Below are 144,179 nucleotides of genomic sequence, written 5' to 3' on the forward strand. Positions count from 1 at the left end.
GCCTTTAGGAGGTGAAATTGAACTGCTTGCTGCTTCTGCTCCACAATGCCCTCTAACACTCAGTCCTCTAGCTCTGCCAGGCATCGCAGCGTCTGTTCTCCATCCCACATGCCTGCTCTCAGCGGGCTTCTGGCTCAGTACGTTTGGGATACATCCAAATCGACTGGTTGACCTGGTGGTTTTCCACATCACTTGCGACCTTGGACTCCTCCTTTCAAGCCAGCCCCGTGCTGATGCAATGTATACAACCTTATGACACAAATCCTTCTTGATTCAGCATGCTTCTAAGGGAGCGGGAATTGCTATTTCTTTCAAGCATTTGAAACATGGATCAGAGGAGATCGTGTCAAGAATCCACGGAGCTGCAAACCAGCGGTTTTTATCCTTCTTCTGTCTCTAAGCTTGCTGTGTGATCTCCTGGGCACGTAACTCCTCTGCTGTGCTGCTCTCCCAGGAGGAACGAGTACCTAACGGGGATGACCTGTCAGTATGAAACCCTCCGAGACGTGGGCACGACAAGAGGACGGGGCATAATGCAGTCCCCCCTGGTGGTTACCCGTCTGTGAGCCGCCCCATCAGGCAGGTGCAGGCAGAAAGGGCACAAAATGACTGTTTGGGGCTAAATCCATGCCCAAACCTCTGCTCTGAGCGGGGTGCATGCAGTGGGCACGGATGCTGGTACTGCGGTCAGCGGGTTCGCGGCCTGCAGCAGGAGAAGAGCATGGGCTCCCTCATCAAACACCTGCGTGTCGTGAACCAAGGGACCACACTTAGCGAGTGGTTTCTTGAACATGCAATTAAGTAAAAAGATAAAAATGATAACAATAAAAAATTACAAGTTTTTAAAAGACTACCTCTGTTTCTTTTGGCCGTTTTTGTAGCCCCATCTTGTCAGAGTCACGTCACAAGAAAGGAAAGGCCCGACTCGTCTTTCACTTTAAAATGCTTCTTTTTATTTCAGTGGTTGTACATTGGGTGAATGAATTTTAACGTCACAACAGAAATAGAATGGCTATTTAACAGACCACTAGTAGTTATATGCTGGAAAAGAGCAAATGGAGGGGTTTCTGCAACGGTTACCGAAGTATTCATTGTAAGCGTTGTCAATTATACTGTATGAGAGAGGCAAACAAAAAGGTATTTTGGTGAGGTGCTGTATCATTTGAAGAAAATAAACACTGAGGCATCTCAAGTAACTTGAAACTACGCCTCAGCTACAGTATTCACTGTCTCTGTGTTGGCCCATCTCATGGTTCTTTTAGGGGGGTTTATTTGTGTGTTTTTTGTGTGTTTTTTTATTTTTTTTTAATTAAACAAAGCATTTAAAATTTAACCATTTTCATTAGACTTTTTTAAAATATAAACAAAGTTTTGGCAAATAATATTTATACAGAAAAATAGTTTTAGATCTTCCCAAATTTTGAAATAGTCTATAAAATTACTTTATAAATAAATAAAATGCAGAATCTGTTGTACACGTATTTGCACATCTCTGTAATTGCCTCCTTACTGTTAGCATAGGTTTGTACTTGTACAGTTTTTAGGAATATTACAAAGTCATAAAGTCGGAAAGTGGATCTCTTATTAAAAATACATTTTCTCTTTTTGTCTGTCAGTTTATCTGGATGAAAGACCTGATGTATCTGAAGCTTCGTCATCCATGGGCAAAAAATAGTAGTATTGGATTAATTGTAAAAAACATAGAATAACAGTTATTTTGAAACATAAAAAGTTCACACAAAACAATGTCTTGAAGAGTTATCTACATAAAATATTTAAACAACATGGATAATTTACCATTTAGTATTGTACAATAAGCTACCCAAATGCCTAAATTAACTATTATAAAAAAATAAAAACAACTTTGACAGATATAGGCAAGTTGCAGTGTCAACTACCTAGTTATAATGACTGAGAAAGTCTACAAATATTAGTGTTTTAATAGTATATCATGGTGATACCTTAACTGCTAAAGTAACAAGTTAAGATACATTATTTTTCCACAAATTAAAACTAACGCAACGTTACAAGCACTATGTTAATTTTACAATCGAATTGTGATTATTTTTTTTCTGTCGGATGATCAAATCTCCAGCTTTATATATAAATAGATAGTAATTAGACATTGGACAAACAAGATTTAGCCTGGAAAATAATTTCCAAGACAAATAATTATATGGTTAGTGCCTTCAGTCGTTCAGAACAGGCAGTGCTGCCAAAGTTTAAAATAGTTTACAATCAATCTGAAGAGGTTAAGTTAAAATACTGCAATCACTAATAATGTCCACATAGAAAACTTATGCTGCAAACAATTATACATAATATCCACTTATAACAGCTGTCTTGTTTTTTAAACAATAATTTAAAAACTATGTAATTTCTGTGATACATGTGCAACATATAAAATGTGAAATATGAAATATTTGGTACAATAGTGCTTGAAACAAATCTCAAATCAAACAAATGAAATTTTAATTATACATATATAATTACCTTGTAAATCAACAAAGTATTTAAAAAAGTAAACAACATTAAAATCTGCTTCATCCATATATATGTATGTATGTATATATAATATGTATATAATTGTATTAAAGATATCTTCATACTTTTGTGACATAAAATATGTTTTTAAAGAAAAAACAATTAAAAGAACTATTTTTTCTCCATTCTAATCTGGTTACAATCTTATAATCCAATTAAAAAAAATGCAAATACAGTAATGATTTATTAAACTGAATCTCATTCTACATTCTTAGTGTTCAGTTAATAACCTAGATTAAAGTCACTTATGAAGTCTCAGTGACTAAACTGAATTTTAATTAAATTAGAGTATCATACAAATCTCTTCACCTACATCCTTCTTCTTCTCCTTTTCTTTTGTTAGTTTGGTCTTTTCCTTTGATTTTTACATTTATAGAAGTTACTTCTTAAGAGCTCGGATCTTTTTGGTAACGTGACTATGAGTTTGAGAAATTATTCGCTTCCGGTAAGATTGACTGTTGGCATCAGGCTCACTTTCATCAAGTCTGATGTGACAAAATTTAGGCACTTCTGCAAAGTTTCTTTTAAAAACATTATAAATATACTTGTAAAATAATATTTTCAAGACTTTGTTCTTTTGGGGACTGAAAGGGGTATGAAGTTCATACTGTGCAAAATTTTTAACTTTTTTTTTTTCTGCTATTCTGCTATGACTCAAATGCAACTTCTCCATACAAGTCAAACACCAACTATGTGCATCTAAAGAATTTGTGCTTTACTTTGGATTTCTGGCTAAAAATTTTAGACTGGCAGGGTGATGTGCAGGATACCGGGCTTTGTTTCACTTCCTTTGTCTTGGAGTTAACTTGCTGCGGGAGCAAAACCAAGATTTTTTAACCAAGAAGAAAAACCCCAATCGTAATCTGGGTTAAAATCAAACCTGCAACTGGCATAAGTTTTTAGCCAATACAAATTAATTATTGCTGAGCTTGAAAGATTCATGAACACTGAATCTCCCAAGACTAACTTAATTGGACCATTTCCATTAGGTATAGTTATGGAGAAAAGACAATATTTGCAAGAATTAAACTATGTTTTTAAAAATCTTCAAAACTAAATGTTACCCTTTATGTCTTGAAACATCACAGCTGGTATCAGGTAGTTAACTATTTTAGGTCGGAGTATAGTAAGCATACCATATTTAATATTCATATATGACATAGCAGCACTAGCTTTTTAGAGTTTGTGATTTGTCCGTAAGAACAAATTCTTTACTTAGCATGCAGTTTGTGGCAATTCTAGAGAGGAGGAGACAGGATAGTATGTACAGTAGCCGTGCTTGGCCATCCGCAGGGAGGCTTCTTGACACTCCGTCCCATTCCTGCTGATTACTTCAGGATTATCTGTGGAGAGAAAGGAAAGTGTGATGGTGCTTCCAGGCGGCACTCCGGAGAGCGGGTCACCGGAACGGGTGGCACCGGCCTGACTAAATCCACCTCGTACGAGACGGCCTCCCGTATCCTTAACGCTGGGCGGGAGGCCTGTGCGTTTCACAAACCTGTTCGTCACATCCTCCAGTGTGTGAGGACACACGAAGGGGACGTTTTAGGTATCAAAATATCAGAAGGGGGGCACCACACCAGCTGGAGGACGGCCCTGTGAGGTGCCCCTGCCTCCCCGGCTCGGTGCCTCGTGAGGAGGCTGGGGAGGGCATCGGGGCCTGCTGCCCTTCGGCAGCCCCCATCCCCAGTCAGGGACAGCAAGGGGCAGAGGTGGAGGCAGGGCCACTCACCGCTATCAAGCCAAAAAAAAAATAAAAATACATATATATTTATGTGTGTACTGGGCTGGATGTTTTCAACAAGCTAAAGTGCCTTTTTAATGCGTTTTTAGCGACTGCTAATTTCCTAACAAATTATCTTCAGGTCAGCGAGCCGAGAGCTTCTTCATGCTTCCTTACAGCAGGAGGTCCAGGGGGATGGTCGTAATGGCACCTCTGGGCGCCCGGCTGGTCACTAACCTTGCTGGTTTGCCTCCGCCGTGTCTGAAACTAAGGGTGAGGCAACCATTTTGCAGCTGCAAGCTCTCTTGCTTCCAATGCTGCGATGGTTAAATGCAGGATGTGCCCAGCACTCTTCCAAAACGTGAAGGCAACTGACTCAACCAGCTGGCAGTTTTGGGAAATGACCTGCATTTCCATCATCTGCCATATAAATGGCTATCAGTGGAAGGGATGTCAGAGACAAGGGGTGTGATCTTTTACCGTGCCATTGCTAATCTGTACTCCAGACCTAAGCACAAGTCAAGGAATTGGAGTGCATCGCTTGCTCTTCCTGTTTAATTTGGCACTTGACACGTTTTTGAGCTGTATTTGCAGGTAGTATGCAAGGCAGGCATGACAGCACTTTGACCTACTTGTGTATTATGCAGACAGACCGCTGCTCAATGCAATATTTATTTTAAAAGGAGAAGAAAAAAAAAAAAAAGAGGTTTTGAAAATAACTTCAGCAACATACTACCTCTGACATACAGAAAAGAAACACGCTCAGCGCTGCGTGGAAGGCACTTGCTGTAGGCACCCCCGCGACCACATCGAACGCACCTCACAACCCCTGCACCAGCGAGGAGGGCTTCGCTTTCGGTACAGCACCTAAAGCCGTAGCCCTCTCCATCACTACGTGCTCTCTGTACTCAGCTCCCTGACCCCATATGACTTGCTGGCATGCCTAAAAGTAATCTTTGATTGCTGCTGATAATCCGGTGACACTCGAAGCCCCATTGTAATGATACTGTACAAACACCTGCCAGCTCCAAGGGGCTGAACGCCTAAATACGCCATTCATACGACAAGGACATAGATTTTTAATGACTTCCACTCATTGTGGGTTTGTTGGCTTATCGTCTATCTTCTGTTTCCTTTTGAAATAACAAAGAAATACCTTTGCTGAAATAATAAAGCCCTGCCTGTGATAATCCTGGTCCATCTACAGCACTGTGATTTGGCAGTGAGTACAAAGAACAGAGCCGTGCTGGAAACAAGAAGTGACCAACGTTATCAGCACTGGTATTTTTAGCATGTTACAGCCCAACCCGTCAATGTAATTAATAAAGCAGCTTTATCTATACTGGGTTAGCCATAATCACACAAATGTGTTCAAGGGATCCTAACATCGGTTTTAATGGAACTTAACCTGAACTCTACTCAGTTTAAAAAAAAATAGGATTTCAGATACTGCAGCTGCCTACCTCTCCTGACAATTTTTGAGGGGATAGGACTTGTATTTTTCTATAACTTTTTTCTCCTTGTTTCAGAAATACTCAGAGAAAAGATAGAGAGAGATCCTTGCTGTTTGTAGAGAGATGTCCTGAAAGGTCAAACAAGCCTGATGCTCCCAGCTCCTCCAAAATACGGGACAGATGAGGCAGAGGGCTGTAACCTGGGAGAAGGGCCGGGCTGTCCCTGGCACTGTGATTGACCTGGGTGCAATTCACGGGGGGCTCTCGGCAGTGCGAAAGAGCAGGGACCCCTTCCCTGCACCACTCGGGGAAGTAGCAGAGACCAGGCGAGGACTTCCACCACCGCCTCCCTACTCCTGCCATTTCTCCCCATCTCTCAACACTCAGGGAACAGCGAAGACAAGATGAACGCTTTCCTTTTGTGTCCTGCTTATGTGGTGGTGGGTGCAGGGGGAGCAGACAGCAGCTGGAGCCCTCCCCACCGCGCTCCTCTGCAGCCCGTTCCTACCACGTCTTCCTCGCCGCCCCACCACGCACGCAGGGGATGTAACTAGGGCATGTTGCACCTTGGCTATTTCTAGTGCACGTAGGAGTCCTCCTAGGAAAAAAACTCAAGTCTCTCCTTCAGAAGAAGCTTCTCCAGCACAGGGACGCAGAACAGAGGAGCTACGTTTCTTTTTTAACCTTAGCCACAAAGTGTAAAATGCATCCCATAGTCTTTAATTATATCTTCACACCCTATTTCTCTAAAGATATCACAACTCCACCACAGCTACATACACGTGTAGCAGCTTCTGCAACTGTTTTTTTATTCTTCCTTCTTTTTTTTTCCACCGTGTCTGACAGAGAAACATAAAATGCTAAGCTACTTTACATGGAAAATACACTGTGAACCTCTCCCGTTTAATCTACAAACGAAGTAATAAACTGTGATGGAACATGTAAGCTATCTAAGTCTGCATCACTGCTAATTGCTCCATGCTAATTGCACGCTGAAAAAGAAGAAATTGTACAGACCACACCAACCAAAGGACATCCCTGCAAACACTTATTACAGACTCTCTACTCATTACTCGCAAGGAGATCCAACAACCTTCATGCTCCCTGTTTGAAGGATTACGTCTCATGTGCACATCCACACGACTCACTACCTTTGCTGTGATACTATTAGATTCATTAAACTTCACAGCAACTTGATAGAGTGCATCTGACCATAGTAAATGTAAACAACAACAAAAAACCTGAAAAATAAGACTACACAATGAGTGCGTTTGTGTGTGTGCACGCCACACTCCATGTACAAAGGTCTACAAGCCAAGCGTGGGAAGCTCTTTGTCATGGATAAGACATATCAATGTCTGCAGGACTGGGTACAGACGTGCCAGAAAACAGACTTTCTGCGACTGCAGTAACAGAGCTAATAGGATCACTATTTCTAGCAAAAGCAGAATGGCCCGGCACTTACAATCTGGAATTGTAATGCACAGAAGATTTAATAACAGCAAAGGGCATTTTTTTCTGAGGCAATTGCAGACACAGAGTACTCTCTGCACTGCCTTCTCACTTGGTACCTGCTTGAAGTGCCAGAAAGATTGCCTCTCTGTAGACTAAAATCACTAACACAGCACCAGTGTTAGTTACTAGACCTCGCTGAAATGAGTATATACAGAGGGTGAACCTAAATTTCTGCTTTCTAACTGCCAGGAAGGGTTTGCTTTTCCAAAATTTCCAGCTGTAAAAAGTGTCTTTTTCACCTCCCAAACGTCAAGACTTTCTTTCTCTCTTTTCTATTATTATTATTCTTAATGTTTATAGACCTTCGGGAGCTCTGAATGGCCACAGCGGTCACTGAGCCCACTGTGCAGTACACAACACCCATAAATTCAGCCAGGGCAACCCTGGTTACTCCCAAGGGTGATACACTCCTGCCGTGTGCTCCATGGGAATGGCAACCAGGAGATAAGTTACTGCCAGTGGCCTCAGCTTCTCGCCAAAGCGCTGGCCCACAGCTCCACGTCAGCTGGCACTTCCCTCAGAACCCGGCAAAGAAGGCTGTGACCGGTTACTGTTTCAAGATTTACAGGGTAAAACTGAGAATTCGTTTTAAATTAAGGTGGCAATTCCACCTTTGTGAACTCTTTTCTGACCCCTAGGTTACTCTGTGCACTGTGCCACTTGGCACGGCTCACATAATTACCTGAATTCCCGAGAACCACGACTGGGTACTACTGATTTCATGCACACAACTCATGGAATTTCTCTCTGTGTTAAATTGTTTCCAGTTCCGGATTTATCATGAAATGATGAACACAGAAAATTTACCTTTCTGCATGATTTCGGAGTACAAGAATCTTGTTCAATTTAGAGACCTGTCACAGCGGATCAGCTGGAAAACAAGACTTTGCATCAGTCTCCGAGATTTTGCTCTTTAAGGAGTTTTGAGGCAACTTCTCCAAATTACACTTTGCTCTGTAAGCGTTAATACATTCTAAGGTGGGATTTAAGATCATACGTGACCTCCACATTGCAAAGTGTTTATCCCTCTAAAAATGAACTCGTAATGTAGTAACATTTTTAGACTACTCAGCCTTTCATTTTTAGAGCAATGTAGTATTAGGAGTTCTTTGTAGGCAAGACTCATCTCAGATGATTTCAGACATGGCAAGCCTCAGCTGGTCACCCTGTTTTACATCTTGCTAGCCTACCTCAGGCAACTTATCTTAGCATGAGACCAATTATAAACTCGTGATGCTTCTTGTCCTCCACCCAATGTTAAGAGTCTGTGGCAAGCAGTTCACACCGAGGTATTTAACTCGTAGACACCTGCGTCAGGGCAGATGACTCCTACCACAGTGACATTTTGTATTTTCATGTTTTTCACACTAGCAGCAGAATGGTCAGATATAAGTAGGGTATACATTAAAAACGACAGATATTTTCAGACAGCCTGCTCATATCAGGCTGTCTTATAACTTCTCTCACTTTCTAAAAATAAAACTAACACCTAGTATTTCTTCCCTTTGACGTGAAACCCAAGACTATTTATATTTCTCCGCGCCTTTGGGAAGTGCGGCCATCTCTTTATTTTTCATTTTCTCTTAGAATGCTCTTTTGTGGTATGTGCCTTGTTCTTTGTCTTCCAAATGAATGTCTCTTTTTTTCTCAACCAAAAGTGGAAACGGAAGAGTTTCAGCCTGACTGGCTGAAAAGATTCAGACATTTACTGAGAGTAATCCCCATCGTATCAGTTATGCTTGGTCATGTATAATTTTTATGTAACCTTGTAGATGGATTTTTTTTTTTTACCTCTTATTTCTCCATGGCTGCAGCAGCAGCACCTCCAGGGAGCACCAAATGGAGCCATTCAATGCCCCGCTCCAGGACTCCCACCAGTGCTCCCCATGGGCTGTAATCCCCCGTGGGAAGTCTCTTCCTGACTTACTGTCTGGATGTCATAGCTCTTGTCACTGTCACGAGAGCATCCATTCATGATGCTCTAAAGAAAAGATCAAGGCAACTATGGGATCCCCAAAGGGCTCAAGGGTTCAGCAGCATCATTCCTCTCATTTAATACTCAGTCCAAAAGGAGAGTCCAAACACACCGGTGCTGCCAACTTCTTAGCATGCTTATGAGCTTTGATAGGTATTTACTCAAATAATACTTTATAATATTTAAGTACAACAAAATAGGTATTTACTCACTTCAGTGAAATAGGACTAGTTGCTTTTAAAATGAAAGCAATCTGGTTTTATTTATTCTTCTTTAAAGTAATTAATAATGCAGTACTTGAAATTGATCCTAACACACTCTTAACACATTCTACCAAAATCTATTTTAACTAATCATGCAGGCAACAGACAGACTACCTAGAAAATGAGAAAATTACTGCTGTAATATTTTAGGAGCCCCCATAGAGTGACTGTTTTGAATGGCCACTCAATGCTACCTTTCAGCACACCTGAGCTACTGCAATCATTTGTGTTTTTCACTTCCTATTTTTAGGTCATTGTCCTTATCTTCTTGATCTTTAGAAACTGTCATAATGGGCTTGCACAGAGGAACTGAGAGCACAAAGGAGTGAAAGACCAAACGAAGCTGGGAAAAATGCGCACTATGAGATGTGCACGTTCCTCTTGTAGGAATATGGGCACCCTTCTTCAAACCTGTGTTTTCTTAGTTGTCCTCATCCAGCAATTCTTTTTCTTTTTTTACTTTTTTTTTTTTTTACAGAACCTGCTTTATATTTTCCTCCTACATGCCATGCATGCCCATGTCACCCAAGATGAGCCTACCACTACAAGGCGAACACTGCCACAGCAGGCAGAGCTGGGCTAGCCCTTCTCCAGGCTCCTCAGCAGTAAAACCTGGCGTTCGATTCAGATTCCCTTCAAAGCAAGAGATGCTCCACTGCTACATCCAGAACTTCTCTTGAACACAGAAAGGCATCAAATTCACATTTTCTTCATCAAGGTTCCTGACGAGACATGACACTTATAATAGGATATATATATTTCAGTTACTGAACTTTTTGTTGGTTTTATAAAACTCGCTATAGTTATCTCTGAGGAGAACTTAATGTTCCTGACTTTTGCCTACTTAGAGCCTCCTTAATTCTTTTTCTTATCTGAATACTCTCATATTTCCCTGTCCACGGCAGGGAGGTTGGAACTAGATGATCTTTAGAGGTTCCTTCCAACACAAACCATTCTATGATTCTACACAAACATACCTACATATTCTTGTGTGGCACTGCACGTAATATTGTGCCAAAAGTGAAAGGCTGTCAAAGTTAACCAACCTCTGCCTGTAGCCAAAAGACATGGCAGGTACAATAAATAAATAAGTAACTAAGTAAGTAAATAAATAAATAAAGTCAAGCAATGTTTCCACTGCAGTTATGTGGGCAGCCTCCTGCACACTCAAAGCCAAAAAGTGGCATTTCTGGTGTGCAAAATGCTCATCCAATAAATCACATGCTAAGATAAAAATATGGTATTAGTATATTTCAAGGGCAAATAGCTGCAGCAGCTGTAGATGTACAGGCACAATTATTTCAAAGAGCAGAATCCCAAGCAAGTAGTACATCTGGAGCTCTGCACTGCACTGTCTTGTTAAAATTTTATGATGGAAAAAAACAGACTCACAAGAGCTGTGCATACATGCTAAGAACAATGAGACTAACTCATTTTTTCCCCAAATGCCTACAAAATCACTTGACCTCAGAAAAAAAATTTCCTATGTTTAAATAATAAATAGATGCCCCAAAAGACTTTTACTCAACTTGTCAAAGTATCATTTGTTGAATTATTAAAAGAAAGAGCACAAAGGAAAGTTATATCAAATGTAACTCCATTGTATTAATTTCAATACTATGAAAGTTAAAACAGTCTATAACAGGAAAGGGAACTATGTCTAGATTTTTGTTATATAAAAGAAATGTGTTCGCCTTTGCTTAATGCTCACGTTATGTGATACTGCCATCTAGCAGGCGACCAGGGGAAGCCAGGCTTCAGTCTCTACCGGGGTGGGAGGGAATTACTGAAAAAAACAAATCGATTTTTCATGTCTTCCCACTTGTTTCTTGTGTATGAGCATGTGATATAAAACTCTGCGAGTAAGACTGCCAGAAGTCTTCATTATCTACACAGAACAGCAGTCTATCCAAACTGAGGAGACAAAAAAAATATTAAAAGTAAAATGAAGACTTGGTTAAATTTTGCATGAGATTTAAAAAAGAGTTCCTTTAAATTTTCCAAGGTAAATTTTTGCGTTTGCTTCTTTGCTGACTTATGGTTTAAGAAAACATATTTTGCCACATATTTTGTAATGTCAGTTGTTTCAAGGCAATTCAAAGGGTCTTTTCTTTACGCTGCTTGAGATTTGTTGCGGGTTTTAAGATTGAAAACTCTCACTTCTTGAGTCTGAAAACTGTTCATTCTTGAAGTTACAGCTACTTATATGTAACTTGGTCTTCAGACATTAAAACTTGATCGAATTGAGGCTTGTGATTCTTGGGTGTCTAGCATGAAATAGGCAGCAGCAGTTTCAATTTGCCTTTCATACTGTGACACAATATTGCTATTCCAATACCTTCCCTGGAGAAATTACTCTTCAATATCTTCATGTTCAATGATAGTTTAGGAAAAAACAAATCTCCCTGCAAACCACTAAATGCACCTGTTGCTGCTACACATCAGAAAGGAAAGAAATGGAAAATTTTAACCATTCCCCCCAAATGTGTTTGGGATCAGGACTTGTTCCTGTGCCACTCCAGACGCAGCCAACCCAGCCGAGTTAATTGGTCAGCCTTCAAGAGCGTGATTTCAGCAGATGCTCAGAGTGCAGCACGCTCGGTGTTGCCCACTTAAATTTCAAAGCTGGAGTGCTTGGAGCAGCATTTTGGAACCATCTTCACACTTTCTGGAGGCTCATTTTGCCAGCCAGGTGTGGGCACTCAGTGCCCTTTCACATGCAGCCTGAGGGCCAGGTGAGATGTCCATCCTGCATCCCAGATGCTAAAGCTCGCTGGTACCTCCACGTAGGCTCACCAGAAGCCCAGCGCTGTTCTGACCAGGGCTCACTCGCTGCAAGCATCTCCTCTGATAATGAGGCTGAGAAAAGAACCTGCTCTTCTGCCTCTGTGGGTTTTTTTTGGACTTTTTCATGCCCAAATGGCCCTTTATGCTGTTAGAGCAGAATTTTTTATGGGAACATTTAACTTGGGACTTTCTGGAATTTTTAGACCAAAACTTTCAGCCAAAAAATTTTTAGATACCACTACTTCATAGTGACTCTCAATTGCAATGTTATATCCTGGCACTAAAGATGTAAATAAAATCTGTTTCCCCTTCCCACCTTCCTTCTTAAAGTTTGCTTTTAACAATCAAAAAAAGGACGTTTCCAGATTTCCAACTCACTTTTCCCACCATATTGTTGCTCTTCTCCTTGTTTACACATTCAGCAGGTCTCCACAAGGAGCGAAGGGAACAGGAGACAGAAAAAGACAGAAAAAGCCTTTTCACTCCTCAGCAGCTCTGACGACAGCCATCTGCCCCACCAGGCGGCTTCCTGGGGTGAAATGCGCAGCCTGGAGAAAACACCCTTTTTGGGGACACAGGGCTCTATTTGCAAGAGGAAGCAACTGCCACTCCGTGCTTTGCTCTACGCAGAGGAAGAAATTTGCTTGCATGGGGCTGAGTAGGTGCCACAGGATATTTTGGTCTAATGGCAATCTGCCTTTTCGGGCAGCCCCACACCGATCCTGGCCAAGAGAGGTGTTTTCATGCCGTACTTCCCTGCTCCCCTCGTGCCCAAGAGAGCTGCCGCTCAGGGCTCCTCAAATCCCCACAAAATATTTGGCACATTAGCACAGTGTTAATGACTTTTTGAATCTAGGCAAACATTTTAATTGTTCTCGTTTGCGGTACTTGAATGTAACATAACCATTTTTATTTTCGCTTCTTTGTATTTTTACAGATTTTCACAAAACTGAAGGCCACCGAACGATTTCATAATTAATATTTGCATAATTGCCACCTAATTTAGTGTGAACACTGATGCATAATTTAAAACAGCTGTGCTAGATAATCACAAGCCTTAGCATGAGACAGCCTGTTGATCTTGTAATTCTTTTCAGACATGGCTTATAAGTATTTAGTTTTTCTACTAGATCTACCTTTTAATTTCTCTTCCTTGGCTAAAGCTCACGTAACCAGCAGAATTGTGACTAAGTAGTATCTCTAACCAGTATTCTCTGTAATTCTCTTTTTATATGGTCAGTCTTTGGCCCATTTTCATTGCTGTAGAAAATAAAGGCTTGTTGTGTTCTGTACCAAAGTGATGTGAGCAAAACTATTTTATTTAAAGCAATTTGGAAACTGGTGATCGCCTTGTAGTAACCAACAACTAAATAAGCACTCACAGAGTTTGAGGACACAGATTAAAACATAAATGCTGGTGTCTAAACTCCCATCGCAGTCAATGGTGTGCTACAATCTTGTCAGTCAGTCAGTGGAGCCTGGGGATCACTTCATGTGATCGTCTGCTACAGGCTCAGTTCATTTGCTCACCAGGCTTTGACTACTTTGGGCTAAGGTCTCCTCCCTGTGGTCCAGCTGCATATTCAGAAGCGGGCAGATTTGCCTGTAGGTCCTGTATGGTATCTGCCAAGCCCGTCTTGGATAACCTAGACATTCAAGGTTATCTTAGGACAATCTTAAATGTCAGTAGGCACATGTTTAGGCAAGCGAATCAAGGCCTGTGCACCTTCAGGAGGGTGAGCCAGGCTGTTCTCCAGACTGGGCTGGTAATCTTTGCTGCCTACTACAGGCGCTTAAACTTCCAGCTTGCATGTAGACACGTATACTCAGATATCAACTCTTAGCTGTCCTTATTTCAGACTCGATCCTAACCTTTAATCCTTGTAGGACTCAGAAATGTGTGTTTGTAATGTAAATGAAGCAGTAGTAAGGCTTTCTACTTGGAAACTAAAGCAAAACAAACAGAAAACAACAAACCAAACTGAAAGAAAACAAAACAACCAAACAACAACAACAAAACCAGCTGTAAGTATGCTGGCATTATTCAAAACTGGGATTCAGTACCAGAATTTAGTATAGCACTTCTCTCAGGTAATAAATATCAGGACAGATTGTCCTCTTTGGGGTCTGATGGCCACCTGTGAGTGAAGCTGAGCGGGGAACAGTTGATCTGCTTGCTCAGGTACTATCTGGTCCACTGTCTGGTCCCACCATCTACATGAGTAATAATTAAAAGTTTTGTTAAAAATATCTGAAGTGTATATTTACACAGGATTACTGTATTAGTGTTTTAAATAAGGTGTTTACATTTCTCTGCCCACATGCATGCACTAGAGGGAGCTAGTACCAAACCGTCCATTTATGTCCCCTGATGTTATTGAGTTACTCTATAGTTTTTGGAACTTTTTTGGTTCCATCCTGCAAGACAATGCTGTCAACATCCCAAAACACCTAAGTTCATTAAGCCTGAAGTAAGGTGAAGCAGCTTCAGCTTCCAGCACCATTCTGGTGGGAATGGCTGGAGCAGTTGTGTACAGGGGAAGAGGAAAAGGGGAAGGAGTGAGTTACAGAGGGCTCTCCTCTCTAGCTGCTCATACTCCCAGACTCCTCACATAGCTCTCAAAGCCCACCTGCCTTTCTTTGGAAAACCCAAGTGGGGCAGAAGTCCCCGCTCACTCCCCTTTCATCAGTCCTGGCAGCTACAGTAAGTGGGGTGTTCCCTTCATGAGATTCCCACATGCAGTGAGTGGTGACACCAACAGATCTTGTATGAAACGAGTCTGTTTTTTATCAGGACTGAGCCAGAGATTCTCCTCTCCTCTGAAGTACACTAAAAGAAAATTATTTTGGGTTTAAAACATCATTTCTATAATCAGGAAACACGAGAGACTCCCAATTTTTCTGTGTATTCTTAACTGGGTCTCCCTGCATGTATGCATTATGATATAGCTTTTAATTCTACACTGTCTTCTCTTGTGCCTCATCCACACTCATACTGATCACAAAACACAGAGAGCTGCTGGCTGAGAGTGAATGACTGTGAACGGGCCAGCGCAGGCCCGTTTTGCACCCTGTTACTAATGTTATTTTCAGAGAGGAACAATCTATAGAAGACATGAGACACAGCTCATCTTCTTTCAGAGTACAAACTGACAGCATGTACTATATAATTTTCTGGACCCTACAGAGTTGTTAGTTTTTTTCAGCTGTCACCTGAGCAACTCCATGGCGTTTGGGATGTTGATGTTTCCTCCCACTGGTGCTTCTAGGACACCTGGATCATCAGACTCAACACAAGGAAGTACAGCAATCTTTCCCCAGGCTCGAATATTAAGCCAAAAGGTATTAAGCGAAATGATTAATCACTGCTGTGACTCTCCTTTCATGCCTGGCGTTGTGAGGAGAAGCCATGGGAGCAGAAAAGGAATGGTGTGAAGGCTGCAGGTTGATTAAAAAAGTGCAGTAGATATACTGGAAGGAGGAAACTGTATCCCACAGAGAAGTAAAGAGGCTGCAGTGTGGCGCAGACCAGAAAAGGAAATTTTATCTAGATGGGAATAAAGATGTCCACTTCTGAAATACACAAGAGAATTTAAACCCACACAAGAGGACACAAACAAAGGACATGATGACCATGAACTAAGTCTTAACAGATGAACTCAAGTAAACTACCTGCTGCTTCTGTGTTTCTTGGGCTAGAGAAACACCAAGGGTTAGGAACACAGTTACTACATGGCCTCTCCCAGTGTAGTGTGTTCTTCAACTCTTAGGAAGGTGTAAATGAACAGCAAAGTTGGAGCCTTGCCTCTTATAAAGAAGTAACTACTCCTCCTTTCCCTGCTTTCACATATTTTAAAAGTAGCTTTTAAAGGTTTACAGCGGCTAAAACAAATACAGGAGTGAGAAGAAGAGAGTGATGGCACACTGCAGAAGCCAATAAGAAAACCTGCTGGGGTGGGACTCATCCCCTCTAACTGTGGTGGTGCAGAGCTTCAGTTGCTCATCTAACCTCCTTCCACAGCCAACAGAAAGAGGCAGGACCCTCCAAGGCAACTTATCTTGCTCCAACAAGGACTTTAGAAAAGCAGATGAACTGGATGCCGAGCTTCCAAATGGCTGAAGTCAAACAAGTGGAAACCCATCCCTGTGTTAAACCATCCTTTAATTTCAGCATGGAATTATATGTATACAGAGAGAGAGAGACATACATGCAACTAAATAAATACAAACAGACACTTTTACAACTACTGTTATATTTAAAATGCTCTAATCCACCAACGCAAACAAAATCTGCATTGGGAAAGGAGGGGCTCTGCCTGCTGTCCTGCTAGGTGAGAAAATGCACCGAGGCACACCTCAGTCTCCAGAGCAGCACAAGTTACTCGTGTGAAAGTAACCCCTGTAAAAAGGCCTCCGACTGCTTACTGCTCTTTCTGTAGGTGCCTATATCTTTGACTTCGGCCACAGCCAGCACCTCTGGTGCTCAGAGGGCGCAGGAGTCCGTGGCTGCCTTCCCACCGCCTTCCTTGGACACCTCCTCCACAGCAGTGCATGGTGACTCCCTCCCCCAAAACAGCCCAATTTTCTCATTTTCCATTCCCAAGTGCCACTCTGGGATCATATCACTGCCCTGGGTACCACCAAGCAGACACTGTTCTGTGCTCCCTACCAAGAACCTGTGATCCAACGCACCCGCAGACTCTTTGGCCTACCCAGCCAGAGCGTCGGCCTGCTACGTTACCACACCGCCTGCTACATTACCATACTGCCTGCTGCATTACCACACCCTGAAAAGCAGGAGGGAAGGAGGGTTAAATGCATCATGTGCCCGATACGCCTTCCTCCTCGTCCTCATCGTGTGCCTTCTTCATTAAAACACGCCAGCTCTCAGAAAGGAGCGCACAAAATGACAACCCTCTCTTGATGAAAACGCTAGAAGCACAAACATCACAGTCGTGGTAAACAAGCCTTTCAAAAAAATGAAGAGAAGAGAAAATGGACCAGTTTGTGTTTCTTTCAGAAAGTAGGGTGTATTTCAGAGGTAGTATATTTTTCCTAGATCATTATAAATTCTTACAGCAAAATCTGTTTTTCTGCGAGATATTTAACCCGTTTTGGGACTTCAAAAAAAGAAAAAATAAATAAACCTGCTAGTATAACATTATTAAGCAAAACATTTTCATGAATTTCCTCATAATTCTTTGGCAGGTGGAGGGAATCACTCAACGGGTGTGCGTTTCTGCTAGGTCTGCAGCAGCATGTTGGTCTGACCGGGAGCAACACAAGGGGAGGCATGCTTGGGACACAGCCCTTTTCTTTCTTTTGGCTTCTTGCCCTCTTTGCAGCTTGACCTCTCCAGACCTGAGGGAAAACGGGGCATCCCAGCTCTTTCGTGGAAGTGCCCGAGTGTGGTCACAAAGCAAGGAAAAAGCCAGGGCTGAGCCTCTGTGGAGTGAAGGGAAGAATCAACGCTGCTCACGGGGAGCAGCAATAGATACACCTCCCTATGGAGCAGGTCCTGCTGGAGGAGGGGGAGACCCTAGCGGAATGAAAACTGCCATTAACATAACAAACCGCAGAAGAAAAGGAGAAAGTATCATCTTGCCTAGTCTGTCTCCGCCAATAATCCTGGGGAATTGCTGAAATAATGTCCCTCCTTAGGGAAATACTATTTCCAGGTCAAAGATATTCTTTCGAACATAAAGCAGACACAGTCATGAATACCTCGAGGACTGTTTTGATCACTAGCATTTACTGAAAACATTCAGATTTTTTTCCTCTCATTTTTTTTTTAGCTGCCTTGTTCCGCTTGTTATTTCAGACAGCTTCCATGCTTACGAATTAGTGACTTCCACACACTGCATGGTGAAGGTTACATTAACACACCTGAATATTTGGAATCTGCGATGGTCTTCATTTGAACTTAAAGAGTTAATAACAGACTATTTTAAGCAGTCCAGTACTACTGTGATTCTAACTTCAGCTGGGTTAATTACACAATAATTAGGTACAAACATCGCAACACAAAACACAGCTACATCATTATTTGCAACAAATGTTAACTCTAAATAAGTGCAACCTGTCCCACAAACACTTGCTATAAACGACTTAAAAATAAAAGTAAAAATTTGATGGGGTAAACACAGAGAAAAAAAAAAATTCTCCGGGAGAATTTTTTTTGTTAAAAAAATAAAAGTAAATAAAAATCTCAGCACTCATTTAGAGTTCGGGATCTTGTGAAAGAAAGCTTTAAAAGGAGCAAACCTGATTTGCTGTGGCTGTTGCGGCGAAGGGAACACTTGTTGCAGGAGTTGTTGCTGCAGAGACAGTGGCGGCCGTAGCGTTGTGCATCATGGGTACTTTCAGGAGGGGAACCATGGAAGCAATGAACAGGAGGGTGCAGCATTATGGTAAGAGAAGTGGTATTTTTGGCATGGTGAATATCAAGAGCAGCAAGCCATCGTCATGGGTTAAACCAGCAGATGGCATGCAATCACAGTGCAAAGCGAGAAAGCGTGGCGGAGAAATAAAAAAAAAGGGAAAATAGCTTATTACAAGTACAATTAAAGGAAGGTTGTCAACACAATCGGCGATTCCCAGAAAAAAAAAAGAGCAAGGAACATTGAAAATGCAGATGTTATCTCAAAGAATGGGATAACTTATGTAATAAGCAAGGCCTCTGCCAAAATAGCCTGGTACCTGAGAATTGTTACAGGGATGATTTTTTTTCTCCCCAGTGTTGCCATAAAGCACTCCAAAATAAAAGTCTGCTAAAAAGCGAGAGTGTTTGGAACTGGGAAGGAAAACGGTAACTGTTTATCTTAATTTTTAAACAGAATTAAAACCAAATTATTTTCATGCATCTTCATATTTAAGTAAGCCAGATACTCGCTGTCTTCCTTTATAATCCAATTTATGCATTTTTTTCTACTAGCACTGCATAACTGCTAGACTTTATCAGAGTTAAATTGCCATCTGCTTTGAGGCAAAAATCAGAAGAAGGATAATAATCATTTTCCTGATTTAAATACTATTTTGATCTAAAAAAGCAAGGTCAATTTTGTGAAAGTTGCTGCTTTTGCTCATTTTAAGAATGAATTTTAATCAGCACCTTCATGAGAGAATACTAACTTCATGTTTTAAAGGCTTAGTGCTTTAACTGCTTATCTGAGTAGTCCCACAGAAAAAATCACTGGGATCGGGCTACAGAATAGAAGGAAGATTACTCTTCCATCTTAAAGTCTGTTGCACTGGACTTCAATTTTGCATGCCCCAAATGTTCATTCCAAATGTATTTCAAGGAAGAGTAAGATTCAGATCATGGGTTTCAACAGACCCTTTGTGGATCAAAGCACGCATTTCTGGGAAACGCTGATAAAACTTTCTAACACACAGCAAAAAGGAGAAATAGGCACACCACTATGAAACTTTAAAACACTGATGAAACTTGCTGGCTTTTCCAGTATTTTATGATTTTATAGTACTAGACAATATAAAATATAAAGAGAAATAAAACTTTGAAAACTGAAAAGCAGACTGGAATTCATGATATTATGCTTTTGCAGTGTAGTTGTTATAGCAGGTGGTATCACATCTAAACTGCAGCTTCTTCTACAAATCTAAATACTGCACAAAGTCAACCAGAAGGACAAGTGAACCTTTAATTCTAATCATTGTCTAAATCTCGCCTAGGATTTTTGAAACAAGTGAATATACATCATATACATTATAAAAGAGATCAATAAAGAAATTTGGAACCTACCAATACTGGTAGCGGGTGTCATGCACAAAACTGACCCTGCGTGTCATGCAATGATAGGTGAAAAAAGTGGATAAAGGGAAGAAACAGGTTAGCTGTTTAGAGTTAACATTCAAAGTGAGATTCAAGCATAACCACAGATAAGTACGTTAGTTAAATGAAAGTTTAAGGTCATTCATAGTTTTCACTAAAAATCACTAAAAATGTGATTATGTTCATATTAAATTCCTACTTGGGTATACTATATGATTTTTGGCATGTTTCTGTGTGCACACAAGACACTTCATAAGCTCTTTCATTCAGTACTTTTACCCTTTCATTTAGTACTACTGCAGCAACAGGTTTTTTGTTTACAGAAACATCTACGATTAAATATCACATTACTTGGCAATTTTAGAACTCACTGCATAATTCAGCGAGCTTAATGCTGCACAGATTCATCGACTTTTTGTGCAGCAGAGAAAAAAGTTAAAATGGAAGTACCCAACATCACTCTGCAGAAACTTTGTCAAATTTACGTTTAATGTTAACATACATGTTCTTAATGCAAGGCATGAAGCAGAGAGGAGTTTCTGGCCAGCGAAAACACTACTGGGACAGTCCCCAAGCTAAACACATGTAAGTGTGTATGTACCCTTGTAGCAAAAGGTGGCATAGGCTTTGGTGCTGAGTCCACCTTTAGCCTTTCTAAAAAGACCAAATGAAAAGAAAAATAAAGAATCGATCAAACAAACAAACAAAAAACAGCAACGTGTTTTCAGTACAGTGCATATAGCAAGCTGGTGAAGGTGAGGAGGCAAGGAGACTACCACCACGTACACACATATTTGATATAAAATCAAATATGCTTCCTGTATTCCTGTTTAATTATTACAGCAGCCTCTTCCCCGCCCATCACAGCAGCAGCAGCGTAACTATGAATGACCTTACCAAAGAACAACCCCCAGAGAACACACACAGTTCCTAGTCTAGCGGCCATAAAAACGCTAACGAACAGCGATGGGAGGAGAGAGAAGATCTGTTGTTTTTGAGATCATTCACCAGACAAGAAGGAGAGGCGATGAAGCAATCAAACTGATGTAAAACATGGGAAGTGCAAAAATTTGGAGGTAAGCCATGCTAAGTGAAGCCCCACACGTTTTATTAGGGGAGCAAGTGGTTAAGAAAGCAGAGAGGTTATATAAAACAATTACGTTTTATATATATTCCAGCAGCAAAACTTGTCTTAAAAGTTAACTTTTTTAACACACACGAACACACACACAAGGAACACATTTGAAAATTATACCAGTTCAGAAAATATCACATCATCATTTAAAACCCAACAGATAATGTCATGCATTGCTCCTTAGGGCCAGGTGACATGACAGGCCTCGCACCCACCAAATCCAACCTCCTCTTGGACTTCCCAGGAAACACAGGAATATTGGATAAAGCGTCTTTAACAAAAAGCACATTACCCCCACTCATACAGAGCGGGTTCCCTCTTTCTAGCCTCCTCCCACACCTCTCTCCTCTCTCTAATGCCCTGATGGTGTTCACAAAGAGCAGGAGGTTCAACACCTTGAGAAAGGCTTTCCACCCCGGGCCTGGGCTCCGTCTGCTTTGTTATCCCTCCCTCTCTATCTTTTTGAGCGCTTGTTTTGGGCTTGCCAACAATCCGGCCCTTAAGGTTTGGTTCCAAGATAGACCCTTTCTACCATCAGAAATTTATAAGGTACTACTGTAATTACAGCCATTAGCCAGAAAGAGGGATGGACAATAAATGGCACAAAGAATGAGCTACTTAAGGAAGCACGAGCACTCAAAAAATATGGAAAATATCCAAATGCTATTTCACTGAAAAAAAGTTTAAACTACTTTATTTTGCATAGTTAATTTAAATTCTATGGCAGTTCCTTACAATAGTGATAAGCTCTGAAAGGGAGTGCTTACGAGAAGGAGTAATGCATATCAGTACAAATTGTTAGGGTTATGATATACAATAAATTTCTACATCGTTAAGCACAGGGCAGTCTTCCATTCATGTCCAAATAGGCAGTCTCACAATTTTTTTCAAATACTCCCATAAATGTCTGTATGTTTTCTGCCACAGATATTCTGGTGCACGAGTGTGCTAAAAATACAGCATTCTATAACTTGCTATTATCAACACAGGGGCAGGCTCCAAGGTTGTTACTCAGGCCTTATAGCAAAATCTCATGAAGTCAATGCCATCTGTGTTTGTTTTCATCCTCTGAGACATACGGGGATGCTGATAGATCGGGCAATCCTCACGTGGTGTGTCTCATTCCGTTATAACCAGCATTATTTCTATAAACTAAAATAACATTGCTGAAATGCTAAGTGCGTTTGCAAACACGTTTTAAAGGATTCTGACCGTTCTCCATGATCACGTTCTGATACCAGAACATGATATTTGTCAAGCGCTGACCACATCACATTGTTCCTTAGAGAGGATGTTCAGCTGCAGAAAGTTTGGAGTAGGGGAGACCGACATAATTTAAGAGATTCTGGTGTCACTGTTTATGCAAATACCAAGTGCATTCCTTCTTTCATGGTGTTGAGGAGGAGCCCCAGCACCAGCACCGTGGTGCAGGTCAAGCCTCTGGATGGTCGGATCTCACAGACTTCTGCTCACTGACATGCAAAGCGCGTCCTCTCACCTTTGGCTCGCCCAGACGAAGAACTACAACCTCAGCTATTAGCTGCAAATGCTAGGAAAAGTACTGGTAGCGTGTCAAAAGGAAGGCTATGAAAACAAACCTGATGCCTCCAAGCCCCTTTAGTGCCGAGGCAGGGAGCAATTTGTTTTGAGGCTGCTCCTGTGCAGGTATGAGCAGAAGGCCCGTGCTGGTGCACCCGTTCTCACCCTGCTGCAGAGCAGCAACGGAGGGGCCATGAAGGGACACACGTGGCATCTCCGAAGCCCTACGCTTTTCCCAGCATTTTCCCAGCAGTGTTTTGCCCTCTCATTCCCTGAGAAAGCTCTAGCAGGTGAAGTCAAAATACAGCCAAATCGATGTAAGAAAAAAGGGCGAACTGTGGGCGATGATGAAGGAGGCTATGAAAATGGAAAGCAGCCTAACGGCGTGCCGGGATTTCAGCTTGAACCCTCACACTTTGCAGAAGGAATTAAACCAGCGTGGAAATAACTATGCAGGCCTCATCTCAAGCAGGGCAGGGAGCATAATAAAACCTTTCCTTAAGCGCAACTGGCTGACGTAGAGGCTACCCTACACAACCTGGGGTCAGTGCGGGTGCAACATACCTGTCGGGATAAACGCTGCATGTTGCTGCAACTGAGCATTGGCAAGAGCCTGTTGGTAGTGCAAGACACTGGGATTGAAAACGGCACTGGCACCATTGCTTTTTTCAAGTGCTTGTCTCTTTGGTAAAGGGTGAAGAACACCAGGAGGAAAGGCCTGTGAATAAGAAAGTTAGTTAAAATGGCGTAATTTCTAAGGCATTGTCTGCAACATATACAAAAGTACAAAAACTTATTATTTTTAAAGCGGCTAAAGATGCCTTGCCATGCATATTAACTCAAAGCACAGCAATGTAAAATGAGTGAAATTTTGTTATTGATAGCAAAAGCATGGTACTATTAACCTAAAACTGTAGCAGCACAACTACTGAAAAGAAAGGCCTTTAAAGCAACGAAAATGGCATTTCCTTTAAATAGGCTTTCAAATATTATAGGGAGAAAAAACCACTTGTGTTTCATTGCCAAGTATGTTCTTTTAATTTAAGTATTGTTTCCTATTATTATATAGATTAATGGATTATGTTAAGCGTTTTCAATTACAAAAGCAGTTTTATCTCAATTCGACTTTTTATGAGGAGGTATTTAAAAATGAAACCATGTTAGGAACCAAACTAAATCGTCTGCGTTTATTACGTATGAGAATGGGATGGATAAATACGGTACCGAGTTTCCGGTAAATTAAGAGTATGTGAAATCATTTCCGGTTGATGTTCAAAAGAAAGCGGTACAAATTTCATTAGTTGCTTCTCCGAAAAAAAAAAAAAAAAAAAAGAAAAAAAAAAAAAGCTACATGCAAAGCAAAAGGTGAAAGGTCAAAGTACCAGGTCTACAGTTGCTTCGAGAGGTCGCTTCATTGCTTTGGCAGTCGACTGAGTCTTTTAATAACAGGCAGCGAGCACATGATGGCAGTGGGCCAATGGGAGTCAAGCGAATTAACATACAGGTAAACAGCAAGCAGAGGTGCGTCATGGGAACGGCATTGCATTGTGGATAGGTGAGAAGGAAAAAAATATTCTGAATGCAATATACAACATACAAAAAACACTAGGCATGCACAACAACAAAAATGTCTTCTAAAGAAATGAATATTACACTTTCGAATTAGTACTGAAGCAAAAACGCATCTACTATACCTTAGTTAAAAGCATATAAGAGAGTAAAATATAGATGTTTGAAATTCAGGAAAGTTGAGTAAAACAGCAGCTTGCAGACACTATTAAGCATTTATAAACACTTCACAGAGATGCAGAGAGTTTTAAGGATACTCCTACAAGAATTTCTGATAAGTTAGTTGAGTCAAATTTGCGAACAAAATCAATTTCGAACACTGAATTTTCAAATCAAAAGCACTAGGGAAAGTTGTAATGCATTACAAACGCTACCGATGCTTGAGCTTGCAAGGTGAGGGTCTTAGGTAATGAAACCACATAATTCAGTGAGTTTGGGATTCAAAACGAGAGGTTCTCCTCTTCCAATACAGAATATATAATATGTCTTACACTAACTTATCATTAATTCCTTATTTTTTCCCTACAAATGGGTCATTTTTGTAGATTTTTTTTTCCTTGTGACTTACCACATTACATTGAGAGGAAAAAAACAGCCTTTCAGAATTTAAAACATATTTTCTAAATTTCACTACAACCTTCAGTACCAGCTTGGGGAGCAGGGAGTGAAAACACTGCTCCCGGCTTAAAAGTGAACATTAAAGTATGACTTACGATACTAGTTCAACATTATTAAAAATTTTTAGAGAAAATATGTAGGCATAGTGCATAGACATATAAATTTATGTATATTTTCATTGTAAGATTAAACCTATGGCTGATAGGATGACATTCTTTAAATTTTTTTCATATAAAATATTACTTTTGAGTTTTGTAGTGCAAATAATGTTTACAAACCTTCAGAAAGAATGGACAATTTACTTATAAATCAGATTTTTTCATTTTTTTACAAGCATATGCTGATATTTAGCTTTTTTTAGGATACGCCAATTATGTCCATCTTGATATCAGTATGTGGAAATGTGGAACAAAAGTATAAAAAAGAGGACAAGGCACAAAACACCTACAAATAGCTTATGGTCATGGTATTAGCTGGTGCAAAGAGAGTATTTTGCAGGATAGCCCTTGCTTTCCTCATTCACAGCTCTGTTGCAGCTATGTTGCACAAAACTTCCCTTGGTTCCCTCCTCAACTCTTCTGAAGCACATTTCTGGATTTTATATACCTAATCTACAGGATCTGCCTGTCTGTCTGGGTCAAGACCTGGATATAACAAGAAACACCTGATGCCAAGTGAGGATGTGGATAGCCTTCTTGCATCTAAGCATGGTGCTGTGCTGTGCCGCTGACGTGTGGTACCCACCACGGGGGACGTCGCTCCGCTAAACTAACACAGCCTCAGACCCACTCTGCATCCACTACCGATGGAAGTCTACATGGAGGTGAAGTATTACAACTGAATTTAGCTTTATGTGATGATGAAGCCCATAAATTCAAACCAACATCAATAAGAGTAGAGCATTTCAGTTAATTACCTTTATTATCCCAAACCAGGTATTATCCGATCTCACTTGTTTACTTACTATCTCTGTATTTCTGATTGTCTTTCTCCACCTCTTCTCCATGCCCTTTTGCCCTTATCTCCCTACCTTGAGGCTTTTTGCTGGCTTTCTTCTCATCTTCCATATCAAGTTCAACCCAAAAGCTTTAAATTGGTCTGTTTCTAGACCTTCAACCTTGTTTCCATGTAGTCTCCCCCTCTTTTCAGGCTTTTAGACTGCCTATCCACTCCTCTCTCCCACCTTTATGTTTCATCTTGTCCTGATGGTAAAAGCTTCTTTTGATTCTTTCTGTTCTGTCAGCTAAACTCCTCAACATTTAAGCTCCTAGATAACTAACAACCAAAAATAAACAGTTACAGACTGGATAGAAAAATGCTATGGAAAGCAAATAAAGATATTAATAAAAATTATCAAACAGTCTGAGGCATAATATTTTTCTGTTGTATGTCACATCTGTATGCTATAATGCATCCTGGAATATGAGCAAAATACACACAACTACACGGATGAGCAAGGAGCTCCTAACTAAACTTAAACGTAAAGAAGAGAAGCACAGAAGAAGTGATGACCCATAGGGGCACTGCCTCAGCATGCAGGGATGGTTTAGGAGAGTCAAATCTCACCTGGAGTTGAATCTGGCAAGAGACATGAAAGGTGATAAGAAGGGCTTCTACAGGTATATCAGCAGCAAAAGGAAGACTGAGGAAAATGTAGACTGCTGCTGAATGGGGCAGGTGACCTGGTAGCACAAGACACAGAAAAGGCTGAGGTATGAACGTCTGCTTCACCTCAGTCTTTACTGGTGAGACTGGCCTATGGGAATCACGGGTCCTTGAGAACAGTGGGGAAGTCTGGAGTTAGGAGGATTTACCCTTGTTGGAAGAGGATCAGGTTAGGGAACATTTAAACAAACTGGATGTCCACAGGACCTGATAAGATGTACCTATGGGTGCTGAAGGAGCTGGCCAATGTCACTGAGAGGTCACTCTTAATTATCTTTGAAACGTCATTATGACTGGGGGAAGTTCTGAAAAGTGAAAGAAACTAAAATGACACTCCTATCTGCAAAAAGGGAAAGAAGGGAATGACAGGTCAGTCAGCCTTACCTCAATGTCTGGGAGGGTGATGAAGCAAATCCTCCTGAAAACTATCTCCAAACACATGAAAGCCAAGAAATTGATGGGGACTAGCCAGCACAGATTTATGAAGTGGAAATTGTGCTTAACCAACCTGATAGCCTTCTACGAGACTGGCTTGGTAGATGAGGAGAGAGCAATGCATGTTGTTTATCTTGACTTCGGGAAGGTTTTCTACACTGTCTCCCATTTCAATTTCACAGACAAAATTGTTTAGTACAGGCTAAATAAGTAGAAAGACTGAGGTGGATTGAAAGTTGTCTCAACTGCTTAGGATCAAAGGGTTGTGATCAGCAACATAAAGTCCAGCTTGAGTCCAGTCAACAGTGGTATAAAACTGGGAGGAGTGATTGATATATTAGACGGTTGTGTTGCCATTCAGAGGGACCTGGACAGGTTGGAGAAATGGGCATGGAAGAAACTCATGTTCAATAAAGGGAAATAACACATGAAGCACCTGGGGAAGAACAGCCACAGCCAGCAGTATGTGCTGGGGGCCACCCAGCTGGAAAGCAGCTTAGCAGAAAAGGTCCCTAGGGTCCTGGTGGACACCAAGCTGAACATGAGTCTGCACTGTGTCCTCGCAGAAAAGGCAGCCAACAGTGTTTTGGGCTGCTGTGTCCTGGGCTGCAGCGGGAAGAGCATCACGATCAGGTTGAAGGAGGTTATCCTTCCCTTCTACCCAGCTCTGGTGAGGCCGCATATGCCTTGCTATGTCCAGGTCTGGGCTCCCAGTGCAAGAAAGAAATGGACATACTAGAAGTAGTCCGGTAGAGGGCCCCAAAGGTGATGGAGGGACTGAAGCATCTCTCATATGAGCAAACGTTGAGAGACCTTGGACTGTTCAGAAGAAAAGATGCAGGGGGATTTCAACAGCATGTATAATAAAATACAGGAGTAAAGATGGAGCCAGGCTCTTCAGTAGTGCCCAGTGACAAGATAAGAGGCAATGAGAACAAACTGAAATACAGGAGATTTTGTTTTAATATAACTTAAAAAAAAATACTGTAAGCATGATTTTATCATGGAGTGTGTTGCCAAAAGAAGTTGTAGAGTCTCCATCCTTGGAGACATTCAAAAGCCAACTAGGCATGATCCTGGACAGTCTGCTCTAGCTCATCCTATTAGAGCTGGGAAGGTGGACTAGACAGTCTCCACAGGTCCCTTCCAACCTCAGCTATCAATTCACATTTTAATTTAGGCTGTACATTATTCTGTGACTTTCCATGCTCTCTGATGCTCCACATGAATACCTGCAGCTCCCTGAGTACAATGATGGATGACTGTCTTTTAATGAGCTTCGGATTTACGCTGTATGTGGTTTATAGCCTCTGTCACAGTGTCTTTCTCCTTTCTTTTTAGTTCATATTATGAGGGTCACCTAAGACATCCGAGCAAAATCTCCTAAACTTTAGTGTACAGAAATACAGGCAGGGTATTTTCTGGTACCAGACTGCAAGCTTCATTGACCTTCAATGGTCTTACAAGTTCTGCCTCCAGTGCTGTAACCCCATTCACAATGCTCACCTACAAGAATACCCTCTGGACCAGAGCAATGCAGACAATTCCCCCAGGAAGGAAAACCTCTTAGACACAGTTCATCCTGGGAGCAACCTCCAAGTGAGTCCTATAGCTAAGCATTCATATCTCTGCCTTATTTTTTCGCTCTAGATCCAATTAAGTATTCTTGTTCATTCTTGGGTAGCCTTGGAGGCATGTGTCTTTTCTACCACTTTTTTGTTGTTGTCATTCTGGTGGTTTTTCATTCACTTTATCTGATTGTTTCAAGTCTACATTAAATAAAAAAAAAATAGTTGTATTGAAAAGAATCTTTTCCGTTTCATAGTCTAAATATTCCATGAAAATATTTTGTATATATTTTTCTGCAAAAAGTTACCCAGAATTACAGGTCCCAGTCTTCTTCCTCCATGACATTAGAATGCTAACATTTCAGTTCTGTCTTTCCAAAGATGCTTCATCTTGCTTTGAGGCTAATGCAACTCCAATTATGGCTTATTTAAAATCACAGGATATCTATCCAACCATTACTGAAGCGCAAAAAAAACGAATCCCCTCATCTCTCTCCTTTCTTCTTTAGTATTCTGTCTAGAAATATTACATCCTCTAAATGGTCAATAAATATTGCACAATAGAAGCTAATTAGAATAAAAATACAATCTCCTCTGCTTTAATTTCCAGATGGTATTCAATTTCCGCAAGCACAGGAAAGTTTTACTAAAAATCATCATGTGTGAAACAGTAACTGGGAAACTATACGAGAAAGAATTTACAACTTAAGAAATTTTCTTCTGTTTGGAGGTTTACTTTCTTGCATAACTTATCCTTCGTTCCTCAAAAAGTCTGGTCTTTGCTCATTTGCTAAATACAATAGCTTGGGGTAGTTATATACTGTACTGTATTGTGTTTCTGGTAGGCTCCTTACCCAGAGAATAACTGTATTGTCTGTTACTATTGTATGCACTGCCCACAAGTCCACAAACCACATCTGCTTAATTATTCCTCCAGTGCCAGCAATGAGGACAACGATTCTTTGATTTACTGCCAGCAATTTTGTCTCCCAAGACAAATCCTGCATGCTCGATTTATTTAACTTTATCAATACCACTTTACTTAAATTTAACAACTTTCCTGGTAGCAACCATAAGAGATAACCAATACTGGTAAATGGATGGGCTGACTTGTCTGAACAGCTTTCAGTAAGAGCTTAACATTTCTGAAAATAGAAAAGACCTCAATCTTTTTTTTTTTTCTGGCTATACTCTGCTTTTTCTTAACTATTCCCATTTTAGTTACCTGCTTTTTAACACCATTATTCTAACAGAAGATAAAAAGGTATCATAGAGCGATTCAAGTAACTTGCCTTGTCAGTGGGAGAGGTAAAAAAGGTCTCTTAGCATGAGACTCATCTCCACTAACCAAAGTTCAAAAAAATACAGTCAACACTTCATAGGCAGTGGGGAAAGATCTACAGAGGACAATTCTTCCTCATCCTGTAGTGGTGGGTCAGAATGAACAGCACAGATGAATATGCAGGTTTTTCTCCACTGCCTCTGAGGTGGGACCAATGTGTCTGGGTTAGGCTCAGGTATCTAACTGAATGACATCTTAATATAGGTCCCTCTTCTACAAGCAACCTCTGAAGCAAAAAGCGTCTCTTTGCTTTTCTTCCTTTTCTTCCAAATTTCCACAACTATATCTGTTTGTATATCTGTTTTCAGAGCTAAACCAGCATATCCGCCCCTGTTTTCCAATGGACACTGAACAATTTTATTTCTGTTTGGAAATACAAGGGGCAAATTTAACATATAATCAAGGCAGAGAACAGAAGTGGTATAGAGTGTCATTTGCTTCACTGTCTTGAATAGAAATACAGCATTCAAATACGGGAATGAAGAAAAAGAGCGCTTCCTCCCATCAAGCAATACTAGCAATTTTATCAATTCTTATATTTTTACCAAAAAAAAAAAAAAGCAAAAGGGAAAAAGAAAGTATAAGCAAACAGCATTAAATTGAAGCAAAATAGGCATCAAAGAGCTTCTGTCAAGAAAAGCAGCCATATATGCCAGCACTTACCATCACAGTCGCAGCTGCCGCAGCTGCCTGGGCTGCCACTGCAGCCTGGTTGGCTTGGTGTTGCGCCGCTTTGATTTTGGCCTGCAAATGTGCAGGAGGGTGAAAATACTTGCATTTCTCCCTCATGCAACGACCTTTTATGTAATCCATACACACGGTTACGGTGTTGTCGTTTGTGTCAATCATTGTGCTGTCTGCCGGATGTGCAAAGCGGCAATCAGTCTCTCCACGCGCACAGTTGCCCCGCTGGAACTCCCTGCACACCTACGTGCAAAACAACACTGGTTGCAACCCGAAACGGCAGGGAGAGCCCATGCCCCCCCAGAAAGGACCATCCCCTTCCCCGGTGACATCAGTGAATCCGATTTAATAAACCCGTTATCTTCTTCTGGGAGAGGGAAATGCATCTATCTTACCCTTGCGCATTGGGCTCCTCGGGTAGCTTTGTGTTATGGTGGCTAAATGGACATGGAACAGAAACATTCCCAAATGTCTCTCCTTTTCCGGCTTAGAAAACAGCTGGGAAGGATTCTTACTGAAGAAACTGCCCCTGCTAAACTAGCTGAGGCTCACAAAATGTTCAGTCCCTTTCTAACTGTAGTTTATATTCTTGCAACTCCACTGCTAGGGAAGCAGTTCCTCTTGCTGATACTGGGGAAGAGAGTCTACAAACAAAGTGGAGAGCCTCCTTAAAAAAATAATTAAATGGACAGAATGGACAAGCTGATTTTTCTAAGGAGAAATGTCCTGTAGACTACTTGGGCCACAGATTCCACTGAGCTTGGCCATGCAGGGATCCACCAGCTCCAAGGAGGCTCTGCACATCACTGCGGGCTTGCCTGCTCAGTCTGCTCCAGGGTTTGTAACATTCAACACCTCCATCAGTAGCTCAAGGCTAAAAAATTCCCCTATTACTGATTAATAAAAATCAGGACCGAATTAATACTGCAGGACAGAATTAATACTGCAATGAAAATGTGCTTGCTAGGTATTTCACCAAAACATACCTTTACGGGCATGCAAACCTGAGGTGTAGTTGAAGAGATGAAGTTTAAGAAAGATGAAACTTCATGTTGATTTCTGTGTATTAAATTTGAGGAAATGCACTACCTTATAAATGTATTTAGTTACCATTGGCTGCAAGTGTAGGAATTCTGTCTAGTTATGATGTCTACACTTTGAGCAACTATATTTAAGCATAGTTTCTAAAATAATGCTTTTTCTCCTCCAGGAGCTTCGCTACAGCCTGACAGAGAATTGCATTTCTAGTCATGGTGGTGCCCACAATACCTCCAGTTTATCAGTCCTGAGGAGTTTCTGAGTAGCAGTTGAACCAGGGACTGAAACCGGTGGACTTCCAGGAACAATGACAGGCGGCGTGGGTAGGATCTCGGTCGGTACTAAGCCAACTCCTGGTGTTACTGGCGTTAGGTAAGGAGCAAAGCTAATAGCCGTGTTCGTTCCTATTGTGGGACCCACTGGAAATGTGGGCTGCAAAATGAAAACACAGACCAAGATGAAAAAACCCTTAATCAAGAGCTTATTAGTTGTCTTTTGCATGTTCTCCCTGGCGCCGATTCATTTTCTTAATCAAAAAATTTCAAGCAGCTGGCAAAACACACAGCATATTCTCTTCTTTTAATCACGTAACACATTCCAGCTGCATACTAGGAACTGCACATTGTAGCTCTGCTGTTGGAAAAGAGGCTGCCATTGCAAAGCAAGTCCCACTGTGAACCTGAATCTCTACGGAGGTCCAGCTTATATTGCAGGCTTATTTACACATCAAAAAGTTGAAACAACATAACTTTATTGCTTTTTCTCAATACCTGCTTTCCTTTGAAAACGGGCTATTTTTTCAAAGTACCAAATTTCACAGGTGAAGCATTATTAACTATATTAAATCAATATTTCTAGTAAGACTATAAATAATGAACTCTTTGGCATGTAACTTCCATCTCTTTGCATACTGTATTCAGCCACCTCCTGCAATTGTAAGAGTTGCTACGGCTCACACATCAAAAAGTTTCACCTTTCCAAATGTTTGTGTGCTCAGCTGTCACCAGTGGCAAGCAGAATAAATATTATAATCTCAGCTGGACACAATATTTAGAAAGGGATTACTCAGCCTTAGCTTGAGTTCATCTTACAAAAAAAAAGGGTTGATTGGAAGGAATGATAAGGGTCTAAAAATCTGTTTCATGCCTCCCTAGAGCAAATCAGTGAAGTCAAAACCAAAAGAAAGAGCACTTGTGTAACGTTAAAACCCAGCCCTACCAAGGCAGAATAGTGGGTTTGTCACCACCAGCTCCAAGGGGGGTGGAAGCAGAACATCACCATGGTCAGACCACGGTCATGACTGGCAAGTGATTTAGTTCTGCAGAGATGATGTTTACTCCAAAGAGTGAAGCTATAATGATAAATAATTATAAATGCAAAACTCTGCAGGAATAGTACAAATCTGACATTAGCTTTGTCACAAATTACGTCCCTGAGTAAGCCAGCAGCTAGAAACGAACCATGGAATAGCTAGAGAAGAACTTATAAAGACTTAAAAACACTTAATGAAAGAGGAAAGTCTTTCTCATCAAGGTGGCCTGCATACCCTTGGCTGGAGAAGGGAAGCCAACAACACAAATTATGCAGAAAATATGCAAGAGAAAGCACACAAGCTAGGAGGTTTACTTCTAGTTTTTGTTTGTTTGTTGTTTTTTTACTAAATTATAACTGAGTTTCAGTTAGTACAAGAAGATGCTTAGAGCAGCACATTAGCCAAGATAGCCAACTGTATGGAAATGGCATCTATTTGCCCTAGAGAGTTAGAAGTGAATAATGCTCTGTTTTTACCAGAGATCAAAACTGCTCGATATCAAATAGCATGGTTTATATGCCAAGTGTGAGCTAAATTATTTCGAGCATAATAATGAAGATTTATATGAAACAATGGTTCAACTATTTTAGGGACAGTATGCGTTATGTAAAATATAAATACCATCTTTGTATCAGATACAATTTTAAGAATAAATCTACATGTCAAATGACTTCTATGGAATTTTCATCTACATTTTATCCATTTGGTCAAGGCTGAGTCATCTTAATCAGGCAATTTATGCATGACAGAGAAATAAAACTCTCCACGTTTATCACAGCCATCAGTACAGAAGGCATTACTTCAATGAGATTGTAAAGTTCAAATGATAAAATGAGTGAGTAGTAAAAAGCATGATTTTGCCATTTCCAATTTTTATTCATAATACCAAGAAGTGGAATTATTTTATTATTCCATGAAAACTTTTTTTGGTGAAAACTTAAGCAGTAGAAAATCAGGAAATATCAAAACACGTTATGACGATATATCAAGATACATCTTCCATACATACTGAAAGCTGATAAACATGTACCTGAAACTCAGGGACTCCTGACACCCATTTTTGCTCATGCCTTCCACCTTATGGCAGATGCTTCAAGTGTAAAACCAGGCATCTGGGGTCAGTTAATGTGACCAAATACAGATGTCCTAACCTGAGATGCTTATACTTACCTCCTTTGACAGTCCATGGAAAGACAAAGGCACTTAAAAGAAACCAGACCATATAATCTGAATGCAGATTTCTGAAACAAGTAATTAGAAGTGCCTATTTCTTTTGATAAACTATCAAAGGATTTAGGAAGCCCAGCACAAAATTTGATAGCAATGCTCTAGACGCCTCAAGTTAGAGAAAGAAATCTCACTCCAGTGCCTTACAGTGGGCATTCAATTTGAGAAAATATCATTAGCCACCATATGTGAAAAGTCTTGTTCAGATTTCGTGTCTTTGGAACTCTGGTGCAACGAAGAGCTGGACTGCAAAGGCAGCCCACAGCAATTGATCATTTTCATGTATAGCCCAAAGTCGCTGCTTGTTCCTGCAGGACACTATTTTTATGTCACCTACTGGATTTGAAGTGTTCCAGGTACCATATGAATTACCTTAAAATAAAACACTGAGTTTGTAGGTGGACGTATCATCAATTCTTATTTTGGAACACTTCAGATTATAAGAGAGAAAGAAATCATTACCCAGAACGACATTACCCTTTTTTCCTGGTACTGGGATTAAATACTGTTTGAAGCCACTCAAATTCACAGGCTCCTGAGAGGGGAACTCTGCAGTCCTACTCAAATAACCTACTAACAAATTATTATTATACAACTTTACACCTCCAGAGATATTATAGGTAAAATCCTTGCAAGTCTAGACAAAACCTAACAAGAACTGAATGAAGGGAAAAAAAAAAAAAAAAAGAGGGAGAAAAAAAAGCAAGTGAGTCTAGGATAAAAAAAGGTATCAAATCTCCAGCAACACTCCTTCATCTCTTCAAATGCAAATATAAATGAAAATATTTCTAGCATCTCAGTAGTTCCCTAAATCAACAGATGGTGATTATTCTTATTGATACTACTTCAGAGAGCTTTTGTGGGTCAATATAGTCTTCTACCTTAACTTACTTACCAATAACACCACCAGAGAAATAAACTTACCACTGGCTGTAGTGGTGTTCCTGGAAACATAAACTGCATTTGCTGGGCAAGCATTGCTGCTGCAGTTTTTTGTTGGATTAAGTTGTTCCTGCCATTGATTTCCAGTTGAGTTTTTAAATGCGTTGGTGGATGAAGGTACTTGCAGTTCTCCCTTGTACAACGACCCTGGAAAAAGAAGTCACACTAATTGGTCTATTGCTTTTGATGATAGCTTAATGCCCTGCAGCACGATATTACACCACAAGCTAAGCGAGCAGTAATGAAATGCAGGGTGTTTCCTGGGAACCGTGTAGCAGGCTGGGAGGAGCTGATGGCCTTGAGCTCTGCCTCAGCCCACTGCCTCTGACTGATTGTTAAGGGTATTAGCCACGGACAAGGAGAAAGGCTTTGAAAGTTGTTGATGGCGCTTTCATTGTTAAGTACAGATCACTGCTGGACAATTAATAGTCTGAGTATTATCCAGGCTGCCTGAATTGCCTCTCATGGTATCTTGGCTTGGGTACCCAGTGTTACCATACCATAAATGTTTTTATGAATTACATTACATTATGAATAATAAATTTAAACCTCCTTTAAGAGAAATACTTCTTGTAAGTACATTATATTAAAGAATAACCGTGTGGCAACTCTCTGCTTGTGTTCTCTTGTACGTTCATGCTTATTACAGTCCACTGCCTTCTGGCCTCCTGTTTTTATTACATCAAATATAACTTTGCCTCCTGTTTTTATTGCATCAAGTAAAACTTTGAACTATTTCCATTCAGGTATAAAATAACAGAAGTCGAGTCGGTATTTTTGGAGCCTAGATTTAGTAGCAGTGCATGGGGCTAAATCTGAAGGTGCACAGCAACAGGAGACAGCCTGAAGACAGGGGTTTTAGACAGCTATGAGATAGTACAGACAACAGAAGATGGATTATTTTGGAAAGTTGGTGGTGGTGGGCAGCCATCCTTGAGGTGATTCGTGTTGGAGGAGATGGGTGTGGAGCACACCTCCACAAGGACTGACTGCACGCTGGCCAAAGTGTAGGCTGAGCAGCGTTAAGAAGCAGATGCATTTTCCCCCAGAAAGGGAACTGCAGGGTGCACTAGCAGGTTGTGTATCTGCCTCTGCAGCCGCAGGGCCGGACTTAGTGAGATCGGCTCTTTGACAACATGGCTCATAAATTGTCACGAAGTTTTGAGAGCTGTGACCGGAGGACCTAGAGCATTAGTCAAACTCGATGTGACACACTCAACTTGGAGAAACAAGTTTCCAAATTGAGACCTTTTTTAGAAGTGCTTCTTAAACTTTCCATTCTCTGGTATGAGCACTTTGTAATGCGTTGCCAGACAGGAATACCCTCCTATAGCCTCGAGAACATTAAGATCCCTGTGAGAGAACATCACACAGTACACACGTACTCGGATGCCGCGTATGTGTACGCGCACACACGCTTTTTCCTACAAAACCCTCAGTATGCTTTGGATGTCCCAGAACGGCAGTATTAATGTCACACTTTCTACTCACACACTGAAATGCTCCTGGTTCCACCTCTAATCTGCGATAAGGACTTAATAGCTACCCGTGCAGGAGAACATCAAACACATCTAGGAATGCTCTCCAGCACCGAGGCCAAGGGGAATGCAGACAGCTATTTCCACGCCATTAAACCACGGAGAACAGCCCTTACCTGGTGCTAACACCAGAACTACTCCTGGATATTGTCTGTGACTGTGCTGAATGGCAGAGGCCAAAAGGAGTTCGAGAAAGCTAAAAATTTCAGCATATAGACAGCCACGCCTCAGTGCCCAGGAACATTACTTGGTGCTGCTTAGACGTGCTGCTATAGGTGCAGCCATTTTCGGGACAGTGTGCTCTTCCTTCTCACTTCCACGAGTCACTAATTCCGGGGGTTTTAATTATGCACACGAAAGGAAAGTCACTTTGTCAGCTGGCATAAGGAGAACCAGAAGTCATCACGATTCGCCTTGGACAAAGCAAGAGGCAGGCTCTCCCATTCATGGGGTAATAACGCTGTCGCCTCTACAATGTTAAATGGGAACATGCTTACCCGTGAGCGCGGCAACGAGCTTGTGCTTTTATGTTGCCTGATGAGGATTTCCTGATTAAGACATTTTTAACTGAGACCTATTTAACCTTAATCTAATTTGTATGTAACCTTAATCTAATTTGTATGTAAATGGTTCATAGAGCAAATGTGAAAACGAAAACAACAAAATAAAATCACGTAAATCTATCTGATGGAAATATCTACCGATGCAAATGAAAGTGATCCTCAATTAAGGAGTAAGAGTAACTCTCGTCTGCAGTGGCTTTTGAAGTACCTCAACTTTGAAGTAAGCCTGCAATGAACACACCACTACCAGCTCCGAAAGCACATGGCTAGCATGTACCATCACTTCAAGCTCTGCAAAGCAACCCACAGAGCACAAAAGACTAGTTATTTCAGAAAACTTTCCAAAGTAATCCAAGCACATAAAAATTTACTTTGTTCTCTGAAGTTATTAATGTGTGTGCCCCATTTACTAGTTTTTTCGAGCTCTTGGTTAGCAATGAACTTGTGTAGCCCTGTCACGCTGCTATAGACGCACTGTAAACAGATCAAGCCTTGTTAGAATGAAATGACCCAAAATAAATGGCAATGGAATGAGCACTGAAAATAGTGAGCGGATGAATCCAGTCCTAGCTACCAAAACAAAATAAATTCTGAGACCCAGGTTGGGGAAAATGCCTGGAAGTGACTTTTCATTTCTTTGGCGAGAAATGCTCCGTGCCCCTACGAACTGCTGATGGGAACAGTTTCAGAGCAGAACTGGGCTGATTCCCAACAATTGATCAATGCAAGACTGAAAATTCAAACTTGTGGTATCACCTCAGTCAAATGTGACCCTGGGTTTTTTGTTTATTGAAATGCCAAAACCAAAGTCCAACCGAGATGACAGCAACACACCAACCCAACGGCAGAACAAAGCACTGTGCACGAAGTGCTGGAGTATTCAACTTGTTGGGTTTACAATAAAGGCCTACTTCAGATCCTTGCAGAAATATTACTGCAGTAGCAGGCCACCTCAAAACAAATAGAGAGGCAAAACTGAGTGCTTTGACTTCAGGGTGCATCAATACCAAGCCTCTGGAGCGAGGCTTGGTTCATCACAGTAGCTCAGGAGCTGCTCCACAGACTGCTTGGTGCACAGCAGCACTAACTGTGTTTGAAGGATGAGGCAGGCAGGCAGCAGGGAAAATCCTTGCTTCACACAACTTTTAACCCACTCCCACATGAGTCAGAGTTCTGAAACAGGGTGTGCAGACAGATTGATTTGAAACTTGGGCCCTAGAAACTGCTTTCACCCATGAAGTGAAGGTTATCAACACGCACATCACAAGCAGTTGCTCAATTCCCATACAATTTCTCTTGAAAAGCTCACTCGCAGTGAGCTGTCTCCCTACCTGTAATTGATAGTAACGATGAATGGATCTCAGATTAAGTTCCCAGTGCTCTGTTACTCCCTCCCCTCATCCGGGATGCATGGCACCTACCTCTGACCTCTCCTTTTTCTTGCTTGGCTCTCTACAGCTAGCCTAGCTGTACATGACACTTCAGGCAGGTAATGGAAAGTTTTAGCAGAAGCACTACTTTTCTACTGCTAATCACGCGGACCGAGGACATGCTGTGGCTCGCGCCTGGGGCGTGCCACAGGTTTGTTCCCGTAAGGAAGTGGGAGGCAGAAGGGATGCACGTGGGGAGCTGGGAACTCAACAGGGCTCAAAGGGCCCAGGTGCAGCAAGGAGAGACTCTGCTCCCATGGGGTCAATGGTCTTGAGAGCACCTACCTGCCTGGCTTGGTACCAAACACACGTCCTTTAATGAGCTGTGGCACACCACTGACTTCTTCTGAAATCAATAGATTTCCCTAAAAAGACCAATAGGTAGTTTGCCTAAAACCAGTGGCACAAAATGGCCCAGAGACTGGAGTATATTAAAAAGCCAGGAATTATAATTTTAAAATAAGCAAAAAGAAGTAAGTGCAGAAGTAAACCACCTTAACTGTGCATATTAAAATACCAAGAACCCATTTCCTGTCTGCAGATTGTATAGCCACATCTCTTTATTTAATATTTTATAAATCCACAGCTTTTTTCAGTATTTTACCCTTGCTTTAATAGTAACAAAAATAATAATAATTCATCCAGGCCCAGGCTGGGAATTGCCTATGCATAATAATGAGTTAGTTTTTACCTACTAAAATTACCTTTATCTCTCATAAAAATAAGATGCTTGAATTTTATTATATATATAAAAAAGGCAAAATAATGTGTCTTTTACCTTTTAAGCTGAGAATCAACTAATATACCCACAAACATTTTGCTTGCCTACTGAAGGCTGCTTTTAAGGCAGGAGTCAGTACATATTCTTAGCATGCTTAGCATAAAAGCCCAGTAGTGAATGGAACAGCCCCAATCTGTACAGTCAATCCAAAACTCCTGTGAGGTACTTTTCTGCAGCATTTTTTTTCTTTTTTTTTTTTTCCTAAAGTAGGCCCTAATTCAGGTTGGAACGGACTTTGAGAGGCCCCCAGTCCAAGCTGCTCAGAGCAGACAGGGTCAGCCCTGAGGTCAGACCAGTCAGGTCTTGAAAATCTCCATGGATGGAGACTGCACAACCCCTCTGAGCATCCCGCTCAACTGCTTGGCTGTCCTCAAGATGAGGAAGTTTCTCCCTACGTTCAGTCTGAACCTGCTGTGTTTTGGCTTACGTTGAGTGTCCTGTGTCCTGCCACCATGCACGGCTGTAAGGAGCTGGGCTGCACCTTTGTGGTGGTTTTACTCGGGTAGGCGGCCGAGCTCCACCACAACCACTCTCTCGCTCCCCCTCCTCAAAGAGGAACAGGGAGAAAATACGATGAAAAGGGCTCAAGGGTTGAGATAAGGACGAGGAGATCGCACAGTAGTTATCGTGACGGGCAAAACAGACTCAGCATAGGGAGACAGTAAGATTTATTGCCTGTTACTAACAAGCTAGAGAAGTGAGAAACAAAGGAAAGAAACCAAAAGCACCTTCCCCCATCCACCCTCTTCCACCTCCTCCCCCCGAGCAGCGTAGGGGAACGGGGGAATGGGGGTTATGGTCAGTCTATAGTGCTTCTTCTCTGCTGCTCCTTCTCGGTCACTCTTGTCCCCTGTGCTGTGGGGTCCCTCCCACGGGATGCAGTCCTTGCTGAACTGATCCGGTGTGGGCTGCCCACAGGCAGCAGCTCTTCAGGAACTGCTCCAGATATGGGTCCGTACCACGGGGTCCATCCCTCAGGAGCAAACTGCTCCAACCTGGATCCCCCATGGGCAGCAGCTCCTGCCAGGTCACCTGCTCCTGCGTGGGCTCCTCTCCACAGGCTACAGGTCCGGCCTGGAATCTGCTCCGGCAGGGGTCTTCCACAGGCCGCAGCCTCCATCAGTGCAGGTCCACCTGCTCCACTGTGGTCTCCTCCACGGGCTGCAGCGAGGAACCCTGCTCCACCGTGGTACTCCATGGGCTGCAGGGGGACAGCCTGCTTCACCATGGTCCTCACCACAGGCCGCAGGGGACTTCTGCTCTGGTGCCTGGAGCACCTCTCCCCCTCCTTCTTCACTGACCTTGGCGCCTGCAAGGCTGTTCCTCACCCCTCTCACTCTCCCAGCTGCTGTGTGGCACAGCGTTTTTTTTCCCTGTCTTAAATATGCTCTCACAGAGGCGCAAAACAACATCACTTACTGGCTCAGCTCTGGTCAGCAGTGGGGCCCTTACCAAACATGGGGCAGCTTCTAGATCCTTCTCACAGAAGCCACCCCTATGGCCCCCTGCTACCAAAACCTTGCCACGTAAACCCACTACAGCCTTCCAGACACCCCCTTGTCAGTACTGAAGGCGCTCTACCAGGAGGAGCATCGTTACACATTCATTATGTTTAGAAGACAGGCTACCCGACGAGGAGCAGAAACGGGGAGGCCTGCTTTCTTGCAGATCCCTTTTTCCCATCCCTCTCCCCAAGATACGTCCAGTTGCCCCCATATATACCATATCTCCCTAAGCTCCCAGATCCCTTCTGTACCCCACGGCCGTCCCTCCCTTTTTCCCCCTTTCCCCCAGCACCCTCCCACCTCTCCTGACTATAGACTGGCACACAGGTCGCGCAATAAATATAACTTGCTCAAGCTGTGCATGTCCTAAACAGCCAGCCAAAATGTGCATGTGGCTGGCAGGCCACACTCGTGAGCGGCTCAATTTATACTGTAGCCTTTTCCTTAACGGGGCAGTAATTTGGATCTCTGTCTTCCACCCAGACACAGATTTTTGCCTAAGCAGCGAGAACTCTTTCGTATCAAGTGATACGTGTTTGAGATGTCTGCTTCTAGCAAAGCGGCCTGAAATTGGCCAGGGTGTTCAAAAGTTATTAGGGTGCAAAGCTGACGCTGACAAAAATACAGAGAGTGCAATTATGCCAGATCTGCTTCCTTAAGAAAATGAGTTCAAACTAACAAATGCAGATGAAATTGTGTGATCTCTAAGGATTAAATATGCAACTTCAAGAAAAAAAATGTTTATGACATTCAAGATGAATGGGTTTAGAAGATATTTGAGCAACTTGTTCTACAAAGGTCAAAAAATTTTCTGGTTTCCAGCTGGACGCTCATCGATCCCAACATTTCCTGGAGTTAGAAAAACCACGCCAAAAAAAAATAAACAAAATCAACCAAGCAAAAAAAATCTCCTCATGCTACAATCACCTCTCCAACAGAAATAAATAAATAAATAAATATGTAATTCCGTATCGTAAACCTTCAGCAAACTTTCCACACACTTGTGAAGATCAGATCAAACTCCAACTATATGCATTTGCAACTGTGGGCATGCCAGTCAACAAGACATCACCTGCTCTTGATATTGATATTAGATACCTGAAGATATTACATGCTGTTCAGAGCTTGGCTGAGTAAGAGCTATCACTGGCCCCTGTCTGGGATGGTGGCAGCACATGGTAAGAATAGCCACAGAGACAGCAATGTCAGCAGCTGTGGAGGTACCTAAGCCATAAATACTTCTCTGGAAGAGTTTCTGGTGACAGTAACTTCTTTTCCTTTGGGATTCTTCTTCAGCAGCCCCTTGGCAAATTCTGGTTGGGAATGAGTGTGTCCTCACCCAATCAATTTAACAATTTCACCATTGCATAAGTAAGGAAGTTCTCATTTCCAATGATCTTGGGCTCTGTAGGGCCAAACAACAGACCCAGTAAATATGAAGACAGGGTATTTTTAGATGACCAAAATACAGGGGCTTATGCTCCTGTCCACAGACAGTGATATATTCAGTTCAAATGTTATTTTTCAAGTGCAGAAATACCATAAAGGAATAAAAATTAAAACAAAACAAAACAAAACAACAACAAAAAAACAAACAAACAAGGTTTGTATATTCACTGAGGTATGCAGAGAAGGATGATTCCTCTTGTTCTCTAGGACTTGCATTTCCTTATTTCCCCCTATATACTTTACTACATGAGAGCTCAAATACCAACAGCCCATTCAACACTCAAGATCAAGGAAAAATACTAAACTTCAGTTTGGACTGAGTTAAAAAGTATTTTCCATCCAGCATCACAATGTTGGGATTCAATTCTCCTGTGCAGGTTTAGCTGCTTCCCAAGTTCTCAAAGAAAGTAAAAAAACAGACGCCTCATTAAAGTATTCCCTTTTTATCTGCTGTGAATACATACCACCTCACACAATCTATAGGACTTTACATGCCTGCAGAGTTAAGCCTATGTGCAAGGACTTAGGGGATTTAGTTAAGTCTTGGGAGTGAGTAGTCATTGATTTTTAAAGATATAACTTAGCATTTAATTTATTCTTTAATGTATATAAAAAAGCTTCAAATGATTTTTGAATTTTGCATTTCATATTGAAAGTATGTTGACTTGCAAATATGCATGCGTATGAAAACATGATTCCTATAGCCTAAGTAGAATTGTATCTAATTTTCTACAAATAATGGAGATCAGCATAGAATCTTATATTTTGAAAATGAGACATAAGTGAACTATCTGAAAGAAAAAAATTAAAAAGACCAAACTGTGCTAGTAACAGAAATATGAAGCTTTTGACTGAGAGTTCAAACACCTGAAATTTCACTTGTTGCCAATACACCTTAGAACATGGACAAAATTTATTTCAAAAAAACTGAACTAAACAACAACAACAACAAAAAAGCATCTCATATATCACACCTAAAATATCAGAGCTGTTAGATCTGCCCCTCCCAAAAAACCTCAAAATTTTGTAGAGAAATTAATTCCTTATTTCTAAAGCTACCTTGCAAGTCCACCCACCGAAGTTAGTGAGTGTGCATACATATTTATACGCACCTACACATATCCACTTTAAGAAAAAGTAGAAGGCAAATTCAGCTTCTCACTTGAAAGTAGAAAAGGAAATGAATGTAAAAAAATCTCAGGTGACTTTAGCTTGATTCATTTTCCGAAAACTAAAGAAAACCCATTAGCTACTCTTCTAATTATTTCAATTATTTGTAAGAAACTAAAAGCTGGTAGAATAAAAACGATCATTTTATTCATAAAGAGCTAGAACTGCCTGTAACTGACATTAAAAAAAAAATTGAAGAAAAATTGAGGTCTTATAAAAAGATGGAATGTCTAAATGATGTAAGAGTCCTAACACTGAAGACTTAATAGGAGATATTTATTTAAATGGAAAAAGACAAAATGTTCTACTGGAGAGCACATTTGCAATGCACAAAGAGCTCTGAGTCTCTCAAGATGCTCTTTCAAACACATGTTGAGAAGGATGGCTACAGAGAATGGTTTAATAATTTGCCTTGCAATATCAAGGGAATTGTACTCAATATTAAATTGCTCAGACGCATATGAAATTTTAAGTCGTTTGACAAACATCCTTGAGATTAACAAATAAGACAAAGAAAATTCAGACAAAGAAACAACAGTTTACATTAATAACATTTTATTTCTGTGTTTACTGACTCAAACATGAATTGAGAATAATCAGGAAATAAAGATTATTTCTTCCCCAATTACATAGACTCTTCTTTTTTTTTTTTTTTTTCCTCCTTGATTTCCCCCGTTCATTGGCACTCAAAATCTAAACGAGTTATTTTTACCTCAGCTTCATGCTTGGCTACCAGCACTGATGAATATATCACAGGCAACTATGGACAAGCCTTGAAATTCATCTTTGCTCTAATGCACGTAGGCAATGTCCATGGAATACAGACAAGCCAATGTGCAGTACAGGGGAAAACTCCTATGGAACTAGCATCAAGGAAGCAGATGGAAGTGTAACCTTGTTTAGCTAAAATTTCCCAAATGTACTGCTTTTATTACATCAGTGGCAAGGCTCTTCACAGGATACAAAGCCACCTTGTGTGGGGCTCTTTTCAAAGGCCCTAAACCTTTACGGAGTCTTGGTATCTGCTGAGCAGAGAGCATTACACACACATAACTGATGACCGGGCAGTTCCAGTGCACCCACTCATTACAAAGATAGACTGTTTTTCAGACAGAAAAGAACTGTATAAATCCTGGGTGGGACCGCATGGCAATTCAGGGTGACGTGGATTTTTTTTGCTGGCAAACGACATGCTCCACTGTTAAGTTCAACTTGACTGAACTGAACCGAAAATCTCAGGAAGAGGCGATTTTCTTCAACTTTTCTCACTATCTCCAGAGCAGAAACAAATAGCTGTTGCAGAAGTAATGCCAGTAAAGAAAGACAAGTTGTTTGACTGCAGATCATCTGGCAAGAGAAAAGGCAATAGAGGCGTAGAGAAGACTAGCATATATCATGTTCTGACCAAACAAGAAAATGAGCACGGCATGGCGCCGCTCCCTGACAGACCTCCTTCCTCACCTCCTTTACAATCCGCATAAAAGCTTTCAAATAGACGTATGCTTACTTTAACACAAGCCTGCTCATATGAACAGGAGTGAGTTTAAACTCCAAGCTGTGCTTTACCTTGGTGTGGAAACACCATTTGGCAGTGAAAATGTAGGCAAAGGTAACTGCAGTACTGACAGCCATCGCCCTGAGACACCTTATTTTTCTCTCAGTGGCCTGTGGAGGAAAGACAAAATGTCTTCAACATTCATACAACGTGCCTTCTGCAATTACCAGGTTAGAAAAGAAAGAGCGAGCAGTCAGTAGCGAGAACAGGGCTTTGCCATCAGGATGGCTGCAACACGGAAAGCTTCTCTCCCCTTGGGGGTTTCATGCTTTCTTGGCTGATCACTCTACAAACAAAAGGAAAAACCTACAGCCTAGTTAAATATACTGATAGCCTAGGACACATTACATAATTGCAGAGGTGAAAAGTACACTATCTTGTCCCTGTGCAGAAGGAAGAGTGTTTACTAGCCCTTAATGACAGTGCAGGAGCCACAGCTGTGTTATTAATAAATCATAGGCTTCGCTCCTGGGACGCACCAGCGAGGCTGGAACCTGACACAAGTTCCCAGTGCATTGGAAAGCTGCTGAAAACACACTGAAATTTCTTGGTGTTTTAGAAACACCATGTATTTGTATTAAAAAGCACAGATTAAGGAGAAAAAAAAAAAGAAAAAAACTCCTAAAATTGAAATGGAAATATGCTTGCATTTCCAAAAAAGAATCACGCACAAAATCCCTCATACTACCCATCACCACATGAAAAGCCACAAACAAATAATCAAGGTGAGATTAAAAGCCACTGTACTGCCGTAGGACCGCTTACAGAGAACAACTTCCACCAAGTGTGCCTGACCTGAAAAGCAGAAGGTAAGCAGGCGCCTCTCCTAGCCTTTGCCGTACCTAGTCTGTGTTCCTTCTCTTCTTGGAACTGGCTTTCTTAACATCAGTGATAAATTTCCAGCTTTTCTTGAAGTTTGGCACACCTCAAATTTCCGTGTTTAGGGAATGGAGAAACCAGCACTACTAGCAGGAAGGGTAATAAGATCCCTTCCCCTGAAGCAGCAGGGTGCGAGCGTTATTAATGTGAATTACCCAGAGAATCAACGCTCCAGACCAGCTTAAAAATCAGGGGGAGGAGGGTGGCAGGAGGTCCAGAAACTCAAGCAAGAGGCAAGAATGAACCCCTGACATCCCAGTAAATGAAACAACAACAACAAATCTTTCATTTTTGTCGAAGGGATCCTTGTCCCCTCCGCTCTGTATTAGGAAACTTCCAGAAGATCTAACAAAGCCTAGCAAGAAGTAGAAAGCCGTTGCATTTATCTCAAATGGTAGCTTACAGAATTAGGAGCTAAATCATGGTTATGAGAAAAGATAAGACATATTAGGATGTCTTATTACCTTATTTGAATGCTATATTCATCTAAGTACCAGAATATGTGATTGTGGTCTTGAAAGTGCTTATAACTTCTCAATGCTCTGTTGAAGGAGCAGATAATTACTCTTTTCCTTAAGACAGATTCAGTGACAACTAAATAAAATTCTAGGTTAATCTCAAATTAAAATATTGCCTCTAGGTTTTCCAAAGCATATATCCGTGGCTCTCAGAGGAACGTACACACTACGTACCCATCATTATATTGCAACTACATTGTCAGTGTACACTGATGTCGATGGCATGTTACTTCATCAGTGTCATGAGCAGATGTGGTGATACCAACCTCAATTACATGATCACATCTACTTTTTCACACAGCCTTCTTTCCCATACACTGAATAGGCAGTCTAATAGTACATATATATATACACATATATATATGTATACTGTAAGTCACATTCGTCTCTCCCTTGTCCTGAATGCAATATATCCATTTCCATAGGGCTGGCCCTAGAGGATCACTTTATGAATGGCTCCGTTAAAATTATTAATGGGTTTCTCGGTCTCCTTGTGCGATTAGACAGCATTACTCCGAGATTAGACAGCATTACTCCCACTCTACACAGAACAAACTGAGACCAAATATGGCTAAAATGCTGAGAAATGTCTGCGGTTTTTGGCTGCGGATCTCTGTCCTCCTTTCGCTTTGCAGTTGTGCCCACTTGGCACGTACAGGTGGCTTCAGCAGACTCCTATGGCGTTTGATTTTTTGGAGTCCAACCCCAATTTTTGGAGTCCAAGCCCAGTTTTGGGTTGTTACTCCCCATCCTCCAGAGGAGCGGTGAACATCTGACCAGGAGGCCACGTCCTCCCACTCTGCCCCTGCCTGCCTCACTCGCTGAGCCGGTGTCCTCTGGATGGACACCTCAGCTTCTCCACACGCCGGCCCCTCTCCAGAAAGCCGTCTGTGATGTGCACGCACCAAGGCAGAGGAGAACACACACTGTTGTTAGGTGAACAACACGTCTCCAACACATTTTCCTCAACTCTTGGCTCCCACCCACCTCATGTGGGCAAACAGCCGCTGTGCCCCAGTTCTCCCCTTCCTCTGCCTTTCCTCACCGCCAGCCTCCTCTGGCCTCGCTTCTTCCCGGCTTCGTATGCTTGTGTTTTTAATGTCCATGCTTTTCCTTTGCTCTACACAAGGAGGGCAATCACGGGGAGCACCAAGAACAGAGGGGAACAGACGGAGCAAACAGAGACAGTTGTGCTCAAAGCCCTGCTCTGAAGCAAGCTCAGAGTCTGTCTGATCTGGATGCCAACCCGTACAAAGCCTCTGCTAGGCATACATAAAAAGAGAGTTTTCACACTTGCAAAATGACCAAATTTGGGTGAAATTTCTCTAAAATAGCATAAGGCAAATTACTGGTATCAGAACAACCCTTCTGCTGCGAGATCTCATGTTTCAGCTGTAAACAATGGGAAAATAATTTTATTATTGAACTAGTTTTAAGAAACACTTAAGAAGGAAAAACAAGGTATTTACCTCTCAGCTGTTTCTCAAAAATGGTTGAAGTGTTTCACCAAAACTGTAAATAAACACTGAGTCAGCTAATGTTTCAGCCCAGGTGATTACATTCTGACTTACAAACCTCAGAAAAGGAGGATATTATATGGATAGTGGTGGGCAAGATTAAATCCAGGTGATGACAACGGCACAGCGTTGGTAATAAAACACTCATACGTGCTTTATTAACACACCCAACCAAAGGCTAATGATTGCACGCGCTCCAAGCACTTCTGAGAAACAAAATTATTTAAACATGACTGTAAACAAAACATTTGGTAACATTTTAAAAGTTTAAAAGGACCATTTGTCCAGAAATGCTTTAATGCAAGTAGCCATTACACATCTCAGCTAATGCATTCCATTGACAGAATAATGAGTTGCCAACCAGTGTTCTGAAGAATATAATGCCTTTAAGCATGTAAGCACCATTCCAGTGCAAACTCTCTGATATATTTTAAGTTCCATCTAAAGTTATCACGTACTGGTGCACAAAGTCTTTCCAATGTGAAAGCAAACGATCTATGATCGTAAGTCATGACCATTTGACTTAAGCAAGGACTTCTCTGAGTTTCCTTCAACATTTTGTAGATGGTATCTTCACACCCTAACTCTTAACACGTAAAAGCAGTTCAACAAGTATTGACAGGCTGTATTAGGAGATCTGCCAGGAAATGTGCAAACCCACTTGGATAAATGAATCACCTTGGTGACTTGTTCTTCCTTCCCCTTAACGTTTCTACAGGAGACAAGCAGGTTCTCCGTGTGAAGCTGGCAAACTGACAGCTTTCAGTGTCTTCCTCCTGGAAGCCCTCGCGGTTTTGCACCACTCTCATCTGTTTCTTGGGAGAAACTACCACAAGGTCTCAAATACTGTTCTCCAAACAGGAAGTCAGAGGACCACATAATTTATGACTTTTCTTTGTGAGTAAAGTGTTTCCACTGTCTGCACTGTATCTGAGCAGCAGTCACAAGGCGAAGACTCCCATCAAACATCTTTTTGTCAAAATGTTCCCCTTTGGGTGCCAAGGAGGAAGAGACAGATGCAGTCAGAAATGGGGGGGCAGCCAAGGCTCCTGTCAGTGCTTTTTATGTCAAAGTGGCAATAACGACCGAATGAGAAACTCCAGGTGAAGATTACACCGCCTGTGGTTGACCGGCCTTCTCCCCCTTCTGCTCTTGAGCAGGACTGAAGAGGTCAGAAGTACCAAGAACTTTCCCCTCTAGATCAGGCAGGAGAAGACAACAACCGAGGACCTAAAACTGCACACAGAATTTAACAAGTTGTTCGTCTCACCACCTGGCTTCATGGCATGGCCAAACCATGTTTTTTGCATTTGCTGGAGAATCATTCATCACAGCTACATTGTGGTCAGAAAGGACTGCAGCTGAAATACTCTTTATAAATGTCGAAAGGCTGAAGAACACATTAAACTAAAACTCCACAAACCAAAACAAAGTTTTATGGTGGAAAAAATACATAGTGATCTCATGCTTTTCACAAGAGTCGTTCTTTCAAAGCCAGGAACCATGAAGTACTTGTTTCTGTTTTCTATTTTTATTTGTCTGATACGCACATCATAAAGTGATTAAAATTGCTATAGCACTTCAAATTAGATCTGAAGGGCACCCAAGTTAAAATGTAGTATGGTATGAAATGTTAATCATAATTGAAACAATCACGATTCAGATTTTTCCTGAAGCCTTTGTAATTGCAAACAGTCTGGAAAAGAAGTATTTAGATGGCTAAATCAGTGTTTTTTCCCACCCTGCTGCTTTCCGGTGAAGAAAAATTGTGATGGATGAGTACCATTCATCAGGAGAAATAGCCAAAATATGAGATCACTAACCAGCAGCTAGACAGGGTTTAACCAACTCCTTTGTTTAATCACTGGGGATTCAACGTCTGGATGGAGAGAAGGAGCGAGGGAGTTTGGACAACTCAATGAATTTAACACTAGCATATTAAAAAAATAAAAGGTTTTAAATAGCCTGTAGCACCCAGCAACATCTATTGTAGTTTCCCAGCACAGCATAGAGACAACTCTCTCAAAAAATAGTGACTCTGTGATGGTTGGCATAAGTAGCACTGAGAACTTTTTTGCCATGTTAGGAAGGCAAAGACTATACTCAGGCTTTCTTTGGCAAATGTAAAACAAAACTATGCCCAAAAGATACAGGTCCTGATACAAGCAGTCATTTACCTCCTACCAGTGATTCACAAGGCAGACTACAAAATATCACTCTTCAGACTATTAAATCCCTACATTATACTGCTTAGGAAATAAATAAAACAATGAAAGCAAAAAGAAAAGTTGACTTTCACATGTATTTTTGCATCTTCAAGCCAGTTGTAATGGGACATATGGTGATTTATAAGGCTAAGTGCCAGGATATCCATAAATACAGTATGGAAACTTAAAACTCATTAGGAATTCTCTGGAAGACCTAAGACCCAGAAGGCAATCAAAGGCAAAGCTCCGTCTCCAACCAAAAGTCAGATAGATAACAAGCACACAGGGAAAAGGTGTGGGTGGTTGGAAGGACTGCACTCATCTTCCCTCATCTGTAGGCAGGCCATATACTACAGGATATGTGGATTATGTATAGGCAGAGCAACTACACACAGAAAGTGAGATTTTTATAAGGGGGCCTCCATACCTTTAAAGACATGGGCTTTGATGCAGAGATTGCTTTGGGGATGAGTTGAACATGAATGTCATCATTAGCTTTACAATCATTTAGTTCTATCTGTTTTTGTAGTTTTTAGACCCCTTATTGCAGATTGATTAGAAATATCTTGCTTTCCTACAGCAGGTCAAGTGGCATATAGTAAATAATCTCCATCTTCCTTGGCAAATAACGTCATTAGAAAGGAACAAACTGCCAATGTGGAAAATGTCTTTTAATGAATTTTAAATAGACACTAAGAATATGTTAATGCTGTTAGCATTTTTAAAGAAAATTGTCTCCTCCAGTAGACGTCACTAGGCTTTTTATGTATTTCACTTTACCATCCCACACTGAAACTCCAGTGTTTCATCAGTAAGTATTTATCTGAGTTCTCGGCAACGTTAGTCCCAGACTCGAAGTTTCAGTGAATAGAGAATTCCAAATGAGCTTTAAATGTCAGCTCTGGTTTGAGAAGAAGAAATGTAGTGAATTTTAAAGGTACTGAGACCTCAGTAGAAGGTTCATCATATGCACAGCCACTCACCATACTGTAGACCACACTTTATTAGTTTTCCCATGCTGTAATCCTGAGAACAATGAAGCAGAAACAGCAAAAAATAGGGATGCATGCCTCAAGGATTTCCTTGGCTGGTTGTATTTAACAAATAAGTGTTCAGTTTTAACTAGTTAAGGGACATTTGATTAGCATATCATAGCAAAACCAAAGAAAAGGTAAGAACTATGAAAAACCTTTTCAAGCATCAAACAGAAATAAAACAAACTTATAAATAGTGTTGCCTGCAAGCAAACAATTTCTGGAATGTACTGGGGAAAGCAAAGGAAAATCCCACAACAAAAGAGATTGCAAAAGCCAACCCAGTTTAACAAGTGGAATGACCAGTTTGGAGACTACAGGGAAACAATGCAAAAACGAAGGCCTGTTATACAAAGGATTTTTCTCAGCATTTACCAAACAAAACCCCAATATAAAGACCACTCACGAGGTAATTAAATATGGCGCTTTAGAAACACAAAGCCTTAGAGAGTTGTTAACTACTCATGAAATACTAGAATTAATGAGAAACTGAAGGTGTCTCAGAGTAAAGCTGAACGATTTCAGATAGATTTTAATATATTCAACTTGCTGTGAGCGAGTGAGTGAAATTAGACCAGAATCCTAAACAAACTACGCTGGATTGCAGTCGGGAAATGTTAAGCTACTTGAGTACCAGACAACATGTTATATATCATCAAACAGCTGTCTGCCAATTTATCATGTACCACTTGTAGACACACAAAAAGCTGATAACACTATGAAGGCCTCTAAAAACATGGCTCTAATGCTTTAAATCTACCTTTTATGACTGCTATTAAAAACAAACTCACACAAACACTACGAGACCCTAGATTTCTAATGAAGTGTTCTTCTGATCTCTGACTGCAGCTAAGAGGATAACTACAGCTTCGCTACGATGGAAACGTGACGGTTGTCACTGCTCTCCAACAGTCTAAAAATCCTTAACATTGCTAGGGAAGTAAGAGTAAATGAGCATTTGCCTGTCTGGGAATGGCCCAAACCAACACCATGGCTTGTTGATCCAAGCAGGGAGTTGCCTACAGAGGCTGTGTGAGTGCCTGAGCTGATGGCTACCACACCACACTCGACAGCAATATTCAGTGCCCCCAGTTCCATTCCCTTTTCCCAGTCGGACTGGGTTGGCTGTGAGTAGCTGTACCATGAGACGTGGGATTGCTGGTGCTGCCTACAAGCCAGTGCCCATCACTGAGGTCCCAACAGAAAAGACAGCAAAGAACCCAATCCAACCCAATTTAAGGGTCTTCAGATAAATATCGTCTTCCTTTTGGAAAAGTAACGTATACAAAATAAACTGCATCTGATTTTTTTTTTTTTTAATTTTTGTTCATGTTCACTAATAGATTAGGGGCTAACACAAGTATTCGTACGTTTCTTTAGCTGCCCTAAATAAATGCATATTCCAGAAGTTTAAATTTTCCTTTGTTTAAAGCTAAAACAAACATGCTGGCATTCCTTAAGATCAAAGTCCTTCAAGGAGAGTGGAGTCAGATAAAAATATATTGCTTGTTGGCTAGTTCACCATTGCTGGAGGAGGGAAAACTGGTGTTCCAAGTATTCCTAAATACTGCTAGGACATATTTAGGACAGATATTCAGCCAACTTTAACTAACTCCTGAGCAACAAGTCAACAAAGCCCAGTAGCTGTAAATGCTCTGCCAATTTAAAATTTAAAAATATGGGTCAAGGTTCTCAAACTTTCTAGATCCCTTTAAAAACATAAAAAGAGTGTACAGTTAGAGGGTGAATGCATCAAATGGCAAAATTAAAAAAAAAAAAGTATGTGAAACAGTAACCTCAGGGAAAATAATTATATCAGATTATAGTGCATTTAATTATAAAACCAGTTCTGATGATCAATTTAGTAAGTGGGCAAAAGCACAGTAAAAGTAAATTAAAAGTCCACCTTTGATGTCCAAATGTAGAATTTGGTTGAAAATACTGTGAATTCAAATCCTAATACTAAGAAAACAGGAAAGCTTTCACCTTTACGTATGGCCACGTAAGCAGGTAGGATTAATTAATGCCCAGGAACCTTTGAAGACCTCAGTATGAGGTGAACCTTGTAAGCCTATCTTCATTAGTCCACTGTCATTAATAACAGTATTTCTATGATTCCCAGTCAAGCCTGGGCTCCCTGCAGCACACCACAACACTGTTACTGACTTCGGTGGCATATGAAGTACTAAAGAAACAAGCACAGTGAGGCAATTGATTTAAAAACAAAAAACAAAAACCTAACTTTTTTATGCTATGTATTCAAAGGAATAAAATATTCATGGATCAAAATGAATTACTGATAAAATATAGAGAAATTTATTTCTAAAATCTCTACAGTTTTGATACGATATTATGGAATTTGGAAAACTTTCCAGTTCTTCCCTATTTCCTTTCCAGAACAGTGGCAACAACAGCTACCAAGTCTTGGGCAGACTTTGTTCCTATCTGGCACCCTTTTTTTCCCTCCACAGTGCAAGCTGGGACAGTTTCCCTCTTTGCCTGCTGTTGGAGTCCTCTGGCTATTCTCCTCCTCAAATACGCAGACTTTCTGCAAGTTGCAAACTTCACTGCAACACATGACAACTGACTCTGCGCTCTGCAGAAGGTTACAGTTAGGAACACTTCTGCAATTACTTAGATGAGCTGTTGTACACCTCTGAATTTGGCTTTATATTCTCAAGAGTAAACCACAGACTCCACTTCTTGAGAGCCACTGCAGCTGCATAGAAGTAAATAAATAAAAATCACTTTTTCTGACAAATGATTCAGCATTTAAGAAAATAAAAACAGCTGTACTGTGTTAAACCAAGGGCCATCCAGCCCAGTATCCTGTTTCCAAAAGCAGTCAGCAGCAGATGCCTAGGGAGTAGTATAAGAACAAGGAAACCATTTAATGATATATATTGAAAATATTTTTCACATATCCTTGATGGAAAACAGAGACGGAATTTTGACAGAAAGGGGGAAAAAAAGCAAAAGAAAACAAAGAGTCCAACACACATACCCTTTGCGAAAGCATGAAACATTCCTTTCAAAATAAAAAGAGAATTGAGGGGAAGATAAATCTTATGATTTCTCTTTTTTTTTTCTTTTCTTCTTTTTTTTAGAAAAAAAGCCCACAGGAGCAAGGCAAAGCCAAAATCTCACTTGCTGTGCACCGAAACAGTGTAAGCACATACTGATGCACGTTGCTGACCAGATAATTTTTAAGAACCCTTGACTGTGAGTGTTAAAGTCTTTTCTCTTGCAAAATGGTCATCATGGAAACATACAGCCAGGTATTTATGTCACAATATCACAGCTGAGAGTTCCCAGAATATTTAAATCAATGGATTAAAAAAAAATAATGCTTCAAAAAGTACATGCATCAGATGGAGGGAAAGCCTGTTCCACTTAATTCCCCAGACAGTGGAACTGTCAGCATTAAATCAGCATACTGGAAACAGGCAAAATTTAGAAAGGTGCAGAAAATCTGGGGACAGTGAAATGCCCCATGAAATCAATTAGAGGTTTATTATAGGCTTAGTAGGACACAGTATCAGTTCCAGGAGAAGTCATCTGTGAGGGCATAGGCTGGAGGGGCTATGAAGTCACAGATGCAGAAACCAACCACTTTGATTACACTGTTAAGCTTCATATCTCCGGGACACCAGATCTGTGTTTTTCAGAAGCTCCAGATAAGCTAGCGAAATGTGCTGATGACTCAAACTCTGCTGGCAACGGGAAGATAGAAGAATCAGGGTATGGCAGAAGACGATGACCTTGAAATCTGGATAATAAGAACCAGTATGAAGGAACAAATTATTTCCAACCAGCAGCATGAACTCTGCACATCAGTTCAGACACAAACAGGTAGTTGTCCAGCTGTCACCTGGGGATGGAGTTGGCCGTGCCTGAGGAGAACATCATGGATGCTTTGATCAACCACTGACTGATGGTGGAGACATCAGTGTGACAAAACTGTGAAAAAGGCAAACACAGCCCCAAGGAAGTATCAAACAAGGACAGTCTAGGAGAGGCAGCAAGCTTCTGTGGTAAAAGCTTTTTCTCTCATGGTGAATGCCTACTTGCAATGCTGTGCGTGCTTCTGGTCACCAGAGTTCAAGAAAGATGGATCTGGTCTGGAGCAGGCATGGGTAAGGGCTGCCAGTGTGATTCAAGGAAATAAAAGCCTGTCTTACAAGCAAAGAAATAGAGCATGGTGTTTTTTTGGCTTACTAAAACAAGGGCTGAGGAGGGATATGACTGTCTTCAGTGAATGTCCCCAGAGAGGTTGGGATGGCATGGGAGGGATAATGGGAAAAGGCAATGCAGTTGCTTAAGCTACAAATTAACAGTGGCATTCAACTAAACAGAGGTAAACTAGCAGTGAATAAATCCACACTGAAGATGAGAAGAATGCATATGAGGAGTGAGACTCTAGGAAAGTCTTGTGATGGAAGCAGAAAAAATTCCTCCCAAAAAACTCAACCCATTTTTAGGATGGAGATTAGTGATTTACCCACTGAAGAGGTGACATGGCTGCCTGTGATAAAAAATGGAACAGGAATGTCTGACTTACACAGCCCCCTCAGAACTATATTTCTAACCTGTCGCTAATACAGTAGGTATTAGCTAATGTACAGGAATGGTGTCAGGGATTCAGAAGCAGAAGCCCTTGTTCAATAGGGAACTCAAAGCACTGGTCATAAAACACTGCAGCCTCACCTCGAGTTCTGTGTGCAGTTTTGGGTGCTACAATATACAGATGTAAAGCAGACAGAGAGTGTCCAAAGGAGGGCTACAAAGATGGTGAAGGGTCTGGAGGGCAAGACATATGAAGAGCAGCTGAGGTCCCTTGGTTTGTTCGGCCCAGAGCAGAGCAGGCTGAGGGGAGGCCTCATGGCGGCCTGCAGCTCCCTCACGAGGGGAGCGGAGGGGCAGGCGCTGAGCTCTGCTCTCTGGGGACAGCGACAGGACCCGAGGGAACGGCATGGGGCTGGGACAGGGGAGGGTCAGGGTGGGTGTTAGGGAAAGGTTCTGCACCCAGAGGGTGGTCGGGCACTGGGACAGGCTCCCCAGGGCAGTAGTCATGGCACCGAGCCTGTCGGAGTTCAAGAAGCATTTGGAAAATGCTTTCAGACATACGGTTTGATTTTGGGGTGGTCCTGTGTGGAGCCAGGAGTGGGACTTGATGATCCTTGTAGATCACTTCCAACTCAGGATATTCTACTACTCTATGATACTTCATGCCTTTCAAATGACAGTTTTTATAGCTAGAGAAAGCCTCATCAAAGGAATACACTTCTCCACTCAGAAGTTAAGAGAAGATCACATCAAGCTTCAGCAGATACCCTAATGTGAAAACAAAAGTACTGTGTGCTTTACAGGTTTTGAGAATCTCTGGAGTGGTGTTCTTTTCAAAAAAAGCTGGAAACAAAGTCTCATTCCTTATGGGAGCAGGCATTAGTCTCTTCCAGTCTCTTGCCCACTCCTTGCAAAGCCCTTGGGCACAGCGCGTGGCTATCGGTGTGGCTGGAGGCTGCCGGGCAATGTCTCTTGCACAACCTGCCTCCATTTTGGGGAGCCCGAATTTAAACACCAGGACCACCAGGCCAAAAGAGAGAGATTTATCCTTAGGTACTAGGTCTAGAGGACCTAAATAAATGACGCATCTTCCCCCGAGAGTCTGTATCCTCATGTACACTTCAATCACCAAGCTCCTGGAGGTAGACAAAGATCCCTCCGTAATTTTGAGTATAAATTTCTTCTCTGAGCTGCAGAAGAAATCAACACAGCTCTTCATTCCTCTTAATTCTACCACTTCAAACTAATCTAACAGTTTTTTGGGTGTCAGGAACCCACAGGTAAATTGCTATTTGATGCCCACTGCATTCTGGATCCACCAACACTAGTGCTAAATATTCTGCATGTGTGTGTGTGTGTATATATACATATATATACCTATGTATATAGGTGATGTATGTATTCACAGATTCCTATGTGAACAGTAAGTTGTACTACAGACACAACCTCTCCCAGTTATTTTTAAATGTTATTTTTTTTGACCAGTGAGAATGACAGATATGATCTGTATTTCCAAGACACTTTATAGTTTTTTATAAATATGACCCAATATTTATAACACCTCTTGTGTGAACAGAAGTTTGTGTTTTTTTTTTTCCAGCTACGTTAGTTATTATTATCTCTCTCTTCTAACCTTGAACAGCTTATTCATTTCTCCTACTTCTAAAAGACAAAAATATAAGTTTAAAAAAAAAAACACAAACAAACAAAAAAAAAAACAAAAAAGAAAACAGTTGCATTCCTTTCACAAAGGGGAAAACAAAGGCAAAAATGTGTTAAACAATTTGTGTTAAATAGCACATCAAGTCAGACGCCACCATTTAAATAAACATCTTCTAATATCCAAGGTTATCTATTTGTTATCCAGTAGAGATCTGCTATGAAGCAAGTGGTTACTGTGACTTGTAGCCCCAAGACTGTCATTATTTCAGCTCAGGACAGGCAGACACAAATATTTGGTACATAGTAGTGTGTCTAAATATACATATAAAGATTGCTATCTTGAAAAGATTCTGATTCACCACTCACTAATGTTAAGGTCATAGTAGATCTGTAACTATGAAAAGGTTTTCAAATATTGTAAATTGTACACAGATATTAACAGAGGTCTGCAATGCATTATCAGACAAATGCTGCCTTGTAAAGGTCATAGAAAAAAAACCAAATTGCTTTAGGAAATTATAACTAAATAAAATAATTAAGTTACTGCATTTATACTGGTAAGTTATGGATATCTATTTAAACCAGGGTCTTAACTGCATCCAGTATGCGCATAAAAAATGCAAAGTCAAAACCATATCAAACTAATCCATTCTTATAGTGATCCTACAGGTGCCATATCAGAAAGCTTCAGCCCTGCCTTCAAATCATTTAAGGTCTTTTATTATTTTTCTTTGTCTACAGCTGTACAGCAAATTTTTATTCCGTATGATAATGCTGTTCTCCCAGTCACTCTGAATTAAGCACCCGAGCCAGAGAACACATGATAGTGTCTGAACATCCTCTTAACAATTTTGGCATTCCTGTACTCTCTGTGCCTACTAGTTTCTACCCTCGTTCCAGAAAACAATCAGTTTGGGGGAAGATTCTTCCATGCTTTGCGCAACAACAGCACGCAGTTCTACCCACGTCTTTCCCCTTTCTACATGTTTACGTTATTCTTACAAACGCCACTGAAAAATCAGTAGTGTTTTCCACAAGGTGCTGTCCTCTCTGTGGTCTTGTGGTGTCTGCAGCAACGCAGCACACCAGGGTCAGGTGCTCAGCATATGTGCCACCTCGGACGTGCCATTCTCCTCCTTTGGGCTGCTCTGCTCAAATCTCATCTCAAGTCATAAAGCTGTCTACGACCACAAGCACGCTGGGATCAACAAAATCTGTCAGGTATATCAGTTAATTAACTTCTGTTGAACTGAGCTAAAAATCAATTTGCCATCATTTCTCTATGGCCTCTAAAGAAGCAACATATTTATTAACTTCTTGCACCACCTTTCCATTTGATATTTCCAAGTCTATATCAGTAAGTAAACACACTAAATAGAAGTTGGCCATGTATAGGAATATTTTATGAATTTACTGACCTTCACTTGCTGCCTAATTAGCCAGCAATACCGTTTCTCGTTTCACATAAGAAACTGGCTGGCTGTTTTTACACCTCCAATTTTTGTGTGCACCGCCGAGGTAAACAGATGCTTTATAGCAAATCAATGCACACCATGATACAATTGACAGAGATCACAGGAGATCTTTCCGCAACATCCAGGATTTAAAGGCAAATAACAAACTAGAAAGAACAGCCATATTCAAATACCTAATAATAAATTCCTGTGCTCATTAAACACATTACATACATCGTAACAGCTGGCATGCTGAAATATCCAATAAAGGAAAACCTGCCTACAGTATTGTTGATGCTTTAGGGAAAGCTGGCTACATGTATTTTTTATAATAGTGCTTGTTTAAAAGACCATCTATGCATGGAAGGACTTTTGCTGCACTGCAGAAATGTCAAGTTTGGGGGAAGAAAGTTGTTACACAAACATCTCTTAGGACAGTCCTGAGTAATGTCAAAGACCAGCTTACACATGCGCTGGGACGCAGAAAAAGCCTTTGGGACTGCAGCTCTTAAAACAAAGTAGGATGCTAAGAGCTCAGGACAAAATGGCATATGGTTCTTATATAAAAGTACTGCCACCCCTTCTCCCAGTGCTCCCAGGACACTTTCTTTCTTTCCCTCTCTCTCTTTTTTTTTTTTAATCAATTGTCTGCCTAAAGTAAAACTGCACAAAGAAACCTAGCAGTAGAGATAGTCACCACAAACTCCCTCCTCCCAAAGGAGCTCTAACCACTAAATCTATAGAGTTACACCTTCTCTTGCTTTCTCTTGCTGTCTTTTATAAATTCGTGCTTCCTACACAATAGCCAGCTTCAGAGAGGTGCGTTAATGCTGACCTTCCCCACCTACCATATGGGATCCTTTCGTTGCCTTGTACAACCATCTAAAATAAGACCTACGCCTGCCTTCCTAATGGAAATTTCCTTCTTGCAGAAGAAAAAGTAACGGTAAGTACCAATGACTCAATAAGATATATCTGGTATTTGAAAAGGTCAAAAAAGGAAAATACCATGAAAACCACACTTTAAAAGTATGCGGAGGCTAAAGTTTAGAGGGAACAACTGCAAACAGTCCTCTACAACAGCTGCTTCTCAGTAAAAAGGCTCCTAGCATCATTAAACAGGTAGTTCTATGAGTGCCGGGACAAATGATGGCAGGAGTTTTACACCTTTGATTGCAAATCCCCAAACCTGACTCAGTTGTAGTTAACTGAGTTTCAAGGATCTCCTGTACTCTGGAACTTTAAGGAAGCTTCCACCAACCCCCTTTCTTTTGTTTGGGATGGTTTACTGGTCTCTCCTTCTTTGTCCCACCTTCTATTTGACTCCCTATTTTCACAGAACTTGTAGGAACTTAATTATTCTTGAGACTATGATCTCTTTGTCAAACTTGGCTGAATTTGGCCACTGGGTTCAAAAGTGAGTGGGGGAGGAGGGAAAGAGAGGCAGTCTGATTGCATAAGCCTCATTTCCTCAAGAATCCAGGCTACAAACAATTATAGCCAGAAGGTTCAATTAAAGAAAGAGAACCGTAGACTTTGCCCGCACTTCTAACACAGACTGGTTCATGCATACTAATCAGCCAACACTGCTCTCACTGAAGCAATGAGAGTTTTGCAGCAAATTAATATTCATACTGATTTATACTGAGGACTGTCGAAGGGAGGAACTTCAACAGCATAAACATGTTTAGCACACTGCACAAAATCACCTTTACACAAGCTCTGTAATTTACAGATGCACAAAGATGCCGTAACTCCGCATCCATATCCACGTACCTCCATCTGTGCTCAGGCAAATCCCATGTCTTCACTTTTAGTACCACTGACGTACATTGTATGACTAGCACTATGAAGCACATAGGTAGGGCAAGATACCTGTAGGGAAGAATCTGCATTTTTCGTGACATTATGTAAAACCCCTACCTTAGGAAAATCATCATTAAGATGGTCTTTGAAAAGTAAATAGTTCTTCTTGTTTTGGATTAGAAGCCGGCTATGGGTTGCTACATCTGATGGTACTTGACACATGGCCACATCGATGACAAACATGAAGTGATGGAAAATTAAGCTTCCAGGGAGCAGGGCTTGTTTTTTTAAACTTTCTTGGTTTTTCAAATGCATAGACCATGTCCTGGTTAATTTCTAGTTTTAAGATCTTCATTAAGAAGAAGTCAATTTAAATTTGCAAAAGATTGCCCATCTTTTTATTTTTAAATAGACTCGAGTTCACTGTCATAAAAACCCTTTGCCTAGAAGGATTTTCCTTCTTGTCATAGATAGCAAACGAGCCTAGTTACATGGGTTACATTTATTTCAAGTTAATGACTTTACATTAGCTGATAGCATTACTAATAGCGAACTATAAAGTACATGCTGAAAACGTTCCTCCCCTGCTTGCTCTCCACGCCAGCATTCTTCTGCTAGAAAAGACGTTTTCTTCTGGGTTTAGCCTATACACTGATTTTCCTCTCCGCCAGGTCATCGCTGTGAAAAATACATTGTCCACCTTTTTACTCAAGGCAGTTGGCAACACAGTCCCCAGTTAGTACAGCAGCTCATGCTGCCTCCTGAGAAGGGCTTCAGTCAGTTGCCATAGAGAAGTCAGCAGGACCATTTGGAGCACCCTGGGACATCCTGGACTTGTGTGCAGTGCCAGCAGATATGACACACTCCTCTGACATGTCACTGGAAAGCCACCAAGAACACTCTAGGGCATTGTAAATGGCACGAGATACCCCTGTTTGGGCAACTGAATCAAGCCCAAAGACTCGGGTCCTATCCACTGCAAACAAATATGCGTTAATTTTAAAGTAATGACCTAATCTAGAAAGTGTTCTTAGAAAAAAAACGGCATTAATATCTCTTGACTTTCACATCTAGCTAGGAAAGTCAGCTTTTGTGAAGTTGTTTACTTGGCTGGGGGTGGGTGCCAGGAGAACTGTTTGACAACAGGCACTGGGGCTTATTCTAGTGCCTGACGTGCTGGATTTTCTTTCTTGGCTTGCTGTGAACCAGCAGAGCACATCCCAGCAGCTCAGTTAGCTTCTCAGTCACAGCTGAACTGTTCTTCTCTCCATTAGGTATCGTCACAGATGCCACCAGACTGACACTCGGTAAGACAACACATAAAATGTGGTACATGAACCCATTCAGAGATGGATCTTCACTGGAGAGAGTTCAACTCAAGGTCCCAGTTGAATTTCAAACAAAATAAATAAATCTGTTTTTTACAAAATAAATCTGTAAATAAATCTGTTTTTTTACGAAGTTCAAAAGCTGTCTGACCTATGGCACATGGAGGTGAAGTAGAAGCAGCACACCTGATGGGCTGCTAGCCCAAGCCATCCAGCCAGCTGCAATGACAGCGTACACATAGACTCCCTCTCATTTAAGCCACAGGAATCTGGGAGGAAGCAAGGGCTGAGAACTTGTAATGCCTCGTGAGAAAGGGTATGTTTACACTGTGGTGACTGCACTCAGCCATCTTTCAGTTAGCAGCATGGCACCACGCAGGGCAGCAGTGTGCCGCAATGTGTGAGCTTGCAGGTTCACAGCTGCCTACAGGAAGCAGGATGGCCCTGTTGGCACGTTGAGCCATCAGTGTTTCACGGATGCAGCTACCTCTGTCATGTGTGATGCTGTTTTCCACTGATCATCTACTTTTTTTTTTTTCTATTCACAGCTCAATGATTTGTCTTTCCAAGCATTGGGGCCACCTGACTTTTGGGACATTGTTCACAACACCTTGCCCTGTGGCTCCTGGTCAAAATAGATGAGAAGACTGCTTCTTTTCTCCATTATTATTTTTTTCCTTGTCTTGACCGGTCAAGACCTTGCAGGAATCTAATCCTGCATGGCACAGTATGCTGCCACCCACCAGAAACAACATATCAGTGTGGAAGAAAACAGACACTAACGGTTTCCTCTTGAATTTTAGTTTTGGGACTGGTACCTCACACCAGGCTTTCAGTACTGTGTTCCAACATCTCCAAAACCATAACAGCTTTCCTTTTCTTGCAGTGGGTTTCCAGTGCAATCCACCTCCTCAGAAACAAGGTGCCAGTCTTTGTGTGAGATGTGAGGTGGGAGAGCAGGATGGCTGTCAAATGGACTTGCAGATAAACTAATCAAGTCCTTTCTGAGCTTTTGCTATTAAAAATGTCTTTCCAGCCCTGTGGATGACTTTGACTAATAGGAACACGGGTCTTGACTCTGCTAGGTTTTTACATCATGAAGGTCCCTGCATCTGAACACAACCCTGCCTTTTGTATTCATGATGCAGTCTAAGTATAACAGCTTGGGAAGAACAGCTGATGCCTGAGCTGAGAGAAAGCTGCATACACAGGGCCAAGAGAATTAAAAAAGAGCCTGGAAAGAAAGCAGGACCACCTGCCAGAAAAATAAAGGAGTAGGTGGGAAGACCTGGAGAGAGCAAGCCTGTAGGAACAGTGACCTGAGTTAATAGGGAGCGTGGGGGAGGAGTGGGCAGCAAGCAATTGCTCTTGTGTTCAAAATCCTAGTGATGGGATGAGTCAGAGACTCTGATTGAATTTTGCCTTCACTACACCCACAGACTGGTTATTATAAAGCTTAGGGGAGCATGGGTTGGTGCAGCAACAAAAACTACAGAGAATCGGTGGGCATATGAAGGACCCTCGAGAGCACGAGAATCTGAAGAACATCTGCCAAATACTGTGCCCTTCCACACAATGTTTCCTGCAGCTCTAACCAGCCTGCCTAGCTGCTCTTCTTCATGCAGACTGAGACTGATAACTGAGTGGCAGCTGTATCTGAGGTAAAGGGATGCAGCACAACTACCTGGGAATGGTCTTTGTGGGTCTCTGCTGGGGCTTCTGGAAGCAGCAAGCTTCAGGAGTTAACTCCACCCAGCGTGGTCAGTGCCCAGGAACTACTAGAAGAGTAACACAGGTCCCTCAGGACAACACGATTCAAGAAGATATATTTGTATTACATCTTTCAGCTACTGTTCTTTAACTGTTTTCGCCTTCAACCATTACTGCTCTTATTGCTCATTCTCCTCCGCAGGCCAGGGGCCAGAGGACCTGCTCAGCAAGTTCTACCACACCGACCGCAGCAAAAAGCTGCTGGTAAACACCCACTCGCTCACTTTGGGCAGCCGTAACGGGCCAAAGGAGGCACAAACTGTTGTGACAGGTCTCCCAAATGCAAAAGGCTTCTGCTCTGATCACAACAGGGCCCTGCACTGAGCAGCTTGATGGGAAAGATGGGGCCCCACACCTTCAGAAGGAAGGAGGGTCGGGGTAGCTCAGTTACCAAACACCCAGCTTGGCTCTCCTTTGAGAACAGAACGGATTTCAAGTTGAAGCAAAGTGCCTGAACTTAAAAGTTTGACAGGTTTAGTGGCTACAGAAGGTAATAGTGATGGTCATGATAGCTTCATGCTCACAGCATTGCCACTAGGAGAGCAAACAAGCAAACAAAAGGCCTGAGGGAGACACCCCGTTTTTCTATAGGACAGAAATACTGTCTACACAGTGCACAGGTTCAACATCTCTCTGTTTCCCATAGCTCCAGTCTGGGGCAGCCATTTCATGGCAGAAGCAGTGGTGACAGGCTAGGACTTGCTGCTCCGAGTTGTCGTGCTACTGCTGCCCCTCTGCCCAGGCCTGCACAACAGGCCGGGGCTCCTGCAGGCCGTGGGGCCAAGCTACACCTCTGGACTTTGCTCTGAAGCCAACGAGAAACGTTCCCCTTTCTCTCTCTCCAGGGAGAGAGAGGCAAAGTCTAGCAAAGGAGAGGGCCCCTTCCACAGAGAATGATTGTCCAAGGTGTTTTTTTTTTTGTTGTTAAAAAAAAAGAAATGCTAAACACTGTATCACTTCAGGTGAAGGCTTGTTTGAGTCTCTTCTCACCAATTCATGGTCAGCCAAGTTCATGGATCTTTAAGTGTGTCTGCAGAGTGCTTCAGCTCGCTGGGTTTTAACCGTGCCTTTAGTTAAGCCAGCACAGCTAGCACAAACACAGCTAGGTGAACACAGGGGAGGGAGGCAAAGAGAAAAAAAAGGAAGTGTTTAAGGAGCTTGTGTATGCTGGGAGGACTGCAGGAGAAAATAGGAATACAGAGGGTTTTGCAGAAAACAAACAAGAACAGATGATTGACAAGGCAGGAAATAACTGCAAGCCCCTGAACTCAGAGATAAAGGGCACCTCCAGAAAGAGATTTTCCTTTCTTAAACTCCATTGTACTTCAACGACACTAGATTTTGCTGCCTACATTCATAGTTTCACATTACATTTAATGCAGTTCTTCTCGTTTCCTATGGACCAGCTCAAACAAGTTGCATGGCTGCATGACTACTTGAACAAAGATTAAGAAAATGGAGTTAGGTGTGATAGGATACAGGACTGGATGTAGCCATCTCTTTCTGTAGCAGCTCACAGTTGCATGGGTTGGGTATAACATGAAGCCATGCCCACAGCATCAGGAAAAAGGGCAACATAATTTCACACAACATTTCATCCCCTGCACTTTATTCCAAGCCATTAAATTCCCATGCCCCCAAAAAGCAGGGCCTTCATGAAGCATACCTGTCTCAGGAAGCAGATTTAAAATAATGTGTCTTCTCTCATTCTTTTGAGCTCACTGGGGAGAAACATGACCCTTCCAGAGGGAAGTCAGGGGGAAAAACTAAATTAGATTAATCCTAAGGATAATTCTCAGCAGGTTCTCTTCTGCTGTTCCAGTACAAGAACTGTGGGTTATCAAGTGAAACCAGGAGGTTTGAGATGAATGGCAGAAGACAGTTTCCACACTGTGTGTAAGGAAGTTATGGAAACCCTTGCTGCAGCATGTTGTGGGTGCTGAAGGTGTGCATGGTTCAAAAAAGAGAGGAAAAACCCAGGGGAAAGATGTTCCCTGAGAGCTATCAGGTACAGCCACATCGTGTCTGGCTGCCAAAGTCTCTGAGCAGCAGCCCACTGGCAGCTAGGACAGCACCCCAGGAAGCCTTGCATGCTTGCACACCTCCTCCTATATATGCACTACTGGCCCTTACTGGACACAGGGTGGTCACAGCTATTCCGACCACAGAGGGAGCCCACAGAATTAATTCTCAGGATGCTAAAACTGGCCATGATCAACACTTTCCCTTCATGCCCACACTTCTCTGCAATTCAGAGACAGGAAAGCTTCTGCCAGGTGTTCCCAGCTACCTGTAGCTTTTTGGGCTTTTAGGAGTGAAAACATTTGTGAACAAGAAGTGATATGACTGAACTCATTGCTCCGCCTTCTATACGGATAATGCATCCATCAGCAGGAATAAGAGACCTGGATTCTGAATCCTCCACCTGAATGGTTTTGGGCTGCAATTTCCACTTCCTCAGATCCTAAATCTACCCCATCCAACCAGAATTAGGTCACTATGCAGCAAAGCAGGCAAAATTCATGGGCCCGTAAGGAACAAGTGATGCTGTTGCCCAGGAGAAATGAGTTTGCCCATTTCAGTCACTCTTCCCCTGTTCCCACCAGCTATAGGCACAGCCCTTGAACTCACCTTGTCTTCAAAGAGAGTCACACCACATAACTGTGTGATAGGCAGAAATTCAGCCAGCTAAAACACTACGAACACTCATTTAAAAGTCTTCTGGTACAGACAAAATTAGACAGTCCCCTCTGCCTACGGTGCACACTTAGAATCTGTCCAGACTGCCTCAACTGCAAAGTGAGAGCAGGTATCATCGACCCCACAGTGTGATATGATCCTTATTCCTTGACATTTGTAAAACATTTAGAGATCCCCAAAAGAACCACAGAAATGCAAATGACTAGCTAGTGTATCCTAACCCTAAGATCACTCAGCCTGCTCAGTTTACAAGGGCTTTTTTCCCCCCCTTTTTCTAAATAAAACTGGAGTCCATCTTAAACAGATTCTTTTCAGTTCCAGATATTTCAACAAAGTGGATGTTCCTAAAATTTCTTTTTTTTCCTGGAACCCTTTTAACTTGGTAAACAGGTCTCTCTGTACAGCTTTCAATTACCTTTTATTCTGTACTGCCAAATGAGACCAGATAGGCATGTTCTTAAAAGGCTTTCATGAAAATGCAAATGAACAGTTCACACTAGTCTGCTGGCTCAATAAATAGAACAGTTCAATGTATTTATACACTAGTAAATAGATTAGAAAAATACAGAAAAATCCATCTTTAGCCATAGAGATGCTTTCATTCTCTTGTCATCACCATGAAATTTGCAATGACAGTATCTTTAAGATACCCCCTCTGTTGTCTATACTAGCTTAGACAATGCATCCTTCTAGTAGCTAACTAGCAGAAAGGATATAAATCTGAGTCAAGAGAAATCAGACCATAATTTAAAAGCTAGACTAGCCTGAGAATGTGAGAATCAGCTCTTGCTGAAATGCACATGAACATGTTTTTTTATCTGCCAAGCTTCTCCCCTCTCCCCCTCACAGACATCACTATTCATTTTAATATATATGTTTTTTAAATACAGCAAAGTTCTGCATGTTCTTGGCCCCGAGATTAGATTATATATTAATATTCCTTTGAAAGGATTTTGTTCTTTACCACTAGCAGAACTAGAAAGTCCTGAAAACAGGTTTGCTTACAGTGTTGAACTTGGAGGACTCTGCATGTGATATATGAAGTGTTACACATCCAGGTTCTTCACTTTTAAAGAATTATGCTACTTGAACTGAGAGAGAAGTATGAAAACATAAACAGAGGAGTTCCTGAAATTGAAAATTCCCCTTAAACAGGCCTCTTCACAGACCTAAAACCACTGCAGCATCCAAATGGGAACTTGTAAGGGGAAGCAAACAGCCCCAGAAAGGCTTCAGGAAGGTTTAAGGCAGCAGATGAGGCTCTGGTTCTAGCAGTGCTTCCTCACCAGCTCCCTGCTTTCCATCCACCGGCAATGCTCTGGGCTTCGTCATGTAAGTATGCTTTAATCCGTGTCAGGCACAGGCAAATGGATTAGCTGGGAGCCACTTTCATCCTGACATTAAGTTAGCAGGAGCCACTCGCCTGGTTCGTTTTCGGGTGTCGCATCGGCTGGCAGAGCTGTGAGGGCTCCTGTTGGTGGGAGTCAAGGTGCTGGAGGCAACGCTGTGAGGGGTTAAAGGGTGCTTATCTGCCAGCTGCTGTATCAGCACCAACAGGATTACCAGGAATGATCCCCTACACACTCCTAACCCCCCAAAGTGCCCTCTTTAAGCCAGGGCAGGCTCTGTCTCTCACCAAGCAGAGGAACAAACACCAAGCCCTATCTCAGAGGTCCATGTGGCAGGACCTGGCATTGGCAAGTTTCTGGCCTGAATTTGAACCAGACTCATTAGTTGTTAGCTATTTCTGTCTAGCCTGGAGCATTGTACAGATGAAGGATATTCAGAGCCTAGACAGTCTTCAACAGTGAGCATTTTGGATCCTCGAAACTGTAATCGGTTTGAGGGGCTGTTGTTGCAACTTCTGCTGGGTTTAAAGTCAAGTATTACAAGGACAGGTATTCAGAGCCAAAAATCCCTCTTGAGTTAAAAGCAAACACTCTTCATTAAATTTTGTTGACCTTTTACTTGGAACCAGTAGACCTACAAATATACTCCTTTAATACAGGAAAGCTTTGATTCTGATGCAATCACATTACTCTTGAAGCCAGGGACTAAGGCCACAGCACTATCGGTGACAGAAGTAATCCAGTGCTCTGCTGGTCCCCTGTAGCTGCTGCTGCCACACAGCCCTTCTCCCCTCTGTCAGCAGCAGCTACAACACCAACAACTTCGTTTTAACCACAATCAATTTCCCAGCCTGGTGTACTGCACAGCCACAAGACGGTGGTGGTAGCACAAAGGAGGATGTGGTGTGGCACTGAGGCGAGTGGCCCCGACTGGGATTATTTCCTTTCTTAACACTAGCTTTTACTACCTTTGACCGACCATGAGGCTAAGGGCAAAGTCAGAGTAAAGGTGCTTCTGGCAGATAAGGACACCACAATTCCTCTTCTGTCCCAGGAACCCGGAAGGAAGAACACGGCAGAAGGGTGCACGTCCCTCCCCCAAACAGGGACCCTTACGGTATGTGGTTAAAGGAGAGTCAGTCTGAGTGCTCTGTCTTGTGTTTGACTGATTTCTTATGCAGCTGCAGTACTACTAGGCACCACATAAATGTAATACATACCTCAACATTAGACTAAAAAAAATCTGCTCCTTCCCTAGGTAGGAAGATGTTTATTCAAGGACCCTTAACTTACTAATTTATTTTTACAGCAGGTACACTGAGCCAAGACAGTAAAAGTGCTAAATCTCCAAAGCTCTAAATATTATGTAAATAAACTCTAAATAATTGTCCACATTAAAGTGTGGTTCAGTGTTCAGCAAGGAAAACAGTTCTTGTTTTCTTTTAATTAAATTCTGATTTTATCTATAACTCCAGACTGTTTGTTTATTTTCATAACTGCTATCCCGCCTGTTGAATTCCAAAGCGTTATTCTGAAACTGTATGATTAACACCAGCACTGCAGAAAGCCACACATCAGACAGATTTATGTGACTAATGACACAAGTCTCTCAACCGGCAGCATAAACGAATTGCGCTACCCGGCCCCGTTCTTGCTGTATATGCACCAATTTCCAAACAGCCTTCGGAATAACGCAGATAATGGCTGCAAGGATGTGAGCTGACAGAGCCCTGCACTTGGAACGATTTCTGAAAGCTTTCCATGTACAGGAGGTCAGGCACCACACGCTGGTGCACAGCTCTGCCTGATGCTCTGGAGACCTTGTCAGCCTGCCCGCAGCAGTCGGTGGAAGGAAACCCGAGCCTCCAACTCTGTGCCTTCAGGCCACAGTTTGGCTTCTTGGTCTGATCTCATCTTTACCTGCAATTTCATCAAATGGACTTGAGAAGCACGGCACAGGAGGCATGGGTAGCTGCTCCCTTCTGCCAGCTGCTTGGGGGTGATGCCACGGAGCAGGGGGCAGGACAGGGCTGCTCGGCTTCGGCCACCAGCACCAGGTTTGAGAGCGCCAAGCCATCAGAGCTGGTGACCTACTGCACGAGAACAAAGCACACTCGCTTACTTTGACTGCATTTTTTAAATGGTTTTGGACTTCCTCCCGCTGAGCGATGAGGCTGGTTGTCAGTGAGTTACCCACAGAGATCCCTCAGGATCTCTCTTCGCTGCGTTATTAGCTTTGGCTACAACACAAGTTTCGATTCTTGGGTGGTGATCATCCCGGCACAAAAGCCTCCAGCCCGAATAACTGGCACCTCAGCCACAAACATCCTGTGCTGTCAGGGGAGGCAATGGGGACTGGGAGCGGCACTGGCACTGGGGTGAGTCAGGCAGCACTGGCATGCTTCGCCACCTCCACTTCGGCCAGGAAGATGCAGCAGCAGCTTCTTGCCCTACAAACCAGCCGCTTGGCCAACCCTACCACCCCAGGGTGGACTGAGCCCTTCACCCCGTGTCCAGCCTCCTGCCCAGCAGAGAAAGCAGCACAGCACAACGGGGCTTCTTGTTGCAGCAAAACCTGAAGTGAGCAGGGCAGCTTCATAAAACGGGCTCCCTTTCCCCCCCCCCCAATAGGAGGGGACATAGACTCAAAGGTTTTATGTTGGCTGGGTTTTTCTCCAGTTCTGTTTGTCTGCATGGCTACTAGGGTGGTTGTACTTCTAGACTTTGAAATTAAGAATTGCTTTGGCAGTGATTTGCCTCGCTGCCAAGTTCTATATTGTTTAAAAACTCTTTTGGTAGGGGAATCGGAAGTGCCTAAGACTGATTCTCCTCTCACATTAATCCCTTGCTTCCAGGGCTATAGGGACGAACCACAAATTCTTGTGCTGTGATTGAGGTTTGATGTCAGAAATGAAGGATTAAGCCACAGTCTGACCAATTCAAAATCTAACAGTTCTATCAACAAACAAACAAAGCCTTAGTTTAAATTAAATCTCTTTGGCAGCCCATAAAGTATTTCTCGAGTCTCTACAAAGGGTAAAAAATTGCATCTGAAAAAATTCTACTGACTTGCTTATTTTCTGTAAAAGCTACTTATTGCCCATTTGCTGCAGATGCTAGCCTGCCTGCTTAAGAAAAAAAAAAATATCCCATTGGCAAGCGACCAATATACTAGAACATCTACAAAGAAGCTGTTACAGTTTATCGTGCAGTAATCCATGGATTAAGGTCATTAATAGCACTCGATGACATACTGTGATGACTCCAAAGGTGCTGTTCTGGCTTGTAGGATATACAGAATGCAAACCCCTCACAAATATTTCCACTAAGTCACCTTCTTCTAAATCTTTAGAAGAAGAGAAAAAATGAGAAAACCCAGAAAAAAGGAGATGCCTAGTACAGTGTTTTGCACTGCACACACAAAAAAAGAATGTAAAATGAAACTAATGTTTTTAAGTAGCACAGTTTTCTTCTCATTCACACCGATGTTTGCATAATAGGAGTTCTTGGTGAGTAACTTAAATTTTGAATTACAGAGCCAAATTTGAAAAACAGGTCAAGACATTCTCCCGTGACCAAAACACAAAGCAATTAGTAAAACTTTTAAAATAAAAATCTCAAATGGTTAACTTTCCCTGTGCATTATTTACATGTAAAAAAAAGTATTTTCCTTCTGTTTACATGAGAATACAAACATTTCTTCACAGAAAACACTGTGTACTCCCCAAATCCCATGGGGTTATTAAAAGTCCTTTCTACAGCACAAAGTATTTTTGCAAAACTTTTTAAATAGTTCTCTAAAGCTTGCTTGATGTCATTAGCAAGTCAGAAGAAGTTGATTGCCTATGAATATAATTGCTAATTTTTCTCCAAGGGAGAGAAACCCCTCACTTTGTTCTGAACTTATGTGGCTACATGCATTATCAATATAAATAATAAGAAATGCTATTCATTTATCTTAGAGTCCACAACACCATGGGTAAACCATCTGTTGTGTCTAAACTGATGGACAGGCTTTTCTTACTTCTGTTGATTTAAATGAAAATGTCCTTTTTTAATATCATTTGCCTCATTAGCACACTGATAATGGCCCAGTACTCTGCCACCATGTATCTTCGTTTGCAGTGAAACAATGGCAATTCATAAAATGTACTCGGGTGACTACAGTTGTCATACCAGCTGTAAGCAATCCTGTATCCCCCAGTTATAGGACATTTCTGTAAACAACATACTGACACTGGAAAAGAAAAATCCTTAGAAAGAAATCTTTTCAAAGCTTCAATAAATAAAAGTTAAGACAAATAACATTTGTATTAATACACATCTTACCAAGAACAAATTACTTTCTGATTAGCTGTAACTCAATTTCATTTTTTTGCTTTCAACACAATATATTAGTATTTTCACTACACATGCAATTTTCTTCCTTACCTTTAAGGAATCAAAGCAGGCAATAACTCTTCCATTTTCAACCTGGCAACTTTTAGGGGGATGTGCAAATTTGCATTCTTCATCAGAGCGTGAACAAGTTCCCCTCTGAAACTGCCTGCACACTTCTAACGTTAGCCATTTTGTATCTCTTACAGGAGCAACATTCAAAGCCATGATGAAAAGCTGAATTAGAACTTGTAAACTGCTGTCAAGTGAATTATGCCAAAGAAATTTCCAAAACTACTGACGAAAGGAGGGGGAGAAAAAAAAAAAAAACACCAAAAAATAATTCCGATTGAAAAGAAAGTTAAAAAAATAAAGTGGGGGACAATTAATGATGTCCGACTCACACAACACAGAATAAACAGAGAAAGTTTATCAGCAAGCAGTCACTCATCAATCATTAAGTCCCACTTGTAGACTTTTGGCTGCAAATGACCATGCTCAGTAGCATTTCTGTCCGTAAAACGTGTGGGTCTGCTGATTGTATCACTGATGCACCGGTTTCAAGCACAGGTCCTTCAATGCAATGGCACTCCTTGATGGAATACTAGCTTGCTGCAGGTCGCTTGCTGGTATTGATTACACAAGAAAAGCAATGCAGTCATTTGTTTGTGTCCCACTAATAATAATTCTTCTTCCTGTTTTTACGGTGAGTTCAGTTTCCCATCAATTAATTGGCAAATCAAGACAGTTGAGGTATCTTCTGCCACGGGTAAGGTCAAGGCAACGTCTAGCTGGCAAAGACAGTATTTTGAAAACACAGGCGTAGCAGTCCTCTCTCATAAAAGTGACTTCACAAAGGCACTTTTTAAATCACTGACCTGACAAAACAAATACAATATCAGTTCACATTCAGCTCATTCACATCAACATTATGAGATCTATCATCACTTCTTATCAGGTATTATAAATATACTGCCAATACTCGCTTCTATTTCTTTTTCCAGAGAAAATCAGCATCCTTCATGAAGTAGTGCATGACAAGGGAATAGCCAGTTGAAACACGTACTGCAGTAATATTCTAGGCAGCAATCCAAAAGTTGGGAATGATTTAAATAGATGAATGTGGCAGACACAATAATTAGGCATGCTGGTTGTGAAACAATTCAATCTAATGTGCTTAGTCTCCAAAACAATATACAAGAACCAGTTTCCATTAATTTATCATTTGGCCCTTCAGATTGTATTATTATATTAGAAACTGCTACTTTTTATTTGTTCTTCCTTAGAAATGAAGATGGTAATATTCTGTTCAGATTTCTCATCTCTCTCCCTCTGTTTCTCTACAACAAAGAAATCCCAAAGAACTGTCATCCCAAAATTACAGGAAAAAAAACACAAAAACTTACATCTCCAGAAAATAGCATGAGTTTCCCTGTTATGCTAAAAGTTGTTTCAGAAGGGCTTCATGAAAGGGCTCACTACTCTAAGTCATCATCCTCTAATGAGTTATTTCTAGTATGAAGCAGCCTCTATCTGAAATTTTCTTTGATTAAATTGGCTTTCATTTACCTTTACAAATACATGGTTCAGCATCAAAATAAAAGGCTTTTAAATATGGAACTTAAGCTATTTTACGACTATAAAATACCCAGGATATTTTACAGCTAAACAGGTTTGAAAATCAAAGGGTTAGATGTTATAAACAATTTTTAATAAATGACTATATTATACGCAGACGGTGAAACCATGGCCATGATGTTTCCTCCTGTTCAGCTTCAAAGGAACACACAAACTTCCCTTTGCAGATACCAGCCAGAAACAGTTGATGGATTATTTTTATGCAAGAAGAATAAAGAAAGAAGGAAGACTGGAATAAGTGATGTTTTAAAATGCAGCAATAAAAATAGCTCTAAAAACACTGACAGCTTTCACATGCCAGAATAATTACCATCCTGTGCTTGGATTCATCCTATTTAATTGGAGTTGGGATTGCTAGTAATGCGAGTAAGAATTACTCACACACGGTTTCAGGAACAGATCCCAGTTCTGACTTCCAAGTCTTCATATCAAAAGGCTCTTCTATTGCTTAGTAATGCTACCAAAAAGGATTTCACTATGTGACTGATTCCTGCAACAGAATTTGCTACTACTATCATTAATACAGGTAAAGCAATGCTAATTGCCTGAAAATTCAGTTTCAAATCAAACATGTAATAAGATGTGTCTGGATGATACTTAGGTAGCCTTAGAATTAGTACATTTTAAATTAGTACGTTTAGAGTTAGTATATTTTAAAAGTTACCCAACTGTAGCACTGTATAGGATATGAATTAAATATTCATTTAATCAAATATTCTATTGATGTTGTCCCACAGCATCGATGAAGAGTGAGGTTAAGCTGAAAATGTACAAAATGGTGAGAAAATACTCCTAAATGATTAAAAGGAAAGAGGGGAGGAAAGAAAAGGAGAGACTTTCCAAAAAACCCTGTTGAGCTGACGGCTTGCTGGGCCGATGATGTAGCTGGCTAAATGCAAAAGAGAAAATATTCCTTCTAGAGCCACCCATTCAAATTCAGAAATGCCAGCAATGGTTTTCAGTAACATATGTAGGAGACAGACTGAAATTTTAGGAAAAGGGTAAATGTTAAACTGCACACTGCTCACAATCACAAGTAGTAATACTCTGCTGCACTGCATACTACTAAAAATGACAAAGTCATTTCTCACGTAGTAGGTGTGAAGACTGAAGAAAAACAGACTTTACGCATGGTAGCAATGCAAACAGCCTACATTATATAAATGGCCGTAGCCATGGTTTTAAAAAAAATGTGCACAACAGAATCCCATACAAGATTCATGAGACTGCAGCAAGAACTAACACCACAAAGCGTATGGGGTGGGGGAGTAGAGAGGAGAAGAGGAGTGAAGCACAACCTCATCATACTTCCTATCTCCTTAATATATCAACATCCTAATGGAGAATTTCTAAAGAAAGGGGAGCTTGAAAAGTTTTTCTCAAAAATTCGTATCTTGTCAAAAATAACGATACTATCTGACATCTAAAGAAGCACTGAGGACGAACAAAGAAGTGCTGCTTGGAAAGCTGGAGTTTGAGAGGGAAGTAATACAAGAAGAAGGGAGAGAATATACAAACTGAAATAAAAACCACTATAGGAGGAAACAAGGAATGTAGGAGTTCCAGACGTGAGGCAAGAGCTCAAGAGGAGGAAAATATGGGAATAGAAAGAATGAAAATAAAATGGTTGGTTATGGAAAAGGGATAGAGAGGGAGGGAGAGGAAGAAAGGGAGGGGCTTTACGGGAAGTGACCAAAAAATGAGATGGGTGTGAATGAAAGATTGAGGGAGAAAAGAGGAGAAGGAATTTTAGAAGGAAGGCAAAAGAGAATATGGTTATGGGGGCAAATCCAGTGGTTTTGGTAAACAGATGGACGTAAATGAGGGTAAGAAACAGAGGATTTATGAAAGAAATTGCAATAAAATAATAATAGTAAAAAAGCCCCCATAAAATACCTCTCAGGCCACAAGCCATTACTAACCTCACAGCCCACTCTGACCATGTGTGTTGCAGAGCCCACCCATATGGAGAACACTGGGGCCCCCAGCAAGTGTGAACTCTGCTGTTCTTTCCACCCCTTCTAACTTTGATTTGCATCCCACAATACCAGCAAAGTCAGCTGTCCTGCTAAAGCAATGGGACCTCACCAGACTACAGACTCAGCAGTAACTGGGTCCCTTACCCAGGCAGAAAGGTTTGCTTTTTTGGTTTGCTCAGGGGTTTCATCTAGTTTTTGTTCGTTTGTTTGTCTGTTAATAAATAATTAAATAATAATAAATTATTAAATAGTTATTTAAGTAATTAAATAAATTCATGGACATTTATTTGGAAAAGCTACATGGCTTTAGATACCTCCTTTCAGATGCCTTTTGCAGAAAGCTATCAAGGTGTAGAAGAGTAGGAGGCTTCTGCCAATCTCATGTTCTGAGACAGCAGGAAAGAGTCTTTTAGACTTCTGTTTTAAATCTCAAAATCCTTTCTCCTTTTCCAAGTAGGCAAAGAAGGCTTCCCAGTAAAATAATAAAATAATACTAATAAAATCCCTTTAAGTATCAGCATGGCAAAGCACTCAGGAGCTAGGAGCCCCCAAAGAAGGTTTTAATTCTGAGCTTGCACACCAAGCAGCCAGCAGCTTTTGGAGTTTCAAGCGAGCACAAAACCCTGCCCTGTTATAAACCAGTGGATCGCTCAGCTGGAAAATAGGAGCTCTTGCTCGACACAAAATATGGGCTGCTCTGGTTTTACTTATCTGACAGATTATGTAGTGATGGATTATGTAGTATCTGTGTAATGGAGAAGCTGAGGCTTCCTGGACATGATATTTTCATGCTTCAGCTGATACTGTGTAGCAACGAGCTAAGACTTCATCTTCAAAGAGTTACCTCTGCAGGTAATTGTCATTTGTAGGCAGCTGCGAACAGGCTGTCGCGTAAAATTAGATGTTAACCATAACCATCACTAACTTCACGCTCCACAATGCAAGTTCGCAAACTAGCAACAATGTCTAAGCCGCGTATTGCTCTCAGATTCCCATGATGTTCAGTCAGTTCCAGATATTTGTCCAGGACGTAAACTAATCCATAAGAAATAATACCCTCAGCGTAGCCTCCACCTTCAGTTTGGACTTACTAGTTTCAAGCCAGCTATTTTACTTGGGACAGGCGTCCCAGGACATTCCATTAAATCCAAACACAAGCCAAGAGGTTTCTGCCTACATGAAGCCATTGGCACTGCTGGCCAGCAGCACCTTGCTGCTATGGTCAGCTGCTCCTGCCAACATCAAAGTGCTGTTCTACCAGAAAAGCTTCAAATTCCATTTGAAGAGAGACAAAAAAATGAAATCTGGATGCACACGCACACCCATTCTTTCCCCCTCAAAAAGCCTATGAGTCAAAAAGACTCAAAACCTATGGAAAGATTCCATGTGTAAACCTAATATGTAAGGCAGTCTTCTATATAAAGCAGAACCAGATTGACTTGAATATCTTATATATTCATAATGGAAATACAGATATTCAAAGTCTGGCAGCTACTGAACGTGACCTCTCACCCTTAAAACCGGGAAAAGGTATCCAAACCCCATGAAGCCATACATCATACTTGCAGCTGCACTGTGGACTCCATTTTCAAAGCACTCAGGACACTGCCACACAGCCAGGGGACACTGGCAGGCACTTCAGTCCAAAGGATGGTGGGACTGCACTTCAGCTTTTCACCTACTCCTCACTGTTACATTCTTTTAAATGTCATTTTTTCCATTATTTGTGCTTTAAATAGCATTCAAGGCCTCCAAACCGAGTAGGAGCTGCATATCAAGTGACCGCCACAAACCCACGAGCACACGCCAGCATCATTTAAATGCCACCTACCTGCTGTTTCCTTGACCCACCCCGAACTGCCTTCTCTTGTTCTCCCTCAGGCTCTCTACCAAGAGGCTCAAGAAAGCAAGGCTGTGCTAAAACTGGACATAAAGCTCCACACAGCAGTGTGCTGGTCTGGTATACTCTCTCAATGAGTTCAAGTTTGTTAATAGCCTTTCAAAAGTTGACTTTGTTCCAGCAGATTTTCTGATAAGTCACCAACTGCCCATTCATACCACTTCACATTACGTGCTGGATCAGCTACGATCTGCCTCCCTAGACAAAGAACAGAGCTGAAAGAGCAGCAAAAAGCAGCCACAAGCCTTGCCTCACCCATGCTGACTAACTCCATAGAAACATGCCCATGCCTCACACCTGCTGGACAACTGGGACAGGGCCAGTGCTGATGGGCCTGGCACCATGGGCTGCATCCCTGCTCCCTTCCCCACACTCCACCTGCCCTATCTGCTGCAGCAGGTCTGGCTCTTAGTTGCAAGGTCGTGTATTTATTTATAAAGCCCTATCAGAAAGAACAGGCTCCCCATCCCTGGAAAGCAAGGCCGATCGAGTCAGCCCACTGGTTTAAGCCTCACTGTGCAAAATCACCCGTTAACCAACAGAGGATCTTATTTCAAAAGATGCTACCGTGAATGGAAGATAGTTATCCTACAGACGAGCAATATGTCAGTCAGCATGCTTGTTAATCACATTTCAATAAATCACATTCTCAACGACAGAACATGCAAGAAATTTTTGTTTGGTAGATAAACTTTTCTAACTCCATCGGCCCACCAGATTAGGAAAGAGGACTAGAAAGTGATACTCAACACAGAGGTATCATTCATCAGTGAGCACAATGCCAGTTTTGTGTCCTTGCGAACCAATCTCTAACGCCTCATTCATATTTTTGATATGTAACCCAATATTAGAGTATCTAGTAAGACAGGACAATGTATCATAGAGTAATGTCTTAGCATAGGTCAGTAAAATTAAAGTATTAGAAACAGAAGCAGGCTACTGGCTCTTTTCTGAACTGTTGTGAAGTCACAGAAATAATATTCGCTACATTCAAGAAACAAGAGAAAAAAAAAGAAAAACTTTCATGACACATCATCTGTTCTTTGATGGAAAACATGAATGGAAAACCTTTCTGCCACCATAGCATTTTAAGAAAAAAACATTCAATTATAGCAGAAAGTGATTAAGACGTTTTCTTCAACAAATTTCATATGTTATTTTGAACATTTCTTTAATCATTTACAGTGTTCCCCCACACACTTTTTTTTTTTTTAAAGATATTGAGCAGCTTCCATTTTTCATTGAACAAGCCATTATTGCTCAAACGAGGAAGAAAACACAACTGTCCTATCAGGGAGGTAGCCCAGTGCCTTGAGCAGATAGGTGGCTGGGAGCCAAAACCACTAAAACTCTAATGCCAGTTCCTGTATTAATTTGACCTGAACTTTACTGAATCAAATGTGCCCTGACTTACAAAAGACCCATTATTTATGTTATTTGCTTGACTTGGAGATAACTGTTGCAACACCTCTCCTTGTCTGTTATACAACCAGAGATGAACACTCACCAACTGTAATTCAAATGGTAAACCTGCCAAGAGCCGATCCTAACTCTTTTACTTAAGCTGACAGAAGTCCAGGGACAGGTTAGAAAATGTCAGTCTGGTTTATTTGAACTGAGCATGACCTCTAAATATCAGTTTTGCTAAATGAGCCACAATCTCCTCGCCAAGATCACTAATGTGCCGTGTTGATCCTTCTGCTGCGCTGCGGTTCAGGTTTTCAGTGTGCTCCACGCTATTTACAGTATAGCGCTGAGCTTCTTATAAAAACCTGTCGGTGTGCTTTGAAGCTGGCTTTACGATATAACAACACTAATGTCCTTTGTCCTCTGGGAAACAGGTGAGGAAAGTGTGCTGCCAGCTGTGAAACAACAGCCACAGCTCAGGACCTTTTCAGCGGTCCCCTGCACTACTTTGGTAATGGACCATGAAATATTTCTGCTGAAGTTCAAGCCTGTAGGTGACTGGAACCCACGAGAGTATTTTCTAACATCAAAGCGCTTAGAAGTCATGCTGATAAAACTAAAGCTCATTATGCTTCAGTTAAAACGCAATTGCAGAAAACAGTTTTCCCTTCTTCCAGCAAACATTTTTTTGGTTTTTACAATTACTTTCATCCTGCTCCACTGAACCTTCACCTCCCTTCTTGGTCTGCATCTTCTCTCACAGTCCGTAACTTAAACACTTCTTGTTTTCAAGTCCAATGAAAAGTTTTCATCCTCTAGCTGTATGAATTTCATACATAAAATCCTGCTCCCACCTTGACAAGAGGGTTAAAGCAATTTCTGTTTCTGTGCTTCTGTGAGCAGAATTAATCATCCCTGGCAGCAATGACGTTATCACTTGGCCTCTTGTGAACACCAATGTTTTGCTTTTGGCAGAGTGCACCATGTAACAGCTATTAATCAAACCTGATTCCCCAGGGAAGGGTACCCCAGTACATTAGGAGGTCCTGCACACACGGCCACAGACATGCATTACAGTTTTTCAGGACTGTAAAAATATTTATAGAAGAGTGTTTGCATATACTCTGAATTTTTTTTTATAGTCCTGGACTGGCATGGAGGGAATCCATGATCAAGTGACTGTTCTCACCTGCCAAAGGACCAAACAACATGCTGTTACAAAGGAGCACAACTTAAAAGAGCTCAGGCTTCTGTGAGTTTTCTATTTTCTGTACTCCAGTTTCACACTAAGTCCAGAAGACAGAACTTAGGAAGGTATTTATTTATGTGACAAACAGTATCCCTTTCCAGTGAAAGACAGGGACAGTTCTGAATGAACCAATAACTCCATGTAAATTTAGAACCTGCAAGCTGAAAATACATATAAGACTGCCAATAGCATTATTAATAATATATTCCAACAAATTACCCAGCTCTGGAAAGCTGTACGGCACATCCAAACAAAGCTCTGGAGGAGAATGTAGCAAGAGCACTACCTAATGCTATTAACTACGACTGCCTCTTAAGCAGTAAATCCATTGTGATGTACAGATTCCTGCACAACCTCCAGGAAGCACCACTGTCCTTAGATACCTTCATCTCTGGGCCATTTTCTCCATTTCCCTTTTAACTGAGAACAGGACACTAAAGTACATGAGGCTGACTTTTACAGGTCAGTTGAAATATCCATCTAGCGCAATATCTTGTCTCCTACCATGGCCAAATACCAGACATCTACTGAAGATTATGAAAACAGGGCAGGCAAGAGTGTGGTAATTGCCAGGAATATACTCCCACCTCCAGCATCCTAAGACTGATGCCTTTGTATTTCATAGGTCTTGCTTGATTTTTCTTCCATGGATTTGCCCACTCCCTTTTTGAATGCTGCTCTGTTAGCGGTGTCTTTCATCACGTGCATGAGAAGTGGGAGGGAATCTGACTGGTTTGCAATTGTTGACAAAAGATTGGCATCTCTGGAGAGGAGAGTGGATATGGAAGGAAACACATCATCATGTTTGAAAGCAGCAAATGTAGCTGGGGAGTAAGGTGGCTAACAAAAAAAACCCACAACCAACCAACCAACCAACCAAACCCCACCACCACGAACAAAAAACCCTTTACTGTGTTATTACTGTCTTTTTACTACCCCTGAATGTATTAAACCAGAAGAGAAGACGTCCACTTTCCTTCCACCCAAAGTGGAGCTTTGAGAGAAGTGCTTTTAAAACCCATCAGCACAGGAAGAAACACCAAGATCCCTTCCTCTGCATCCCAAGCTCCATAACCTAAAAATAGGCCTAAAAGCAATGCTATGTTAACAATCCAACAGGGAATTGGAGAGAATAAGGAAAACCCAAGAGCATGCCCAAAAGATCCAAAGTTTGGCTCGCTGATTGTGCCCTGCCCTAACCTAAACATTTCACAACAATCTCAAACACGTTTTGAAGGCAACTCATCACAACAGGGAAGTACTTACAGCAGGAAAAATAAATATCATCTAGAGTGTCTTTGCTTCTCGAAGGGTTGCCCAGGCAATCCTTTGTCAGCACCCATTTTAACACAAGTATTCAATTCCCCTTTCTCTCTTCATTAGTGGCATGCATGTAACAAACAAAGCCAATTTTATTTACTTCCAAAAAATAAAAATAAAAAAATCACAAGGCTGAACAGATGCAAGATTTTTACTTCTTACATATTTCATGGGACAAACTGCATAGATGGATTAAATGTGTATGTCAAAATACTTTACATCTTATGGCAGTTAGAAACATGGAACAGTGACCTAACCTTGATGTCTATGGAGTATCAGACTGTTATCAAGTACCTTCAAAGGCAATTCTATTATATCTTCTTCAAACAATGAATGTTATGACAACATTCAGACAGTGAAGGTTTTGAATAATCTAAGCTGAAACCTTTCACTTAAAAGCCATTTTTCAAAGACCCCTCCTGGTCAAAAAGAAAAGATTTTTTTTCACATGGGCCCAAAGTATGGGGGGAAAAAAGGTATTAAATAAGTTCATTAGTCTCTTCTGAACGTAGCCTGCGTTTTTTTTTTTTTTTAGCATAAAGATTATCTTTGGTCCTCCAAGAAGAATAAAGGAAATATCTAATCATGATCAATGTGAAAATGACAGTAAAAGACCTTTTCTTTTCAAAATTCGTGTCATTTATTTGTCCACATTAAAAAATAATCAGAGGCTACCTGTGTTGTATTTGACAATACATAATAGAAATTTACATTTAAATAAATTTGCATTTATGAATTACTACTCTGTTGTCAGTGTATAATGAGTTCAAAGAGAGAATGCTCTTCCTCAAAAATTGGTTTTGCAACTGATAGCAAAGAAACAAAGAAGAGCTTTTCTCAAGGGTACTTGCAACTTCTGGTGAATTTCTGTTTTCCAGGAAATCCTGAAAATCTTTATTTAATCCTGAAGCAAAAGGAAGGAGTTATAACTGGAACAACTGTGCATCAACTGTCTGCAGGTACCACCTCTGATAGTAAACATTTGTCTTTTTTTTTTCTCTGATCTCCAGGATGATGAATTTGGGGGTTGATATGCAGTACTGACCTTCGTTTTTGCCTGAGCTCTGATTAGGAAGTGCTGACCCAATAAAAATGGGTCATTTTGATCTTGGTCCAAAAATCTCATCACCTGTTGGCATTTGAAGACAGTTACTTTTTAACCCAGTTTCATTGTAGGAAAAAAAAAAAAGAAAGAAAAACAAACAAACAAACATATATATTTACATAAGTAATGGGAGATAAAGTACTTAAAACAATGGACAAGAAGGATACACAGGAGGAAGCTGAGGAAGTTCACTGGCCAGGAACAAAGCCATCAGGTAAATTTGTACTGTTTTCTGCCATGTGCATAGTTTAACTGTCTAAAACAGGAAAGGGGAACACTGTATGAGAAGATGGTGTTTGAGACTGCCTAAGGAACCTGAAGGTGCTGAAGTCCATGGGACTTGATGAGAAGATCCTGAGGGAACTGGCAGATTCAGTTGCTATGCCACTATCCATCATACTCGAGAAGCTGTGGCAGTCTGGTGAAATTGGCAGGGATGCCACCCACTAGATGAGGTTGCCCAGGGCCTCACCCAACCTGGTCTTGAACACCTCCAGGGATGGGGCATCCACAAACTCTCTGGGCAACCACAACCTCTCCGATCTATGTCAGTGACATGGACAGCGGGATCGAGTGCACCCTCAGAAAGTTTGCCAACAACAACCTGGACAGGCTTGAGAGGTGGTTCAGTGTGAACCTCATGAATTTCAACAAGGCCAAGTGCAAGGTCTTGCACCTGGGTTGGGGCAATCCCAGGCACAGATACAAGCTGGACAGAGAATGGACTGAAAGCAGCCCTGAGAACGACTCGGGGGTGTTGGTTGATCGGAAACTCAACACAAGCCAGCAACATGCACTTGCAGCCCAGGATATGGTTAGCTTTCTGGGGCGCATCAGAGGTGTGGCCAGCAGGTTTGTGGGAGGTGATTCTCCCCCTCTACTCTGCTCTTGTGAGACCCTACCTGGAGCCCTGTGTTCAGTTCTGGAGCCTCCAACACAAGAAGGACATGGACGTTTCTAGAACAACATGGATTAGAACAAGTCCAGAGGAGGGCCACAAGGATGATCAAAGGGCTGTGGAGCACTTCTCCTACAAAGACAGGCTGAAGGAGCTGAGATTGTTTAGCCTGGAGAAGAAAAGGCTCTGGGATGACCTTATATTGGCCTTCCAGTACCTAAAGGGGTTCTACAGAAAGACATGGAGGGACTCTTTGTCATGGAGTGTGGTGATGGGACAAGGGAGAATGGCTTTAAACTGAAAGAGGGTAGACTTAGATTTCAGAAGAAATTCTTCACTGTGAGGGTGGTGAGGCACTGAACAGGCTGCCCAGAGAAGCTGTGGCTGCCCCATCCCTGGAGGTGCTCAAGGCCAGGCTGGATGGGGCTTTGGGCAACCTGGTCTGGTGGGAGGTGTCCCTGCCCATGGCAGGGGTTGGAACTGGGTGGTCTTTAAGGTGCCTCCCAAAACACACCGTTCTGTGATAAACAACATTAAGATTTCCAAAAGGAAACAAAGCTTGTTGTAAAATCGACTTTAAATGTACAGTCTTCCTTTTCATTTCTGCTGGTTTCCAAGTTGAAACGGGCATGGATACAGGTGAGAGTACTGACTGGATAGGCAGTGCCAATCCTAGGCTATTTAGTTTCTAAACCCTGCTTCAAAACAGATTGCAAATTTTTATCAATATTGAAATGAAAATCCATCTCTATTTTAACTTAGCTATTTTATATGGAAATAGAGCAATAGGAAAAAGTCCTTCCTACTCTTACTAGGATTTGTTGAAAACTTTCCTGAAGGAAGTCTCAGTATCTCAATGTTTCCTTAGACTGAAAGGGGAAAATATCAGGGGAAAAAGTAAAAGTATTTTTAGCAATATTGAAACAATTCCATCTGAACACTTTATTTTCATATGGCTGAACCATTTTATCGTAACTTAAATGTTATCATGGACAAGCACACAGTTACTCAGGAACACATCATAAATTTTGTTTTGATATGAAAGTTGAATAAGAGTTCTTTCATCCTATCAAAACAAGGAGCTGCAGTATGTTTTCAGTGAAAATTTCCACTGAACACATTTCCCAGAAATGTTTTGATGGAGCACTTTTCCAGACCTTTGCCTACTATCTCTGCTTACCTGTAACTGCAGAGATTTCTCTCTCCTGCTGGGAACTGCTAAGCGCAGCCTGGTGTTCCTGAGTATTTCCGAACAATGGATATGCTTGTGACACTAAGTACAAGCAACTGGCTTTTGGCAAGAGCACGCTTTCTCCTCAAATTGCAGAAGAAGATTTGGACTGTTTAAAATAACTCTAAACAGTTTTGGCCTTTTCAAAGGTTTAATTCGTTTGTTGTACTTCAAACTTAGTCACAAACGGCTATTAAAATCAATATTTTGTTTTACACTCTGTTTTGTACTGCCTTGCATAACTTCTGTGTAAAACTGTCATGCAAAAAAAAAAATCCTTTAAACTTGTGTAACTCTCACCTTGATAGACAGCACTGTTTTTAAAAGGTACCATTTTTTCCTAGCATTTCTTTCCCTGAAGAATATTTTCTGTGTGACAAGGTCAACAAATAGCACAAAAAATATTCTGGATTTGGTCAATTAAACAACACCAAAAACATCACTCAGAGATAAAATCCTGTCCATTTATAAACATAAAAAATGGACTGCTGTGATTATGCTTACACATTTCTATCTCAGAAAACAACTTTGCAAAAATGACTTACCAGATTTCTCTCTTGAATGCGCTTTATTTTTATGCAATGTTTTCTTAGCTTGTAAATAAGAGATTTTATCTCTTCTAACCTCCAGCCTGTATATACACAGGCCTGTGACACTTGATAGGAGTTCTTCTCATTTCATACATCATTTCCAGGACATAGCAAGTAGGACATAAAATCAAACCAGACCAGGAAAAAAAAAAAAAAAAGAACAAGTCAACCAGCTCCCTCTCAGTCAAAATTATGCCCTCAAGTAATCCTGTGCAACTTTGTGTGCTGCAAAGTATACATTACCAATATTTGGATTTTACAGAGATAGCTACTCTATTACAACACATAGACTTTAGAAATCCTGAAAAACTATTTGAAGTGTCCTTCTCCAGGTTTATCCCTCTGTCCATCATCTGAAATAGCAGTAACCATGGAACCACTTTACAGGACTGAACAGAATTGCCCGTCCACTACCAAAAAATAAGCACTATTGTACTTTGAAAAGTCAGAAAAGGGAGAGACTAAAGGTATAATGGTATTATAGTTTCATGTAGCTGGATTTTTTTTTAGAAACAAAGCTCACTTAATTTATATCTTCAGTTATGTTTTTTTTTTTAAATTTATTATAATTTTGTAATGTTAGGTGAAATCCACAATTTAAGGCCTCTCTTTTTTTTTTTTTTTTTCCTTCTCTGACTTTATTATTGCCACATGCTCACTTGATGAGCAAGGTCTCTATGAAAACTCTGAAGAATCTAAATTTCATAAGTGAAGCACTGAAGTCAATAAAGGCACACAAATACAAACGTTTAGTATTTTTAAATGAGAAGAGCAGAAACTTGTCTGCTGTTTCTGAAGTTCTACTTTCAGGCAATCATTTTTACCTCCAGATGAAGTACTCTAAAGATGAAAACCATCACATTTACCTTCCCCTCCAGCGACAAGTATGTTAACTTTTTGGTGTCTGAAGGCCAAGAGGGCTGAGATACAGCTACGTATCTTTACGAAAGCAGACCATTGCTACTAAGGCAGATTTAATTTCATTTATCTTTAAGAAAATAACTTATATTGATTCCTCTCACAGGAATCCTCAAGTTCAAGGATCTACTACGCTATTCTACTGCAGCATAGCTAACTCTCACCCATTTCACTGGAAGCCTTAAAGCATCGAGTGCATTTCATAAAGCCTTATCACCTACAAACATGTTTACAAGAGCTGTTTTTAATAAAAAGTACAAATCTGACAGCTGTGGGTAAGAGTTAAAAAAACCACAACTCCTAAAAAGCTCAGAATTAAGCAAAATGAAAGCAAATGAGTCTGTCATCTTTGTAACCTGATGATTTTTGTGGGACTTAACTCTCATGATGATATGAATGTTATGGATGTCAAACAAAATTTAATTAAAAGAGGTAGCTAAAAATGCAAAGTACTTGCAGATGGCATGAAGACTGAAGTCAGCAGAAGTTCTGGGTCAATAAACTCTCTGAAAGGCCCCCAAACTCAGCAAGTTCACATGGTTAAATAGCGCCCTTTTACTTATCTGCTACAAGTTTTGTAATGCAGGAGTTTACTAACAGTTGTCCTCCTCTGCTGTGCAATCTATCCATAAACATTGAAAGAGTTTGCTGTTAACATTATATACTGTGAAATCATTCCTGGAGCTAACTGTGAGGAGTTATGAAAGTACCTCATGATAATGAGTACACTGGATGACAAAATGACATAAGAATTTAACATAAGAACAGACAAAATAATGCAGTGGAGGGAAAAAAAAAAAAACACAACAAAAGTAATAAATAACACACATATAACACCAAGTTCAAACAAGACACTACTACAGAGGAAAGATATTGTGGGCTCCCTCATCTCAGAGGGGTGGCAACTGAGATGGGAAAGAGAGGGACAAGATCAACAGCACCGTCAGCATTACGAAAAGGCTACTAAACACAATGGCTCAGATGGAAACTTCTCCTCAGAACGTCCCTAACCCCTGGTGACTAAAAGCTGAAGTCACATGCCTGTCAAGGTATGCATTCCTGTCCTCAACTTACCCCTTTGCCTTCTCCGCTTTGGGACCGCAACTCCTTACACGCAGCCTAGTTCTGCAACTAGGGCTGGCAACAGATCCGTGGGGACACGCTGATCCTCAAGCCCTCCCATGAGAAAGTCAACACTCTCATCTCTTATTTCAAACACAGATTTCAGAGACCGTGGACTCGTGCCACCTATCTTCAGGCACATAAATGCGTCACCGGTGACTGAAAAACACAATATCCTTAGTCGCCCTCGGTGCCAAAGGAGAGGTGGGTACCTCCAAAGAATGATTCAGAGCGTAAAGGCATGGCTTTACCTCCTGGAGGTACCACAAAGCTACAGACCGTCCTTTGCAGAAAAATCCCCACAGGGAATGGCAGCGTGGGCCACATGCTCTGCTCTGCATGGGAAGCACGTAGCAGCTTGGGAAGGCAAAAAACTGGCAGAAGTGGGCATTTGTTCTCAGGCCATGCTCCTTCACCCTTCATCTGTTGGGCCCTGGTCCTCAAGAGACTGGGGAGAGAAGGGAGGATAGACAGAGAGTGGAAAAACAACGGGAGAGAGAGAAGGGGGACTGGATCCCTCATGGTCTACTAGAGTGCAACCACTTCCAGCTCCATGGGTGAAGCCCAGGTCTGTGAGATGGATTTAATTCCAGGTATCGCTCTCCACCTTCCCCCCACGAGATGGATGCTGTGGCTTCTTACCACTTCAGACGTTTTATACCGAGGATTAAGCTGCTGGCGTGTCCCCTGCCGGCGTTTCCACTTCAAAGAGCTGCGGCTGTGGACTGCAAAGCCTTTGAAAGTGGCCTCACCGCACAAAGTCCTGAGCATTAAATGAGGTCTTAAAAAAAATAAAAGCACAACAAGGTAAAAAGAAAAAAATGCTGGCTTTCTAAATACTTCAGTGTAGCTATTTTCAAAGGCTTTCATGCCTTGCTCGCTGTGGCAAAGAAAATCTCTTTTTTTTTTTTTTTTTTTGGCATTTCCCTATCCTTCAAAATGATGGAAATAAAGCAACCCAGACTGGAAGCATGCCCCAGGATTAGCAGAGGGGAACTGAAATACACAAGGGACCTGAAAAAATACCCGTGAAGCAAAAAAGTTTTTAAATGCATGTTCTACCGCTCCAGGACAGCGGCGCACCGTGCTGCCGGCGCATGTTTAGCATCTCAATAAGGACTGCAGCACTGCAAGCGGTAGCGCAAGCGGCCCACACACAAGTGTCCTCTGGCACGGAAACCTCGCGACGGAGAAAGGTCTGCTCAAAACCACCGTCACCGCCAAGCTCCTGTTCGCCTCGCAGCTCCCCGCCTCGCTCCTCGGGCCGCAGAGAGCAATTCTTCGTCCCCGCTTTGTGATGGCGTTCGGCCAGCAGCCCACCTTCACCGGCTTGGGGACCTCCTGCCTTGGAGCCCCAGACCCTCCTTTTGGGCGGTGGGTGGAGGGAGGCAAGGTAGGAAAATCAATATTGCTCTTCGCAGAGCAGTAAGAGGCAGGGAAAATGCGCTACCAGTGAACGCAGCTGCCAGGGAAATCCCATAATTGTAATGGCAACCTTTTAAATAAATAAAATGCAAGGCTCTGCTGAAGTCCTGAATCATTAACTGGGCACCCTCGTACACATGTGCCAGCTACCGATGTGGGATGGGAAGGATAGCCATAGGTGTCTGTTTACAAACCAGCGCAGTTGTAGGAGTGAAATATTGATGTAGCTGCTGATAACAGCACCAAAAAAAAACACACCTAAAAAGGGAGAATGAGTAAGGAAACAAAAAATGGACTAAAACTCGGCTTTGGTATTCTACAGGGCAGTCACTTCCCCCACCTCAACGTCAAGCAGAGTCTCCTACTGATTGCTGCCAGCTGAATGCGTTAAAAGCAGAAAACCAACACACTTCAATTCATTTACTGAAAATCATATTCCAAGCTCCTGAAAGTAAGTGGAAATCTTATCTTGCCACTTTCCAATTTAAGGTTAGTTTTGGACTAAGTTCCAGACACTGCCCAAAATAAGTGCCGTATAAAATACTTGCCGTAAAATAAAACATCACAACAGATTCAGAAAATGGGGGGAAGGGAGGTGCGATTTCAAGACTTTTGGTATACACACCTGAAGCTTGAAAACAGCATTTGAAAAAGGATAAAAATCCTCAGTTTCTGAAGAAAAAAAAAATCAGCCTGGATAGGAGAGAACCTTAGATGGAGGTGAAAAAAATATTTGCTAGACCTATCTCGTAAAAATGATCACACCCAATAAACATTGAAAATTTGCCTTCGGAATCCTCAAAAAGTGGGAAAAAAAAGCACTTCAGAGTCTGAGCTTCCTTACATAAAACTCTAGAGGGAAAACATGTCTGTATTTTTCCTTACCTGTATTCTCTAATTCTTCCTATTGTTCAAAGTGCTGTACTCTCTGCAGGAGGAAAGATTTCACCACCATATGAACCTTCCTACCACTCATGTCTCTGCTTACAAGTTCAAAAATGTGCACTACCCAGACATTCTTCAAATGGCATGCATCATCCACTCAGAAACGTCTAAAAATTATTGATCTAACGTAGATAAAAGAGTAATAGACTCTGATAAAAGCCATCTGTTCCTACTTGATTGATTTCTTCATCCAAGAACCGCAGCAGTAAAACCCTCCTGTCTCATTACGTATTTCTTTGTATTTCAAAAATCACAACAATGTACGATGATAATTTTATGTGTATTACATGTTTGTTTGCATACATCTACATATGAAAATAGGAGGGAAGGAAAAAAACATGTGTGTCTCTTTCATTTACCAGAAGTACAGCTGAGCTCTGAATTGTCAGGTTCACGGTGTCACAAGCCCACCAGACCCTTTGCCAGACTTACACCTCCAGGAATCCTACAGGTGTTCCGTAACAGCAGCCAGCTGAACACTGGCATCTCTCAACAGCCTTAGTAAGAAGCGCTAGCACAAAAAGCCCTCTGCGTACTTTGTATTTCTTTGCATTAGTGACAAGGATTTTTACATTTAATCTCCTGGCGGGTACGCTCTTGAATTTTCAGTCCCAAACTTTCCTTTTTTAGCGTGCCCAAAATACTGAACTAAAAATTTTATCTACCTTATTATAGATATAGATACACACACATACATGGGGAGATTAAGACATCGGCAAGTTCTAGGAAGATGATGCGTCATTTCTTTCTCCTCAAGCATCTTCTACCCCAAACAGAGCTGAAAAGTTTGTTTTTAAAAGGAGACTTTGGGCTCCATACATCAATAACCAACAACTGTCACTGCGTAATCTGTAAGATTAGTTTAATTAGTCAGGCAGATAATACTACTATTATTTGAACTAGTTTTCACCACTGACACCCTCTTAAAATGAGTTTTATTTTCCTCAGGCTATCGTTTCAGCCTTCACAGACAGGTTACATAGCACTAGTTCACACTAGTTAACCATAACACATTATGCTAAACACAACACATCAAATTAGCTTCGCAACCAAAGGCTGGAAACTGGTTTTAAAAAGCAAACACACTAATAAATTCTAAAGTAAGAGATTATATTCTCTTTTGCTAGGATTGTGTGAAGAGCTATGTGTTTTTACTCACAAAGAAAGTAGAAAGTCATTGAGCTTTAAAAAAAAGCATTTCTTCTCTGAAAGATAAAGAGTCCTTAAAGTCAAAGAAATTTCCAGTAACTCTGAGAGCAAGATATCATTAATAGCTGTTATTTGAAATTTAAACCTTAGCAATGTGTCTCACTAACAATTTAAGAAATAAAACCATATGTGGAATTACTAATGAGGAATTTAATTTGAACACTAAGTCTTTTTCTCATCTCTCAGTACTATAAAAAGTGAACATTTTACAGAGCTTTTTACAAATAAACACAGTGCAGCTTATTCCTGACATACTTGAGAGCAACAGAGAATAACATTCATCCACAGCTGAGATGACTTACCAGACCTGAGTGCCTGAAATCCTATATAATATTAGTAACTATTTTTCTTGCTCAGAAAAAAATATTTTTAGCTTATGGTTATTTTAGAGTTTTGTAAAATACATGCTTACAAGTGAAGAACTTGATCTCCCTTTATAAACAATCTGTAATCACACCCTATACTCCAGGACTAGTAAGTCACTAATAAATACTATCTTAGGAAAATGAAAAAACTAATTTAATACTGAGTAATTTATACCCTGAAAAAAAGACAGACTGAACACAGTAAGATATTACTGCACAAATAGCTCTGATGAAATCCGCAGAGAAATTAAGCAGAAAAGATATTAAATGAAAAGAGGTACCAGAATCTGGCCCAAAATAATTTTATTACCAACTATTTACATAAGAACATAAATTCAGAGTATTTATTACCATCTCTGCCCTCCAAGATGAAAACCCACCATAAAAAAAGCGTACCTTGAACAGGCAAGATTTTTCTTTAAATCCCTTCGTTGACTGATTGTGTATTGCACCTGGTCTGTTGTTACAAGCTGTTTGATTGAGTGATAAATGCAAGTTTTCACTTTGGCAGTTAGACATAAGAATGATAATTCTATACAGTGCCATCTCAAAGACAAAAAAAAAAAAACAGCCACTTAAATCATCTGAAAAAGGCAGTCTAGAAAAATGAGGCTGAAATTTTTTCTGTGTAAAAGCTGTGCATGAAAATAGTTTTATTTGCAAAAAGTAAAAAAAACCTCATACTTCATAACATGAATAAGATTATTTGACTTCTAATTATCAATCTTTGCTTCACATGCGTAGCATACTGTGTACACAAACACTACATTTGAACATTCACAGCAACAGCGAAATGTACATATTCATACTCCATTAATAATAATGTTCTACATCCTGACATATGTTTCTCTTGTTAGCAGCTTGAAATCCTCAGAAGACACACGAGGTTGCTATAACTTAGAAGAGCACGGTGTTTGTAAATTACTGATTCATAAACTGAAGATGTGCCAGCATCCCAGCTCCAGGTCTTCAGCAAGCATTTAGCCAGGTAACAAGGAACTCGAATCAACCTCCTCAGAACAAAGTCATTTGTGAGGAGCTGGGTGACGACATCAAAAGTTTTGAGCCCATGTCCTGTACCTCTCCTTGAAAAGGTGGGGGATGAATGGGGTGGGACAAGGTGGAAACTTGGTCTAGCAGGACCTATTTAATGCAAGCCATTAAAAATTAGCTTAAATTGAAAGGTTTCTTTTTTTTTTTTTTTTAAAACACCATTTAAAGTTTTCTGCTCAGTAAAAGGTTCATTTACGTTATTTCTTCTTGGAGACATTGATCTTCAGTCCTCCTTAGCTCACACACTTGATTTTTTTTTTACCCACATCTTATCTGAATACAAATATTTATATATAGTGTTCAAGGGTATTATTGTTTCACCAACTGTTAATCTTCATAAAGAAACTTTTATTTTTTAAACTTTGTTATGTATTATGATGATACTGCTATCAACACAGCTGAAGACAGCATGGTAATTTGGGTAGCTAATTGGGTGGGATCCTGACTGGTACTGAGCGCCATCAGTGCATATGGCAGTCTAAGAAAGTTGAGGAGGTTTTAGCACGTCACAGGATGAGGCAATGTCCTCAGACCCTTCCAGCAATACAATGGTAAAGTTTGCTTCCAACACCTAACAAGTAATAACAATGAATAATAATTCTATCCTTCCAAAATTTTATGGACTTCTGTCTAAATAATCCTTTTCCTACTCTCCAGAGCACTTAACATAAATCTTCTCCGTTGCTTCCCGAGGCTCCTCCTCAGCAAGAAAGTTGATGCGTCTCAGCAGTGAAATCATTGCTGCGAAAGCCAGCCTGCTCATTAAATTATTCTGCTAGCTGTGTGTTCTCTCATTAAAAATGCATAAAGATCAGATAATTGCAGTACGTACTATTAACCTTGTTTTCCTTGTTTTCACGTAAAGGTCCTGTTTTGTTGCCGAGACAAAGACCTGGAAATGGCAGGGGAAATGCTCGACTGAACTACAATACGAAAAACTCTAACAGCTTGCCTTCGGGAACACAAGGAATCACTGCGCAGTCTAAAATGCCTAGACTTTTGTAATGGAGTAAAATACTGTAATCTCACCGTGCAGCTCCTTCAAGCCCCAGGCAGACCGTCCTGGCTTTAGTTAAAGCCTCCGATAGGGAATTATTTATAAGAGCCATTCTAATTCACATAAATCTTCAAACATATCTGCTATAAACTTCGCAGATTTCCAAGGTTGACTCATTCTCTTTATTAGAGCTGGCAAGCACTGCCAGGCGGCAGCCCAGCTAAAAATCCAATTAGGGTGCCGTACTTCTGAAACACACTGACCTATTTCTTTATTTTTGCTCGCGTTATTTTTAATATGCATATACTCACAGTCTATTTCTGAAAAGAGCTGCTTATGTTGTGACTGAACTCCCCTGGAAAACAAGTTAGCATAAAATCCGCATACTGCGCCCCGACAGCAGGTATTCGCCGGAGAAATCTTGTTTCCCCGACTCCCCCAGGCAACACATACGGTATGCAGCACACTGCAGCAAACTCTTTAAACATTCAATAAAAGACAATGATCCTCCTACCTTGTTCAGCTCTGTCTATTCGGCACATTTCCAACGGGAACAGAAACCTCTGCTACCAACAAACAGCCGCACCTTTCCCGTTTCATCATTGCAATGAATAATTTTCCCACAAAACGCTTAGCAGTCCCCCCCCCCCCCCGTTGTTTTTTTTTTTTTTTGGCTCTCGGGAAGCCCTGTGCCTTATCGGGGGATTTTTCCCTCAGATGATGAAGCAAAGACACAGCCTAAACTCTGTTGCTGAAGGACTGCAGCCCTTCCTTCTCCCAGAGCCCTCCCAGCATATGGCAGCCAATCACACCCCGCATCGTCAGCCCTGCCGCTCTCGCACCGACTGTATCGGGGTGATTGACACAGCAACACAGCGCTTCCAACGTGTAAAAACAATGCGTCCATACTGATGAACCGGGAATCTCCCTCGCCCAGGAAAGGAGTTGTGCTGGCGAGGAGGTAAAGCGATCCCCTCCATGAAATACCACATGCGGCAAACGCAAGCGACTCCCTTCCCCTCCATCGCCGCGACAGCTCGGCGATGTTTTTGCACGAGGGTTTTAGGAGCTTTTGCTGGGCATAAACGCGTGCACAAACAGCACTGGTGAAATCGCAGAACTGCAGCGATGCCGTTTTGTTTGTAAAGGTTTGCCGTGCATCTCAAGGCAAATAATCCGCACCTTATTTTAACGTGCAGCCAACACGCACTCCGATTCAGGCTGTGATGTTCTCCTTTTAGTTCTGCACAACCCTACTGTGCAGTGTCTGCATTTAACGGCGACATATACACAATCGCTTTCATAATATTTGAGACCAATTGTCATGGACCACAGGTATGGGATGCTCCTCGACAAAGACACGATCTATCTGACGACGTTTTAATAGCCTTGGCAGAAAAAACACATAAGCAGCCCCCAAACTGTGGTACATGCTCACAACTGATGTTCGTTAGCATCGAGGTTCAGGCGTAAGGACTATGAAACCAGTTGCCATTTTCAAGCCAAACTGTGGGCAGATCGATACACTCGTTACACAAGGTCTGGTGTCAGTCAATTTGCTCACAGTTTTTGCTGGAGTTTTAAATAAGAGAGCAAGGCAGCAAAGGATTATCGAACAAGAGTTGCAATTAAGAAAAAATACAAAAATGAGCTTAACCAGAAAGTCAATCTTTATCCAGAAGGGGATAAAGATTGCAGCGCAATACTACTTTAGACAGCAGTTTATGCAATTCAATCCATTATATAAAAATGCGTAAAATCTATTTAAATTCCACTAAAACTTTAAAAATATGAATAGACAAGAGGAAAACAAAGCCCTCATTCAACCGGCAGTTCCGTCCCAAGGTCCCATTGTTTCCTATCGCCTGTTTTGCATATTAGAAATGACGCTTTCCAAAATCCATTACCCTGCCATCCTGCAAGCAAACACTCTCCTTCGGGCTTCATCACCTCCCAACCAATTTATTAGGGTCTCCCCCTCCCTGGCACCACCGCCACCCCTGGCTCAGCCCCCTGGCCCACTGCCACCGGTGTCCCCACCATCTGACCGTGACGCACTCCTCTCCTCCGTCCCTTCGCAGCTCCCCCTCCTTCAAGTTTCTGCTGGCTCCAGCCTAGGAGACTCCTACAAGGCAGCCCTCCCTCTCTGCTGAATCACCCCTTCCATTCTGTGCTTTTAACAACAACAAAAAACCCTAAATAATTGGTACCGAAGAGTCTCAGAAGAACCCCGGAGACGGGTCACACGGCTGGCCTGCTCCATCTATTATCGAGGTGGCCCGGTGCATCTCGTTGGTATTTTCCACATTCCCCTGATTCTGTCAAACTCAAACTGCCTGTGTTAAAATTTTCCATGCTGGACATCTGCTGCAGGATTTATTTATTTGTCTGCCAAAACGCAGTTTGCCCATTTCTGAGACAGGCTAGACAAAAACACGTTGCTCTGCCGTTCTCACAACCGACTGAACTGGGGAACTCTGCTCCCCCCACTCGCCCTTGACAGGGCTGTCTTCAAATTTGGCACAGTGCTGATCCCTCACTTTATTATTTACTTTGTTATTTATTTACTTTAATTTTTAAAGGCTATTCTTATGAAAATAAGAATAGCTATTTTGCTATTCTTATGAAAACATCTTTGTGTCAGACAAAGCTCTAGGACCTACCAGCTGATACACCTTCCTATTTTTCTTTTTGAGCTCTGCAACGTAAATCACAGAAAATGTTCTGCAGCAAGCATCCACCACCTCCTCCGTACGTGGCTGGAAAGGCACCAACCCCACAGCGCGACTGAGCATGTAATGGGCTCAAGTTACAGGAGATTAGCAGGATTTCCCCTGTAACTGCTGCTCCCATCTGCCAAAGACCAGACATTGGAAGTGACAGCAGGAAGACAACCTCGCCTGTTGCTTTCGTGACCCTTCGGCTGATGCCCCACGGATGTGCAGGAGACAGACTCTTCATACAGCACCACAGTAGGGTGTGAGAAAGGTCATGGGGACCAAAACATGGCACGAAGCTGGGCAGGAGAGGAGAGGTCTCAATTAGAGGAAGGGGAGGAAGAGAAAAGCAAGAGCCAGAGCCTGGGAATCCTGGGTCTGGTTGAGCAAAAGGTTAAAACAAGGAAGCAAAGTGTCTCAGCAGGATGAGGAGCTGGAGAGAGCGGCCAGCACAGGGAACCAGCGGGTCCAGCATGGCCAGGAGCCGAGAGATGTTACCAAGGGAAGGACAAAAGACTGATGAAGCCCAATGGCCCCACAGCACCACACAGGGTCCAAGGATGAGGATGTGCAGCGCAGACACCACCATTCTGCCCACACAGGGGCTAGCCCTGCGCTGTGGAAAGGCAGGCCAGCCATGTTGCTCAGCTTGGTGCCAGCACCCTGTCCCCTGCCCTCTCCTGTCCAGCAGGACACACAGCCACGGTCCCCCTTTCTCAATGAACCAACGTGGCAACACACATCAAGAACTTTGGTGAGGGGTTAGTTTGCTTCTGAGAAGGAAACTTCCAAATTACTTCAAAAAAAATAAAAAATAAAAAAAAAATAACTAAATCCAGACAAGTTACCAGCACAAAGCCCAGAAGCACTGGGCTTCACCACTGCCTGCACAGCTTTATTTCAGCGGCACCGCTCCACAGCACAGACACGTTGACCACGCCACCGTTTCCAGGTGTGGGACAGGCTGTGCTGTAGGAACAAACCAGGCCCACGCTGAGCAACAGCTCTGAGCAAGAGGCAGGCTGAGGGAGCTGAGGTTGTTCAGCCGGGAGAAGAGGTCCGGGAAGACCTTACAGCGGCCTTCCAGTACCTAAAGGAAGCCTACAGGAAAGCTGGAGAGGGACTCTTTGTCAGGGAGTGTGGCAATGGGTCAAGGGGGAATAGCTTTAAACTAAAAGAGGGTAGATTTAGATTAGATTTCAGAAGAAATTCTTCACTCAGAGGTTGCTGAGGCACTGGCACAGGCTGTCCAGAGAAGCTGTGGATGCCCCACCCCTGGAGGTGCTCAAGGCCAGGCTGGATGGGGCTTTGGGCAACCTGGTCTGGTGGGAGGTGTCCCTGCCCATGGCAGGGGGTTGGGACTGGATGGTCTTTAAGGTCCCTTCCAACCCAAACCATTCTATGGTGATCCTCTTAAATTATGTAAGCAAAACTAGCAGCTACGTGCTCACCTGGTTCCTCGTATAGATGATTATATTTCAGTTCCTCCCTTGTCAAATTATCAGAATCCTCTCAAATCACTAAGGTGTGCTGAAAATAAATGGTCGTAGGTGTCAGCCCCTCAGCTAAGCCCCATCAAAAAGCTCAAGAGAAAATACATAATCTTTCTAAAAAAAATGGTGTTTGAGTAGCATGCAGCAAGTAAGGCATGAGTTCACGGACTGAAGGAAAAAAAAATATACTTAAAAATACCTGCTCTGTACATTGAGCAAGGAGTTCCAGAGTGACTGATCTGAAGTTGAGATGTGCCCATCCAATCATGCATTTTCCACATTAGTTACAAAGAAAAAGGACGGGATTTCATTTTTCAGGCCTCCTTATACATTCTATTATATATTTAATTGCAATATGACAAAATCTTACAGAAGCAGAGAAACTCAGATGTCAAACTGAGAGAAGAAAAACAAATAAAGGTACATTCTGAACACAGAAATGCCATCTGCTCTGTTTGAGAGGTTCCTGTAATTAATGGTTCAAGGTAAAAACACTGCTGAAGGTGAGTCTTACACACAATTTTCTGAAGGTTGTAGATATAACTTTTGCAGAAAATTGGACAACTTTGGAAGTAATAAAGTAGCAGTAAACTGGAATGAGCAAAACGTACATTTTTCTTTTTGCCTTCTTTACTCTTGAGTGATAGCTATTAGATCTAATCCTTGAAACAACAAAACTTCTTGATTTAAACAGAGTTATGCAAGTATGGACTATAGATATCACTAGCATTTAAAGCGCCAAGCAACTTACATGATATTGAGTACAGCAGAAAGATGATTTTCAGCCCTGCATAAATGACCTATGGCAACAGTGACATTTCGGTAAGTTCAGCAATGGGGAAAAGAACTTCAAAACTATTTCTTGTGTCAGTAATAGACTCTTCCCCTAGTAACTTCCCACAACTGCTACTACCAGCAAAATTCAAGCTATGGTCTGAATGACAGCAGAAAGAAAATTCAAGGCAGCTGCCAAGAGTTTAAATCTAGACACCTAGACCGATTCATGCACAATGCTACTGATGCCAGCCTTTGCAAAATCCCTCACTATTTCTGAGATAGTGGGGCTGAAGCGATGGTAGAAATCCTTCTGAGTTACAAAAATAAGATCTCCAGCACTGGCAAAATTCAAGTTACTGACCACAATTAGGCATGATGTTCTGAAAGGATGCTGCTAGATCCAAGCTGTTTTTTAAAAATATGCTTGTAAGAACTGTAAGGCCAGGATATCAAATGCTTTAACTTTCTAGTACCTAGACATCCCAACTTCCTCCTAACCTAGAAAACCTTGAAATTGATCATACACAGACAAGAAAACAGACTGTTCTAGTTTCACCATCTATGCAGAGAGAAATATGAAACAAAAAGACAGAAGCAAGCACTTTAATTCAAAGTCAGAAGTTAGGATTCACCTTACCAAACCTGAGGTGGCTCCTGAAGGCCTTCTAAATCTCCTCTCTCCACCCGCTGGTTGCACAGGGAATTTAAGCCATGTCTATATTATGAGATCCAACTGAATGGGGTCAGGCTCGCACCCTACCTGCATCCTGACTTTATTTCGGGATGACACCACATCCCCATCAGGAAGAAAACTGAGTATGCATGCACCCTTCCTTCTCACGGTGGTTGCAGTTGGGATGGGTAATGAACATGCCAGCCAGAAGAAGCTGCAGCACACTCCAACCAGGTTTTATAGCTGAACATTTGAGACATGTATCCTGGGTGCACCGCAGAGCCGAGCTGCCTCTGGATGTAGCCTTATGTGCTTAGCTTGAAATATATGTGGCCAAATATAAACAACCACATCTCAATGAGTCACCCTACTCCCCCTCTCTCTTTATAGTCACTTGAGAGAAATAGGCATTTGTAGGCTGTGATTCATCTTAACCCGAAGTAGATATTCTAAGAGATTCGTCCATATCCTAAAAATGGCTTTCTATTGATTACCTGAGATGGCCACCCTTCTATTAACTCCTTTGTTAAACATATAAAAGGTGAGATCTTACTATAGAAGAATCTTTATTAGGAACTTAAGAATTTAGACTCTTAAGATACATTGCTGGATAGTACTTTTCATTTTCAAATTAACTTAAAGTAACTAAAGACATAAGCATATAGTTTAAGAACACGTATTTTCACAATGCACAGTTACAGCTTTGGTGTAAATCCTCAGCTCGCTATAAGCATGTTCCAGTTATGTTGCTATATAAGCTACATAAGCTTGTTCTCTAAGCTATGCCGAATATGTTCCAGTTTTTTTTTTCCCTGACTGAACATCATCAGTCCTTGAACACCCTCACGCTTTCTTCCTCTGAACAACTGACTGACACCAAATTAACCTAAGAGGAGTCAGACTAGGTTGTTCTTTCTGATTTTCTCTTTGGTTTTCAGGGGAGGATTTTAGGAGAGGGAAGACTGGTAAAACAACTGACTTCTTGCTGGCTTTATCTGTATAAGCTAGGAAATACACACTGGCAAAATAATAAGGCAGGTAAAATAAACTGTCAAATGACCTTCATTAACTAGCTCTTAGAATGTAGTCTTACACAAAAGTTTCATCAGAAACATTCATGACAGCTATAAAAGCTGTTTGCAGTTATCTGAAACACCAAATCACAGAAGCATTAAAACAGTAACATCAAAACTGTAGTCACCCGAACTCTGATATCTAGTGCCTTCTTAGACTTCCTAGGGAGTTCCCGTCGGGCTACAGTGGCAACTGCTGAAAGACTGAGCCATTGGTATGGCCTGGGTTGTATCTGCCAGCCCTATGCAGATATCTCAGATGTAAAATGGTCCTGTGTCATTTCTGATGCCATACATTTAGGTATCTAAACCCATCCAAAAACGTACACAATATCCTCAATACACATCAGAACAGAACCTTCCAACTTTTTTTAGCAACATGTCCAGTTAAGAAGAAATAAAAAGTCTTCCGTCTGGATACCGAAGACTTACAGAAACAATGCAAAGGTGTAAACCGCCGCTGTTCAGTACTACCTAAATTATCTTTAGTGAGACCACTGGGTATTGGGAAGTTCTTCCATTGCTGATAAAAACATGCTCCTTCCTCCTCAGATCCTTCCATGACTAATTTCCTCCATAGCTATTGTTCTGGCCTCAGATTTGGAGTAGCTCCCGTTCGAACCTACAACAGGAGGAAACCACTTGATAAATCACCTTGTCAGAGAACCTACTAACCTCATCCCAAAGTCACATGGACATAGGAAAAACCCCTTGTGCTTCAGGGAGCATAGGTGGAGGACGCATATACTAAACTTCTGCCTCTTATCCTGAGAAGCTAGGATTTGCTGGCTTCCTGTAACAGCCAACCTACCAGGCTGTTAAAACAGGAACAAGATTTGTCCTCTAAAAAGTTCCTAATTAACACAAATAATATTTCATATAATTACCTGAAAAAATTATTCTGATTACATTTTCTGCAGGTAAAACAAGTATTTTTTAATCTTCTATGAAGCTTCAGTTATCAGCCTCTAACATAACCCAGATCCTGCTTATAATTCAAGTAATGGCTGCAAATGATAAATTTTCTGACCAGTGATGTAATGAGAACTCTTTAATTATCCTTTAAATCCAAGAGCTCTACTTTATTACTCCATTATAAACCCAAGGGGAAAAAGATGCCACCGAAACTAAGCTGCATTTTGGTTATCCCCATCTTCAATTAGTACAAAAATAATTCAACTCACTCTAATTGGTTAAAATTATTCTATTGTTTTTGCACCCTACTGCGACGTAGGTGCAAAATATCCCATTGCTATTTAGCAGGTGACGCTAGCTGCCATTTCCCTACAAGCTGCCACTTAACAGCATGAGCCCGTAGGGTAGACGCTCAGGGGCATGCAGCAAAATCAGCAAGCAATCTCCACTGTAAGCAGAGAAAATAAGCTCCAGGAGACTTCAGAGAGAATGAGAAGCAATTGAATAATTTTTGTTTTATAAAATCGGTAAGAGCAGGATTGAGTCCCTCACCCTTTTACAGCAATTAATGACCCGCACACGTACAAGTAGAGGACTCCATGTAATTAACAAAGCATTACTTTGGCAAGGAGGATACGCCTGGAGTATGTAAGTACAGGGTTTTATTTCTTTCTGTGAAGTATGGATGACAGGTAGGAGAAAGCTATGCCAAGTGAACTGCTGGCAAGCAACTAGTCTTTTGGTTAGCAGGCAGCTCTGTTTTGTGAAGTCTATGAGTTTGTGTTCACATAGGCAAGCTTTTCTTTAAACATCAGAATTACATGCATTCAAACAGTAATGAGTTTTACACCAAATTTCAATTTTCACCTCAAAAAAGGTTGATTTGTTTCAGCTTGCTGTATGGTTACTGTGAAGCACTAAGAATGCTTTCATTTGTATAATGTTTTAAAACATTACATGTGGTTCTTTGCCTGGTTATTCTGCCACATAACACTATATAAATATACATGATCTTGGACCTTCATTTTTTCTGATGTCACTTTAAGCTAACAGAAACCAAGAAAATAAATAGCTGTATACAGAGGAAGAAACAAGAATTGCTTTCACTCAGGAAAAATAAGCAAACAAGGAGTAATGAAGGGCAAGAAACAAGGTCCTCTAGCAGAAGCACTAGGTGTGGGATAAAATGGCATGCAAAAGCCTAATCTCTGATGACAGTATGGCTCCAGCAGCATACTTCCAGATTTAATCCCACCACCTCAAAAATGAAGTAAATTGCAGAAAGAATGCCTCAAAATCAAAATGCACACAGTATTTCATTCACTAGAGGTCCACAGACAGAAAGGAGAGTTTATTTGTAGGGAAAACTCTGTAAGTGGATAGCATCCAGCTTTCCAACGCTGTGCACTTTACTGCTTCAGTATCTTACTCTGACTCTCTTCTCTTCCTCTCTCAGAAAAAATAAAATAAAAAATTGACAGAGCCATTCATTTGGCTATTCCCCCTAGTACCAACTCGAATAACGATTAAATATTAGCACTAATACATATTAGTAGAGGCAAAATGAGATTAGAAGGTATCCTGCCTGCTACTTTCGGCTTATAAGGAGTACTAGGTAAAGGGGACTGCAGAGGAAAAGTGCAGGATGAAGATTATGTAGATCCTTTGCTGCAGTCGGTATACAGTCTTATGAACTTAAGATCTTGAGGCCAGTTCCACCACAGTCCACCTGCCCTCTCTGTGATCGCTGTGGCACCTCATCCTGTGAAGCCAGCTTTGGCAGGCCCATGACTTGGGGTTTGACTGTTCGGGCAGCATTAAGCACATAAGGATTTCTGCCCTCCTATCAGGGCTGGGTGAGAAAAAAGAAGCCTATTGAGAGGGGTTACCTACTCTAGCCTCCAACTGAAAACAAAACCCGCACCACCAGCAGACCAGTTCAGCTGTTACACTGTCTCGATGAGTCCTGAGAAGCTCTGGGGACAGGTATTGGCCTCTCTGGAGGACCTGCCACAGTGCTGCACTATCCTCCCAATGTCCAACCTGAAGCTACAAAGCAAAAACATGTTGCCATTGCCCTTCACTGTCATCAGGCTCTACTTAGGAGAGTTTGGCTTTAATATCTTCATAATCATATCCTTGAGTAGCTGTAAGCAGCTACTGAGTTGTCCTTTAGCCTTGTTAGCCGACTCAAACCCCCCAGCTCCCTCAGCCCAGGCCCCTGTTCATAATGGTAGCTCCATACTGCATCTAGACACGGCAACAGCTCTTCGTCTGAGCTGGACGTAGCACCTTGGACAAAAGCGGTGAAGGTATGCTCAGTTCCCAGTGGGTGAACTACAGAAATGTTAGCTTTATCTCTTTCATAGGATCATTAAGGTTGGAAAAGACCTTCAAGATCATCTGGTCCTTTACTTTTGGCAGCATGTACAAGGGAATACCACTCAAGTGTTTTTTGCATTTGCTTCTTTTGATTCTTCTTTGAACTGCTGGCAGAAGGATAGGTTGAAAGCCCTGGTTCCTGCACAGAAAGGTCCACAGAATTTTGGGCCCTGCTATTTCTGTCCCCTCAGATATTGTATGTATTGAGCGCACTTCCATTTTACAAAGATATCTACCACCAAGCCACACTATCTCATCAAAACCCTTCCAGCTACTGAAAGACAACTGAACAACAAAGAAGTGAAGCTATTAGTGCTTGCTTTCTAGATGAATCCTTTATACATCCTTCAGAAACCAAGATTTGATGCAGACATTGCTAGTTATGGCCACGTCCAAACATTTCTTTCTGAGACAACATAACCTGAAGTGCATTGACAGCTCTAAAAAAAATCCTTTAAGAATATCCCATTTTTTCAGTCTACTCCTTTTTTCAGTCTTTTATGCGGAAAGCAACAAATAATTACAACCCCTTGACAAATTTCTGCTGATGTAAACAAAGCAGAACTACAGCAGTTTTAATCATTCCTCCAGTTCAGAAAACTCATTGTCTCAACCCCCAAAGCCTTGTGCACAGCATCCCACAAACTGACATCATCCCCGTTCCCAGTTTGTTTCCAGACTTCCTCCACTAGGGACTCGGCAGCAGCAGGGACCAGCCCTAGCAGGATTGGCACCGCTGGTAGGGCTGCAAGAAAAAGGGCTTCAATCATCTCTGAAATTTTTAAAGAAGCATGAGGTAAACTCTCTAGAAAGCGAGGACAATGCCGTGCTAATCCTCCTGTCAGCCCTCAGGCCATCACCACAATTCAGACTACCAACCCACCCTGCTGCCTCACCAGGGAGGAGTACTGAGCTCCACCCAGCTCTGGCCTCCAGTTATTGCCACGCCATTAGTCAAGAGGCTGCTTTACAGCTCAGAAAGAGTATTGATTTTTCTTCCCCCTTCCTCTAATTCATGGCAGTAAGGACAGGTTACGTCAAGAAAATGTCGGACTGAAGCCACTCACAATACCTCGCTCTGCTGGATTGCGCCCTAATTATACCATCACAGATATTAAGCCCTCACCTTTCATGTCCACGCTCACCACTGCTCGCACAGGATGCATTGCCAGGTCTAACCATTCCCAAAATTCGTCAGTTTGTAGCTCCAGAAAGAATACCAGGGTAAGCACACTTCTCCTGTGGCATCTAGCAATCCATATGACAGAGTCCACTACCATGGACTAAAAAAGTATAAACTGGAATAGACGGTTCAAGAAATTTGGAAAAGAGCCAGAGAAATCAGATATCTTCTACAAGCTGTAAGTAGCATGAGAAATACAGTCCACCACAAACAGGAAGCAAAGAGCATAAAGCATTATGAAATTAAGTGAATGAATTGAGTAACATAAGACCTATCTCTAACTGCCAACAGGCAATACAGATTCTCAAGAGTGAAATACCTGATTGGAATTGCATCACCCAGAGCTGTCTACAGGAGATCTAAATCCTACGTCTTTTTTTCCCCCTCATGATGCTAAGTCAAAGACTCAAGGCACAAACAGATGGCAGGAAGCACTTTATTCACCTGTTCTGCAAATATGAAACCTAAGGTCTTTCTAGTAAGGCATTTTTATTATATTTCACTAATCTGGAAAGCTAAAGTTAACATTTATTCACTTAAAGGCTACAATAGATGAACAGATTTAGGAAGGCTAACGCTAATACCTTGTAATGGAAGGTAGCAAAACGTACCAGAATGGTAAATCTAGGGAATTTCAGCAAGTATATTGACAAGGCTAAACATGCTAAGTCTCCAGAATTCATCTTTTCATGTTTTGTATGAAAAGCCAATTTCCTCATGGTTCCCTTGACACCTTCACAGGTCACCTCTGGTCCAACCTGCAGAGCTGGCTGTATTGTGGACCTGACAGAGAAGTTAAAGATTAAGAATATCACAACATTTTGGAAAACGCACCTCCTCATTCAAGCAAGTGGAATAACTCCCAGTTAATTGGGAACTACAGAAAGCCATAGTAGAGCAAAGGCTGAAAAACTCCAAAATCTTGTACAGTTCACAAAATGCCAGCATGACAAGGGCTTGAGTGCTCAGGGAACTGTTAACTGGTGCCACTAGCACTGATCATAAAACACAGTCAAAACTCAATAACCACTGCTCCAGTAGCATAACCCAAAATCACCTTGATATTTTTTGACTATTTCTCATATACACACATAGGACAGAAGTTCCAGATTTTAGGAGAGCAAATAATGGCCAAGTAACCAATTCATCAAAGCTTATGCTAAGGCCATTGATGCTCAGAGCCTATAATGTCCATATAAACTTAGAGCACTGCAGGGAAATGTCCTACTTCATAAAAACCTTGTGCACGCTTTGAAACCCCTTTCAGCTAACAAGAACACACTTCACCCATACCCACTAACACCTCACTCACAAACCAAGCTGAGTACATTTTGACATCCCTGTTCTTCAAAACATGTTTTCTTCTAAGACCTGTGAATTCAACCCACACTCTTTCCAGACTTAAACCATTAACAAAATACTCACAAGTTCCCTTCCTCCTTGAAAATGTAAAAACCTTGCCACACTCCTGAGCTAGTGCCACATCTCCCTTTCCTGAGAAAGGTCAGTAACAAAGCCAACTATCAGCTCGCCTAATTGAGCCTAAAGATATGTACCAGGGACACCAAACTAAAGAGAGGGCCCGGACCTTCCTGCACATCTAATGAGTTCCTATTGGAGGATATGCAGGTTCATACATACTCAGCCTCCCAGACCTCCTTCGGATTCCATCAGGCATGAAATATTTGTCACCAGAGGGTGGGGACACCTCACAAGAGTCCACAAAATATGATAAAGTCTGTGTCCTTTCTGAATAAGCTAGGAGCAATTGAAAAGAAGCAGCAATATAATTTGGTAGCAGTGGGAAACTGCTCCACCGGCCCTCGGCCTTCCTCGGTGGAGACCTACAAAGCTCAATGCTCTCCGTGCTGCTTTCCAACATCAGCATCAAACCAGCAAGTGAACACGTCAGAAACAGTCTCTAGTTCTTCCAATATGGTGACAACAAGACCTATTTATCTTTCAGCACAAACAGCTGCGGCACTGTCAAAACGACCTGCTGCTGAGGAGCGGCTGAAGTTAAATTGAATTGAAGTTAAATCTAAACCTGGAATTCACCAGCGAGCAAAGGAAAACACTTGAGAGTCTGCAGCCACCTACAGACTCTGGTTTTGTTGCTTTAAGATACATGATCCCAACTGGTCATAGGTCAGAAGTATTTCTGGACTTTACACTGACATTATACTTTCATACTGAAACATTACTCAATGACAGCATTGCTGTCTCAGCTCTATCTAGGCAAAGAGTGACCTGTGCCTGCAATACACTGTAGCAGGCCATGAAGCCTTCCACTCTAGGAAATTTTATTACTCCATAACATTCTGTGTCTTTCCCCAGTAATACAGCTGCAGACCACCACCACAACTCTCATCCTCCTGTCTCCCAGACTGCATCCTCCCAGTGCTCAAAAACTGCCCTGCAGTCTTAAAGCCCTCTGTGGCCTAGGCCCCGGACAGCAAAAGGGCTACCTCGGGCTCCACAGAAAAACAATCCCTGACAATAATTTCCTTCAGTCACCGAGCATGAGCCAAAAATGTTGGTCTGCAACTGCAAGACAGGGATAAACTACTGCATTATCCACCACTTCCAGCTCTTTGAGGATGCCTGCTCTTCCCTCATACCTGTATTTGTTTGAGCCATACCCGACTGCGTTTTTATTCCAAATTTAGTTGAGTGTTTCAGTATCACGTTTCTCTGAAGCTTTGAAGGTGTCAAACCCAGTTATCACAAATAATCCATCCATAATGATCAAGACTGTGCAAAAAGCACAGGGGAAATATCAGTAGTCTAAAAGGGAGATTATTTTTGTTTTTAAAGGTTTATTCACAAGAAATGAGTGACTAGAAAATGAGAAGTATTTTGATCAACACTTTTCCTGACTTTCACTTCAGTGACATTTTAATGAACACTTTCTAGCTACCTCTACTTACATAAAGTTGCAAATGAATGTGGGAGAGTACTGACGAAAGGTAATAGAGGGAAAAAAAAAAAGAAAAAAAAGAAAATTTCATCAGGCATTTCAATTTATTGGATGCCTATAAAAAATGAACAATAATTCATGTGGGGAAAAGTTATCCAGCAAAGATTTGATTAGTAAAAGACATCTGGAAAGGAGTAATGACTAGACAGAAAGAGTTTGAAATATGATAGAGGGGCATGAGGAAAAATATACTGAGATTTGGAATCCAGTTAGGTTACTTTATAACTCTTCAAAGATGAAGGTAGTGTGTTCACATGTGTCCTGAGTACTCACTCCAGCACCACAGAGCTACGAATAAATGGCCAGAACAAAAAAATGTAAAAGAGCAGTAACTGTGATTGTAGCACTGGATGGAGCCATCTGAAGTGAAGTTTCTACCCTGATAACAGACAGTATTAAGATACCTTATTCAATAACAAGTTTAATATGGTTCGTGGATCTTTGTTTCTGTTTTTATTGGCAGGTTAAACCAAATTCTGAAACCTTCTAGTAATACCACACTAAGACCTATGGGGCCTATTAAAAATGGAAAAAAAAATAGAAGGTAGTATAAACAAGCAGACTGTTCATTCACCTAGCATAGCATCAGTTTCAGTAAGAACATGCCAAACCTAAATAAATTAGGCTCTATAATTTTACTCATCAGTGTAAGGAGTAAAAATAATCATAAAGCATTGCTGAGATTCCAAGAGCTACCCAGAGGATGCAAAAACATCCAACACCATCACGCAGCAAAAGGAATACCAATTTTGTATGCTTTTCCTTCTTCCTGCCATAAATTGTTAACAGAATTTTTTCCACTGCCTTGTAATTGAGCTTTCAAGCTAAGAAAAAAGCAAGACTAGGAAGGTTCCCAAAGCCGGAGCAGTCACACATCACTGGTCCACCTCACATACCACTTTTGCTATGGTACATGTACTACGGTTTGAGAATCCCTAGGCTAGAAGAAAAGGCAGTCTATTTGGTACTGCATGCTACAATTCTAGAGACTATGCAACTAACAGAGAAGCTACAGACCAGATGTAGTAGACAAGATGAAAATTTCACCCACCAAGTGTTAACAGCAAGTAGACTTTATTTTTAATCTTCTTATGACAACTGTTATTCTGCAAAAGCCAAATTTAAGAAAATGATGCTCAAATGAAGATTTCAGCATCACAATCCCAAACAGACCAATGCCAAAGATTTGGGATTTTGGCAGGTCTACCGAGGTCTAAAAATAGGCCGTTTCTTCAGAGAGGGCCATAAATGATAACGGAGATAAGTTTCAGAGGGAAAGCACGTTGGGGTGACACAAGCCATGTGGCCCACCCACGTATCTGCCCAGCACAGAGGGACGACTCCTCTGGTGACATAGGGAAACGTATTCCGAATTTCACCTGCACATAGATGAGCTATAGCACGAGCCAGCAACACGGGCAAGACCCAAAGACTGGCTTGCCCCACGTTGGAGCTCCAGCCAGCATCTGATGAGCAGCACCGGCTGGCGTCCCCAAAACCTCCACAGGATGGAAGGGAGAGGCTGCAGGGCTCTTCCTCAGCTTCACGTACCCTATAAGAGCCTACAAAGCTGACGCTACACAAAAGGGCCTTGTCCACAGCGGGAAGAACGGCATGCTTTCCAGCAGCAGTACCAGCTGTAGTGTGTGTATGCAAACAGCCTTAACACCCAGTGCATTGCAAGTTACAAACTGGCATCGCTGAAGCAATGTTAAAATGAAAACAAACACATAGTCAAAAGACTGTATCAAAGAAGCTTCCCAGCAGTCCTCCACAGTAACTTTAGGGTATTTCCCAGAAGAGTTTAAGCACGTATTTGGCCGTAAAGCCTACTACAGGCACATTTTTCACTTACGTGCACACACACTGGTATGTGCATGCAAGAAGGGAAAAGGCAGGACAGATGGCTAAATCTATGCATATTTACCAAGGTATGAACGCCACGTTAAAATGATAAGCACCGGGCCAAGTCACGTGCTTGAAATTAATCGCACTTCCGCTCCTGCCTGCAAATCCACACTGCTTAAAAAACCTACAAGCCCCAACAAGGTACACCGGCGCGACACGCTCGCTTCAGCGCGCAAATCCCACGTGGCCGTCCTCTGTGGGGGAATTAAAGGCGAGCGAGTTGCTCCTTGCTCCTGTTTCAAGCACGCATTCCTGCTGCCGGGCTCACCTCTGAGCAGAAATGCAAATAAGCCTGAGGGAAACAGAAAGGAAAGCGTCTCGAAACAGAAGCCCGTAGGCAACGCTGTCACGGCTCGAAAAATATACGTGTGCGCGTATAGGTGCCGTGTGCGCCCATACGTGCCCATTCCTTGCGTGTGCGGGCTTTCTGCACGCCGCCGGCTGCGGGGAGGACACCCAGCGTGCGTGGCAAGCCCCTGGGGGGGCGCGTCGGCCTCTCGCCCCATCGCCTTCACCGACACGGGTGGGTGCGTGGGTGGGCGGGCGGCCCGGGGCGCGTACCCCAGCACCCTGGAGGGGTTGTGTGTGTGCGGTGGGTGCCGCTCGGGGAAGGTGGCTCCGAGCACCCCCCTTTGCAAAGTCACCCAAACTCGCTGCCGCGCGCCGAGCCCACGGACCCGGGTCCCACGAGGAACACGCGGGGGGGGGGAACTGCGGGCGTGGGAGGGAAGGGAGAGGAGAAGGAGAAGGAGAAGGAGGAGGAGGAGGAGGAGGAGGAGGAGGAGGAGAGGCCGGGCAGCGGCCGAGCCGAGCGCTCCCGGGGACATTGGCGACGTCCCCGGCAGAGGGGCTGCGGGGGGGGGGGGGAACCCCGCGGGGTGCGGGGCCGCCTTACCTCAGAGCGGGGCCGGGGAGCGGCCGCTTCTCCCAGCCGGGCGGCGGCGCCTCCGCGCAGCGGCTCCTCGCCTCTCCCGCCGCGGCGGCGGCGGCGGCTGCTGCCGGAGGGGCGGCCCCGGCCCGCCCCGGCCCGCCCCCCGGCCCCAGCGCTTCCCCCACGGCCCGAGCGGGGCGGTGCGGGGCGGTGCGGGCTGGGACGGGGCTCCCCGGCCGCCTGGTCAACCCCTTGCTCCGGCAGGGCTTCCAGGGCAGGCTGACCGGGGCTGTGTGGGCTCCGCGGCCGCCTGGTCAACCCTTGCTGCAGCAAGGCTGCCTAGGCCCGCGTCCAGGTGGTTTCTGCAGCTCCCCAAGGAGGAGACCCCACAGCCTCCCGTGGCAGCCTGTGCCTGTGCTCCGTCACAGCACAGAAGTGCTGCCTGGTGTTTAGGTATCCACACGCTACCACGCTATCTCAGCTGCCCCCTGCTCCAGATGGGAGCCTCATATGAGGAGACCCATGATCTGTTCCCACAGGGGCCCTGAGGAGGCTCTCTGGAAAGTCAGGCAAGAAGGGGATAGTCATACACCTCCAGGAGCACCTCTCTAGATGAATTTAAACTGTTGTAGCATCACAATGCAAGGGGAAAAAAAGTAAATCAGAAAGCATCTGCACTCCATTTCAACTAAATTCCTTTAATCTACCCCCGGGGTCTTTTGCAAGGATCGGTTATTGAATTTGCAGGCTTCTGTTCATACACAATGTGTTACATTTTGAGAAAGTCAGTAAACCTTTAGATTCATCCACTTCCTTTTTCCAGAGGCTGAAAAAGGGAGAAAAAGATTTTATTTTTAAAGTAATGAGCAGTGCAATGAATTAATATTTTAAGGCTAATTGGAGATCGGCTCTAACCAGTTTGCTCAAGGTGACCCCGTGAATAAAGGTGTTTGAGTAAAACCAATTAGGAAAAGCATGTTAATATCACTCTGCTTTGAAAGGGAAATACAATGCATAGAATAAATACAAAGATCAGCCAGAGCTGGGGATGCCACCGGGAAGAACCCAGTACAACATGCACCCTCCCCTAGTTGATAGGAGGGAGAATGGCTTTGAAAAGGAGAAAAATAAAATTTAAAAAAAAAAAAAAGCAAAATAATAAAATAAAATAAAATAAAATAAAATAAAATAAAATAAAATAAAATAAAATAAAATAAAATAAAATAAAAATAAAATCATCTGCTGCTGCTGCTCCAGCTCATCCCAGTGCTGAGGACTGTCGTCCCCAGGTGCCCAGGAGCAGCACCAGCAAAATCTCTACCAATTCTTTACCTCCATTTGTACAATTTTGGCCTTGGTGAATGGCACTTCTGCAGAAGAAAATAACTAAGGTTGTAAAATATTTTCATGGCACTTTTTTTTTTTTTTCCTTAATCTTCATTACATGAGAGAAGAGAGAACCAAGAAAGACATTGTTAAATATGCAAAAAGCCTCAACAGGATGTTCCATCAATAAGATTTTAGTACACAGCTGACATCATAAAATGCAGGATCTCAGGAGGCCTTCTATTAGGCGTCTACTCAGAGTGAAACAGTATTAAACATATTTCAGGTCAAGTCTAACATGTTTTTTTTGCCATGCTTTTAAAAACCTCAAGTGAAGAGCATATTATCTCCAGGCAAGCTGTTGTGCCCATTAACTGTTTTTGCCTAAGCCTCTCTTTCTGTGAATTAACCCAATTAAATTTTGTCTTCCTCTTGTGGAGGACAACTGATATTATCCTGTTTACAACACTGTTTTGCATATACATCTAAAGGTATGATGAAGTAAATGCTCATGTTTTGCAGATATTTATCATTCTTGTTGGTGTCCACAAGACACTTGGATGTGATGTCCACAACAGACATTGCAGACCATCCGAGCTTCATTAGTAACGAAAAAAGTAGAACAATTACCCGTGTGTTACGTACAGTGTATTTGCTAATAATCCCTCAATGACATTTCTTTGTGGTGATGACAACTTCACGTTGACTCTTTCTGTACAGGGTGAGCATCAATAGCAGCCTTTCTCAACCAGCTACTCCCTGTATAAATTTCATGCCATTCTAAGCACTTGCCTAGCGCTTGCCCTTATCTTGCTACTTTTGAATCATCCCTCCACCAATTGAGAGTATCTTTTAGTAGCAATAGTTTAACAATGTACGTTCTAAAGTGGCTTATTGATATTAGAACACGGTTCATTAATTTTGCATGTTTCTTAAAAAAAAACTCTGAATCAGTTTAATGAGGCTTAGTCAATATTATCTTACTTTGAGAGACGCAGTCTAGAAAATTTATGAGAAAATAAGGCAAATTTAAATACCATTAACTCTTTACTATTTTCAGCTTTTTTATCTCATTTGCCTTATTGCTTTTTATTAATGGCATACCACAAATACTCTCATACCAAACAAGGCATGCGAGTAGGGCCATTAATATTTCACAAAATGCTAAAATCATAACAAGACATTTTGAGTACACTTAAAACAGATCTCTCAATTCTTTTAACAGAGCATGAGATCCGTTCTTTTGGCCTCCTACGTATGCTGCCCTGCTGCACCACTGGCACCTCTGGTGCTTACAGTGTCAACAATGCCACACACCCAGAGCCCAGGAGGGCAAAGCAGCCAGCCCCCAGAAGGTGCCAGAAGACATTAATTTTCCACCAGCAGCCAGTAGTGCCCCCATGTGTCTTCACGCATGAATTTCAAACATTGGGGTTCCAGTAATTTGCTTGAATGTTACGTGACACTAGAAATCTCGCGTGCACAGGCTGTACGCTGTGCAACCCCTTTCTTTGGAGCCCCAAAACAGTTAAAGAATTTCATGCAAGGGAGGATGTATGAAATGAAATAACTTGAGCCTATATTAACATAAGCCATGCTTTTAGTTGAAATACAGTAGGTAACCATAAATATCCAATAGCCTATTCTGGCAAACTTGTAAGTTCAGACATGAACTCTTGTTCATTGATTTCCAAGACCACCAGTTTAAATAAACATTACAACTTCTTAGTATCTATATGTTCACATGCTGCAGCTAGGGAAAGTTGGCATGCTTTCACTGAAATTATTCCTCTCTATACAAATTGAAATTAAATGGATGTTTTAAAAGCAGTCAAGTGAGTTCAACTCTGTCTCACTTTTTTTGTAAAGAACACAAAAATCACCTGAGTATGAAGTATTCCTATATGTAGACACCTATATATACATACAGAAGCATACTTACAGAAGCATAGCCAGTGCTATACTTTTCTTTCTTTTTCTCTTTCTTTCCTTCCTTCCTTCCTTCGTTCCTTCCTTCTTCCTTCCTTCTTTCTTTTTTCTCATTTTTCTTTTTTTTCCTTTTTTCTTTCTTTTTTCTTTTTTTCTTTTTCTTTTTTCTTTTTTCTTTTTTTTCTTTTTTCTTTTTTCTTTTTATTTCTTTATTCTTTCTTTCTTTTTCTTTTCTCTCTCCTTTTCTCCTTTTCTCTTTTTCTTTCATGAGAAAACACATGAAAATTACTTATGAACTTATACAAGTTAATAGATTAATTTGCTTATTATTTAATGTTGGAGCATCAGATTTCCATAAACAATTCACCCAAAGTTTGTGTAAAGCAATCACCCAAGGAAAGAAGGTCTGCAAATTTCTTCTTTACAAGTTTTGCAATGCCTTTTTTTCATGCATGTGACGTTAAATTTGTTCGTATGACAATTGGACCATCTGCCCCATCTGTTTGGATTGCTTTTGGAAATAATACTTCAAATACTCTGGCAATATATTTATTAGGAAGTTTCACAGACCTTCAATATTTCAACACTTGAGCCCATAGAGCACAAATAGATTATGGACACCATATGCCATGTGCTGTTAAATTTTATCTAGACACAACCACAGAGAGCCAGCCCAATGACTTTTTTTCTCATTTTCAGCAGTCTCAGCAGAAACTGTCCTATCCTGCAGCAGACTGAGCTTTGCATGCTACGCTCAAAGAAAAGGAGAAATCAGAGTTGACCAAGGGCCCGGTAGAGGCTGGCTTCTTCTTTAATTTGCAGTGGTGCCATATCTCCAGATGACCCCAACAGAAAATGCAAAGGAGATAACTCCCAAAATACAACGGGGCTATTGTGCAACAGAGAGGAGCCTTCCCTTACTATAGCAGCCAACCAGCTGAAGTCCAGACATACAAGATTTTAATACATTCATTGTCTTAATGAAGAGCTACAAATGTAATGAACATGTTCAGGACAACACAGTGCTGGTATTCTTCTGCAAAGGGACATCTTTACACTGCTAGATGGGACAGGCCTTGACTCTCATCCTATGGACAAGTGACACAGTGTGCATTGCATGCACATTGCTGAACCTTCTTCTGTGCCCAGTAAAGCTGGCCGCATCTGTACTGCCTGGTGCGTGTCATTATTCCCTGAGCTTAGGGGACGGTGTTGCCCGTTCACTTGCTCAGTGTTGTCTGAAAGAGCATTAGTTGCTGTGTAAACTATACCATGTACTAGGTAATCATTGAACAGTAGGGTCCAACACCAACAGTCAACGCTCAGCCCAAACCACTGCCCTGTGCAGTTTACTTGTATACACGTAACTTCATGAACTCCTCAACCAAAAGGAACAGGCAATGCTATGACCATCCACTCTGAAACAAAGCTAAGCTGAGTGTGTTGAGAAGAATTCCAAGGAGGTTTTCACATACCTAATAAGCATGGGTCCTCTGCCTTCCCCAGTAACCTATTCCAACAGTCACGTTTGTTGACAACAGGATGTCTCTCATTTCAGGCTTGCTTTTATTCTTCAAACTTCCAGCCACCCAACAATGCGGTACCTTTGATATCCATGTTGCAAAGCCAGCCAGGACTGAGATCTCCCACTTCCTTTTTGCTATACCTAGCAGTCAGTTTAATTCTCTTCAACCTCTGATAAGCTGCATGCACTGCATTTCTCAAGCCTCGCATTGTAAAATTCCTTTCCAAGTCTCCTACTCTATAGATATGGCTAGTATCATCAGAGCCTATGTGTAATAAATTGTATTTGTCTCCTTTAATTTGCCTTTTGTTAGACTGTAACTCTCAATCAGATGATTCAGCCCCATTGGCAAAAAAATACATACTCTTCAATATCTGCCATTATCTGCAAACTTTATCACAATATTTTATGTTGTCTAGACCGTTGATAAAAGTATTGGGAAAAAATCAGTCTCTGGGTAAAAAAAACCTCAGCACAATAACTGTCTTTGTTTATGTCTTTTCATTAGCAGTGACATCTGGAGATCTACCAGTGAGTCAGTTTTTAATCCATGCAATGTTAATTGCATATAATGGATGTTCTCTTAAATCAAAGTGTTACTGTGGTATTGACTAAAATGCTTTGAAGAAATCAATGCTATTATGTGAACACAGTTGTCCTCGGTACACAGAATTATAAACTTCTCAAAGCAAGCTAAGGAGCACAGACAGCCCCCCAGCAACACAACTTCAGTAAGACCTACCTTCTGTGATGCCATGGTGACTTATCTTAATTATATTTTAGCCTCTAATTTTTTTGGATAAGATCACAAATTAGCAATCTCTTTGCTATGGTTATGAATGACATCTGGTATTTATTCAATAGGTCCTTTCAAGCTTGCAAAAACTGAGAAAGTTTTGATAATGCTCCTCTGGAATTTCCCATGACCTGAAGAAATATATTGGTAGCAGCTGAAGACAGGTACTCATCTAGCTCTATTAAAGGCTGAAATTTAGTTTGAACAGATCCTGCCCTGCTTGCTTTCCTGCAGGTGATTTTTATTCTATTTGCCACTTTCTCATGTGGATACATAATTTCTTTGTTCCAAATACCAAACAGAAATCTATGGAACTATATTTTTTTTTCATACTCTTTACTCACCATACTTCATGAATACTTAATGTAGGATTCTTCTTTCCTTTTCCACCTAATACTAATTAAAAGAGCCCTTTTACTGCATTTAATCCAGTTGCCCACTAGTATTCCAGCAAGTAACTTCTTTTTTTCTGTCTTGTTACTTTTAATCCCTGTCATTAATGTCTTTTTTTTTTCCCACCTGAGTCTTTACAAACTGATTTTATATTTTCTCATTTCCTCATTTCATTTTTTAACCAGGATGGCTTTCTGCCCAGTAAAAGCTTTACATGCTAATTAAATCATGGCCTTTTACATATCCAACTGGATATCTTTGAACAACTGGCAGCTTCTGTTAACACTTCCTACTTCAAAGCCATGTTTCTGTCCATTATGATGACAATTACTCTAAGCTTTGGGTAATTAGCTCTTTTTGAGTTTCATAGATGGATATTGGTGGCAACATTACATGTTTACGCAAATGGAGTGTAATCAGATTCTAATCAGAAATACATAAACAACAGAGCAACGTTCAGAGTGAAAATTAACTATTCTTTGTCTGTCAAGAGGTCTGATAATGAGTCTTTCCCTTTGGGAGCAGGGCATATTGCATTAAGAAAGTTTAAAAACAATAATCCTTCTCTGTGAAGCTTGTCACTTATTTTTTTTTCCATATGTCATGTCCAGAAAATATTTCCTACATGGGATTAACTAATGCTATGTATTTTCTGTGTGATGTTTTATATGTAGTTCATTAGATTAACCATGAAAAAACATGTCATAGGGTAATATCAAAATGTTTTGATAATTTACATACAGAAAAACCTATTTTCTCACCTTTTACTCCGTAGCTTTTTGAGGCTAGTAGAGACCATAGAAATAATCCAATCAGACCTGCATTAAAATAGAATCTACATCAAGGCCATATCCTCCTAAACTCATAGTATCAGGAGGTCAAACTGTACTATTTGCTTCAACATTGGCTAAATCTGTGCAAAATTTAATGCTACAGATACTCCTCTAATAGGTAAGATGTAGTTTTAAAATCATATCCTCACTATTTTTATACAAATCTCCATTGTGCTTCTGTTTTAGGCATTGGAACGGGTTGCCCAGGGAAGTGGTGGAGTCGCCATCCCTGGGGGTGTTCAAGGGAAGGTTGGACGTGGTGCTTGGGGACATGGTTTAGTGGGTGACATTGGTGGTAGCGGGATGGTTGGACCAGGTGATCTTGGAGGGCTTTTCTAACCTTAATGATTCTATGATTCTATGTTTCTACACATGCTTTTTAATATATCATTTGTGTATGTAAATGTAATCAAACTGTGTAACTGTAGAAAGATAGCATACATGGTTTTAACTGTTGTTAGTTCATCAGCAGAGAAGTTTTCTCAGATTCATTATTAAGGTTTCTAAAACTCATACTTTACAGCTTCACCTACGTCTATTTAATGATTTACAGGGTGAGAACTACATTGCTGAATGCAGTTTCAACAAAGCACTTAACAGTAAGCATTTGTTTAAGTCTATCACTATTTGTCAGACCACTTCAGTATGTCTTGACGTTCCAGTGGAGCCTTGGTATGTTTAAGTGGCCTGCTGAAGAGAGATGATTTTAAGTATACACTTACACGTTTGGATTTTTTTTCTGAAAGAGACTTGTTCTCCCATATAATATATACTGGTGGTGTTTCTCCTACTAAATGTCTGAGAATGACAGCTGTTTAAGAGCTTTGATTTTAAAATTACCTAGGAATAAAATGCAAATATTTTTTAGAATTTGTCCTTTGAAATACAGAACAAAGCACTGAAATATCCATTGGCTCATAGACAGTAGTAAAATTTTAAAATGTGCAAATGACTCTTATAGGGATACACTCAATGAATACTTAACAGATACCTAAAGCTACTGGCACAACTTCACAGAAGTCATGTCAGAGTTTTATACTTATGCAGCACTGCTGCAAATGGATAATGTTTAAATAATTCATTTCCTTATACATGCAATGCATTGATAAGCACAGGTGCCCTACTATGTAGCTGAACCTCAGTAATGGTGTAAAAAAAAAAAAGAGTTGAAAATTTCTGGAAACACAGAGGTGCAAAAGTAACATAACCAAGAATGCAATTGTGCAGATTCTGACATGAGCCGAAAACGAGAGGCAGCTAATCCATTTAAATGAAAAAAAATCCTGGGAAAAGGGCATGATATAATTGTCCCAACTGCAATGAAGCAGGTTCGCAGCCAGTCAGTACCGAGTGAGTGTCCCAGTTCCGACTGCACCATCTGGATTGTGAATTAGCACAGGCAGGGCAATCGGGGAGCAAGTGCTCGGAGAGACCAGCTAGTAGCTGCAGATGACATGATAAAGTTGTGCAACCCTGGCAGAACATGGGACTGGAACTGAGCAACTGATTAGGGAAAAAACAGAAGGGTTTTTTATTTCAAAATCAATAGAGATAGCAATATGAAGCAAAGTTGCAGATGGGAAAATGATACATGCTTTCACATCTACACTATTCTCCACTAATGTATGATTCATATAAACGTTTCGTTGTGGATAAACCCAAGAGTGCACTACGAAGAAGCAATGTATCTATAGGTTAACTAATAGGGTATCTGGCACTGAATGGGGAAATCCTGTACTTGATATGTTACAAATGGAATAAAATTTATTTGGTATCATGCTATTTTTAATTGTGATCCTGCTACTCTGGACCAAATTTAGAGCATGTGGGGTACAAATAGTATCTTAAGTATGCTAAACATATGCTTTTTACACTTAAATGGATGTCTACATTTAAACAAACGTCTACACTGTGTTTTACAAATCTGAATAGTTATGTATACGTTAGGTATGATCCCCAGTATTTTATCTTTGTTTTTTTTTTCTCTCCTACAACTTACTGAGTGCCCCGGCTTTTAAAACAACATAACTCAAAAGAAGTTAACGGTGGAAGTCCTCTGCCTACCCAGTTTAAAGTCTTCTTTACTTTAAAAACTTAAATAAAGCTTTATATAGGGGAAAAACTTAAAAATGAAGCTGTGAAACATGTTTTACCTGGAAGCACTATGGAAACATGGTACTTCATCAATGAAAGTTCAGTTGCGGTTTGTGATGCTAGGAGAAGGTATGATAGATAGTATATAAATATGTAATATATATTTATCTCAATTTACCTTATGGATAAAACATTTACCTTAATATGTCTACAATGTGGGTGTGGGACTGAACACCAGATTATAAATAAGTAAATGTGGGTGTCCATAAATAAGACAGGTATCTATAGAAAGTGAGTAAATACTGCCAGTGAAGCCCGGGCAGCTGCACAGTTCACCCTAATGTGAGCTACTTACTGAGCTCAAAGCTCTGCTGACTGTGTCAGCCAGAGATTCATTGACTATAATGCAAGCTCACCCAACAAGCTCACATAGACACACCTAGGCTGTGATCTTTGAGAGCTGAGTCCCCCTTGATATCTACACTGTAAAAATCTGTTTGAGGTAATTTACCGATTTTAGACTCCTACTTTAGGAAGAGATAAATGGCATCTTAGAATAATGTCCCTCTGTTGTCTGAAAAAGAAGTCAAGGCAGTTGATGCATAGACAGCTGCATCATGGATATATGAAATTAGGTGAGCTGAAAACAGCTCTTTTTGTCCTTCTGAGTTGTGTTATCTGACTGTGGTCTCCCTTCTCCAGGACTAGCATAGTGTTTGCTTTGCAATAACACTGTGGCAAAATAATTAGCTAAATTTAACATCGCAGTGCATTTCTAAGTAATTAACCTTAGAAACATAGTTAGAATGAGACCGATACATTTCGTGGGTAGGAAAATCTATACATCTCATGGGGAGGGCACAGGAGCATTCAAAGCCCCTGTGACAAGTTGTTAGACTGGGAGATAAACAGCTCTCTGTATCCGTAATTGTACCCAGGCTATCTGGATGGGCTGGTCTCTGCTATTCTAAACCCTCGTGTCTCCAGGCACGACTCCAGAGCGTTTGCAGCATATAAGGTTCTTTGTATGTTTGCGGATTTTACATGTTGGCATTTCAGAACTTGAAAGCACGGTTACTTTATGGCAGCACATCTCAATGGAGCTGGGTAGGGTTCAGATTATATGAGCATTTCTTTTCCTTTTGGATGGATTTCAAGCTGCATTGGGAAAACCAGCTGCAGCTACAAATTGCAACCATGTGAATTCCTAGGTAATAACAAAGGTCAGTAGGACTTAGCCCTTCTTATTCTGTTATTTTGCCTACCATTATCTACCTTTAAAAGTATCATTTCTGGGGCAGTTGAGTCCTGAATAAAGCAAATTCAGCTCAGTGGAACAATAATACAAAGGAAGAATGGCACCATAGAGAAAATGAGTCAGGCAAAGTGCCTATGAAATCACTGGATAATAAAAAAGTGCTCTGTGTAAAAATTGAGGGGGTTGTTGCAGAACTATTTCTGTTACTGATCTTTCTAATAAATTTGGAAAAACAGAGAATTACATAGAATAATTAACTCAGTGGAAATCTCACCTTTGGGCTTCTATTCCTCATTGCCAAAACCAAGAGCTGGGAAATGGATAAAGTCTTTCCTACCCCCGAGTAAAACAACATGCTACCACAGTCTTTTTAAATACTTTAATAGCACTTTATAGCACTTTATAGCACTTTGCCTCTTCAAAGTCCAACATAAGTGCTAGGGATTCAATATAATGTTAGACTGAAGTTTAATAGGCTAAGGATTATATTCATTTAAGGGAATGCTATCAAGTCAGACATTACATTAAAGTCCTCTTACTTGTGTTATTGATTAGAACTATCTAAGTTTTCTTCTAAGGCTTAGTGCTATGCCCATTTGCATTGCTCCTATCTACTTTAACACAAGACTAACACCAGTCCTAAAACACCTTATTCCTCTTGCTCTCTCCCTGCCTGAGTCATCTTTGCTTTGCATACTTTGTACCAATACCACAATACAATGTCCCCATACCTTTGGAGAGGCAAAGGCTCTTGTCTTCATAATTTGCACTGAACTTAATGATTTGTATGGAATATATATTAACTGATTGTCTGTCACAACATTCTTTTTATTTTTTTCCTGTCTTTTTATTGTGGATATACCCTTTCTATACTAGAAGATTTTCCTATTCACTCCTATTGCACCTGCAACAAATACAGTAAAGGTTAGTGGTGAATATTACTGCTTTCCAAATACAACTTGTATATAGGTTTCTTGAGATGGTGCCTCATATGTCAGGGAGAAAAGGCTGCAGGAGCACAGTTCCCCTTGGGACAAGACATAAAGGCTGTCTGGATGAGGGCCAAACAGCCTTGGCGCAGACATCCCAGGCATATATACTTAGACCAGCCTGCCTGGACTTAAGAGCAGTCTGAAGCAAAAGGAAGATTTTGTTTCTAGGCCCTGCAACAATGCTAATGAGAAATATGCTAATTCAGAGCCAGAGATGCAGAAAACGATGTTTTTGAGAAAACGCAGCTTCTCCAGAGGGAATATGAAAGTGGGTGACAGAGGCTCTGGAAGGAAAGCAGACTTACCCAGATTCCTGTCTAAAGGATGTGAACTGGATCTGTTCTTTTCCTGTATCCAGAGAAGGACGCCACACAAAGATTAGATGAGATGAAAATGCATTTTGGTTGTTTGCTAAAGAAAATCATTTCAAAGTAACATATTATTCAATTTGCTAATAGTTTTCAAATTGTTTTCAGAAGGCTCTTGTCTCATCCCCAATAGAGTTAGTCCCAGTCTCCATGGCATCGATAAAAACTTAAAGACTGTCATGACAGTGAGAGATCGACCTAGAAGATGCAGTACCATCTGATTCCAGTAAAAGGAGAGGAATGCTATGAAATTCCACACCTATCCGAAAAAGGGACAAAGGCCTAGTGCTTAAAAGGCTACACTCATTTGCTCTTCCAAATCACTCTCTGCTGTTTTACTATATTTTATAAAATCATTGCACACCATATGGAATTAAAATAGCATATGGGAACTGGCTCAGAATTCCAGGTTTACACACAATCCTCAGCTGTGTCTTTCAAATTCATGCATATATTTTGGATATCTTCCAAATTACTTTTAAGATCTATTTTCTAAATGACCAAACAAACAATCAATCAAAAAAAAAAAAAAATCCCCTTCTATATGGTTCTTCAGGATTTTTTTTTTGTCTGATGTATTTATTTTTTATTCCAGGACACAAGATTAGAATCTTATGTCCCTTTTTGGCTTATAACAGTCTCTAGAAAATCATCAGTACCATTTTGTCTTTGTATTTAAATCTCCACCCAAAAGATTTTCTCTGATAATCTCATTAACAGTATTGAAAGCAGCTCCCATAAATCCATATGTTTGCACTCTTGCAGATAATGTTGAAGACCCTGACATGAGTTTTGCAGCTGTGTATCTACACTGTAATGCTCCCAGCATATCCTTCAACAAACACATACAGAGAGCCTTAATAATATTACTGATCCTTTATAATGATGTTTTTTGGACAAACAGAAGTGGATGCCTGTGAGCATTTCAGCATCCCAAAGAGACACATAAATGAAGCCTTCTGTGCAAGTTCTTATTTTTTAGCAGATAGATCCAGACAGAAACAACAGAGAAAGGGATAGATTGGGACACATCATTTTTTGGTGCTGGGATTCCTTACAAGAAGAGCTGTGGTTTCTCAGTCTTCTTCGAATTGTCTCCTGGAGAATGTGAATTGGCAATGAGCTGTGATTGATATTACATTTGCATTATTTACAACTCTTTAAAAGGCAGATTTAAATTATTCTTTTAGTTACTATGGCAATCTAGGAGACCTCTTCAGCCTCCAGCTTTTCTGAGTAAGGAATGAACTGTTGCTTCAAAACTCTTTAAATATTGCTAAAGAAGATTATTTATGATTTATATATTTATTTGTTTTAATATTTTCTTTTTATGCTCATTTGGCTGGTAACACATCAGATTGCTGTCATCTGGAGTGGTAACTTCAACATATTAGTTCTGGCATCAGTTCTGCAGACAGCATGGGTCAAAGATTCTCATACCACTTATCTTCATATGTAATGATGTAAACTTAGGTTTGTCCAATATCAGGTCATAAATGCACTCCATTAATAATAAAATATGAGGTAAAAGTTGGAATTTATTTTATTATAAGGTTACACAGACTTTTTTATTATTTTCTTGTCTTCATTGAAGGTTTTACATTGAAGGTAACATCTGAAGTACCCTTACAGATGCCCTTTTTCTGATGAGACTTATGAGAAGTGCTTATTACTACTACCTCCAAACTTCACTGAATAGTACTAAACCTTGGTAAAAGGTTTTAAAATAATGCTTTATTAGTCAATTTTCATGCAACCTGAATGCAGAGAGGTGAGAGACTGGGAGAGCCCTGGGGCCTGAGATCTTAACTCACAGGGAAAGTACAATACTGAAGAAGTGCAGTACTGCAGTTTTGCTTAATTTGTCCCACTATTCAGTCCAAACTCCAAACAAAAGCCATAGCAAGCTTAAGAAGGCACTTCTATCACTACACCTTTCTACTTGCCTACTGTCCAAATATTTCAGTTCTTTGTGGTGTTCTTTCTGGTGGAAGTGTGATGGGAGAGTTTTATGATACACACACAAGTCTTCAGGGAAACCAGACTGATATCGCCTCAACTGTTTTAGGAAATAGTGATCCTGATGATAAGAGATCTCAGTCAATGTTGACCTGGATTTAATTTGAATCACAGATCAAAGGATTAGCTTTAAACTTGATTTATACTAGTCCTTTTTATATCTGAATGTCAGTGGATTTAAGTAATATTCTTTTCATCCTTGGCATGACTCTGTGTTGATTGGAAGCCACAATTTTAATTAAAACACATATTTTATAATTTTCTACTGCTGCATTTTCCCTACGTTTGTAAAGGTAGAGGCACTTAAGTATCCAGGGGATTTAAACAGGCTTTGCATTCAAATCACTTTCTTTGTCCAACCTCCTGTACACACTGCAGTGAAAATGTCACAAAAATATAACGTTGAGTTTGTGTAAACAATCATGTTGCGGTGGTAACCGCCATCTCAGGGCTTCTGTTAGATTAACTTGGTTCTCTGGCTTTTAAATCCATTACGTGTGCAGCAACACAATGCAAGTAAAATTCATATTGACAGAATTCATGCTTCTTTCCAGAAGAAGGCATTGAAACAAAACTTTTGGATTTTTCCACCTCATGATAGTTCATTCGTCAATTTCAAGCTACTTTTAAGTACTCTTTAAAGCGAATGCTGACTAATAACACTGGTTTTAAGTTACATGAATTGTATACATCTTGTTGATGTAAAGGAAACACTGAGCAAGTCAACGAATATAACTAGAAAATGAATTCGACTGTGTCTACATCGACATTTTGGCTTGGGCTATTAAAGCAGTTTTGAATCAAATTCCCCAGTTGTTCGCACTTACTGCATGTTGTTGCATAAAAGGAATGGGTTTTGTATACACAAACTAGATTTCTTTCAGAGAAACTGAATCTCAAACATCATACCAGGTGCTCCCCAAATGTGCTCCATCCCCAAGAGGGGTCCAAACCACAGTGCCCAAAACAAACTTCAGACAGTTTCTAACCACATGTGTGCCAGAGGCATTTGGTCCATAACACTAGATTAGACCTAGCCTGAGTCAAAACTCCTGACCACATTTATTGAAGATGTAGAAGGCCAGACATCTAACAGAAGATCTATTGATCCACTCCTAATGCATCAAACGGCTGGCTGACGTGCCAGTTTTCTCTGCCTCAGTTTTGCCTGTGTGTGTGTAGGCCTGGTGCAGCCGGGAGGGATGTGTCTGCAGGTTTTTTGCAAACCGTTGTGCAAACCTGTGAGCTGAGGCAGCTATTGCTGTGGCTGAGTGAACCACAGCTACTAAACCTCGCTGCGAGACGTGCTGATCATCGCACTAACGTCGCTGCATGGCTTCTGTGCAGCTCAGCGTGCAGGCCAGCTCCTGCCTGCCCACCAAAGGCCGCACGCCCATCCTCGGGGCGCTGCTCCACATGTGCTGAGCGTGATTCTGCACAGAGCTTCCTTGCGAGCAGGAAGACGCGCTGGGGAGATAACCCAAACACGCTGCTCCCAGGCGCAGGGCCTGTTCCGGTGCCCCTCGGAGGAATGTTCTAATGATGGCATGCAAAATTATACAACGCTATCAGATTTCAGCCAAATCAGGACCATAGGTCACGTACTACACAGAGATGTCTGGAAAACAGATGCTCCTCATAGCTCTGGTTATCTAAATGTAGGCGGCTGATTGCTTTTTTCACGTTCGTAAACAGAAATCATGGGAAATCTTCAGAGAAGAGATTAAAATAATCGTGACTGCAGTGGGTCCAGGAGGTCCAAGGATGTTTTGCAAGCACATTTAAAAATCTAGCAGCTCTGAAGCTACAATGAATACTTGACACAGAGTCACTTCTGTCAATATACATAATGTTTCCCTTACTGTTCCTGACGAGATACTCAGAATACATTTCTGAAGCTTATTTTTAAGCCTGTTTGTGGACTACTTTCAGCAACTCAGTTTTACAAAACAGTCCTAACAAGAAGCACACAGTATAGATTTTCATAACAATATACTTCCTATTCCACTTTTTTATAGGTACTTTATAGTCCACCCATCTTATCACATAAAAGGAAAAACACCTTTATTACTGAGAACCAGCTTTCATATGAAATAGTATAACACAATACTTTTCTGCTAGGTAGAAAAATGAATTGTTCCCTGTTAAAAACTCTGTTTTCATCTCAATCTTTTCACTTTATTAACCAAACTGAAGATGAGCAAATTTCAAACATATGTTCAGTATTTCAGCTAAATATCCACCAGTGTGTTTGAAAAAGCCAAGCTTCAAACAGGCAGAAAGATAGTTTTTTTCTCTCTTGACACAACTTTGAAGAACACTTATGAGAAGATCCACTCACTTGGTCAGAGAACATTTTAGTAAACAGAAATGGCAGTTCAAGCATACTTTTAAGCCCTAAATTGTAATGCCCAGCATTAAACGTTCCGCCACCTCTAAAGCATGCAAAAGAGCTCCACTTTTTTTTTCTTCCAGTTAGTTCAGCTGCTTGCCTGTACTCATCTTTCCCTCTCTTATCAGGCTTAGAAACTACACAAGACTAATTTCTGTAACAGCATGTTCAAAAAGTAGCATTATCCCTCAGGGTAGGGAGGACTGGATGGCCAAGCAGCAAAAGTTGCTTCTGCAAGAAGATTTATAAAAATAAAGTAAATGAAAGAAAAGTCAAGAAATGAATAAACTCTCTTTAAATATAGTTTCTGAATGTAACCTTGAATGTATTCGTGCTACATAGAATTGATCTTACTGCTATAACAAGTGAACACAAGAAAAGAAAGGAAAAGCTTAAGTTCATAAATCCTGACTGTCCTAGACTGAGAAAAGTCATCTTCATTGTTCTAGAGAGGTCCACTGAAGCTGTTGTCACCAGCCAAAGATTCAAATCCATCATATGGCTCAAGGCATTTTAAGATGTACAGAAGCAGAAATGTCACTGTCAATGTAGTTTGCTCCAGTACAACTCAATGGGTGAAAAAAAAGAGAGTTAGTTGTGGATATAAAAGGGACATCTGCCCTCAACAATTCTTCAGACACACTTGATGTGCAGATGTAAGCACTCTCTGCTTTGGAGAACTAGTCTTAAATCAGCCAAAATAGTCCTTCCTGGAGTCAAGGAAAAATTAATACCACCTAGTCCTAATGTGACCAACTGGACTCCTTTGTGTAGTTCTGCCCACCCATGGTTACGAGAGAGGAGTTTAGGTTTCAATAGTTGCAAATGATATTCAGATAATCCAGGGAATGTAGAACTTGTTTCACAACAGGAAGCTAAAAGGCTTTGGATTGCTTAGTCTAGCAAAAAGGTGACTATGAGGGAATATGATTCATGTCATATGCCTGGGTTTGTTCCAAACTGTGTAAATTCTGACCAGCTGGTCAGTACACATGTGCTAGCAGGCTAGCGGGCAAGCCAAACAGATCAAAGTCATGCTGGAGCCTTTCCAACAGTGGCCTGCTGGTGTGGGCCTGTCTTGTCTACCTAGCAAAACTTTTAGTTTCGTAAAACTCATAAAAACTTAATAACTCAACTTTCAATCCCTCTGTCAAAGCCAGCTGAAACTGAGCAATGTCTTCAAAAGATACTGAGGTGAGAGCAGACTGAAATGCACTAACCAACAGGCAGATAGACAGAACCAATAGTTTCTTAGTAAACCAGGCAAAAAATGACAGCTGTGGAAACCTTATTGAAACTGTATAATGACAGTAAACATTACTTAAACAAGAAAACAATGGTGAGACAGAGAGGCAAGAGATATTTGCATTGAATAAGCCAAGAGAGAAAACAGCTCTTTTGCTACTTTGATCAGCACTAGCACTGTATTATGTTCTGGTCATCTCTTTTTAACACAGACAGACTGCAAGTAGGAACAGCTACATTAACAACTACAATAAACAGCATACTGTAACATTATCTTAAATTACAACAATCATAGTTTAAGGAATTGCAATGAGAAAAAAAAACAGCAATCTGGTTGTGAATCTGGTTGCAACACAGTCTGCAATTATAGGCACCATGTTTTAACGTCAAAACACTTATTTTAAGAGCTCTGGTTCACTAAGGTATCTGTACAGAGAGATGGGTGTCTGTGAAAACCTCCACCCCTTTACTTCTTAAACCTTTTTACTTCTTAAACCTCCACCCCTTTACTTCTTAAGCCTTTGCTTTGGGAGAGGTGATTCAACAGACATCTAAAATTGATGTACAAGTCAAATATTCAGGAGGCGTGGATTGAAAATCATCCTTACAGTAACGTATGTTCTCAAGCACCATTTTGTTGTTGTTGCTGTTGTTTTGGTTTGGTTTGTTTGGAATCAGTACCTTACTGATTGCAAGAAAACACTTACGTTCCTTATTTTTTATATGTACACTGTAAACAACATTGTTTCCTGGTCCCCTGTATTGTAAAGTGTAAATCCCTCCCACATACATTCAAACCTTCAACATCCCACTGCTACCTTTTGATTTAGTTAGGAAGTTGGCCTGGAAAGTTTATAGAATGATCAAATAGATTTAACTTTCAGCTGCTGTCATTCATGAGTTTGCACAAGAAATTGTTGTCTTTTCCTCCCTTGAATGTCAGGAGGGAATTCAATTCTTTTTCTGTGACATTTATATCCAGGAAGAAAGTCAGGAGACTCCACAGACCACCAGAGTGGAGGACTTGTAGTCCAGAATTAAATTATATTTGAAATACTCAAACATTGTTGTCTTTTACTTATGGTTTATAATCAAAAAAACCCCATTGGTGCAACTTTCTGTTAGTAGCCAGGGCTAATTAAGCCTAATTAGCACTAGGCATTGATTACAATGGGTTGTGAAGCATACAGACATTTTCTGGGTGGGCTGAAAGCAATGAGAAATGGGAAAAGAACTTTCTGTGAGGAGGACGGGAGATGGTCCTGTGCCACCTGCAACAGCAGGACTGCCAGGTGGGGTGGCTGCTATAACATTTGTGTAGAGCAGCATGGCTTCTGAGACACATGCACACCATGGGAGAGAAGAGCTGATGAAAGTAAGAATGCAGGGGATCTCATGCCACTTGTGTTCAGCTGCAAGGAGGAGAGCTGCATCACGTCAATCGGCTGGGTGATGCGTGCAGCACTCCAGGTGGCTAGGAGACCCCTTCTCCCAAATCCCAGTGGCAGCATCTCTGCCTTGATGCTGTCAGGAGCAGTGCAAAGTCCAGATGTCGGGAGCTGTCTAGTGACCCTTGTCATCTGAGTTTCTACCAGAAAACATGAGAATAGTGAAAAAACAGTGAATAGTGAAATTATGTTTGTTTGGCGAACATGTCCCCATGAAGAAACCATCAGGAGATTCAGAACTGCAGCTCGACAGAATTTTTACAGAGGTGGGGACTTCTTTTCCACATCTTAACTCCTCAAATAAGGAGAGAGAAAAGAGGAAACAACAACAGCAACAACAACAACAACACGCACACAGGAAGGAAATGAACAAACAAACAAAACTCACAGCCCATACCCTAGCCTTTTCTCTCCTCTTTTTGTTCAGCCCACTGGTACAGAGAGGAGTGTGGCTTTTTATTCTGTGCTGTTTTGCATCTAGTTCTCCACAGGAAGCCTGCCTAATCTAACAACTCCCTCTGACTGACTCCAGGCCAGTAACTGGGTCTTTGCAGGAAGATCAGTGAGCTGCTGAAAAGCCCTGCTGAACTGGACCATGTTTCAAGATCAGAGCAACATAACTAAGGAACAGTTTTCCAAGAGAACACAATATATTTCAAGGAATATAAGGTATTTAATACTTACGGTGGCCTAGCTCTTGTGTAAGGTGTTAGAGTGTATGCGTCTTTGGGATGGACTGGATAATCCAACATAATGGAAAGCTTTCACTACTAGCATCTGTAACAACATTTCCATATCAGGCATATTTGACAATGATCTTTACTTGCTGTATTTTGGATTAGTTGTCCAAGTGATAGCTTTTCCAGGTATTAGCAGACAGAATAATAACAGCTTATTACTGTAGTCAGCAGCAGGCATAAACAGCAGGAGACATTAATTATAACCTTTTTGGTTTACAACTGCAGAGACCACCATTAAACAAAAAAACAAAACAACAAAAAAAAACAACTAACAAACAAAAATCACACACACACACACACACACATACAAAAGATAACTCTTCACTATCAAAGCTTCATTTCCTACCAAAAAGTGATGTAACAAAGGAAATAATGTTGAGATCATGCTGCACTTGTTTTTTATGAAGTACAGAGGCAATCTGAAAAAAAAAAAAAAAAGATAGTTATATTTGAAATTCTGGTGTACGATATGTGGAGAACAAAAGGGATGGTCAAGTAAGATGTACCCGTAAAAACTGAGCACAGGAAGAAGGAAAGGATTTACTCAGGTTAAGTGTTTTACTGTCTATTAATAGTGACAAGTCCCAGGTAAACTTGACAAATGCATAGATGGCACAAAGGAAAAAGTATTGCTTCCCATCTCTCCTAAAACACCAGAAGAAAGTAGCCATATTATCTTTTTCTCGGTGTAGACTGACATCAACTCTTCTTTGCCTTAATTGCATTTTCTAATTTTCATTATTGCATTTATACATCTGATGTTTATGTTACAAATATTTCACACCTTATTGCAGGGAAGGCTTCCATATGGGTAGAGATTTTTGGTATCAAATAAATTCATAGTAGTTGAAGTAGTGCTACAGTCATTAAAAGCATAAGGTTCTCTATCTGTATCCTGCTTTCCAACATTATTACTATGTCTGTGATTAGGCAATTTTAGTCAAGCTTTAGGAAGAGGCAATAAGAAAGTATTAGCTCTGAAGTCTCCCTCAGAAAGATATGGATTAGGGAATCCTCTCTCAAAAGGAGATGTGATTGAAGCTGAGGTTATAAGAATACACTAGAAACTTTTAAAAGCAATTGGGAAAGAACTGAACTTGAATTGTGTAATGCAACATTACTCTGGAGATCTTTCAATGCCAAATCTGCATCTTGAAATAATCCTGCAATAATTCTGTTTTAGCAGTTTCATCTATTTCAGATACTCTATTTGTAATCCCAAAGTGGACCAAAGGTGTTTGGTATAAAAAAGCTGCATAGAAGCCATTCAAGAAGGAGCATGCATTAAAAGCAAAATCTTTTATCCTGCAAAAAATCTGACACTGATCCAATTGACCCATCGCAGTATAAACAAATTGTTGCTATACCACATCAGCTTTTCCAAAAACAGACCATGTGATTTATTGGATTGTGTGCTTGTGATCTCACCCTCTTAGGTTTTCAAGGCTAATGATTCTTCATATGCCTATTGTTGGAAGCTTCTAATAGCCTCAGCTATGTATCTGACATTTGATATATACCAAACCAATTCAATTTAACTTTTAATGCAGTGCCCTGACTCTGCTTTTCAACAATATGTAATGTCAACTTGGATCCAAATCAATTTGGATGACAGTTCTTGAAATTCCTCTTCTGGCTGGATTGCAGAATGAAGAGTCCAATGGCACGGAGAGGCACGTACAGAAAGGCACTGGCGTGGTGCAGTCCATGAGGTGTTCAGCTCAGGTGTTGTCAACCTCTTCGTTGTCACAGAGACAGAAACTTCTGCCCAAAGCTTGTTCTACCCAAACCTGTCATTCTTAAAATTTCTTAAATGGTTCTTAGCAGCATGAGGTAGTACTGCCACTGAAAGAAGGGCTCCCCAGTCTCCCACATGCTCTACAGCTCATTCCTACCTCTGTACTACTGCCACCCTTTTGTGGACACAGCTGTTGTCACAGCTACATGCTCAGCCAGACAGGAGATCAGGTCAGGCTGTGTATTAGCCTACAGCTCAGTCTGCTCTCGGCGTAGCCACACAAACATGCATGACTCTATAAAGCAGAGAATGAGCAGCTGGGGACTAGTGGAAGCTTATTCTGGCTCAAAGAGTTTCTCAAATTACAGACTTGGCTATGAGCCACACGGGGTGATGGCGACTCAGGCTGGTGAAGTCCTGAAAAATACCCTTAGGAACATTAAAAGGACTTAACCTAGCCAGGTAAATAAGTAGCATAATGGCAGGCTAAGCTCGACATTGTTAGATAATGCATGTGTGAAGGGAAATTTTGAATTATTTGGGATTCTTGTTCAGGAAGGACACCCGCTCACCAGCAGGGACAACTCAAATGAAAGGCTTTCTTCAGTATACAACTATATTCAGAAGCAAATCCAGACACTGGAATGCCTGAGAATGGGGCAGACAAGAGCACCAAAAAATACTATCGCATCATTATCTGAACGGAAGCTTAGCCTCCTCATTGCGAAAGTGATTGTGCCATGGCAAACAGATTACGGTGTTGAGAGGAAGACAAGAATGATTAAGAGTAAAGAAAAAATAAGCATGAATAGATTGAAATGATTGGGATTGTTCATTTTACAAAGCAGACATTTAAAAGAGAGAATGATAATTGTATTTAAAGTATGGAATGGTACAGGCAAAGGTAGATAAAAAGCTGTGTTGAGACAGCTTTGTTCCTTGGCTCAACACAAGACTAGCGAGACATTCAGTGAAATTGTAAGGTAGCAAATTAAACACTGATAAAAAGTACCACTTTTTAGCACAATACGTAATTAGAGGACGTGGTACTGAGGCAGGGGAGTTGAGATGTAGGGTGCATGGGGTAATTTGAGGTTGCTAACTCCTCAGTGAAAGAATAAGCTCCTAAGCATGCAGGGTAAGGTAAGAAAGCATGAACTCAGGCAGCTACTACAGTTCGACTGGTTGCCACCGGCTGCTAACCTGCACTAGCTTGCTATCTGTCTGGACTTGTAACCATCCATCTCTTGTCGTGCCGAGGGGTTCTTAATTAGAAAAACAGCAAGATTGCCACCTTTTGAATAGTGTGAGAGGTGTCTATTCAAAGGAAGTCAAATGCATTCTCTTTAAGGGATTAAGTGTATACAAACACACAATCATGTAGAAGGGGATTTCCTTAAAAATAATGGTCTACAAAGGGACTTTCACTGCATGAAGAAGACATGCATTACCATAGGAAATGTCTAGTGTGTTTCAGAAGAGAGAAACCATCGCATCTGAAGACATGGGCCAACTTGATGCATCTGACCCTGCGCATGGAGACAAGTGACCCTTCCTGTTTTCCTACCATTGGACAAGCAGTGAAGACCAATACACTAAGTCATCAAAATAAATTAATTTGGAAACAAGATCTAAGGTTGCGTTTGTCAGAGTTAAATATATATATATATAATAAAAACATAAGACAGTTCACTGGGGCTGGGAAAAAAGCAACATTCCTGCATTGGGTGCCTTCACCCACTCCTCGCCAAAGGCCGCGCTGTCTCGGGCCTGCCATGTGGTGTGGGTGGTTGGCACCTGAGGTGGCATGGCACCCTCAGCACAGTGTGTTGGGCTGGCTGGTGGGCCAGGATTCTTGTCCCTTCCCTGAGAACAGTGTTGGGTGGTTTCGTGTGAGAGGACATTGGTGGCATGCAGTGGGCTGGTGTCACCGAGCTCCTGGCGGGGTGGCGACCGTAGTCAGAGCCATGGATGTTCCTCAGCACTGTGGTCTTTGAGGCTGTGGCTCGGTGTTACAAAATCCTGCAGATGGTATTAGGAAAATAATGATGTGGTGTGTGGTTTTCTAGTGTGAAATGTGTAGCGCTCAACAGCTCTGAATAAAATTGTCATGCTGTATTTACAGTACAAGATGAGAAGAGGCAGCCATATGATAGTTGGGGTACAACATAAAAACAAGGGATGGGTTTATTTCAGTTTCTTGGAGCTAGCATCTCCTTTGAAAGAAAGAAAAAAGTGAGCAGTTGATGTAATTTTAGTCATGAATTTACTTCCTTAAGTGAAAGCGGGGACCCCAGAGAAGCACTAACAACTACATTGGTTTCTCCCATTGAAGACCCTTCTCTGTCAGCTCTGCCCACTACTTTCCTAAAGCTATTTTCCTCTTTGGTCAGCACGTTCTGTCAGACCAGCCCTTCTTCTACTCCTTCAGTCCCCTCCTTAAGTCCATCCAACAAATTTTTCCCCCCATTGTCTTGTACAAAATCAAATGATGGCAGCAGCTCCTTTGCTTCATTTTGGACTTGCCTGTTGCTAAATCTTTATTCAGCTTAAACATACATATACTGATATCTCGTCTGTTCCTTAACCCAGTTTTTCCTCCTTTTTAATCATCTTTTTTATTTCTATTATGTTATTCTTTTGCTTAGTGAAAGAGTAGATTTATTCAGTCTAGTTATGGTCAGATTTTTGCTTCCCTGTGATACAATTCTGAATATTTTTTTCCAGCTTCTCCTTTTCATCCCATTCTTGCCAGGGATACAGCGGGTCTATGGTGATTTATGTGTATGACATGCAGTGTGGACCCTGACTTTTTTAATTGCCTAAGTAGCTTTATTTTTGATAGGTCTTCAGTAAGGCTGAAAACATTTGAAGATCTGGGCTTGGTTATTAGCATAGCCACAGCAGATTATATTACTTGAGTTTGGTTGCAGTTTGTTGACACGATGTCAGAAAACAAGCAGAAGACAAGGCAATCATTTAGTAAAGTCTTTGCAATTTGGTACAGAGCACAACAACTCTCCATAGAAGGTTAGGACCTATTCATCGAAGAGCTAACCAAATCATTTTTGACTAGCAAGGTCAAAAACTCTAGGAAATGAACCAGATAACAATCTAAATTGACAAGGACATTTTTGCTACAGAGATCTGGGGAGCTGTTTGCACAGAACAAGCATCTGCCTGGAAGGCTGCAGAAGATGGGAAGAATATGTTCTGGGGGCTTTATGATGGCAGATCTTTGCCAAAATAGTTATCTGTGCAGTCTTTATAGTATTTGGGGAATAGCAAATCCTTTTAATTTAATCTTTGCCTTGAGTGCTGAATTTTACTGTAATCTCTGAACAATATTTTGGTAAAAAAATCACATGTTTACAGACTACTAAGGGGAAGAGTTATACCCAGACTGCGAGTATGTTAGTTACACAGTGTGAGAGGAGAATTGCAGACTTTGCTCTTCAAAGTTAATCAGACCTCACACTTGAGGAGACAGAGAGAGGAGAAGAGACAGCTCGCTTGGTACTAATGGCACCTGTGCCAAGAACTGTTAAGTTGCCTCGAGTTCACAGAAATGTTGGCAGTAACACTGAACAGTGCCTCTATATTTACTGAGTGAAGAGACGAGAGAAAACAAGGGGGTAGTAAATCCAAGTGACCTATTTTTAAATGTAGAGGTCATCTCATTCATTTAGTAACAGCTTTTGTTAAGTAATATTAGCTATATAGAAGTGCTCAAAATTGATGTTTTTCTGGACACATTTGTCTCTGAGGAAAGTTGAAGACCTTTTTGGCTCCTAACCTCAATATATGTCCTGTCACTGTTTTGAAGGAGAGCTACAATAAGCTAGTGAAGTCAAGCAGAAAATACTGGGCATAAGTGAGAAAGATATAAAGAAATCCAGTGTTTCTCCACATAGCTAAAATAGACCGACACTGTTCTCTAGTTGGAAAAAAAAAAAAAAAAAGGAAAAAAAAAAGATGCTTGTTATGTCAGCAGAAGGACAAGGTTTGGAATTTACCAGGAGAACCAAAGCAGAGACAAATGTTACATTGCCTAGCTTTTTAATGTCAAAACCAGCTTGCATTCAATAACCGAGTATGAGACTGACCTAATGAGGTAGGTGATAGCCATATTTCAGGTTTAGTGGTTCTCAAGTTAGTAACAGCACTGGAAGAACACAGTTAAGACTGGAGACAACAAGGCTGTTTTTAGAAGCACGAATACTAGGGCATTGATTAGAAATAAAGATGCTGTTCTCAGGTAACGAGTATCTTAGCCAACAAACGTAATTCCCAATGTTTTGAGACAAGAATGGGCATCAGAAGTTAGGTCCAAAAGCTTATTTAGGAGCATGTCTATACTAAGCAAGAAAAAAAAAAAAAGTAGGAACTAACTGCCTGCTCCTTTGGACAGGGAAAAAAGGAAGAGGGAGCCTACAAGAAGTCTAGAAAACTGCAAGCAGGGCTAAGGAAGGAAAAGACCAGCACTGGCAGTTAATGGGGGAAGGAGGAAACATCCGCTAGGGCTGGGGCCAGCCAGTGTCTAGAGGATCTAGAAACCGCTCAACCTGTTGCTTTAGTCCCAAGCAGGACTGCAAGAATACGGAAAAAAGTCCATGCTATCAGCAATCCAACAGCTCATTATACAAACCTCGGCTTACATCTAAGCCAAGGGATACGACCGTGGCTGGTGGCATAACATGCACAAGTTCCACGCATGTGATTGAGACTCCAATCTTGACACCACTTTTTGTGAAAAGAAAATGCTGGCTTTTGATTTTATTTGGAGGAAAGAGAATCCAGTACAGTACTGTCACCCTGACCCTCAGAAAGAAATATTATGGAATGAAAGATTACTTTTATGTGGCATTTTCTTCAGCATAAAACTTGCAATCAAGATTTAAACTATCAGTGACTATATAGATATTTTGGTCTCACTTAAGGCTTTGTAAAAAATCAGCAATGCAGTGATCAATATTTTTGAAGAGACATTAAAGCTGTCTTGATATGTTTGGCATCCTTGGTTTATTGAATTTGAGATTTAAACTAATCCATCAATATTTAGTAATCTGCCATTTACAGCTATTAAACCCTCACATGCATTCATCAGTGGAAACTAATGCTGACTAGTACTGCTAAAAATTGGGTATTGCAATGGAAGCACATGTAACAGATTCTCTTGACCTCAATGAATGTAAAATATTGCTGGAGTTTTAGTAATACCCACTGGGATGCAGAAAAGCATTTCTGCTGGTATGCTAAACTGTTCTGTGATCAATAAAAAGTGTATGAGAACATGAGACTAAATAAATAAAACTGTCCATATAATTAATGTATTCTCTTTGCTGGGAGTACTGCATTGCCCTTCTGTAGCTCTGAACTTCCCTGCTTTCACTGCACTGCTGTAGCCATTTTAGTTTTTTTGTTCTGCCTTCTCCCTTGTAGGTGTTTTGTAGGGTGTCAGGGACAGAGGGGGGAGAGAAACAATATTACATTTTTGTCAAAATTCACTAACCAAACAGATAGATGTAGGCAGAAGTACAAATTCACTAACCAAAACAGATAGATTAGCTCTTACCCATGACCTGCAGTGATAGCAATGTGATGGGATGGAGACCTTGTGCTACCGACAGCCTGGTATTCTCTGCACCTGCTGATTCCAGCTGTCCAGCTCACTGAAACCCATAGCACTTTTGATGCAGAATCCTAAATGTGCCAAAACCCCATACTATGCAAAATGATGTTTGCCAACCAAAATATTCATGTCCTTTCCCTTCCCCCTTACTTTTCCACTGACACTCCTCAGCCAGTCATGTTTCTAAACCTACGGGCAAAGAGCGAGTGAGTGAACGTGCCCTCACTACTCAGCACATCTACTCCAGAATGATGCTCTTTAATGATATTTTACCTTTGGGCTTTTGGACAGCAGAATGCAGTAAAAATTTGCAGAGTATCAGACCGATGTCGTCACCAAAACAGCTGATTTCCAGTGTGAGTTTAACCAGGTGGAAATGGCTGTGCTTTAATGGAGGCAAAATGGCCAAGTCCAATTATAACATTGGTGCTTATGGATGTAGCAGCCCCACGCTGGTTCAGTGTGGCCCAAGCAGCAGCTGGCTGGGGAGAAATCCCAGCAGCAGGGTGTATGACCAGGAGCAGAGTACGCAGACTTGCAGCACTAAAGGCAGCGCTGGGTTTTCCAAACTTCGCTGCTGAAAATCCTTAGGTTTTAGAAACATCCTAGAATAAATACAGTACTTATTCTTCATTCACAGCAGCTACTTTGAAAACTCTTTTACATATCTCTAAATGAATGTATATCCTGCATTAAACATGAAATTATCTACTAACATCTGAAACAAAGGCCACTGAAGAGCTGAAAATACTGTTAATTCACTGTTGAAAATAGTTTGTCAAATCCTAGTATGAGGTCTTCAAAGGTTAAACAGCTATATTTAAAGTAATTTGAAGAGATTCATGATTGCTGTGAGTATTCTGGAAGCCCTGGGCATGATGAAAGCTAAAATTTTGCCTTCTTAGTTTTACAGCGTGAAAAAAATATGAATTCTGTCTGTTGCTATCTGTGTGTTTATTTTTGTAGTTATTGTATCACATAAATAGATTCTCTGGGGAGGAAGAGCTGCTATTTTGAAAAGATTTATATCTCTGGCAAACTGAGAGCAAGGGTGGGGAAACAGGGAAGTTTCTGTTACAGGGATTTCAAACTGACTAACTGGGTAACAAAAAATGTAACTTGAGAAGATGGAAAATATGTAAGTATTGTACATTAGACTGGACATTACACAATTTCTTTATTCAATGTCCCATAAAACCAAACCAACCAACCAACCAAAACCAACAAAACACACCACAAACACTGTTTGGGTTTTGCTTTTGAACCACTATGTTCACAGAGCACGAATGGTGTGGCACTTTTCCCGCAGGAATATCAGGCAGTCAGGGTACACCTACCTGTGCATACAGTGTGTACACAGGTATGTAAACAATCCCTACTTTCTCAACAGGCCTGTTCTTTCCAGGTGTTTCTGTTCTGCTGAATGTGCTATGTAGTGTGGTAGTTGTACAAGACCTGAAGTGCAAAAGGCCTTGAACTACACAGTGTCAGACCACATATACATTTACTGCAGTCTGTGTCCTCTGATGGATTATTGCATTTCTCCCTCACTAACCATAGGGAATGGGTGAACGAAGCTTCATTCTTCTCTCTGTTTTAGGACCCAACTTTGGTTTACTGAAAGAGAGCAGAAGTTTATCGTGTATCTCCTGGAAACTCTAGTTCAACATCTAAGTCAATTCCTGCACGTACAAAACTTAGAAAAGTTCATGCCATCTAGTTGAAGGCACATACATGAGGTGCCTCCATTGAAAGCTTAGTCACCCATGGTCCCTGTGGGGAAGGTGGAGAGAGACAGCCCTCTAGAGGTGTCTCTTTTGCCCTATAGAGTTACTAATTCATTTCTGCAGATGCCACAGAAGGAAACATTATGAATCTGTGTTCTCATTCAAGTATTTCAGTTAAGAACTGAAAACGAAAGAGCGTGAAATTTTCCCAAAGCTCTCAAACAGAAATTCCCTCACCAGGATTTCTGTTTTCCAAGTACTTGAACTATCGCTGCAAGATGTCTTTAGCCACTTTGCAGGTTCCTTTTAGAATCTATTGCAAATACAGGATTTACAGATGCCTTTACCAGCATTCTCAGTCCTAGTCCCCAACTTCAGGACTTTCAAATACATGAGGAGACCTTAGTGACCAGGTCAGGGTAATGTGTGAAGAAATATGTTTTTAGGGAACCAGCCAGCCTCATTATAAAGTTTTCCAATGCCAGGGGTGGGGAATGGTGAAATGAAGAAGTATATTGTTCTGGATCGCTTTTATCTATTCTGTGTTGTCTATGGCCAGATACTAAAAGACTCTCAATTTAAATTTATGTGTGAATTTCTACCAAAACCTACCTTAGAGACTGAAGCTTAGTTGCCTCTGTATATCATGGCCTGTGGACACTAAGTTTAGGGATATGAAAAGTTTCTGATCTATTTATGAAAGACCATATTTACAGGCATGTAAAAAATGCAGATAAGTTTTGTTTAGTAATAATGATAAATTTTAGTTCTATTTCCTATCTTAATGGTCAACAGTTACTCTTTGTTATTCCTTGTGTGAACAGTGGATCTCACAGAGCAAGACAGATCATAAAAGGCCAGGTGAAAATAATTCGACGTTCATCTTGCACTGATGGAATGGAGCAAGATGTCAAGAATGTGACGCTGAAAAGAAAAAGAATGATAAAAATTGTAAATCTTACCTCAAAGGCTCAGGAAGTTTTTTCCTTCTTTACCAACCTGACTTGAAAGTCCAATTGACTTAGGCTGAAAGTTAGGCTTCGAGATGCCCATGGTGTCTTGAAAAATACAAGCTCCATTCTTAAAGTTTTGATAAAGTATTAAAAGCCTTAAAGAAATGTACAAGCATGAAACATTGTCAGATAATTGCTTATTCTGGGAAGGAAATATTGATTTGGGGTATTGCCATGGCCTGGCTACACATAAGTGCTTACTTTAACGTGTTGTACAGTAGAAGAGTGCAGGGGACCGATGCAGTTCTCACTCAAGTCCAGAAAAAACATTACAATGTCTCCAGTGAAAACTGGACAGAGGCCTTGTTTCTGAGATAAGAGGATGGACTTTCTCACCAAAGGTAAAAAGGCAGTCTGAGTTGTAGACAACTTGACTTTAGTTTTTTCTTTTTGTGGTTTTTCACTTTGTAGCTGCCCTTGTAGGCTTTTATCTATTCTAGGAATCCCATGAGACAAGAACATTCATGCTGGTTTTCATGGAATGGACTGAGAAGTTTCAAGAGACTCCGTGAGAAGCACTTTGTGCCTCTGGCTAAAATCTGAAATACAAATCTACAGGAGAATAGGGAATTAGGCTAAGGAAAAAGAAAAGAGAAAAAAAAGAAAGAATGATACAACAGAAAAAAAAAACATGGCAAGAGCAACAAAAAACACAATCTCTGAAGCCATGGGCTATTACATTTTATCCTCTGTAAAGAGTAGAAAGAATTCTACTTAGACATCTCCAGTTGAAAGGCGTGGAGGGACTGGATTGGAAACAGATATTGATGGATCTAAATAATCACTTTTCTAGAAAAGGGATAGAAAGTTCATCCTGTTCACACTCAGAAAACGACTTACCTAAGGTCGTCATTGGTTTAAGAAGAACCTCATTAGATGTTTATTACTTGAGAAAGAAATCTCACATATACAAAGCTTAAACAAACAAACAAAGTGAAAGATAAATACCGTTTTTATCTATCCACTCATTTCTGAAGGCCTCCATCACAGCAACATCTGAGCATCTATGGATCCCATCCAATCCTCCAAAACCTCCACAGAACATTCTGGAGTTTCTCTTATTTACTCTTAATGGATACTATTATTTCCTAGCACACATTGTTTCAGACTGAAGCTTATAACCTCTTCTATGTTGTTACACTCACACACACACAGCTGTACATGCACTATATTAGTATTTTGAGAGAACAGTGGAAAGAAAAGTGGTACTACAAAAATGAATGGTGTTACTTTTTCTTTGATCAGATCAAACAGCAAACAGTGTGAATCTGGGTAGACAAAGAAGCTTGTTATTCCATTTTGGGGTGAGATTAACTGCTAAGTAACACTAAAGCTTGCACAATGGTCTAGAAAACTGCTATCAAACTAAAAGGATAATAAAATGTTTTGGACAGAAATCCAAACAATGGTGAATAATGAATATCTAGAGATCTATAATTCTGACAAAGGATTTTCTTTGGGGCTATGTGCTAGTATTACACACACATACACATGCTGAAAATACTGCAGTACTTGGCATGATTTATGTACTTTATAAAATGCCTCATAGTAGTACAAAAATAGAATTACACCAGGTGCATGACAAACAGACGCTACTTTTAAAAACTCAAGTAAGCCAACTGGAGTAGGAGCCAATGAGAGCAGATGATCAACATATTTATTTTGAAAGCAGCCAGAGTGCCTCAACCTTCTTCAGTCACAACTATCTAAACGAAGTCTCGGTAGCCCCAGATTCAGCTAATCCTGGTTGTGACTCTGGTAGCAGGTGAAAGTTAGAGTCAGTATCTCATTTCTCAGGACGCTCATCTTTGTTTGCCTTCTCTGTCTGTGGCCAGGTAAACATGGGCCTTCCCAAAACCACGGCCTAAGTTCAAGTAACTCGATGTCCAAATTAATACTCAGAGAAATCCACAGATCCTGTACCAGTAGCACCAAGCTCCAGGAACACAAGAAAGTAAGCCAGCGGCACAAAGAAGTGAGTCGATACAAAGCCCAAGGTTTGGGGATGTAATCCTTTTGGTGGAGTTGAAAGATGAATATGACTCCTCCTGTCAGTAGAGTGGGGTCTTTGAAAGAGGTAGATTGCTGCTCTGAATTAAAACTGGACATTCCTTCACAGTAATCTTCTCTAAGCAAAGGAATATATATTTGAATCTTGGGATTCAAATTTTAGGTTTTATCATAAATGCTCAAGAAATAGATGCTAAGATCAAGGAATTTTACCTTGTCAGAGGGAAGTAATTTTACAGAACAGTTCTTTTAAAAAATAGTCTGTGTGGCAAGGAAAATCATCATTATAATATCAGAGTATAGTCAATGGTAGAAAATACGGGAAGAAGGTAGGCATATAATTGGTGAGAAACAACAATTTCCTATAATTTAATTCTAGTACCAGAGTAACTAAGACTCAGCAAAATGGAAATTGTGCTGATGTAAAGCTATCATTATGTAAAGGTTTTAAGGGACAAAGTAAATGTCCTGTCTGGCACCAGCCATAAGGACAATGTACTGTTGGGTCAGTTTGATATCTTGTCTTTCAGAATTTATGGATGGTGAAAGCATTTGCTGATAAACATTTTAGGTGACTAGAAGTGCCTTGTAAAGAATCAAATAACTGCATCGGACAGGATTAGAGGAGAGATTCAGATAGGAAGAGAGAATACTACAAGAAACAAGTAGACATGGAAGTGACGCAGGAAAAGCAGCAATCCATGTTTTATGTGAGCAGAGAAAAAAATTGGGACTGTGATAGTCAGATGAAGTATAGGAATCAGACAGCTCTCATGGAAGTATCTAAGCCATGAGGCAGTGATTCTACCTTGAGAACAGGTGAACATGGAGATAAAAAAGTAGGAAACTGGAAAGAAATACAAAGAAGAGGACTTGTACACAACAGGTAGAGATGCAGAGGTACAGAGAGACTAACAATGCATAAAGCTAACCTTGCTCAGACACTCAGAAAGCAAGATGTTGATGTGCATTTCAGGTCATGTGTTGTGTTGGATATGAGAAAGATATCAAAATGTATAGCTATTCAATGATGTAGATCTATCCTGGAACTGTGATAGCATACTGCTGTCGATTTGCATTTTAATGAGTCATAATAAAATATAATATGCGGATGTAATCTGTGCACAAATGCTTGAGGAAATGAGAGACTGACTACCAACCATTGCATAATTTCAGCAAGGAGAAGTTATTACCCAATTCAGATGTCAAAACCAGGCAAATAGAGAAGCCTTGGTCCTACTAGGTTAATGTTCAATTTGTTCTATTACCATTCCAAACATCAAGGAACACAAGCAATAATACTTCTGATTTGGATATTTAACCTTTATTCCAGTAATTTCTCTTCTGGACGAAATGAAGTCTAGAACTAAAGAAATCTGAGTGAGGGTATGGATCTTCACCTAATTCTGTGATTAGGCAAGGATCTCCACATAATAAATCGGGAAATATTTTCCCATAAATCAATATTTCCAGAACTAAAATATCTGTACCATAGACCTTCAATTTCTAATTTATTAAAGACATCCATTCTCAAATCTTGAATTCCTTTAGAATAACAAAAAGTAAATCTGAGAAGTGTTTTGTTTGTTTGTTTGTTTGTTTTTTAAATTAATAAGCAAATGCCAATTTATTGAGATCAAAGTATTTCTCAGAGATATCTGGATTCTGACCACATAGCACAGGGACCCCTCAGCTGAAGTTATCTCAGGTCAACTACCAAGAAGAATACGAACATCCTAACTGGAAAAAATAAAATAAAAAAAATTGAAACGATCCCACTTCTTTATCTTTTTCACCATATTTTATTTCTATGGTTCATCAGAGTTAAAATGGATTTTGAAATCCGTTTTCCATACCATTGACAAAGGTTCTTTCTTAAATGTCTTTCCTTGCACAATGATATTTATTGTTTCCCAAAATAGCATGAAGAGAAGAGAATATAAAATATCAAATCAGGGAACGGATAGTTGGGTAAAGAGGGAAGTTAAGGCAAGCAGACATTAAGCACATTCCTCTTACTTCAGGAGTGAGCCCTTTTCAAGGACAAGGGAAAACAAAATGTACAATTTAGCTTCATGGCGGTAGGTGTAACA

General features: G+C 41.1%; 1 protein-coding gene and 1 long non-coding RNA gene across 28 annotated transcripts in view; both read right to left on the reverse strand.

The window, feature by feature from the left end:
- Positions 1-930: 930 nt before the first annotated feature.
- On the reverse strand, positions 931-110,773 carry MBNL2 (muscleblind like splicing regulator 2). 27 transcript variants are annotated; one of them, XM_083800182.1, is made up of 10 exons: positions 110,633-110,773; positions 72,340-73,163; positions 35,110-35,274; positions 31,878-32,078; positions 30,588-30,851; positions 24,110-24,163; positions 23,292-23,445; positions 20,024-20,059; positions 18,526-18,620; positions 931-3,887 (listed from the first exon to the last, which is right to left on the reverse strand). In XM_083800182.1, the coding sequence occupies exons 2-10, from the start codon at positions 72,511-72,513 to the stop codon at positions 3,873-3,875; spliced, it is 1,158 nt and encodes a 385-aa protein (XP_083656308.1). In that variant the 5' UTR covers positions 72,514-73,163; positions 110,633-110,773; the 3' UTR covers positions 931-3,872. The 27 variants fall into 27 exon arrangements, with proteins under 27 accessions (XP_083656308.1, XP_083656307.1, XP_083656316.1 ...); XM_083800181.1 differs by lacking the exon at positions 110,633-110,773 and adding an exon at positions 94,151-94,677; XM_083800191.1 differs by lacking the exon at positions 931-3,887 and adding an exon at positions 9,824-17,800.
- A 33,055-nt stretch (positions 110,774-143,828) lies between these two features.
- LOC310882129 overlaps positions 143,829-144,179 on the reverse strand; it is a 6,797-nt gene continuing 6,446 nt past the window's right edge. Inside the window, exon 4 of the long non-coding RNA XR_014572821.1 lies at positions 143,829-144,179. This exon is cut by the window's right edge and continues 1,768 nt beyond it. This is a non-coding gene — a long non-coding RNA (uncharacterized lncRNA).

This window comes from Anser anser (genome assembly GCF_964211835.1).
Source record: "Anser anser genome assembly, chromosome: 1".
Lineage (NCBI taxonomy): Eukaryota > Metazoa > Chordata > Aves > Anseriformes > Anatidae > Anser > Anser anser.

Bases quoted from the DNA above. Each gene is read 5' to 3' on its own strand.
- MBNL2 (XM_083800191.1), bottom strand. From the start codon at position 72,513: ATGGCTTTGAATGTTGCTCCTGTAAGAGATACAAAATGGCTAACGTTA. The intron at 20,060-23,291 runs GTATGTTGCACC...CATGACACGCAG, and splicing joins TGCAGCGTTTATCCCGACAG to GGTCAGTTTTGTGCATGACA. The intron at 17,801-18,525 runs GTTTGCTCCTTT...TCATTCCGCTAG, and splicing joins CAACAGCCACAGCAAATCAG to GGTCTCCCCCTCCTCCAGCA.